This window comes from Moschus berezovskii, chromosome 11, assembly GCF_049115385.1.
Source record: "Moschus berezovskii isolate FMDL1 chromosome 11, NW_MosBer_1.0, whole genome shotgun sequence".
NCBI lineage: Eukaryota > Metazoa > Chordata > Mammalia > Artiodactyla > Moschidae > Moschus > Moschus berezovskii.
Genome location: NC_142470.1, coordinates 106,105,763 through 106,244,980, shown reverse-complemented (window position 1 = coordinate 106,244,980; position 139,218 = coordinate 106,105,763). Strand labels below are relative to the sequence as shown.

General features: G+C 49.7%; 3 protein-coding genes and 1 pseudogene across 20 annotated transcripts; 2 read left to right on the top strand and 2 right to left on the bottom strand.

Annotated features, from left to right (window-relative positions):
- Positions 1-7,943: 7,943 nt before the first annotated feature.
- KANSL3 (KAT8 regulatory NSL complex subunit 3) lies at positions 7,944-52,496 on the bottom strand. Of its 12 annotated transcripts, none has more exons than XR_008682553.2 (23): positions 52,399-52,496; positions 51,101-51,365; positions 46,094-46,264; positions 37,439-37,529; positions 37,115-37,300; positions 30,164-30,295; positions 29,808-29,924; positions 29,454-29,555; positions 29,286-29,357; positions 27,873-27,947; positions 27,537-27,694; positions 25,092-25,155; positions 24,456-24,656; positions 24,097-24,253; positions 22,648-22,725; positions 21,097-21,288; positions 20,562-20,646; positions 20,049-20,179; positions 18,940-19,055; positions 18,347-18,569; positions 17,894-18,027; positions 10,243-10,370; positions 7,959-9,382 (listed from the first exon to the last, which is right to left on the bottom strand). XR_008682553.2 is itself a non-coding variant. In XM_088841669.1 (22 exons), exons 2-22 carry the CDS (start codon positions 51,313-51,315, stop codon positions 10,329-10,331), a joined length of 2,736 nt encoding a protein of 911 aa, XP_088697795.1. In that variant the 5' UTR covers positions 51,316-51,365; positions 52,399-52,496; the 3' UTR covers positions 7,947-10,328. The 12 variants fall into 12 exon arrangements, 10 of the variants coding, with proteins under 10 accessions (XP_088697799.1, XP_088697795.1, XP_088697796.1 ...); XR_008682554.2 differs by lacking the exons at positions 7,959-9,382; positions 10,243-10,370 and adding exons at positions 10,444-12,814; positions 12,912-12,984 and having other exon boundaries at positions 52,399-52,495; XM_088841669.1 differs by having other exon boundaries at positions 7,947-10,370; positions 18,946-19,055.
- Positions 52,497-57,436: 4,940 nt separating this feature from the next.
- On the top strand, positions 57,437-109,697 carry FER1L5 (fer-1 like family member 5). Its single transcript, XM_088841662.1, has 53 exons — positions 57,437-57,521; positions 58,588-58,640; positions 59,224-59,315; positions 60,004-60,112; positions 63,034-63,088; positions 63,508-63,617; positions 64,908-65,036; positions 66,740-66,802; positions 67,527-67,577; positions 70,336-70,366; positions 70,900-71,015; positions 71,248-71,371; positions 71,782-71,834; positions 73,056-73,124; positions 76,383-76,426; positions 76,520-76,602; positions 76,680-76,774; positions 77,874-78,002; positions 80,959-81,136; positions 86,844-86,968; positions 88,066-88,166; positions 88,953-89,130; positions 89,210-89,365; positions 90,912-91,043; positions 92,325-92,488; positions 92,793-92,907; positions 95,188-95,290; positions 96,058-96,221; positions 96,341-96,514; positions 96,744-96,888; positions 97,013-97,090; positions 98,160-98,341; positions 98,926-99,087; positions 99,413-99,514; positions 100,714-100,860; positions 100,941-101,103; positions 101,233-101,258; positions 102,126-102,176; positions 102,297-102,401; positions 102,717-102,836; positions 103,348-103,509; positions 103,737-103,828; positions 104,424-104,594; positions 104,789-104,937; positions 105,379-105,518; positions 106,888-106,976; positions 107,222-107,317; positions 107,478-107,619; positions 108,050-108,149; positions 108,226-108,419; positions 108,817-108,926; positions 109,212-109,359; positions 109,470-109,697. The coding sequence occupies exons 1-53, from the start codon at positions 57,437-57,439 to the stop codon at positions 109,695-109,697; spliced, it is 6,183 nt and encodes a 2,060-aa protein (XP_088697788.1).
- On the bottom strand, positions 103,576-130,322 carry LMAN2L (lectin, mannose binding 2 like). Of its 7 annotated transcripts, none has more exons than XR_016038661.1 (10): positions 130,128-130,322; positions 128,838-128,956; positions 125,843-125,960; positions 124,949-125,031; positions 117,426-117,458; positions 115,898-116,059; positions 115,682-115,796; positions 112,581-112,700; positions 110,805-112,261; positions 107,598-110,529 (listed from the first exon to the last, which is right to left on the bottom strand). XR_016038661.1 is itself a non-coding variant. In XM_088841668.1 (10 exons), the coding sequence occupies exons 4-10, from the start codon at positions 125,850-125,852 to the stop codon at positions 112,119-112,121; spliced, it is 666 nt and encodes a 221-aa protein (XP_088697794.1). In that variant the 5' UTR covers positions 125,853-125,960; positions 128,273-128,353; positions 128,838-128,956; positions 130,128-130,143; the 3' UTR covers positions 107,598-112,118. The 7 variants fall into 7 exon arrangements, 6 of the variants coding, with proteins under 6 accessions (XP_088697791.1, XP_088697794.1, XP_088697789.1 ...); XM_088841668.1 differs by adding an exon at positions 128,273-128,353 and having other exon boundaries at positions 107,598-112,261; positions 130,128-130,143; XM_088841665.1 differs by lacking the exons at positions 107,598-110,529; positions 110,805-112,261 and adding an exon at positions 103,576-106,667.
- A 1,612-nt stretch (positions 130,323-131,934) lies between these two features.
- LOC129539284 (CCR4-NOT transcription complex subunit 8 pseudogene) lies at positions 131,935-132,926 on the top strand (annotated as a pseudogene).
- The last annotated feature ends 6,292 nt before the right edge of the window (positions 132,927-139,218 follow it).

The window sequence follows — 139,218 nt, the reverse complement described above, 5'->3', positions numbered from 1 at the left end:
CCTCGAGATTCCGAGGGGTGGCACCATCCTGAACCAGCAGCTCTGAGAGATCCTGCAGCTAAGATGCCAGGCTGGGCTGCGCGGAGCGCCTGCTCACTGGTAGGGCACCCTGCAAGTTTCCTGGTGCTGCTGCCCTAGGTGGACGGGTCACCCACGTCATTTTGCTTTTTATACTCGTTCCTTTGTGTTACCTGCCGTGTCTCCTAACAGTCCCTGACTCTGCCTTGGGGACTTACAGGCCAGCACCTGCCTTTGAGGCATAAACTGTTCAAGGGTCATTTTTAGGACCCGCTCCAAACCATCTGTGGCATTTGCGTGGTTTCTGGTGGTGAGTGGAGGCAACTCTGGCAGGCATGTCCCTACAGTCCTGGCCCTTTTCCTGGTGACAGTCTTTTAAGTACAGGCCATGTGGCAAATACGGAGTGTCTCTTTCCAGTGGTGCCAGACCCTGTTCTGGGTGTTGGCAGACACCCGAGTGGGCAAAACTTTCAAGCTTCTGCCCTTGTGGGGCTGACAGTAACCATCTCATCCTCTGCTGCCCCTTTATGCTTCTGCCTTCAATCTCTCCCAGCATCAGGGCCTTTTCCAGTGAGTCGGCTCTTCACAGCAGGTGGCCAAATTGGTGGAGCTGCAGCTTCAGCATCAGTCCTTCCAATGGATATTCAGGGTTGATTTCCTTTAGGACTGACTCGTTAGATCTCCTTGCAGTCTAAAGGACTCTCAAGAGCCTTTCTTCAGCACAATTTGAAAGCATCGGCTCTTCAGCACTCAGTCTTCTTTATGGCCCAGCTCTCACATCCACACATGACCACGGGAAAACCGAAACCGACTATATGGACCTTTGTCGGCAGAGACGTCTAAACGCTGTCTAGGTTGGTCGTAGCTTTCCTTCCAGGGAGCAAGCGTCTTTAATTTCATGGCTGCAGTCTCTGTCCACAGTGATTCTGGAGCCCTGGAAAATAAAGTCTGTCACTGTTTCCACTTTTCCCCTTCTATCTGCCATGAAGTGATGGGATCGGATGCCCGGGTCTTAGTTTTGGGAATGATGAGTTTTAAAGTGAGCTTTCTCAGTTTCCTCTTTCATTTACCCTCATCAAGAAGCTCTTTAGCTCCTCTTCACTGTCTGTCATTAGAGTGGTATCATCTACAAATACCAGGTTGTTGATATTTCTCCTGGCAGTCTTGTGGCTGCCCTGAAATAAGCACAGATGGGATAGCAGCGGTTTGGGGCGAGGACTGCTGTCTGCAAGGACTGGGAGGAGGACGCGAGGGTCTGTGGGTGACTGCAGCAAGAACATGGTGGAGAGGGGATGTCTGTTTTCCTGGTGTGACCTTCAAAAGGGGAAGCCACAGGGTCTGGAAGCAGGGAGGTCTCTCAGTCCACTGAGGTGGAGTAGGAGGGGGCCACAGGGGAGCGGGCTCTGGGTGGGCACAGATGCGGGCTGGCAGTCGCAAGGAAGGAGGGATTAGAAGGGGAGGCTGGGAACACCTCACAGGTAAGCGAGAGATTTCCACGTAGGCTCAAAACTAGACGCTGCAGACGATGGCCTGAAGATGTGTTTCATTTGACTGACCCATGTGATTTTTTCCTAAATGTTTCTGTAACTAGTTGCGAGCATTTAAAAATCAATAAATTTTACATAAAAATGTGGGTACTGGGCTGTTCTTTAAAAATCAGAATTTCTGGACACATGGGGGCCACTGCTTGGTACTCAGTGGTGGCTGCTGCACCTCAGTCAGGGTATACCCTCCTATCCACTACAGCCCTACTCGTCCCCGGCCCGAGGGGCTTGGCCTGTTTGGCCTTCAGGTCTCCCAGGCGTTTCCACATTCGACCCTTCAGCAGCTCAGATACTAGGGAGCGGTTTTCGCTCTGCTGTCATCAGATCAGCCAGGCCAGCTTCCTAAGCAAATGTCTCTAGGAATGTCCTGCTGGGAAACAACAAGGTTTCCAGACAGGCGAGCAGGGCAGAAGTGGGTCATGGCAGAGTCACCTGTGCAGTGTCCCCTGGCTTCCGGCCACAGGGACAGGGGGTGGGCTCCCCCCGCCCAATTCCTCAGGTATCAGAAGCCTTTGCCCAGGCCTGGGCTATGTCTGCCCATTTAGGAAACGAGTGCAGTCCCTTCCAGGTTCTGCACTGTGGCCCAGTGTGAGGCCCAGACACATAGGGTCTAGTGACTAGAGAAGGGTAGGTACCTTCCTCCCTGCCCACTGAACATACCCTGGTCCTGAGAGGACCATGCTGGCTCCTCTGGGCCCCTGGCCCTTCCTGCAGAACCAATACCACCTGCGACCAGTAAGTGCAGTCCCTGCCCAGCCCTGTCTGTGAGGCCGCCTGGGCAGCAAGGGGCCACTGGGGGAGAACAGGGATGGGCACCTCCCTACCTCCACCTGACTGTGGGGGGCCTTCTTGGCTTGATTCCTACCACTTGCCTGGTCTGGTCACCTCTCCCTTGAGGGAGCAGGGGGCGGGGAGGAAAGATCCCCACCCCTGAGACCGACTCCTCCATGAGTTCAGGGAGGAGTCTCAGGCCCTTTACTTGCCAGCAACAGAAGCAAATCCCCACTCAAGCAGGAAAGAGACTGCGTGGCTCAGGGGACTGCAGGGCGAGCTCAACAAGCAGGGTGTGGGCGCTGCCCGGGGGGCTGCAGCTGGCTCCTCTCTTCCCAACCCTGCGCTATCGCACCGGCAGCCTGAACGAGGCCACAGTGAGAGGACTGCACCCTCCGGGAGCTGGCACTCCAGCATTTATTAGCATGTCATTGCCCTCTGGCCCAGCTCTGCTGCCCTCCCTCCTTGGGGTCTCAAGGCAAGGACAGACCTTTCAGGAAAGAGCCTGGTCTCACATCCGGTGCGTACGAGGAGCGTGGGCCTGTTACCTCACAGGAAATGTGTCTGTCAGGTGGACCAAAACCGTAGCTGCCACACCGGTGACACTGGGCGAACAGGTTCCGCTGGGCCTCCACTGCCTCTTCTATGATATGGAAGTAATTTCTACCCTGAGAGCCATGGGCATTTAGTGAAAGTGCTTTGTAAGCTGAGGCTCTGGGCGAATGTGAGTCATCAGCCCCTTCCCTGCATCTCTGCTTGACCACCCCCTGCCCTGCCTTGACCGCAGGCCTTTTGAAATCCCTGCCTACTGACCACTGCCCTCCGGCCTGGCTTCTGACTCAGAGTCACCCTGACCTTTGCATCCTGTCTGGTCTGGGACAAGGATGGCAAATCGGCTTCACCCCAGGAACCAGCTCTGATTAATGGTTTGTCTGCAGCTTCGGGCTGCCTCAGTGTGAAGGTGACGTAATGGATTAGTAATGTCTGCCAGGGGCCCGGGAAGGCTCACCTGCCACAGAGCTGCTGTGTATCCACATGATGACTAGCTGGTGGCCACCTGACGAGGGCTGTCTCACTTAGACGCAGGTCCCTGAGCTCACTGCCGTGTCTCAGCCGCAGGTCCTGTGTGGAGCTGTCTGGTTCCCCTCCCACATGAGCGGGGGTTGTGGGGGAGCAGGGTTTGGGCCAGGGAACCAAATCCTAGAAACGGGGGCTGGACATCACTTGCTCATGGGCTGCTGAGTTCAATGCCTGGGTAGTAATCAGCAAGGCAGCTTCTGGGGAGAAATCTAGGCAGGCTGCCTATAACCCTGGGGAAAAAGGTCTACATGGGCTGCGTGAAGGATTACCTATAGTCAGCATCAAGAGTAAGGGGCTTCCCTGTGGCTCAGTGGTAAAGAATTTGCCTGCCAGTGCAGAAGACAGGAGTTCGATCCCTGATCAGGGAAGATCCCACCAGCTGCAGAGCAACTAAGCCCATTTGCCACAACTACCGAGCCTGTGCTCTAGAGCCCAGGAGCCGCAACTACTGAAGCGCAAGCACCCTAGAGCCCTGCCGTGAAACGAGAGGAGCCGCTGCAGTGAGAAGCCGGTGCACTGCAACTGGAGAAGTCCCGATGCAGCAATGAGGACCCGGCACAGCCGAGACTAAAGACCCCACAGAGGCCCGGCATGCAGCGGGGCGACTGCAGCGCCACGCGCACAGCAGCTGCAGCGTGTGTGACATGGCTGTGCGCAGAGGAAGGCACACGGTGAAGTAGAGGCTCACTCCCATTCCAGCTCTGCACAAACCGGGCCAATACCCCCACTGCTCTCAAGCTAAACCTCAGATGTCTCAGTGTCAAAGGCTCCTTATTGGCCCTGCCTCCTCCCAGTCTCCTGACACCACACCCCCGTGGCATCCCCCTCCCCACTGTGATATCCCCACCCTTACAGCCTGTCTGGGCTGAGTCCTGAGGTCCCACTTCAGCTGCCTGGCCCTTCCTTGGACCTGGAAGCACAGAAAACACTGACCTGAAAAGCATTCTCTCCACAGCTCTGGTCCTCCCTTCCAGCCTCTCTCAGAAGAACCTGAGGAAGCCTGCCTGGCTCGGGCACCCCTCCCACGGGCCTTCAGGCAGCCAGAGCGTCGGCCCTCCTGCCACTGCCAGACCCTTTCTCCGCCTTCTCCCCAGAATCTGGCTCCCTCAGGGCAGTCAGTGTTTCCTGTTCGCCACCAAGCCCCAATTCGACCTGTCTCCACAGGACAGTGGGCGTCCCTTCTGGCTCAGACGGCAAACAATCTGCCTGCAATGATGGAGACCCAGGTTCAATCCCTGGGTCAGGAAGATCCCCTGGAGAAGGGCATGGCAACGCACTCCAGTGTTCTTGCCCAGAGAAATCCATGGACAGAGGAGCCTGGCGGGCTACAGCCCATGGGGTCACCAAGAGTTGGACACGACTGAGACTACAGGCAGGCCACAGGACAGGTGTCCTGGACCCACCCGTTTTTCTCACCTGAATGATTACGGTATTTGTGAGTGTTAGTCAGCACCAGAACCCCCCTTCCCTCAGAATCCCCAGCTGCCTCTGAGTGGCTCCCAGAGGGCTCTGACCTACACAGGAGCCATGCCCAGGTAGGTCCTGGAGAACTGGTCCTCGCCCCATCAGCCCCGGACGCTGGTGGGCCTGCACAAGAGCAGCTCTTCCCGCCAGTGACCTGGGCCAATTCCCCACCCCGCTTTGGAGAAGGGACAGAAGCCTCCCTTGACTACCGCTGCAGAGATATGGGCCAAGCCCATCCGCTTCCCCCTAAACACACACACACACTCCTGAGACTAAGCAAGGAGAGAAACAAAACTCTGTTAACATGTTAGGAAAAACAAAAGGGGGACATCACAGACACAAATCATAACTGCTGCTCAAAGCTGCTACTCAGCCCCGCCCATGTGGCAGGTGCCAGCCCTGGTTCGTGACACGGGTCTGTCAGAGTCCAGACCTCCGGTCACCATCCAGAGCTCCACCCAGGGGTCTAGCCAAATTCACTCACCATCTCAGAGAGGGGAGGAAGCTCTGCCTTCACCTTCTTCTGAGGCTTATCTCTCCGAATCCTCATTTCTGGTCCCAGAGTCAACCTCCGCTCCCAGACCGGTGGTTAAAAGTTTTGAAAGTGGTAGTGGTGGGGATTTTGGGCAAGGATAAGGGAATAAAAGAAGCCAGAGACAAACTCTGAGGATGCCCTGGCCATGCTGAAGCCTCCTGCCCAGCCAGGGGCTCCATGAGGGATCTGCCATGGTCTCATGTCATGCCCTCCCAAATTTGTATGTTGAAAACCTAATTCCAGTGTGACAGTACTAGGGAGGCAGGGCCTCCAGGAGGTGATTAGGTCATGAGGGGAAGAGCCCGTGTGGATGGGATTAGTGCCCTTATAAAGGAGGCTGAGAAAGCTCCCTTGCCCCCTTCTGCCAAGGGAGGTTACAGCTAAGAGTCAGCCTAGGAAAAGGGCCTCACCAGACACTGAATTTGTAGGCATCCTGGTCTTAGAATTGCCAACCTCCAGAACTGTGAGAAATAAATTTCCCACCTACAAGCCTCCTAACTTGTGGCATTTCATTATAGCAGACCAAATAGAATAAGACAAAACCTAGGAGTAAACTGGTGCATGCATGAATGCAATTACTCATGTGCAATGTGCTTGTGAGGGTGTGAGGCATGAATGCTTGTACACACGTGTAATGTTCATGTGTGTGAGTGCGTGCAGGCTTGTGTTCATGTATGTAAGCAGCTATGATATCAAATAAAAGATTACCCATTTCTTCCCTTATGTCCCAAATTAGAACTTGGGATATGTGGTTCCTTCAATAGGAAATTTCTAATTTGGGAACTGAGGTATGCAGAAAGAAAAAGGAAACGTGTTCCACTGTTCTAAATTAAAAATATAAAGTGAGGTAAAATTAAAAACAAACAATCAGCATTATACATTGCTGGTGAGGGCATAATTCATCACAAGCTGCTTAGATAACAGCAAGTCACAAAATATATTCATACCATTTGGCTCTCTTATTTCTGGGAATTTATTGTAGAATATAACTGGAGATGTTTGGCAATAGAAGAAAGGGTACAAAAAAGATAATCATGGGACTTCCCTGGTGGTCCAGTGATTAAGAATCTGCCTGTCAACACAGAAGACACGGATTCGATCCCTGGTCTAGGAAGACCCCACATTCCACGGGGCAAATAAGCCCATGAGCCGCAACTACCGAAGTCCATGCGTCCTAGAGCCGGTGCTCCACGGCAAGAGAAGCCACCGCCATGAGAAACCCACACACGGCAGCAAACAGTCTCCCAAGCTCGCCACAACTACAAAAGGCCTGTGCGCAGCAACGAAGGCCTAGAGCAGCCCCAAGTAATAAAATACAAGTTTTAAAAGCATAAAAAATGCAAACCCAGAAACGGAACCAGATGCGACATATCAATGTCTGTCAGATAGAAGTAAACTTCAGGGCAAAGAAAACAACCAGGTACAGAGAGACATTCAGCTCAATTCAGTCGCTCAGTCGTGTCCGACTCTTTGCGACCCATGGACCGTGGCATGCCAGGCCTCCCTGTCCATCAGCAACTCCTGGAATTTACTCAGACTCATGTCCATTGAGTCAGTGATGCCATCCAGCCATCTCATCCTCTGTCGTCCCCTTCTCCTCCTGCCCTCAATCTTTCCCAGCATCAGGGTCTTTTCAAATGAGTCAGCTCTCTGCATCAGGTGGCCAAACTATTAAATTTCAGCTTCAGCATCAATCCTTCCAATGAATATTCAGGACTGATTTCCTTTAGGATGGACTGGCTGGATCTCCTTGCAGTCCGAGGGACATTCAGTTCAGTTCAGTTCAGTTCAGTCGCTCAGTCATGACCGACTCTCCGCGACCCCATGAATCACAGCACGCCAGGCCTCCCTGTCCATCACCAACTCCCGGAGTTCACTCAAACTCATGTCCCCAGAGTCGGTGATGCCATCCAGCCATCTCATTCTCCGTCGTCCCCTTCTCCTCCCACCCCCAACCTTTCCCAGCTTCAGAGTCTTTTCCAGTGAGTCATAATGATAAAAAGGTCAATCCACCAAAAAGACACAGAAATCGTATGTGGTACGTGCCAGATAACAGAAGTGCAAAATATCTGAAGCAAAAACTTAAAGGAGACACAGACAATTCCCCAATTATTGCTGGAAATTTCAACAGCACTCTTTCAACCAACAGAACTTGACGAAAATCAGCAAGGGTATAAGCTGTAAGAACTCAATACCATCAACCAACAGAATTTTATAACCATTTACCTTCCACCCAACAGTACAATCTTTCAAGCACCTACAGAAAATATACCAAGAGGACAGAACCACCAGATCCTAGACCATATACAAACCTCAACAAATTTTACACAACATGAGATATCACAATATACCTAGAATGGCTCAAACAAAAAACAGAGACAGTATAAGGATGCAAGGAAAATGGATCTCTTCTGCATTACTGTCCTGGGTGTTCACTGGAGGGACTAATGTTGAAGCTGAAACTCCAATACTTTGGCCACCTGACAGAGAGAGCTGACTCATTTGAAAAGCCCCTGATGCTGGGAAAGATTGAGGGCAGGAGGAGAAGGGGACGACAGAGGATGAGATGGCTGGATGGCATCACTGACACAATGGACATGGGTTTGGGTGGACTCCAGGAGTTGGTGATGGACAGGGAGGCCTGGCGTGCTGTGATTCATGGGGTCGCAAAGAGTCAGTCACGACTGAGCAACTGAACTGACTGACTACATTACTGGTGGGACCATAAAATGAAAGAGCTACTTAGGAAAACGTTTGACAGTTTCTTCAAAAGATAAAAATTTACCACATGACCTGATAATCACACTCCTGGGCATTTATTCCAGAGACATGTAAACGAAAATTTATACAAAAACCCACTTAGAAATGCTCACAGCAGCTCTATCTGCAATAGTCCCAAACTGGAAACAAGCAAGATGCCACTCAACAAGTGAGCAGTTAACAAGAACTATGGCACATTCAATCCACAGAACACTGCTTTTTGTTGCTGTTGTGGGGTTGCTCGGTCATGTCTGATTCTTTGCGACTCCATGGACTGTAGCCTGCCAGGCTCCTGTGTCCATGGCATTTCCCAGGCAAGAATGCTGGAGTGGGTTGCCATTTGCAACTCCAGCGGATCTTTCTGACCCACAGATAGAAACTGCGTCTCCTGCAGTGGCAGGCGGGTTCTTTATTACTGAGCCACCTGGATATTCCAAGTAATACGTAGTCATAGGAAAAACTTAGAGCAAACCCATTTGACGCTCCCACCAGTAATGCAGAAGAGATACATTTCCCCTGCATCCTTATACATCCTTTTTGTTTCAGCCATTCTCCTAGGTGTATTGTGATGCTTCATTATGTTGTTTAAACCTTGTTGGGGTTTGTATATACATCTCTTTCTCCCTAACCCTTGTATCCTCTGCAGAGTTATCTACCAACGGTAGATATGTATATTTCCATTCTTCTGTTTTCCTTCATACACACATATACAATTTATTTCACACTTCTAAAAAAGGTTTTCTTAAACCACAGCTTTAAATTTCTATGTAGTCAAATTTGTCCATCTTTACTGACTTAGACTGAACTATTAGTTATGGGAACTTTAGGTACTGGAAGAAACTGGATGAAATGAAATGGGACTTCCCTATGCTCTCAATGTAAGTTAATCACATACACACACACACATCGAAATAGCTCAGGTAGTTTTGTTTTTTTAATCCCTTAGAAAGGCAAAAACATGGGCCATATGACTTCATCCTCTGGATGTTACTAAACTGGGGTGAGAAAGGATATAAGAAGAACCAACCTGTACGTGGGATTGAGCCAACCAGACTCACTGTGCTCAGAATTTGGATGACAGAGACTGACCACTCACAAAGGGGTGGAGACCCTGTGACGGCAGAGTCAAAACTGGCCCCTGGCCACGCCGGCTCAGTGGGCGTCACTAGGCGAGCAGCGGAGACTGCCAGGCTCCCGTCGGTGAAGGCACCTTGTGAGAGAATAGCACCTTTCAGAACTAATCTGGGTAGTAAGTAGTTTCCTGCTTCTTGCAACCATCAACCCTGACTAAAACATATGCTTTGGAAAGGGAGATAAAAAGGCAACAGAATTTCTTCTGCATCCTAATCTGCCATGGCCCTGTCCTTATACTGCTAAAGTTTAAGAGAGCTATCATTTAAACAACCTAACCTTCATCTCTCCCTTCATCTGACACACCCAAGTCGGTGAGACTGGGGTTGAAGTAAGATGAGGTCTCTCATAAGGAAGGAAACCAGAAGAGCTCACACGCTGAAGACCTTTTAAGCAGTATACCTGAACTCCAGTTTCCACCCATAGGGGCTCCAATGTTGAAGGTGGGTACCTGGAATTTAAGGGCTTCCCTGGTGGCTCAGACAGTAGAGTCTGCTTGCAATGCAGGTGACCCAGGTTGGATCCCTGGGTTGGGAAGATCCCCTGGAAGAGGAAATGGCAACCCACTCCAGTATTCTTACCTGGAGAATCCCATGGACAGAGAAGTTGCAAAGTCCATGGGGTTACAAAGAGTTGGACACGATTGAGCAACTAACACTTTCACTTTACTTTCATGAAGGTCCTCTTAGATACAAGATCACAGATAACACGGAGGTTGGAATTCCTTCATTCATCACTAAGTCATTAATTACTGGAGGGCAGCAGAGGGATAGGATGTGCAAAGAGGTTTCCATCTCTCAGGACCAAGGGTGAGAGACCCCACCTACTGACTCAGGCCCAGCCAAGAGCCCCCCAGGGCAGCAGCAATCACTCTAGGCCTGGTGAGCCTAGGGACTAAACTGAAAGGGGTTAATGAAGGTCAAGCCACCATCTCCTCACCTCCTGCGCTAATTTCCACTTCCGGTCTCCCTTTTCAGAATCCCAGCACAGTGAGTGGAAGAACAGATACTGGTATCAGACTGGGTTCAGTCCTGCTGTGTGGCTTCTCTGTGCCTCAGTTTCCTCATCTGTAAAAGGGGAATTACAGCACCCACCTCGTGGGTATTGCAGGCATCAGGAAGATGGTCAGCAGAATTACCATAGTATTTTAGCTTTTGTTTTCTGTGCCATTCCACTGGGTGGTTACCAGAACAAAAGTAAGAAGTTGACTGAAGACATGTGGAAGCAATCCAAAATGTTTTTATTTTTAATTGTTTTGGCTAATGGAAAAACAGAACTGTCACAGCAGCTCAGCTCGATACCCCATCCAGCCCAGGACTGTCCCAGCGTTGGAGCCGAGGACAGGTCTTCCTCCATCTTCAAACAAAGGCAGCTTTCACAGGGCATCAACACGCATCTGTCACCTGAGAACTCAGCTAAGCCCTCTGGATCCTTCTACTGGAAGGCGCCAGTAGTGTCACCTTCCGAGGTTAGGGACTCTGGGTCTGCTACGTGACTGGCAGAGGAAAGCTTCCTTCTCCACTTCTAGAAATGTGGCTAGAGAAGTATGGAATTGGGGAGCGTGATTCTCGGGACTTCAGCTACTTCCCCCTTTAGCCCATCCCTCCACAGTGCAGCAGAACCAGGTTCCCACTACTCCCCTTCTCCAGCTGTGGCATCCTTCCCGGTGTATAAGCTAAGCCTCAGGAAATCATTCGTGGGAAGCTTACTAGGATTGAGACAAACGTGGGATGTTTCTTCAGCTTCTCCTTTGGCCCCAGCCCACAGGGGAGTCAGCATCTTTCAGAGCAGCCCCCAGTGCTGTCCAGAACGCACTCCTAAGTCATGAATGGGCTGCTCGGGAACTGCGCTGAACAACTGCTAGCAGCTTCACACAGGTCTCAGTCTCACTGTGCTCAGCTCCTCTCTGTGTGTTACTGTCCTACCTGCAAAGTCACCAAACCCCTGACACTGGACGTCTTTTTCACATTTCATACCTTCCTCCAACTCACTGAATGCTGCCTGAATTTCAGCAAGCAGTTACCTGCCCACTAATGCAAGGATGCAGGCTGATTCTGTGTGAATCACTTCGGAGACCAGCTCGGCAGGAGGTCGGGACCTGCCCACTCCACGCCTGTAGTGTACACTGCCCCGGCCCTGCCCGGACCGCCCAGTTTGCCTTGTCTGAGATTCCGCTACACCACAGGCTCCCTCCCGGCTGCCACTCAGACTGGACTGAGGCTCCTGGACTGAACACAGGTGGCTTGCTTTGGATACACACTGCCCTCAGGTCAGGATCCTCACCACAGGTCCAGCCACGGTATGCTGTGGGTCCTCCCTGTCTACAGATACTGAAGAGTCATACGTGGGATGCCTTACACCTGGGTTGGAAACTTTCTAGAGTACAACAGGGAAAGAAGTCTGCTCTGGAGGATAGATTCTAAACCAAATCTAAAAATACTTTTGCACACAAGTGTCATGAGGAGGTGAGGAAGGGCTCAGAGCCCCTCCTCAGTAATCACTTCTCCAGGGACCTCCACCTCCAGGACTCAGGTTGGTACTGAGCACCCTGCAAAGGAGAGTCAATGCTGATTATCCTCCCACTTCTGAGCAAGAAAACAAGAATCACATACAGAGCTCAAACAGAAACACCAAAGCGTGGCATCTGTTGTCTGATGTCAGAGTTTCACGACAAACGGCCAAGATGTTCATTTAGTAGCTGTCCCTGCTCCACTACTGAGCACAGAAATTTCAGGGGTTGTGGCTTCTTTCCTCTGGCCTGGCAAATTCTCATCTCCAGTTGAATCCACAATTCCTTAGGTGCCAGATGCAAAGCCTCAAGCCCAGAGCGTCTTCATCACTGACGTGCCCTCCAGGCCACTCTGTTTGCTGTCCCCTTCGTCCTCTTCAGCCTTTCTGGGCCTGCAGGCTTTCTGAATACAAGAACTGCCCAAACATGATGGAAAAAAGAAAAGCTGGCTTTCACCTCCCGGCAACTGCTGTTCCCCTTGTCTGTAAGTGGTCAAAGGGACTGAAAGATGACAGTCTGGTTCTCTGTGCGCTCTCATGGGTTTGGAGTGGAGTCCCCAGGTCTCAGCAGGTACTTGGTACCCAGTGTGGCTCCCACGGTGAGTGCTGCCTGGAAAGACCTCTCCCACAACTGTTTGGTGGACGACAGACGGACAGAACAAGCCCCCCGCACTGAGCCGCCAGCTGGGGGCCGGGATGATCCTTGCCCTCAGCACAGGGCTCTCGACCCCAACTCCTACAGCCCCGGACCACACAGATGTCTCCTCCTAACTTGGCGCGGGGAGGTGCTCCTTTATCACGATGCAGTGAGCAGTCCGACACCGCTTCCTGGGTCAAGTTACAGCTACTGAGAGGGAAGCAGTGCCTCAGATTCGTGCCCAGCCAGGCCTGCTGCGGGCCTGGAGACTCTGGGCATCAGGCCTGTAGCGACCGGGGCACAGGGCCCCCTTGCTGCTGCTGTGTCACTTTGCCTCATGATTACACAAGACCCGGAGGCCCAGCCCTGAAGACAGATGACAGAGAGGCAAAGATGACTGCGTTAAAGAGGCCTGTGGACAAGTGGACCGCTCAGCAGGACCGCGCCGCCGCTCAGGCCTCACCGTGCAGCAGCTGTCACCAGCCTGGCAAAGGAAGACATGTGGCACAGTGTCCTCAAGGGGCTGGAGGCAGGCGCTGTGGCGGGAGAGGCAGTGAACAAGGTCAACAGTTTGCCAGGTTAACACAACTGACCCTCTTACTAAGCCAGTTACCCCACCCTGAGAACTTATCCCAAAGCAATAGTGCTCGATGGGGGAAAAGGCAGAGGTACAAGGACAGGTGCTCGAGCAGCCCAGGGATAAGTATAACAGAGACTCTGCAGCCAGAGCGCCACCCCTGCTGCTCTTCAGGGCAGTGGCTCCCATCCTCTGCGCCGTCGTGCCTCCTCTGTTCTCTGCCCCCCCAGGGCTGCTGTGAGATTACACGGGACAGTCTGCGGAAAGCACCTTTGCCAACCACAATCACTGGCTCTTATTATTATGTTAAAAAAAGGAAAGAACACAAGAAAGGAAGCAGGTGACTTGTTAAGGGTGACAGAATTGAAGAGAAGTTTCCCATGACTGCTCCGGCAGTATCACTGCTCTAGGTCAAGTTCATTGTTTAAGTGCTATGGAAGATGCCATGAACTGTTGAGCCCTGCAGCTTGGGAAGAGGTAAGTAGAGAGAGTTGGCCTTTTTCCACAAAGGTTTTCCCTATTTCTCTAGTTCCACCTTTGGAAAACTCCCAAGAAGTCTCTGAGGATGCAGTAAAGGCAGGGAGGAGAGAGGACACAGGTGAGGAGGAATGAAGAAAGGTCTGACAATCAAAACCTGAAAGGTTCCGTCACCCACGTGCTGGTCCTGCCCAAAGGTGGGCTGGAATGTACACAGATGAGCTCTGTCCTGACCAGGAGTGCTGGGAGCCATGACCCCGCTGGGCGGACAGCTGGAGGCTGCCTGCCAGCCTGACGAGGGCACTGTGTGGCCAGAGACAGGAAAACCTCGTGATCGCAGTCAAGGAGTCCATTCCCAGGTCCCTGGTGCAAGGCACTACACTCTGCCTCCTCCCCTCTCTCCTGTGCCTTCGCAGCTCAGGGCCGTATGTGGTCCAGTTTCGTAAGGAGACGCACAGTAAGCACCCCTCCCCACCGGGAACAGCAGCTATAAACAGGGCGCAGACCTCAGAGAGGCCTGTGAGTGTTTACAGCCTTTCTCTTTCTAAACTCACTCCCTCCATAAACACTGTAGTCTGTAGCCTCCAATTTTAAAAAAGATTGTTTTCCACACTTAAAACTATCATCACGCCTTAAAAACATTAACAACTTCTTAATAAACAATAATCCAGTCAGCGTTCAAATCTCCAATTGTCATATAAACATCAGAAGTGGGTGGTTGTTTCTCAGCTTTTAGAAATCCATCTTTCCAGAGACAGAAGAGCCTTCCGAGACAGCCCCTACTAAGCCCACCACCACAGTCCCTGACTTCCGCCAACCCCCTCACTGGACCAGATGAGAAAATGCACAGAGAGGCCAGGCAGGCCGCCCAGGGCCACACAACTAACTCAAGACAGAAGGCCTGAGCTTTCCCTGAGGTCACACTGTCTGGCAGTCTAACACTGAGATAACTGTTAAGCACTTTTGAATCAGCAAGCCTTAACCTAGAAACACCTCCTTTGTCTAAAAGAAAACAATCACCACTAGAACCCTCCTAGTAATTGACACACCCATTTTACTCAGCTAAAAACTAAGCTCTCAAGTAAATACCATCAAGCAGAAGTCAGATATCTATTCCATCCTTCAATTTAGCCATGGAAAAGGATTCTCGCTGACCTCTGCTCTCCTCATCTCTAACTAGGTCCCCCGCCTGGCCCCAGCCAGAGTAAGCTGAAGAAGATAATCTAAAGGAAAAGGAACATAACTCATGAGGATCTGTCTTCTAGTTGGGGATCAACCTGTCACCAGCAAAGGATAATACTTCCTCCAAACAGGCCCAAATGGCCTACAGGTCATTTCCATCCAACCATCAAAAAACTGGTAATTTTTGTGCTATATAATATAAATGTTTTGGAATATGAGAAAGAAAATGTTTCCCATATTCTAAAACTGAACAAGGAAAGGACATACATCAAAAAGTAAGAGCAGAGAGGAAGAAAACTATAGGCCAATCTTACACATAGATGTCAAAACCCTGAGTAAAACAAAAGTAAATCAAGACTAGACATGCGTTACCTCTGAAATTCTTGTTTCTTACACATGTACAATAAAATTTAGAAATGTGCAAAAAACAAAAACAGAATGTGACATACTGAACAAACTACTGAATCTGGAATTCAGACAGTTTGATATTAGGAAATGTTTGAAAGTAATTAATCATTTTAATTGACTTAAAAGGAACAGTTGTGCTCATTCAGTTCATTTGATTGCAAAATGGCAATGAACAAATCTTAAAACTCATTATTTATAAAAAGAAATGAAGAGAATAAAGATGATCTTGGGAACTATAAATGTAATTGATACTTAAGAACATGCATTATCAAACAACAATCAAGTGGTGGAGAAACAGGTCAAGGGGACTAACAGTCCTGTGTGTACAGCAATCTAGAATGTGAGAGCAGCTCTCTTCAAATGAATGGGAGATGAACGGGCTCAGTAAGTTAGATCCTCACCTCACTTAGGGTGAAAAATAAATTCCAAATGGACTGAGCAACTGAAGGAAAGCAAATGAGCACAAGCAAGGTAAGAGAACACAGAGTTTCCACAAGCGATGACAGGTAAGTTCTGGAGGTGCGTGGTGGTGATGGTCATACAGCAATGTGGATGTGGCACTGAACCATTAGTTTAAAAAGGGTAAAATGGTAAACTGTCTGTAAGCAAATTTTACCACAGTTTTAGACATTAACGTTTTAAAAACATAAAAAGATTATATCCTTACAACGGGAAGAGCTTTCTTAAGACACAAAACTTGACTCATAAAGGGAAGAATTTGAAGATTTAACTACATAAACAATTTTTAATGTCTGTTTGATAAAAGACCCAGAAACAAAAATTAAAAGACAAGCAACTTAATACTTCAACAGAAAAAAAAATATATATAAGTAACTGGCTGGAATAAAGCATATACAATTTGTATAATATATTTGCATATTTGTATAAAGGATAAACACCTGCTATATAAAGCTGCTATGAACTGAGTAGATACAGAATTTGACAAGCAATTCATTAAAGACACAACCTCATAAGTAATCAGGAAAATGCACATTAAAACAATTTCATTTTTCACCTATCAAATTAGTAAAATTAAAAATAGTGATTTTCATAATCAACAAGGTGGAGGAAAAGAGGTATTCTCATCACTGTGGCTTGAACTGTAAATGAACAAATCTTCTGAAGGACAATTAGTCAGCAGCTAGCCAGATGTTCTGAGAAGTCCCATGCACAGGAGTCTGGCAGGCTACAGTCCATGGGGTCATAAAAGGGTCGGACACGATTTATCGACTAAACAACAATAGCAGCCACATGTGAGATGTACAGGCCCCAGCTTACTATCTCCAGCCTATAGACATCTCCCAGAGGTACACAAAAATCATGAGCAAGGGGTAGTCACCATACCAATATTTACACTACTGAAAAACAAAACATAACTCTAACAGGAATTGGTGAAATGCACTGTAGTACATCAACCCAGTGAAATATGAGACAGCCACTGACAGGAAGCAGACAAGCCTCCATGTAAAGTACAGGGAAAGACACCACACGTTTCGTAAACAAAGGTTAGTTACAAAATAGCCGTATTCTGTGGGCTAATTTCCATCAAAAGAGTAAAATAATGAATTTTGTAGAAAGAATCTAGAAAAATGCATATCAAGCTACCAACAGGGGCTATCATCTCTGGGAGTGGTATCATGGGAAGTTTTCACTTTATAAATTATATGATTTCTATAACTTTTGGATTATTTAAAGTAAGTGCAATCACTTTTGTAATTAAAAAGAATAGAGAATAAAATAAATTAAATCACCTGCACCTCTCTGCACAAAGCCAGGGTAACCACATCTGAGCCGTACTTTCCCCTGTGGAGGAAGAGGCAGAAGAGCTCCTGGCTCAGGTGGTAGGGCACCGGTGCCCAGTCCCAGGGTGGGGCTGGCCTGGGAGCAGTGAGGGGACCGGCTAAGCCTGAGCCGTGGAAGCCTGCACACCAGGGCCCCACACAGGAGGCCTTAGCTGAAAACCGGACACGTAAGGAGAGCACATGCACTGCTGGGGTCAGAACTTTCTGCTGTTGCTGACCTCCGACCTTTGGGTGGCCCTCAGATCACCATTTAAAATTAGAAACATTTTACTTGAAAAGGTCACAATGGAAATCAGATCAGCTAAGAGAAACTGATGGTGGCTTCCTGTGTAAGAGCTATAAAAACCTAACTGTGCCCTGAAAACACAATGAACACAAAGATCTGGGATGGCCCAAGGCTGGAGAATCAAATAAAGAATATCACCACTTTGCTCCTACACAACCTCTGAACGGTGAAGCCAAGGACAGAGCAGAAGAGGGCGGAGAGGGGAAGAAGACGAGCTGACCAGGCGCTGAACACAGCTCATGTTTAATCCTCACACAATTCAGGGGAGCCACAGAGAAGAAGCTGCAAAGAGGCCTACGACTCCCTCAGCCTCAAAGCTACAAACTCCAACCAGCAATGACCTACTGTACAGCACAGGGAACTGTACTCAACAGTTTTATAACAACCTAAAAGGGAAAAGGATCTGAAAAAGGATATAACTGAGTGTGCTGTACGCCTGAAACAAACACACTGTATATCAACTATACTTCAATTAAAACCCAACCACAACCAACCAATATTGTAAAATAATTAGTATAATATAAAATAATTAGCCTCCAATAAAAATAAAAATTAAAAAAAAAGAAAAAACCCAACCACAGTAACAAAGCCACAAACTCTGAGAGTGGAGGTGCATCGGGCCTGTCGACCAGTCCAGCTCCCTGAGCCAGCCAGCCAGTTGGACCCGCTGCCCACACTGGACCTATGCCCCTGGTCTCCCCAGACAGACTCACCTGTGAGTTGGAGGGCAGTGCCTGGGAGGCGGGCTCCTCTGACGGGGCTGCTCCTGTGCCCACGGGGCTCAGCGTGGTAATTCGGCTGGGCTGGCCACGCAGTGTCAGAGTGATGGTGGTGGGGACCTTCAAGCCTGAGAGAGAGTGGGAGGCGTTTTTTGTCCCAGCCTCCACTTCCCTTTCCTGGAGCGTCCCCCTGACCACCCATGGGACACTCCCCAATCCGGCCTCCCATCTTGGTCTCCTCCCCAGCTGGGTCATCTAGGTCCTGTCAGTCAGTCCAAAAGCAACAGGGACAGCCTGTGTACTCTCACGTTCCCTGGGGTTGGAACCACAGAGCTGAATCCCCGAGGTCAAGGCCAGGACCCTGTGGGACTGGGTTCATCATACCTTGCCCATGTGAGGTGGGATGGTCCTGGGGGAAGATCACCACAGTTCTCATGAGAGACTCACCTGACGCTTGGTTAGAGATCTGAGCGAGGCCAGGGAGGCTGCTTGCTAACTTAGCGAGGCCCCCATTGGTCAGCAGCTGATGGATGGCTGTGGGCTTCCCACCATGAGTGGCACCCAAGGAAGAGAGGGTGGTAGCCACAGGGATGGTGCGGACAATGGTGCTGGCGCCCGTGGTGATGGCACCCAGGCTCTGCATGGGGGTAGGCAACTTCACACTGGTGGCCTGCGGGACACACAAGCCCAGCTAGTCAGAAGCTGCGACCAACAGCGATGGTTGAGTGTGGCAGGCCCATGTGCTTGATAACTCCCCGGGTACTGAGCGCCTACCCCATTCAAGGTGCTCCGCCAGACATTTCCACATATTCTCTTATTTAATCCCCACATCAGCTCTGCGACGGAGATACTATCATTATCCTCATTTTACAACCAAGAAAGCAAAGATACAAAGAGATCTAGAAACCTGTCACTAGCCTCTGGTAGTCCCCTGCTGTGAGTCAGAGGCTGTCTGTCCCTGACCCAGTGTCCGTGCCAGAACTAGCTAAGCCGAGGCAGCCTCCTCCCTTCCCGCCCTGTCCTGCCCAGGGGAGGCAGACCTGCACCTGTGGGGCTGGCCCGGGGGAGGGGCTTGCCGGGAGGCCAGCGGTCTTGCTGCTGATGTCCTGCAGGCTGAAGCTGAGGCCCTGGAGAAGGCTGCTGGCTGACGCGGCCCCTAAGAGAGGACACAAGAGACGTCAACACGGGCTTGGGCACCTTCTCACGAGCAGCCGTGCCCGCCATCTTTCGTGACCAACTGAAACACCGACACTCTTTCCCCTGGACATTTCCGGTGCCCACAGAGAGATGCCAGAACACATGCACACGCACCGGAGGCCCACTATTCCTGACACACCGTCTTGGATTCTCTCTGCACATTCCAGCCAGCTCCAAACCACCTGGCCTGCATTTTGGATGGGTTCAGTAACACCAGGAGAACATGGATCCATTTACAAGCCAAAAGAATCCCCAATACCTGACTCAAACTTCACTTTACACACGGTCCAGTGGCCTGAGAGCAAAGAGGAAGGTCCTCCAGAAGAACAGGGCACCCCGCTGGGCTCAAGCAACTAGCCTTTCAATGCAGGGTGAGGGGACCAGCCTCGCAGAAACATGTCTCATTCTGCTGATGCCCTGCACAGCACCATTTCCAGCTTTATTCAACCAGACATGCTTAAAAACACCAACACAGCTAGAAACCTACCTGCTATTTCTCCTTATAGCAGCAGTCCCCAACCTTTCTGGCACCAGGGACTTTTCGTGGAAGACAATTGGAGCCGGGGCAGTGGGGATGGTTCAGGCAGTAACGTAAGCAATGGGAAGTGGCAGATGAAACTTGGCTCGCTAGCCAACAGCTCACCTCCTGCTGTGGGGCCCAGCTCCTACCAGGTCACTGACCAGGACCACCAAAGCCTGTGGGTTAGGGACCCCTGCCTTACAGTACAAGAGACATCACTTGCAGACTAGGACATTTACTCACTGCAGATGTTAAGGCCCCGAACTCCCCCACTTCAAAGTTAATTCCTGCTCCATGCCAAGCCTCTACAATAAGCCTGAGACCCAGAGGCACACCCCTGAGACCTAGCTCCACAGTGCTTTCCCAGGGCCACCCTTCAGCAGCAGACAGAGAGGCTTGGCTGGGAGATGGGGGTGCTGAGTTAGCAGGTACCTGGGAGGGAGCCGCCAGGAGAGGGGGTCACCAGGCGGCTCTGGAGTGTGTGCAAGGCACTGGGCGTGGCGCTGCTGGAGACCACTGAGGATGCCTGGCTGGCTGAGACGCCCCCTTCAGAAGCACTGGACCTGGAGACAAAGACAGGAGCTCCGTCACCTAAAGGTCCCTGGCAGTACCAGGAGGGTCCAGTGGGGGCCCAGCAAGGCTTTCAGCGATGGACACAAGGCTAGAACTTTGGCGGCAGCGGCTTACCTTCTGAATCCAGCCTCCAGTCCTTCTAAGTCAGGCCTAAAGGAAAGACTTCAGGTCTTGAAGCAAGAGCTACAGGACACTTTGTAAACTTTAAGTAAAAGTCAACTCTGAGTTGACCCAGAGGAAAAACACCCGACTCAGAAAGAAGTCACATTCACAGGACAGACTCCAGAATCCACGATCTTGCAAAGCACTCACTGGACCCTGAGAAGAGGTGAAGGCAAAGAAGGGGACAGACAGACCAGCAGACAGACTCACTTGGCTGTGGCGAGAAGCCCGGTGAGTTCTGTGGCCCCTGTGGATGCCTGTCCCAACGTCATGGTGAGAGGCTTCCCTCCTGCGGCTGCAAAACAGAAAACCCCGAGGCCGCCGGTCAGTCCGGATTGGTGCTGACCTCAGGGTCCCAGAGTCCAAGTTAAATGCAAAATATTTTAGAAAAGACTGAAAGACGAAAAAGGAAGGATAACTCTACATTAGAGTGGGACAGAGCTGGGGGTTATCTTTTCCTTCTATTTTCTAAACTTCCTGGAATATTTTATCATCTGTAATTGAAAGCAAAAAGAAACAAAGAGTACAGTACTGTGAGTGACCCCCAGCCCCCTCTGGCCCTCGTCCTGCCTCCCTGCTCCTAGTTCACTGCCCACTCTCCCCCATGTGCAACCCTTGCTGTCTTTCTCTGGGCATCTACTGCGCCGAGGGAGGAGCTGCCCAGGAAGTAGCCGCCAAGGGGGCAATGCTGTGTCTCTGGGATGGTCCCGTCAGTTGTTATTTAAGCAGGCCAAGAAACACTCACCTTCTGGAGCGCCCCCTGAGGAAGGGGTGCAAGGCCCTCCAGCTGCATCCCCTTGGGAGATGAGGGACACCTTGATCTTCGGCCGCTTGCAGGTCTTACTGCCAGAAAGGGGACTGGAGGGATGGTGTCGCTTCAGCTGGACCCTGAGCTCCTCTTTCTCAGCCTCCTCGGTTTGTTCTGATGAAATAGGAACTAAGACATGGAGCTGCGGTGAAGTTCTCCACGATCCGGAGAAGCCCGACAGACACTGATGACTGGGGCCAGCATCGGCATGGCCGTGTGGGAAGAACCAGCCCAGCATGTCCACAACGAAGGCCACTCCTTCAGGCCCACCTACGCTCATCTCCACAACGGCCCTCTCCGAGGACAGTTCCCTCCCCTCCCCTGTCCTGGGCTCACAAGGAAGGAGCTCTGAGTCAGTGGAAACAGAAAGGAGATGCCATCCTGACTCTGCCGAACAAATGGGACTCACCGCAGTGGACCTCAACAGGGTTTCCCAGACTGATAGAATGTGACAAGCCTCCCGCCCTTCCCCTGTCACACAGCTGGAGGCCAGCCAACGTGTTCTGCTCAAGCAACAGAGGAGCAGGCTATTCCATCCTCCCTACAAGGGAGATGTCCCCAGAGCTCTGAGTCCCCTCAGGGCCCAAGGCTGAGGGCCTGCCTGTCAAATGCTGACCGTAAGAAGAATTATCACCAGGACTCCAGGCTGACTTTGAGTAACTACTAGGCACGGGGGCATCATAGCTGAGATGACTTTACAGTTCTGACCCTGAAGTAACAGGGCAACAGGAGCCCACGTCACAAGCTAGGCCCCAGGTCAGCAGAAACAGGACTGAGAAAGACCACCTGTTCACATGTGGGCTTCCCTGTCCACCAAATCAAACAGACACATCCTGCACAGAGCGAAGTCTCCCAGACTCTTAAGTTATCCTTCAGCCTTGCTCACAGGTCCCCTCCTCTTTTCACTGAGAAGCACACCCAGTCCGTCTCAGCACAGGCAATCAGGGGCGGAAAGGTGGGGGGAAGGAGACAAAGGGCTGGACTCACACGAAAAATGGGAGGTGGGAGTGACGGGGGGAGGCTGGTGTGGGGCCACAGGGAGGCCACAATCAGCTGAAAGGAAGGACTGCTTAGGGGATGAACGCCATGACCAAAATCAGCACAGGAAGAAGGGCAAAGGGAAAGGAGATACAGTTATGCTGCTCAGTGCTTGCAGAGACCAGGATGGAAGCAGGAAATCAGAGGCAAGGAGAAAAACACAGGGAGATGCACGCTCACAGGGTATGGCCCACAGGCACGCACAGCAGAAGCAGAGCCAAGAACCACAGTGAGACACAAAAGGGGAAAACCACCATGAGAGGCAGAGTGAATGGGGGAAAAGCAAAGACTATGGAGTAAGCCAAAGGACAGCAAAGAAAGAAGAAAAATGCGGAGAGAAGAGAACAGGGGGAATCAGAGACAAAAGAGAAGCAGAGCTGGGGAAGAGATAAGAGGGAGAAGGAGAGAAGCAGAGAGCGGAGGGTGCAGGCGTGGAGAGGTGATACTCACCAAAGAGACAGGAGGAGGCGCCGGGAGGAAGAGCTTTCCTCACCAGCATGTTTTGTTTCAGAAAAGCAGCAAACTGAGCTGGAATGAATCAGAAAGAATTACAGAATCACAGCCAGCCAGAGAAAGGAGAAAGAGAGAGGGAGTAAGAAAAGGCGTGAAAATGTTCTGAAATATGGTCAACAGGGGCTTTTCCTGGGATTACTGATGAATTTGAAACCTAATTCTGCCACTTAGCAGCTCCCTGGAGTCATCCATAAACTGAAAATAATGCATGTACCTGCTTCATGGGGCCACTGCCCAGATTCCATGAGCAATAGCAAGTCAAGTGCCAAGAGGAGGGCGAGGCGCCTGGCGAGGGCCCGGGAACCCCAGCTCTCCTCACCCCCTGCCTGCAAGCTCTGCCTGTGCCAGGAGGCCGTGCTGTGGCTCTCCTCCGCACCGCTCTGGGTCCCATTCTGCACCTAGCTCCCCAGTCAGCCTTGCAGAAGGCCTTCCAGCCTTGACTAGTTGTTGCCTCCAGAAACATCACAAACTGCTGTCTCTCTCTTCATCAAAAGCCGAAGGGGACAGCGCCCACTTGGCTCTGGCCACCACTGAGGAAGGTACGGGGTTGCAGAGCACCATGTGGACCTCAGGAGCCTGGCCTCTTTTTGTGTCTCCATCGATCCGCTCACACTCACAGCCACCTCTGGGCAACCTTGGACGAGGCCTGGGTCTAGGTCTTGACCCTGTGGCTCCACTATAAGAAACGCAGCGGAAAAGTCTGTCTGCTTGACAGCCATCTCTGGCTCCCGCCTCTTTCCCAGCCGGAGACTCTCAGATGATACCCGCTCCTGGCCCAGGCCCAAGAGGCCTCAGTACTGCTGACTGGATCAAAGTGGGGCAGGGCAGCTTCTTATATCACGGTCACTGCTTTCCAATCTCTAATTTCAACTGAACAAGTATTTCCCAGCCTAATTGAAAACCTATCTCCAGAGACTCCTGAAAAACATCACTGGAAGTCCCAGTGTAGGAATCTTAACTCTTCAAGGGCGGGCAAGAGGCTTTGGAGCTGCCCTGGTATCTGATGAGCACAGCCAGCCGCCTGTCTGCAGGACCTGGAGAGTTCCAAGACTGCAGGAAAGGCTGGGCCTGAAGAGAAGACACAGCTTCCCCAACTGGGAGTCAGAAAAAACACTTGAGGCCAACATACATGGAGTCGGCTCATAAAGGTGAACTTGCCCAAATGCCAAGACGAGGCTATAATTAGTGGAACACACAATCACACCAATGCACAGACCTTGTGTCATATTTTATCCTTGAGAACAGCCCTCAGTATTTATTCTAACCTAATTCTGCATGGACAAATATGTCTGGAAAAAGCAGCAGGTGCCAAGACTTTTCAACTGCCACATGACGTCAACTGAGAAGGCAGAAGCCAAGAGAGGCCCCTGGGCCAGGCGGCCGCACCTTGGGCTTGTCTGTGGGTCAGCACAGCCTCTGTCCGCTGCACGTGTCTCTTCAGCAGCTGGGTGCTTCCAATCTGACTGGGCTTCTGAGAAGAGGCCACTGTGGTCACTTTGGTCTTGGGACTGGAGGTGGGGCTGCTGGACACACTGGAGAGATCCTGAGTAGATTGAGAAGGACAAGGGCCAAGTCAAGGTCGTTTGGATGGACTGTCAATTGTCAAGTCTCCCTGAAGTTCCCCAGTCAGGGATTCCCCCTGTAGGAACTCCGAGGCCTGGCAAGGCCAGCAGCCTTCCCCGGGAAGCACAGGAACCCACTCTGCTGGCTCCCCAGCAACACCACCCCCTCTCTGCCTGCATTACCTCTGAGCCCGAGGGGGAGGCAGGCAGCTTGGCAGCTGGTGACGCAGGTCGACTGCCCCGCTCCGAGACCTCGAAAGCCAGGTCTCTGCGGGCCACGTCTCGGGGCTTCTTCTTCTTCTCGGCGTCCTGATCCCGAGGCTCGGAGCCCACGTGTCCCTCAGTACGAGTAAGTACCCCGGTCAAGAAGTCCACGATCTCGTCCTGGGGTGAGGAGAGGCCCAGGCCTCAGGAAGCTCCCCAGCAGTTCCCACTACAATGGCGTCACCCCAGCTGTGAAAGCAGTGCGCTGCCCTGCTGCGTCACAGAGCCTGGCACAGGCCCTACCCTCAGCCAAGGGCCCACAGGAGCCAGGCCCTGTGCCCAGGGCGGTGGGTGGCATTCTGGAGTGGTCCCATTCTACCACTCCTCAGCGAACCCTTCCTCCCGACATGCTCTGCTCACATCCGAGATCATCACTCTCCTTCTCCCTCCCCTCCTTCTTTCCCCCTTTTCTTTGTTTATGACTTAGGTCCCCGAAAGGCCCCAGGGGATACCCAGTCCTCCACAGAGTCAGGAGGATGCTGCCAAGGAGACCGAGCCTAAAAGGTTACAGACAGACAAGCACAGCTGAGAAACCCACGGAAAAAAACTGTGTACCTGAATGCATCTGTCCACCATGCTCTGCGTCAACCCTTCCGATTTTTTCTTTGCTTTGCTTATTCTAAGAAACAAAAAAGAGGAAATATTTACTTCCCAAACATTCCACAGTAACAAATGTAAATAAGATTGGGTTTCTCTTCTGTATTGGTTCTTTTCTAAACCTAAGAAGGAAGATAATGGTAGCCCACAGGCAGGTCTGCAACCTCTCTGAACCTCAGTTTCCACATCTGCAAAATAAGGAACCCTAACACCTCCCTCATGGAGTTGTGGGGGTGACACAAAGCAACATAGGTAACAAACCAAACAAAACATGGAAGGTACTTGGGACTGTTCACTCCAGAAGTCCTATACCTATGGCTTCACAGGTAAACCCTATCTGATTGCTAAGACTTCATCTTGAGGTACCCAAATACAGTTCCAAACCCTGAGACTTCTAGGTGCTGCTGAAATGATATTACCAGGAAAGGTGGCCACAGATTAGTTCTAAAGGGATCAGAGAAACTGACCATCGCTGGCGGCATTCTCCTCTTCGAAAGCCAGACTTAAATTCCCTGGCTTCTGCCTGGGGTCTCAGCAGAGACAGAAACAGGGCACCAAGGTACAAGATGAAGAACATTCTGAGCCTCCACATCTGAGACCCCAATTCACTGGTTTTTGGCCTCTAACCCTGTCGTGTAATGTGCTCGTATTAGATGAGGACACCAAGTCCCAGAAGTTAAGTGATTTACCCCAGCAAAGGAGCCAAGCGTTAAACTGAGGTCTCCTGACTCTCAGCCCAAGGTCCTCAGCGCCGTGCAAATGTCTCAAGCGTTAAACTGAGGTCTCCTGACTCTCAGCCCAAGGCCCTCAGCGCCGTGCAAATGTCTCACGAGTTAAACTGAGGTCTCCTGACTCTCAGCCCAAGGCCCTCAGCACCGTGCAAATGTCTCAAGCGTTAAACTGAGGTCTCCTGACTCTCAGCCCAAGGCCCTCAGCGCCATGCAAATGTCTCACGAGTTAAACTGAGGTCTCCTGACTCTCAGCCCAAGGCCCTCAGCACCGTGCAAATGTCTCAAGCGTTAAACTGAGGTCTCCTGACTCTCAGCCCAAGGCCCTCAGCGCCGTGCAAATGTCTCACGAGTTAAACTGAGGTCTCCTGACTCTCAGCCCAAGGCCCTCAGCACCGTGCAGATGTCTCACGAGCAGCCTTACGATGCGACTCTAAGGAAGGGTGTTTTCATCTCTCCCACGCCCTCACCACGACTCAACAGTCTACTCTCCTACAGGTGAGAATGTCTGAATTAACAAGAAAGAATGTATTTACAAGCAAGCACTGCCCTGAGCATCCAAGGATTAGACTCCAGGTCCACAAGAAGCTGTCAGATGACAAAGGCCAGGAGGGCTTCTCCAAAGGATCTCTGGGTGAGAAAGTGACAAGACAGGTGGGAACAGGCACTCACTCTAAGCTCTCCAGTTAAAACATTCACAGGAAGCTAACACCTAAGACCGAGCACATGAGAAAGGAGGCCGATAAAGGACACAATCTCTCTTTTAGTACATTTCATGAAAATGGAACTAAAGGCCCCTCTGGCAGACCCTGTAAGGGAAGAATGGCCACCTCAATGACTAAAGATGCCCCCCTAAAATCGCTTCCAAACTCTGGTTGTTTACACTTCAAAATATATAAAAGGATGCCTAATACAAATAAAATCTTTGTTCAAATTCATCCTCAGTAAGGAAGAAAATGTAAAGAAATGCCTACCCCAGTGAAAGCCCAATGGCAAAGACTATGATTACAGCATCTCGAAATATCTTCTCCTGACAAGACTACTGACTACAAAGGGAAAAACAGTAAGACACTACCTTAACCACATGGTCCACGGTGACCTCGCCAGTAACAAGGCACAGCAGCATCGCGCAGCCCCGAGGGGGTGCTCAGGGCACATGAGCTCCATGGCATTCCTGCCAAAGTCCCCTCAACTTAATCACGAGGCAACGTCAAAACCCTCAACTGAGGAACAGTCTACAAAACAGCACTCCTAGGCAGCACCAGGGTCACGGCAGACAGACTGAGGGACAGCGTCACATCAGAGGCGGCTGAGGAGACACAGCAACCGACAGCCACGCGAGACCTGGACCCGGCCCAGGGCCAGACGAGCGTCGGCGACTCAGTGATGAAACGCGGGTCTGCTTGCTACATTACAGTATCATACCCAGGTTAACGTCCCAGCTTCGACAAGTACTTTTCGATTATGCAAGATGTTAACATTTGGGAAACTTGGGTGAACACTATACAGAATTTTTTGGTATGATTTTTCCAACTTTTTAGAAATCTTAGTCCGAAACATCTTTTAAGTTTTTGAATGCCCCCCTTTCGCTGATCTAGGTTGGGCATAGTTGTATCACCACCTTATAAGCATCTTTCCAACATGGCCCTCTGTGGCGTCCAGGGACCCTACCCACCTGAGACTGTCATCAGCTCCCCCAACCACCACCAAGCTGTTCTCCGCCCGAATCTTCTCCCGGAAGTCCTCCATGGCTTCAGGGTGGCACTGCAGGGAGTTCTGGCCGACAACAAAGAGGACTGGAGTCTTCATATCCAAGAGGGGATCGTCCACATCCTAAACAGGTCCGGTTTTACAGTCAGCCAGTTCATACTTGCTCAACACTGCCTGGAAAGTCCACTCAAGAGGGTCCACCAGGCAGCTGCGGTCACTGAGCAGCAGCCTGGGAGAAGCAGGCTCTACTCCCGTCCTCCCAGCTGCCGGTGACCCGGCAACCCGCAGGCCCCACGCTTACCCCTCTGGGGCCGTCCACGGTAAGCAGAGGAAACCCAAGGCAGACAACAGCAGTGACATACTCAATCACCGACACCTGCAGATAATGGCATGGTCTACCTCAAGGTCAACTGACTTCACCACAGCTACATCCTACACAGAATCCACCAGCCAGTCCCACCTCCTCCTCCCCTGCTGTAATCCTAGGTGATGAAACGACCCCGGAGGTGATGAAACGACCCCGGAGGTGATGACACAACCAACCCCCTAGGTGACGACACAGGTGTACCAGTCACACAGTAGGGCAGTAAGAGCACAGAACACAGGATATCTGGTTATACCAGCAGCCCCCACCGAGAGAACTGGGGCCCTCAGGGGACCCCACCTGAACCTCTGGGAGGATGACAGGTTTAATGCTTCCATCATGGGAATTTGCAAGGCTTGAGTCCTTCCTTTTTCCTCCACTAAGAACAAACGCAACCAAGAGAACACAAATGCTGCTCTTGTCCCTTATGTGAAGAAAACCTCTCCCTTTTGAACTTAATAGACAGTGCCCAGTTCAGTTCAGTCGCTCAGTCGTGTCTGACTCTTTATGACCCCATGGACTGCAGCACGCCAGGCATCCCTGTCCATCACCAACTCCTGGAGTTCACTCAAACTCATGTCCATTGAGTCGGTGATACCATACAACCATCTCATCCTCTGTCGTCCCCTTCTCTTCCTCCCGCCTTCAATCTTTCCCAGCATCAGGGTCTTTTCAAATGAGTCAGTTCTTCACATCAGGTGGCCAAAGTATTGGAGTTTCAGCTTCAACATCAGTCCTTCCAATGAATATTCAGGACTGATTTCCTTTAGGATGGACTGATTGGATCTCCTTGCAGTCCAAGGGACTCTCAAGAGTCTTCTCCAACACCACAATTCAAAAGCATCAATTCTGTGGCGCTCAGCTTTCACATCCATACATGACCACTGGGAAAACCATAGCCTTGACTAGACGGGCCTTTGTTGGTAAAGTAATGTCTCTGCTTTTTAACATGCTGTCTAGGTTGGTCATAACTTTTCGTCCAAGGTTAAGCGTCTTATAGCTATACACTAAAATATATGTAAACAAAATACTTGGTGTTTTTTTTTCAAAGGAACTGGAGGGAGCTGACAGTGGGCAGAGGTAAGATGAAAAAGACCTTGGCTCTGAGCCGATTTACTGGTAGGGCTTAATGAGGAGCCCAAGGGGTTTATTACACTAGTCTATCCTCCCTTTAAATTTCTGCTTAACATTTTCCACAATAAAGTTAAAAACCAAAGCTTGTCTCCCACAGTTTAAAATCCAAGTATGCAGGCAAAGCATTCAGCACAGAGCCTGGCTCAACAGTAGCTATCTGCAGCAGCAGCAGCAGCTGATCCCCAGACAACCTCTGAATAAGAAGGGGTTACTTACGTGACAGGCCACCAGAGCTCCTGTATTCCAGCCAATCAAGATGATGGGCTTGTGGGGGAAATGGCTGTGAATCTTTGTGGGGAGAGAAAGAAGACAGTGAGACAGGAGGCCACAGACGGGTGCAGAATGCTGGGTGACCTGGGTGAGCTGACCGAGAAGCAGCCTCACCTCCAGCACTTTGTTTCTCAGCGCCCCGACCATGTGCTCCAGACACTGTAGCACTCCCACTCCACTCCCATTGTTCAGCAGGTGGGTGGCGACAGGGATGACCTAAAGGAAAGAGAGGGGCTGCCGTGCCATGAGCTCAGTCTCCGATCTTCTCTCCAGTCTGCTTGGCCTCCCCTAAACCCCCCAACCCCAGATAAGTACCATCAGCAGTCCAGAGACTAACAGGATGCGCCACATCCAAGTCCATCCGTCTCACGTCGTGGCCCCTATGTCTTGTATACTAAGGAGTGTACTAAATGCACTAAGCATGGAGCACCTGTCTGCTTCTCAAGCCACCCCCTGCCCCCCACATACCTTGCCTAAGCAGGACAGCTGAGACTGCCAGAAGCGGTGGCGGCGTGAGGTGGGGAACACGGAGCTAGAAGGCCCGGAGGAGGCGATGAGGATGAGAGGTGAGCCGGGGAGTTTGCTCTACAGAGTAAAACCCCATCAGAAAGCCAGTGAGTGAGGGAGGCTCCCCCACGGAACCCCACATACTACGACCTATCTTATCCTCACCAATGCTGATTTGCTCAGGAAACTGTGTTAAGCATGACACACAGCCAGTTATTAGTGAACACAGTTAAACATGCCATTTATTATCCTCTTGCCAAGGTTCTGAGACTGGAATCTAAAATAAACTTCACAGGGCATAGTGAAGTCCAACTTACTGGTTTGTTATGAGAAAGCACCCCCACGGCAGGGTCCCAAGGCCTCTTCAGTAAGAGGGACAAGGCCTCAGCTCCTGCAGCCCCGGTCTTTGTGTTGGAGGACACAAGCATCCGGTCAATCAAGGTAGGAATCTAGAAGCAAGGGAGAATGAAGATGCTTCCAGTGTGATGCAGGAGACCCCACCACCAGGGTCAGGCAGGAGGACACAGCCCCACTGTGAGCCAAGGACAGATTCCAATGACGCCTCTCAGACCTTCCTCACAAGAAAAAGTACAAACAAGTGGATGGCTAAAAATACACCTTCCATCATTAAAGGTAAATGGATACAGTCGTTTGGAAACCAATCTGGTGATATGCATCGAGAGACTTAAAACTTATTCCTATCCCTTTCCTAAAACTCTGTTATCAGAAACACATGTGCGCACATGCACACGCGCGCGCGCACACACACGGGGTAGGGGGTAAGCCAAAGATAAATTCATTCTCAGTAATAGTCAAAGAGTAGAAACAACATAAAGGCATGTACAAGAAGTGGTTAAGCAAATTATCTACATAATCTGATATCATGGATTAATTTTAAATGTTTAAAACAGTCTGCAGTAATATAGGAAAGTCACCTGCTAAAATGTTAAAGGTAAAACAGAAAATTGATTTTGTAAGTTAAAAACAAAATAAAACTCTGCATTTTCTTCTAGTATACTGCCTTCAAGCTCTGGAGTGTTTAATAAGTTTGTTACTATGCCCCAAGTAATATAACCTACTATACTCTGTATACGGAGAAGGCAATGGCACCCTACTCCAGTACTCTTGCCTGGAAAATCCCATGGATGGAGGAGCCTGGTAGGCTGCAGTCCATGGGGTCGCTAAGAGTCGGACATGACTGAGCGTCGCTAAGAGTTGGACACGACTGAGCGACTTCACTTTCACTTTTCACTTTCATGCATTGGAGAAGGAAATGGCAACCCACTCCAGTGTTCTTGCCTGGAGAATCCCAGGGACAGTAGAGCCTGGAGGGCTGCCATCTACGGGGTCATACAGAGTCAGACACGACTGAAGCGACTCAGCAGCAGCAGCCTGTGTATACAGTTGACCCTTGAAAAACACGGGCTTGGGACACTAGCCACCCCCTGTGAAGCTGAAAAATCTGTGTAATTTTAGTTTGCTCTCCATATGAGTGGTTCCACATTACACCATTACAATTTACCAAAAATGTGACCTCAGAGATGTGTAAATATAGATTAGACTTGCTGATGCTTCCACTGAAAAGAAATGTCTGTGTGAATTTCATACTGCCTGCAAAGAGTCAAAATGTCCACAAGTAAGAGAAGGCCCTGCTCATCACAACTAAAGAAAAGTCCGTGCAGCAAGAAAGACCCAGCACAGCCAAAATACGTAACATTTTTTTGAGAAATAAGAATAAAAACTACTATGGTGATGCAGGTGGGAAAAGTTCGGTCCAGAGCTAACATCAAAATCAACAGTGAAAAACTGAAAGCTCTCCCTCTAGAATGAGGAACAAGACAAGGATGCCCACCCTCACCATTTTTATTCAACACGGTACTGGAAGTCCTAGCGAGAGCAATTAAGGAAAGAAAGAGAACTAAAAGGCATTCAAATTAGAAAGGAAGAAGTGAAACTACAGATTTGCAGATGACATCATATTACATACAGCAAACCCTAGACACCAAAAAAACCATTAGAGTACATGAATTCAGTGAATTTGCAGGATACAAAATCAATATACAAAAATCTGTTGCATTTCTAAATAATAATGGAGAAATTAAGAAAACATGCTCATTTACAATGCATCAAAAAGAATTAAATAGCTAGGAATAAATTTAACTAGGGCTTCCCAGGTTCAATTTAACTAAGGAGGTAAAAGGAATGAGAACATCTTACCTGAAAACTGTAAGACATTAACTGAAGAAACTGAATAAGACACAAATAAATGGAGGTAGTCTATGCTCACAGATCGGAAGAATTAATATTGTTAAAATGTCCATTCTACCCAAAAAACAATATACCGTACAAATTCAATGCAATCCCTACCAGAATTCCAACGGCATTTTTCACAAAATTTGTATGGACCCACAAAACGCCCTAAATAGCCAAAACAATCTTAAGAAAAAGGAACAAAGCTAGAGGCATCATGCTTCTTGATTTTAACTATCTGACAAAGTTACAGTAATCAAACAGTATGGTACTGGCACAAAAACAGACGCAACGAAGAATGGAACAGAACAGTGAGCCCAGAAATAAACTCATGCATGTACGGTCAATTAATTTATGACAAAGGAGCCAAGAAAACACAGTGGGGAAAGGACAGTCTCTTCAAGAAATGGTACTGAGAAAACTGGATAAATACATGCAAAAGAATGAAGTGGACCATCGTATTACCTTATACACAAAAACTAACTCAAAATGGATTAAAGACTTTGAATGAAGATCTGAAACCATAACTTCTACACGAAAACACAGGCAGTAAGCTCCTTGATGTCAGTCTTGGCAATATTTTTTTGGATCTGACACCAAAAGTGAAGGCAGCAAAAGCAAAAATAAACAAGTAGAACTACAAACTAAAAAGCTCCTGCAAAGCAAAGAAAACATCAACAAAAGGAAAAGGCAACTTACTAAAGGGGAGAAAACATTTTCAAGTCATATATCTGATAAGGGGTTAATATCCAAAACACACAAAGAATTCATGCAACTCAACACCAATAAGACAATCTGATTAAAAAGTGGGAGATTTGAATAGACATTTTTCCAAAGAAGATATATAGATCTTATACACTATACATGAAAAGACGTTCAGCATTACCAATTATCAGAGAAATACAAACCAAAAACACAATGAGATATCATCTCATACCTGTTAGAGTAGCTATTATCAAAAAAGATAGGCATTAACAAATGCTGGCAAGGATGTGGAGAAAAGGAAACCCTTGCACATTTTGGTGAGAATGTAAATTGGGACAACTTTTATGAAAAACACTAATAGATGTTCCTCCTAAAATTAAAAACAGAACTACCACATAATCCAGGAATTCCATTTCTGGGTATTTACCTGAAGAAAACAAAAACACTAACTCAAAAAGATATATGCACCCCCATATTCACTGTAGCATTATTTACAACAGGCAAGATGTGAAAACAACCTAAGTGCCCACTTATGGATGAATGGATAAAGAAAATGTGAATATATATACAATGGAATATTACGCAGCCATGAAAAGGAAATCTTGCCATGTGCAAAAGCATGGATGGACCCTGAGGGCACTGTGCTAAGTGAAGTAAGTCAAATGGAAAAAGACAAATAGCGAATGATCTAATGGGTATGTGGAATATGGAAAAACAAAACAAAAACCAAACTCATAGATACAGACTGGTAGTTGTCAGAGGGATGGGATGGGAGATTAGTAAAATTGATAAAAGGGATCAAAAAGTATGAAATAAATAAAGTCAAGGGGTGTAACATACAGCAGGATGACTATAGTTAATAATACTATACTCCATATTTGAAAGCTGCTACAAGGATAAATCTTAAAAATTCTCATCAGAAGAAAAAAAAATTTCTTTAACTATGTACAGTGACAGATGTTAACTAGACTTATTGTGGTAATCATTTTACCACACGTACAAATATAGAAACATATTGTATACTTGTCAATAAATGTCAATTGTATGTGTGTTAGTCACTCAGTTGTGTCCGACTCCGCGATTTCATGGACTATAGCCCACCAGGCTCCTCTGCCCATGAATTCTCCAGGCAAGAATACTGCAGTGGGTTGCCATTTCCTTCTCCAAGGGATCTTCCTGACCTAGGGACCAAACATTGCATTGCAGGCAGGCTCTTTACCATCTGAGCCAACAGAGAAATCCTATATGTCAATTATATTTCAATTAAAATGAAAAGTTTGAAGACAGCACAAGAAGATAAGTTATTCCTGGAAATGACAAGAAAGGACAGCGTTCCTAATTTTAAAAGAGCAAGACTAGAAAGAGCTCTGCACAAAAAATGAGGGGAATATTTTAACCATGAGGCTGTCTCAGTTTAACTCAGGAAACAAACATTTATGCAACACTGCTGTTACAAGGCACCAGGCTAGTGCTGACTGCAAAGGAATTTAATCTACAATCTATGAAGGCAAGCACACAAATAACCAGAGAGGAGGGGCTGGAAAGTGCCATAAAGAAACCGAAGCCTCACTGCTGTGATCCGAACCATCCAACAGAGAAGAGGGAAGTGAAGATACAGCACGCAAAGTGAGATGCACTCTGAAGAATTCCAACAGAAGATGGGGGAAAGCTTTCTAAACAGACACCAGATATAAGCAAGAAAGTCCAGGGCTCACTCTGGGCACAGATGGCCTGAAGTCAAGAATTCAAGTAAGGAAATAGGAGGATATAAGGCTAGTAACAAAGGAAAGTGTCAAACTGCAAAGGATCTTCACGCCAAACTGGGTGTTTCTTTAAAACTAATTGATATTTTGTCACTGTGAGCCACTCAACACCTAGAGGAAGAGGATGTGACTGAAGATTAGATTTTAAAAACTTTTATCTGGCAGTTTCCCCAGTGGCTCAGTGGTAGAGAATCCACCTGCCACTGCAAGAGACACAGGTTCAATCCCTGGGTCAGGAAGATCTCCTGGAGTAGGAAATGGCAACCCACTCCAGTATTCTTGCCTGGAGAATCCCATGGACAGAGGAGCCTGGCAGGCTACAGCCCATGGGGTCGCAGAGTCAGACATGACTGAGCACACAGCATGCGTGCGTGCACACACAAACACACACATAGTAGAGTACACCTCTGAAAGGACAAAGCCTTGAAACCCATTGTTTTGTAAATACAGCTCCTGAATGGAGCTAGGCAGACCAAGCATCCTTGTTCTCTCCAGCACAGGGTCACTCTCAGCAGACAGTGAAGAGGATGGGCCACACCTTCTCTGCTCCCTTTACAACAGGTCTGATGGTGACAGTAACTGGGCCTAGAGCGTGACCCCATTCACTGACAATTTCATCCAGCAGGTACATCAGAAGTTTTGGGAACAACTTAAATATTTGTTGTGAGTCTAACAGTCATGGGAAAGCAAGAGCCTGACGGGAGAGACCACTGAGAGCAGAGCAGCAGCTGGTGGTCTGGGCCCGTGCCGACCGCGTCCTCTGCCATCCCAGGAACCCACCCTGTGACTCAGCAGCACGCACTATGCACACTGTGCAGCACTGCCAGTGGCCCACGATGCTCAATAAATATGAACACTATTCGTGCACTTGGGAACGCACAGACAGTAACTTCAGTTGGAAAGCAGTGCCAACTTCATTGAGGGAAATGACCTCCAAGGCATACTGGGTATGCAAAGAAAAGCCGAGACGTGCACTCTGGGCACCACTACACTGGTCCCCCAGAGCACTCGCCAACGCTGTTCTCCTTCCATAGGCGGGGTGCTGTAGGGGCAGTGGGAAGGCGTGACTGTGGCCACTGCTCCCTGGCAGGGGCTTGCCGTGGTCCCATACCACCCTGTGCCCTTGCTGCCCCTCTTCACATTTGAGCCAGGGCGACCCCTGCAGAGGAGCAGCACAGGGGGACATCTGGGCCATCTTTTCATTTGTCTCTTTCTCCGCTAGAAAATCAGCTCCATCAGAGGAGAGAGAATTTGTTTTGCTCATCCCAACACCCGGCACACTGGAGACACAAAACACGTATTTGTTGGGAACATCCAGACAGTAACTTCAGTTGGAAAGCAGTGCCAACTTCATTATGAGGAAAAAGACCTCCAAGGCATACTGGGCACACAGAGAGAAGCAGGGACGTGGACTCTGGGCATGACTACACTGTCCCCTAGCGTAGATTCACTAACGCTATTCTCCTTCCAAAGCAGAATGTGTAAATTAATGTCAGATTCCTACCATGCATCTCATTAACACATCTAGTCCTCAGTTTGATTTCCAGAAGCTAAACCAGTCGTCTTTTGCTTTCAAACAAACTCAGCATCCTTCAACTTACAAACAGATAGGAAACAGTAAGTCTGGAAATTTGGGGAAAGCTGCTGGCCAGCTGCTTGCAAAGGAGAAAAAAAACCCACAAAAGTAAAAAACTGAATTATTCCAAGTTATCTGAGGCCATGCTGGAGCAAAACACACTAAATATAATGGTACCACTTATAAAGCACTAACAGTTACCCTGGGTTTCCTATGTGCCAAACTTTGTGCCAAGCATTCTATCCAGATTAACAAATTATCACTAAAATCCTAGGCAGGAATTATTATAATCAGCCATTTTTTAGAGATGACGATACTGAGGTGTTAACCCAAGATTACACATCTAATTAGTGATGAAGGCTCAGCCAGGCAGTCTGTGTCCAGAACCAGTACTCCATCACACTGAACACAGTCCAGAGCAGTAACTACAGCCACAGTAAACTAGTCATAAAGGAAAAGAGCATGACTGCAATACTGTCTAAGTAAGCAAGTGGGGAGATGGAACGGCGCTTTATGAAGAATGATTAGAGTCAGAGTGTCGCTCTTGAAGGCTTGTCATAATGAGGAGAGACTGAGGCGCCAGTCCCTGTGCCCCTTGCTCCGAACACCTCCCCCGCCCCACCCCGCACTCTCAGCCCCGTGGGTGTCTGCTTCTTACTCCTTCCCGGTAAACCCTTCGTCTATCTTCTCCTTTCTCACCTCACCTCAAACCACAAGTTGCAGGGCTGTAGAGGCTAAACATGTTCTCTGGTTTGGGGGCGCCACACCTCATCCAAGAGACAGGAGGGCTGAAGACACTGATGCCAAATAAAAACGTGAAATGACACCATGTCTCCTATCTTTAATAGCAAGCACATTTGCTTCAGTCATGTCCTTCAGACTGACCAGGCAATGACCCGGCCTGGTCCCGTTTCCTGAATCCACAGCAGAGGCTGGCTACCCCAGGACAGGGCAGACACCCATCCCAGCCTTACCTTCCCTTTCAGCGTCTGCAGAGCATCCAGGTAGGCTGCCAGCATGGGCAGACTCAGGGTCTCCACCAGGGTGGTGTGCAGCCACTGGATCAGCTTGGTGTCCCAGCTCACACTTGCCAGAGCCTGCCGCACTCTCCTCGCACACTTGTCCACAGCAACACGACGCAGCACGGGCTCATTACAAGCCTAAACGGCAGAAGCAGAGGGAAGAGTCTGAGGGTCACCTTGTAAGCAACTGGGGCTGGGGGAGCGCCCAGCAAGTGAGTCAGTCAGAGAGGTCTGAGCTAGGGAGAGCCCGCTGGGGGCAGATTTCTGGAGTCTTACCCCTTCATTGGCCAAGCGGGCAAGCCGGTCAGATTGCAGGGCTTTGAGGATCTTGTTGAATAGCTTGTTCTGGGCCAGGGTCCAGCCAGTCCTGTAAGAGACACTCTGAGGAATCAGAGTCAAACCCTGGGGACGCTCCCCACGCCAGTACACTGCAAAGAAGATTATGTCATGATTTCTGTTCCCACTGTGAAACAGTGTAAGTCCAAGTAGCTGAGTACCAAGCTCAAGCACAGCACCCAGATTCTGGTCCCAACCCTGCCGGCGGACACCTCAGCACACGTGTTAGCACATACACGGCAGGCTCTGTGGGGCTCTGGTGCTTGTTGTTTAGTTGCTCAGTCGTGCCCACTCTGAAGGCTGTCAGGCTCCTCTGTCCACGGGATTTTCCAGACAAGAATACTGGAGTGGGTTGCCATTTCCTTCAGGGGATCTTCCCCACCCAGGGACTGAACCTGTGTCTCCTGCATTGGCAGACAGGTTCTTTACTGCTGAGCCACCAGGAATTACGCCTTTGTGGTGCTAGCAAAGCTCATTAAATACCTAGCAGCTAGAATAATCCAACGGTAAACAAAAGCAAGGCAGCACTGCACAGACACATTTAAATCTCACAAGTCACTTAAAAAAGGCAGACAGCATGAGGAAGCACTCAGCACACTGAAAGCTCACACTAAGATGAGAGGCTGCTGCATCAGCGCTGGGACAAAACACAGCAAAGCCAGGTGGCTGGTCTCCCGCTCCTAAACAACCCTCCCTCTCCAACCTTCCTCTTCCTCCATGTCTTTTCTGTATCCCCACAATTAACAAATTTACTTTCTAAAATGCTTAAAATGGGTTATGCATCTCTAGTTCATCTTTAATCAGAGGATAACTGCTTTACATTGTGCTAGTTTCTGCCATACAACAACTGCTCCATATAAGTCAGCTCCGTGCATCCAGTGGATGACCCTGGTTGACACACTTTGACCTTGCTTGTGGGAGGCTGTATGGTTCTTCCAACTCAGCTATAAACTCCCTGCTATTAGAAACCTACCCTATTGCTCGTCCCAACCTCATGAAACGCCGCACAGCAGCGTGGAGCTGACTAAATCTTTACCCTCTCCACCCCACTCCTGACAACCTTAATTACTCTGAGACTCCAACTCTGGCCAGTAATCTTCCTACAGATATCAAGAAAAAGGTAACAGAAGATGCCCAATTTGTTTCAGTATTTGTTTACCAACTCTCCCTGCCATAAAAATGAACAGGTGATTAAATCTCATTTAAAAGTTTAGGTGGGCGCCAGACCCAAATGAGAGCCTGGGACAACAGCAAGGCAGTAGTCCACGTCAGTCGGGGCAGAGTGAGCAGGACGGTGACAACTGTGAGCCGAGCCTGCTTCAGTCAGCTCAGAGCCAAAGTCCGTGCCGGGGCTGTGTGGACCCCCCGGCTCTCCAACCTCATCCTCCGTGACAGCCCCCAGCTTACTGTGATTCCCTGCATCGCCCCTTCCCCTATCTCCCCACACACCCTGCATGTTCCCACCGCATAGACTGGGGTCCTAGCCACCCACTCCCTCCACCTGAAACAATGGCTCCCTCTCCAACCGCCAGGTTCTTGCTCAGATGTCACCTTCTACTGAGGGTTCCCCCAACACACCCCTACTTAAAACTGCTAACACAAGACTCTCACCTCAGGATTCCCTATCCCCACCTCACATTCTATCCATTTTATTTATATGTTTGGTTTGTCTCCCTCTGCTAGAATGTAAAGGCCAAGATGGCAAAGATTTTCGTCTGTTTTAAAAGTGTCTGACACAGAGCAGGGACTTTAAAGATCTCCTGAATAAAGACATGGAGGACCTGTATGCACACTACATTCTAAATCCTGTGAAGAGCGGAGAACAAAATCAACCCTCGCGCTCCCTACCACGGGGAGCCCAGGCCCTGAGGAGCGCTGCAGCACTGACGCAGCATGTGGGGCACTACAGATGGAGCCCCCCAGCAGGTCAGGGGCCTGGGCCACAGGAGCGCTGCTTCCACCTGCAGCCATCATCTCACTACCCTTGAAAAGAGTAGACACCCTCCAGTAAGGAGGGGAGCAACAGTCCACTTCCTTTCCTTCTGTAAAACACAATCTCCACCTACTACATTACGTCTCCAGTTGACTGTTACCACGGTCACAAAGTCCAGGAAAATGCCAACTATGAGCCAGGAGCTGGCTGTATACCTTCAGTCTCCTTGACTGCAAAAGAGATGGACAAGATGATCTATAAAACTCAGGCTAGCTACGATCACTGATGGGAGTAAAAGTTCTATGACGCAGCCCAAGTCCACGATCACAGAACTTTTCCTTTAGAAGTGCCCTCTATCTTTAGTAGCTTTTGTCACCACAGCTAAAGCCCGTCTTAACCTCCAAAGCCTCTCATCCTTTTATAAACCCCTTGTGGGGCTCCAGCAGCCATCTCAGGTTTCTTGGAATTGTCCTTTTTCTCATCTTCCCATAGCTCTCCTGGCTTAATTTCTGCTACTTCATCAGGATCCAGTCAGGTTTTGTTGTGGTTTGATATTCAGAGAGATTTTGGACTTGGAGGATGGGGGAGCAGCAGCTCTCACTCAAGGCTGGGGCTCAGGACGCCCTGGGACCAGGAAGGCTGTGTGAACTGGCGTCACCAGTTCGCGGGCTCATAATCTCCTCTCCCTTTGTTGCTGCTGTTCGGTCACTGAGTCATGTCTGACTCTTTGTGACCCCATGGACTGTAGCCCGCCAGGCTCCTCTTTAAATGTACTACACACTCACACGAGTAGCACTTCTCTTATGTACAGTGATTCTTTGGTGGGCTTGGGTTTTGGTGGTGGTGGGAGGAGACAAAGGATGTCCACAAGTAGTTATAAAAAGCTCTCTGCAGATACACGGATATTTCCTTACTAATAAACTTCCTTGCTTTTAACGGCTGGTCCTGCCCTGCTGGCGGGCACTGAGGCTCTGTCCCTTTTATTCCTATTATAAGCAGTCACAGGGACAACCCCGCCTCTCCCCAGCACACTCATAATACACGTCTCTCTGCATCTTCACATGGTCATGCAAATCTCTCCGCAGGATGAATCTCTCCAAGTGGAAATGAAAGAGCTGTGTTACAATTTTAGAATTTCTAGTTCTGTGCAAATAATACATATAAAGAACCTGAAAAATCTTGAAAGCAGTATCACACTGCAGCCTTACCCCCAGCCCCTGGAGGTGCAAATGGCAACCCACTCCAGTATTCTTGCCTGGAAAATCCCATGGACAAAGCAGCCTGGTGGGCTACAGTCCAGTTCAGTTCAGTTCAGTTCAGTCGCTCAGTCGTGTCCGACTCTCCGCGACCCCATGAATCACAGCACGCCAGGCCTCCCTGTCCATCACCAACTCCCGGAGTACACTCAAACTCATGTCCACAGAGTCGGTGATGCCATCCAGCCATCTCATTCTCCGTCGTCCCCTTCTCCTCCCGCCCCCAACCTTTCCCAGCATCAGAGTCTTTTCCAGTGAGTCAACTCGTCTCATGAGGTGGCCAAAGTATTGGAGTTTCAGCTTTAGCATCAGTCCCTCCAAAGTCCATGGGGTCACAAAAGAGTCAGACAAGACAGAGCGACTTAGCCCTTAACCCCAGCAATAATGCTCAGTGATCATCAAACAGGTTAAACAACGAATACAATTTCTTTATGTTCAAGGATCTCTTGAGCTTTCTCAAAGCCTATCAATCAGGTTGCAAACCCTAATCCGAAGGACAGAGAGTGAGGTGTATATGATTTCTACTGATGAGGCACCGACAGCCTTTCCAAAATTATCTTGTTCTTTATCAAACAACAGGACGTTTTCTCTATTTGTTTTTCTTACCCTGTATTTACTCTGAAACCCAAAACGATGGGAGCAAGGAAAATGATGTGAACAAAATGGGAGGGGGACTAGAAAGCTATTTAGAAATTACCATCATATACCACTGACAGCTGAAATTAAACTGAAAAACCACAAGGAGTCTAAAACCCCCCGAAGGAGTTCTTAGGATTGTTGCTGGATATATAACAAAGTGATTCCAAGAACTAAAACATATTCTCTGTATTTTGTGAGCTTCGTGGGAGACTAGAAAATTAAATGGGCAGGAAAAAATGATCTAACCAAAGATTAAGAGTATGCAAAAGATATAATTAAGGAAAAATTTAAAAACAGGAGACAGAATTTTAGATACAAGTCTAAACAGTCAAACAGCTGATGGGAACTGTGGTGAGTCAATACACTCCTCCATCTAAACCTATTCAATTTTCATGAGTACAAAAATGTCTTCTCTCCACTGCTTAGATGAGATCAGACAATTTTATGTTCTCCATACTCCCACTGAAACCGAATGACATTCTGACTTCCGGCTTCTCTTATCCAAAGCTGCCAAAAAGTCACACCAGTCCTAGAAGAGCCTGATATTTTCAAAGATAATTCTTTCTCTGACACTAATTCAATATTAAAATGTCTAAAGGGTTTTTTCCCTCTTTAACCAGAAGTCAAGCAGAGAGAAACAAAGAACATCATAGAGAAGAAAAGGGTCACACTTACTTTTTCAGATCATAAGATTCTTTGCTTAAACACCAGGAGAAAGGAAGAGGAATCATGGGGAAAGGGGGAGGGAAAATAAACAACTCAAACATCCGTCTGAGATTAACACACATATTATACACACAATACTGGGAGATACAATTGGAGCCAATTCAGAAAAGGAGAGTATTTTTTAATTGAATTCAGAAGTTCCGATTTCTAAGATAGACAATCTGCTGTAGGACACTAGATGCTTTTACTGAAATGCTGGCAATGTCCTCGAATCCATTTGAGCAAGGCCCTGAAGTACCATATGTCAGGAGTATTTTGTTACATGTCTTTGAAAGGCTGTGCATCTAATTAAACTTGGTATGTGACAAACATCTGGGGAAAAAAAGCTGGTCCAACTTCTTTGGGAAACATTATCATACCTGCAAATATATATCATTTTCAAAAGTTCACCAAGTCACACGATTCTGGCATGCAGACACAAATCTAGACCAGGAGTCAGCAGACTTTTTCTCTATAATGGACTGGATACTAAATATTTTAGAGCTTCCGTCACAACTGTTTCACTCCACAATTGTAGTGCAAAAGCAGCCACAGACAATACCTAAACGAGTGGGCATGACTGTGTTCCAATAACACTGTGTTTACGTACCCTGAATTTTGAACTTCTTATGTCTTCTTTTGATTTTTTTTCAACCACTCAAAAATGTAAAATCCATTCTTAGCTCATGCATCATAGAAAAACAAGCAATGGGCTGGATTTGGCGCACAGGCCATAGTAGCCCTGATCTAGACAATTAAATCCAGAAGAGGGATATTTAAAATCATGTTTCATGGAAAATCAGGCATTACTAGAGAAACCCAGAGTCAGTTGGGGTGGGGGGATGCATTTTCTAAATACAGCAAGTTATCTGGGGACTTCCCTGGTGGTCCAATAGTTAGGACCCCGTGCTCCCAGTGCAGGGGGCATGAGTTTGATCCCTGGTTAGGGAATTAAGATCCTGATGTTGCATGGCTCAGCTAAAAAAAAAAAAAAAGAAGTGATCTGAAGCTATCTGCTACTGAAATAATTCAGGAGGGCAAAATGGGGCACTAAAAAAGAAAAGTAAGTTTCTGACTCCCTGATAGAGAGATAGTCTTCTCTCTGAGGAAAAATACATTTCTAGGGAGCTGTCTAGAAATTCATTTCTATATGAGTTCTTGATGTAGCAAACTGTAATTTTACATGATTTTATACACAGAAGAAAAGCAGCAGCAATTTAACAATAAAATCAAGTCAAAGAATGGCAACAGATGATTATAATCAGAGCAGAGAGAACTAACGACAACCTCCAAACAGGCCACAGATCCAGAATTTGGGGACGAGGTCACAAAAATGGTGACCTCTGAGACCGAAGCCAGTAAGTATCATCAAATAATGAAATTAGCTGTGTGCAATAGTGACGGGTACCTGAAGATGTAAGCCTGTTGCTAATGAGTGAAGGATGCCTCCAAAATCTCATCAGACACTAAAAAACAAATAATCTGAGGTAAACTGAGCACTAATTAATCCTATCAATCTGTGGCAATGGCACAACACAGGGATGGAGGTCCACACAGAGAAAGAGCCAGAGAGTGGAATCTGTCAGTGCTTTTCTGCCGGGCTGGGCAGGTGAAGGTGTGCCTCGGCCTACTCTGTCATCCAGCTACCGTGCTGAAGGAGGGCACCTCCTGTGCAAATCGTCTACTAGCCATCCACTTCCAGAAGAGAACAGCTTCCCAGACTCTCCTACTGAACATCAAGGCTCTGGGCCAGGCTGCCCCAGTATCTCATCTGCCCTGCAGCTGTATCTCTCCTTATAAATTAAGAAACTGGCATTCATACGTATTATTAAGTCTCTGATGACTTTGGTAAGCATGACGAGTGCACCCAAAACCCTTTGTCCATGACCAAGGGTGAACTGATAGAAAAATTCATGCAATTCTCCTATGCAGTTTCTGAAACTGCAGCCTGAGGACAAGGCAACCAATAACACAATGAGGACACATATCTGTGTGAAGTCACCTTGCCCAGCCATCACGGGTCTCTTAAAGAAAAGGTACAGCAGTTGACAACACTGGGCTCCAGAGTCAGACTGCACGCTTGAACAAACCCCTGCTCCATGACTTCCTAAGGTTTCTTCAACTTCCTGAGTTCAGTTTCTTCATTTTTAAAGTAGAGATAAAGTAGGGACAGCAGCAGCAGCAGGGATATGCCGAGGAGGGTTGTGAGGTTTAAAAGAGATAATGCATGTGAAGCACTTGGTACAATGCCTGGCACCTAGAAAATACTCGACAAATGTGAGTTCTTTTTGTTACTACGATTGTCAGTATTTTCAGTGTTATTAACTGTAACAATGGTGATAAACAATTTTGCCGAACTCATTGACCCGGCAATATTCTAGTAGTTGATCTTCATTCACAGCAATTTTCCTCTTTATCTGAAGCTCTAGAGAGCATTTCCCCTTCGTAGGGCACAAGACTAATTCCAATTTAAGACCCTGAAGAACTTTTTCACAAGATCTTCAACCAGGGTGCAGAACTGCTCCACCTTCACCAGCCACCACCTGATCACACAAGCACACCAGCTCAATCTCACTCCCTGCTTCCAACCAAACTCATAAACCATTCCAACGAGCCTCAAACTTTCCTGCCCTTCTTCCTACCAAATTACTTCTTTTTCCTTCATTTTCATTAAGTAAGAACCCTCCAACATCCAACTCCTGATGTAAAGACCTTAACATTCCCTGAGGAGATAAATAATACAGAGAGAGTCATGAGGGACCACAATGAGATGTCATTTCACACTCGCAAGAATGGCCATAGTAAGAAAAAAGGCAGATGAGAAACACACGTTGGCAAAGATGCGTCTTAGGTACATATTCAAGAGAAACGAAGACGGACGTCCACACAAAGACAAGTAAACGAATATCCACAGCGACACTGTTCATACACAGTAACCAAAATAGCATTAGCAACCCAAATATCCATCGACAGGTGACGTGGCACTTCCGTACTGTGGAATGTTATTCAGCATTAAAAAGGAATGGACTACTGACACATGCTTCAACATGGATGAATCCTGAAATCATTATTCTATGTGAAAGAATCCAGTCACAGAAGACCGTGTTCTATGTGATTCTATGAAATGTTTCAAAAAGGTAAGTTCAGAGAGACAGAAAGTAGACTGTGGTTGCCAGGGGTTGGAGGGGTTGGGAGGAAATGGGAAGTGACCATTAATGGGTAAGGAGAAAGTTTCTTTTGCGGGTAAGGAAAATGTTCATCAAACTGACTGCAGTGATGCTGCTGCTGCTAAGTCACTTCAGTCGTGTCCGACTCTGTGCGACCCCATAGACGGAAGGACTGCAGTGATGAATATACTAAAAATCACTGGCTGTACATATAAGTGAATTGTATGCTATGTAAATTTTATTTCATAAAGTTTTATGCAACAAATACAAGATAAATAAATGTTTGCCAAACGGACAACAACGAATGACCTAAAGAGGAATGCCGAGTCCCCAGGGTCAGTAGGATATGAGAAAGCAAAACTAGCCAGCAAACTCAGGAAAACAGGCTGAGGTGCTCCCCCAAAACCACAGACTACAAATCTATCTTTAAAAGTCACTCAAGTCAAACATCTATTAGCCTTTCATACGACTCCAAAACATTTTCACTACCCTGGTTACAGACACTATAAGCACAGTATCATACAAATGGACGTAATTTTTTCTGGTAGTCTGGCTAACTCCCGTGTCGTAACGTGTGCTATATACACTACAGAGCAAGTCACACCTATCAAAGCTGACTCATTCATACATTCAGTTAACACTCACTACTTGCCTACTCTGTGCCAGGCAATGTCCAAGGTGTCGGGGATGCAAAGATGGCCGAGACACAAGCTCTCCTCCCAGGCAGCCCACTGCTAAATGAGCTGAGAGTTACAAAGACAGGAGAACACTCTGATTCCTATGGCTGCAAATGAAATGAACTCCTAAAAATATGTTTCAATAACAATGATATAAGATATTTACAATGTACTGACCATGAACCCTGTAGTGCCCAGTCCTCTCAGAAGCAACCTACCTGTTAACATGCTCCTCCCAGTCCTCTGGTGGGGGAGGGGCATCTGCATCCGTCCTGGCGAAGATGACGTGCCGTTCACACTCATTCATCACACTGCGTGCCTTCTGATTGTCGTACAGTGGCACAGGGGTGGATATGACTGTCTCCACATCTATTGGGACATCTGATTCACTGTAAAAGTGAGGAAATAGGACCAGCCACAAATATCTCACACAACAGAAGTATCTAATGATTGTTCCATTGCCAAAAATGTCTCTAATATAATCAGCTTTTTATCTATTTATTTTTTTTGGCTGCACCACGCAGCGTGTGATATCTTAACTCCCTGACCAGGGATAGCACTTGTGGCCCCTGCACTGGGAGGGCAGAGTCTTAACCACTGGACCACCCGGGAAGTCCTTAATCAGCTTTAAAGTATGCATAAGCACACAATGTCCACAGAAAATTATGATCCAAAGTTACCTTTCCCACATGTATCTAGATTTCTGTGATATACTGGTATATGAAGGAAAAAACACAAAGTCGTTTTAAATGAGCTTATATAAAACTGACAAAGAACAATTTTTTTAAAAAGACAAGTATATTCCATAAGCATATAGCTGATTGCCTAAAGATGCTTTTCAATACCATAGCTATAAACCACACGCAAATATTTAACAACACTAAATAAAATAAAAAATTCATTTCCTCAGTCACACAAGCCATATTTCAAGAGTTCAACAGACATGTCTGCCTCAGGTCGATTCTTTGCGACCCCATGGACTGTAGCACACCAGGCCTCCCTGTCCATCACCAACTCCCAGAGTTGACTCAAACTAATGTCCACTGAGTCGGTGATGCCATCCAACCATCTCATCCTCAGTCATCCCCTTCTCTTCCGCCTTCAATCTGTCCCAGCATCAGGGTCTTTTCAGATGAGTCACTTCTTTGCATCAGATGGCCAAAGTAATGGAGTTTCAGCTTTAGCATCAGTCCCTCCAATGAATATTCAGGACTGATTTCCTTTAGGATTGACTAGTTGGATCTTCTTGCAGTCCAAGGGACTCTCAAGAGTCTTCTCCAACACCACAGTCCAAAAGCATCAATTCTTGGGTGCTCAGCCTCCTTTATAGTCCAACTCTCACGTCCATACATGGCTACTGCAAAAACATAACTTTGATTAGACAGACCTTTATTGGCAAAGTAATGCCTCTGCTTTATAATATGCTGTCTAGGTTGGTCATAACTTTTCTCCCAAAGAACAAGCGTCTTTTAATTTCATGGCTGCAGTCACCATTTGTAGTGATTTTGGAGCCTAAGAAAATAAAGTCTCTCACTGTTTCCATTGTTTCCCTATTTGCCATGAAGTGATGGGACCAGATGCCATGATCTTAGTTTTCTGAATGCTGAGTTTTAAGCCTACATTTTCACTCTCCTCTTTCACTTTCATCAAGAGGCTCTTTAGTTTTTCTTCACTTTCTGCCAAAGGGTGGTGTCATCTGCATATCTGAGGTTATTGATATTTCTCCCAGCAATCTTGATTCCAGCTTGTGTTTCATCTAGTTCAGTGTTCCTCATGATGTATTCTGCATATAAGTTGAATAAGCAGGGTGACAATATACAGCCTTGACGTACTCCTTTCCTGATGTGGAACCAGTCTGTTGTTCCATGTCCAGTTCTAACTGTTGCTTCTTGACCTGCATACAGGTTTTTCAAGAGGCAGATCAGGTGGTCTGGTATTCCCATCTCTTTAAGAATTGTCCACAGTCTATTGTGATCCACACAGTCAAAGGCTTTGACATAGTCAATAAAGCAGCAGCAGATGTTCTCTGGAACTCTCTTGCTTTTTTGATGATCCAACAGATGCTGGCAATTTGATCTCTGGTTCCTCTGTCTTTTCTGGATCCAGCTTGAACATCTGGAAGTTCACAGTTCATGTACTGTTGAAGCCTGGCTTGGAGAATTTTTGAGCACTACTTTGCTAGCATGTGAGATGAGTGCAATTGTGCAGTAGTTTGAACATTCTTTGGCATTGCCTTTCTTTGGGATTGGAATGAAGACTGACCTTTTCCAGTCCTGTGGCCACTGCTGAGTCTTCCAAATTTCCTAGCATGTTGAGTGCAGCACTTTCACAGCATGATCTTTCAGGAATTGAAATAGCTCAACTGGAATTCCATCACCTTCACTAGCTTTGTTCGTAGTGATGCTTCCTAAGGCCCACTTGACTTCGCACTCCAGGATGTCTGGCTCTAGGTGAATGATCACGCCATCGTGATTATCTGGGTCATGAAGATCTTTTTTGTACAGTTCTTCTGTGTATTCTTGCCACCTCTTCTTAATATCTTCTGCTTCTGTTAGGTCCATACCATTTCTGTCCTTTATTGTGCCCATCTTTGCATAAAATGTTCCCTTGGTATTTCTAATTTTCTTGAAGAGATCTCTAGTCTTTCCCATTCCATTGTTTTTCTCTATTTCTTTGCACTGATCACTGAGGAAGGCTTTCTTATCTCCTCTTGCTATTCTTTGGAACTCTGCATTCAAACGGGTATATCTTTCCTTTTCTCCTTTGCCTTTCGCGTCTCTTCTTTTCACAGCTATTTGTAAGGCCTCCTCAGACAACCATTTTGCCTTTTTGCATTTCTTTTTCTCTCCAAGAAAAAAAAAAAAAATGAAATGTCTGCCTAAGGCTACCACATTAGATGAAGCAGGTACAGAATATTTCTGTTACTACAGAGAGTCTGTCAGGCAATGTTGGTCTAAAGTTCTAAATTATGCATACAAATTTTCCTTTCCTTACCAAGTCAACTGATAGCTAATGACATGCTGTAAAAGCCCATGACTGTCTAAGACAGATCGCTGGGAATGCAGACAGACACCTCAGCTTACTCACTCTGTAAGGAACCCACAACAGAAACAAACACAAGTGGATACCTGAAAGATCTTTAGTATTTTAAAACATTAATGAAAAAAATAAATAAAATGTTAATGAAATCCTAGTGCTGTGTTTTTCACTGCAATAACTCTGTCACCCAAAATATGACATCAATCACACTGGTCTACTGGCTATCTAGCAAATGTCACTTTAACTTTTTGACCTCAATGATGCTACTGTACACATTCCCAATGGCTAGAATAATTACATCATTATAAAATGAAGTGAAATAATGTGCAGCTGGATTTGGTGGCGGGTGAAAGAGCTGATTATCTTTTGTGGACCAGGCTCAGGGGAAGGTACTTAGACTTGGATGTCTGAAAAAGAAGTCCTGATGTCACAGTTCCAACCCTGTCTTCCCGGGGTCCCTCCCAACTAACGGCACTACTGAGCCAGAAACACGAGAGTCACCCTCCCTTCCTGCCCCCTAACCCTGCCACTCCGGCCAACTCACCACGGCAGGCCATGCTGGGTCTACCCAAGACGGGCGCCTCAAGGCCATCCCCTTCCCCACGTGTAATACGCCTGTCCCAGCAAGGCTCATATCTCCGACCCTGACTGCTCTGCAATGGTCTCCTAGCAAGGTCTTATCTATTCCACTTCAGTACTATCATCTATTCAACAAAAATTCAAAGTGATCTTTTTAAATGTAAATTCAATCTCTAGCTTAAAAGCCTTCAATGACTTCTCACCAGCTCTGAGAATCAAATTCCTACATGAGGTAGCCCCTGCCAGTTTCTCCCCTAACTCCCACTTACATCCCCATTGAAACCACCTTCCAGATCCAGTGGCCTAAAAAGAGCTCCTAAAATACGCCAAACTCCCACTTACAGGGCCCATATATGGAGCCAGTCTATAAGAGGAAGTAATTTTCTGAGTACTGAAATGACCAAGTCCACAAAATCTCACTTTAAGAAAATAATCATGAGATTTAAATACAGGAGTTTCAATGTATGAAAGAAGCTATTACATAACTAAGAGAGAGACTAGCAATTCTATTTAAAAGAGCTCTTCAGTGATGCCCTTGATCAGAAGCATCAGGATTATGCTCAATTATTATCTAAAATCACAGATCCTGTGACCTATACATCCAAAATAGGCCAACAAAATGAGGCTCTCGCTGGGAAATGAAATAAAAACCACCATTCCACATGTGTTAAACACACACATGTCGTGGCACTTCTAGCTCATTAAGGCTCACTGGGGGATTGAAAGAAGCCAAGCACAAGATCTCTGTTTTCCAGCAAACCTAAAACCTGTGCTAAAGAGATTAAACATCAGGTCAGACTGAGACAAACAAAAATAAACTCCTCCCCAAAAAAGTTTATAAAATTATTAAGAGCATGATTTTATCATCAAAATAGAATATATCACTAAATCTTGAAACACCTTGTGTCCAAGGTAATCAGAATGCCTTAAAGCTCCAAAGAATTACTAAACAAGTTTGCATAGATGAAATGTAACTGTATCACATATCACAAGGAAAGTTTATGAAAAAATTCCTGACCCTATTATGTAGGTGGGCTGAAAATATAACCAGATCTAAGAAGGGTTAAGATCAACCCATGGTGACAGTTCCATAACAAGTTAAAAGGGAAAGAAAAGTCGTGGGCATGTGCTCCTAAGCTTTGCAGGTGAACAGAGGAAAAACAAAGCAAATTACCATAAAAATGTTATTTGCCAGTGTTGGAGCCAGAACACTGGGCTATTTTAGGAATGAGTCTAATCCTATGTGACAATTTTTAAAAGTCAACTCTTCCATCCTTTTCTTCCATTTAAATAATCTTCAATTCCTCTTTCCACACAGTCCGCTTATCCTAAAGGCAATCAGCTGTATGCTTTCCTTTAAACATCCTGCCTTCCTAACTCATTCAGTTCAGTGGCTCAGTCGTGTCTGACTATCCTAACTCATTAGATGTCTTGAATCCAAATGTTCACCAAGAGGCCTGACATCCTCAGGATGGTTAAGGATGCTGAATTAAACACTCTTGCCCTGCCCCACCCCTAATCTCCCACAATAAAATCTACTCTAATCCCCAGCTGATTACTGCCCAGTTAGGGTGACCGCAGCCCATAGGAGAGAAGGCCAAACTCACATGGTACTTTCGTGCTGCCTCCGAGGAGTAACAAAGAGCATGCGGGTGGGGCGGGCACTACTGGCATCGGGGTGGGCACTCCACGGCTTAGCATAGCTGTGATCCAGAAACACCAGGTCCAGTTCCCGCTCATGCACCGAGAGCTGGAAGAGCAAAGAGGTGCCCATGCGCCGCGCTGAAGTCTGGAAGTCCCTCTCCCCACCGCGGTGGGCCATGTCAGAAGAGGGGCAGCAGATCAGAGAATGGTTATCCGCATGCTAGTCACCTGCGGTGAAAAGTTTCAGTTCAAGTCAATTCAAATGTTCTGAATTTCTTCCAACCTAGAACATCTTAATAGGCTTCTTATTTTAGTGACTTTCTACCACTGGCAGTTGAGTATTATGTAATTACATAATATCTGTCACACAGCAGACCCTTGCCCGCGTTGGGAGGGTTCCTGGGATCCCACTCCAGCACCCAAACTGGCTATGGCGCCCCCTCCATCCTCAGTCTCTACAATTCGGTCCATTGGGAAGCTGGGGGACTGCCTCACGTGGACAGATAGATACTGGACGTGCTTGGCCAGCGCCACAATTTCCCAGGCGGGCGCAACGGGTTTTGGCAAACAAGAGGAATCACAAATAGTACTAATTCCACAGCTAAGGGTCTCGACGGCTGCGAGCCATTCTCACGGAGCCGTCTCCGGCCGGAGCGTGAGCACTGCTGAAACAGCTGCGCAACGTGGGCCGCGGGGAAGCCTTGACGTCTCTCCTCTGTATTAAACAAAAGTTTTGTAACTACTTCATAATGCTCTGGAGTTTTAAAAATCTACAGATGAGCGGTCCTCCCCAAGCCTGTAACAAACGCTACGCCGGGAAGGCCCCTCTCCCGCACCCAAGGCCCGGGAGGTCCCGGGGGAACCGCCCTCTACCCCAGGCACCCTCGGGGGTCCCGCCCCCGAGCCTCAAAACCGCTCCAGCAGGCAGGCACGGCTCCTAACCCGCACTTCACAGACGCAGGCGCCGCCTCACGAGGACGGAGTGACTTGGCCAAGGTCACCGAGAGTTCGCGACGAGGAGGAGCCGCCTCGCACCCGCCTCCCGCCCGCCCCGGCCGGGCTGAGCGCCCGCGTCACGGCGGCCCGAGCCCGCCCCCGGCCCCACACGATCGTCCGACCCAGATCGCCAGGGCCCGGGCTCTGCGCTCGGCCCCCGCATGCCCCGGGAGCCGGGAGATCCTAGCCGAGACCCCCTGCCCGCCCCGCCCCGGACCACGACCCCTCAGGCCCGCCATTCCGGCCAGGGCCGACTCTCCCTCACCAGCAATCGTCCGGCCGCGCGCTCCGCCCGGGCCGGGTCCCTGTGCGCGTGCGCGTTACCGCCTCCACGCCCCGGCGCCCAGGGCGCCGAGCAAAACGCGGAAGTGGATTCCGGCTGGGAAGGGATGGGCGGTGAGCCGCAAAACCCGGAAACGATGCCGCTGCGAGGGAACCTCTACTTCTGCTTCAGAAAGGCTTCTAGTCAAAGCCTTTGTCTGTGTGGATCACAGCGAACTGTGGAAAATTCTTCAAAAGATGGGAATTACCAGACCACCTTACCTCCCTCCTGAGAAATCTGTATTCAGATCAAGAAGCAACAGTTAGAACTGGACATGGAACAGCAGACTGGTTCCAAATCAGGAAAGGAGTACGTCAAGGCTGTATGTTGTCACCCTACTTATTTAACTTATACGCAGAGTACATCATGCAAAATGCCTGGCTGGATGAAGCACAAGCTGGAATCAAGACTGCCGGGAGAAATATCAATAACCTCAAATATGCAGATGATACCACCCTTACGGTAGAAAGTGAAGAAAAACTAAAGAGTGAAAGAGGAGAGTGAAAATGTTGGCTTAAAACTCGACATTCAGAAAACTAAGATCATAGCTTCTGGTCCCATCACTTCACGGCAAATAGATGGGGAAACAATGGAAACAGTGAGAGACTTTATTTTCTTGGGCTCCAAAATCACTGCAGATGGTGATTGCAGCCATGAAATTAAAAGACGCTTGCTCTTTGGAAGAAAAGTTATGACCAAACTAGACAGCATATTAAAAAGCAGAGACATTTGCCAACAAAGGTCCATCTAATCAAAGTTATGTTTTTGTAGTAGCCATGTATGGACGTGAGAGTTGGACTATAAAGGAGGCTGAGCACCGAAGAATTGATGCTTTTGGACTGTGATGTTGGAGAAGACTCTTGGGAGTCCCTTAGACTGCAAGGAGATCCAACTAGCCAATCAGGAGGAGAAGGGGACGACAGAGGATGAGATGGTTGGATGGCATCACCGACTCAATGGACATGCGTTTAAGTAAGCTCCGGTTGTTGGTAATGGACAGGGAAGGCTGACCTGCTGCAGTTCATGGGACCGCAAAGAGTCGGATCCAACTGAGCTACTGAACTGAATTGAGAACACACGCAGTCCTCGCCTGCAGACAGCACAGACTCTGGAGTATGGGTTCTTGCATCTTCAGCGGGAAAAGTGAGGATGAGGGAGGAGGCTGGCTCCTGCAGCCCCTATTCTCGCTGCCCCCCACTGTTGCTTTGTTGGTTGCCTGGTTGCCGGCCAGGGCCGGGAGGCAGGTCAACCTACTTTCCACTCCACAAAGTTCATCCCTTACCTACCAGGTTGTGTTCCTTAGGAATTTACTCCTTATGCTGCATGCCTGAAACTAACACAATACTGTAAAGCAACAATACTTAAATTTAAAAAAAAAAAAGAAATTTACTCGAGAAACAGCCACAATAAAAATACATGTAAAAATTAAAAGTTGCTGTGAGCCTAAAACTGCTCTAAAAAAACACTATTAAAAGTAAATAATTTGTGGAGTGCTGCTTGCTGGTGTCTGCAAAGATGTGTCAAGACGGCCCTACCCTTAAGAAGCTAAAGTGAGGCAGTGTTGCCCTCAAGGCAGAGATTAGACTTCGTGGTTGTACTTAGTTGCTTCAGTGGTGTCCATCTCTTTGCAACCCCATGGACTGTAGCCCGCCAGATTCCTCTGTCCATGGAATACTCTCGGCAAAAATACTGGAGTGAGTTGCCATGCCCTCCTCTAGGGGAGCTTCCCCACCCAGGGATTGAACCCGCATCTCTTGAGTCTCCTGCATTGGCAGGCAGATTCTTTACCTCTGCGCCAACTGGGAAGCCCGGTAAAAAAAATGCATTATCATAAAACGAAAATACTGAATACAGTACAGATTTAGCCCCCAAATGAGATATGAATGAAAACAGGTTGCAGGAAAGGCAGGTGTACTAAACCTGTCATCGTGTGTAAAAAACAACAGTTCAGTTCAGTCGCTCAGTCGTGTCTGACTCTTTGCGACCCCATGGACTGCAGCACAGCAGGCCTCCCTGTCCATCACCAACTCCTGGAGTTTACTCAAGCTCATGTCCATTGAGTCCGTGATGCGATCCAACTATCTCATCCTCTGTCATCCCCTTCTCCTCTGCCTTCATTCTTTCCCAGCATCAGTGTCTTTTCAGATGAGTCAGTTCTTCCCATGAGGTGGCCAAAGTATTGGATTATCAGCTTCAGCATCAGTCCTTCCAATGAATATTCAGGACTGATTTCCTTTAGGATAGATTGGTTGGACCTCCTTGCAGTCCAAGAGACTCTCAAGAGTCTTCTCCAACACCACAGTTCAAAAGCATCAATTCTTCAGTGCTCAGCTTTCTTTGTAGTCCAACTCTACATCCATACATGATTACTGGAAAAACCATAGCTTTGATTAGACAGAACTTTGTTGGCAAAGTAATATCTCTGCTTTTTTAATATGCTGTCTAGGTTGGTCATAACTTTTCTTCCAGGGAACAAGTGTCTTTTAATTTCATGGCTACAGTCATTGTGATCTGCAGTGATTTTGGAGCCCAAAAAAATAAAGTCTCTCACTGTTTCCCCATCTATTTGCCATGAAGTGATTGGACCAGATGCTATGATCTTAGTTTTCTAAATGTTGAGTTTTAAGCCAACATTTTCACTCTCCTCTTTCACTTTCATGAAGAAGCTCTTCAGTTTTTCTTAGCTTTCTGCCATAAGGGTGGTGTCATCTGCATATGGGAGGTTATTGATATTTCTCCTGTCAATCTTGATTCCAGCTTCTGCTTCTTCATCCAGTCCAGCACTTCTCATGATGTACTCTGCATAGAAGTTAAATATGCAGATAAATACGGTGCCTGCATGACAAGTCAGTTGTTTCTGAGTCTTTGTGACCCCATGGACTGTATGTTAGCCCCCTAGGCTCCTCTATTTATGGAATTCTCCAGGTAAGAATACTGGAATGGTTTGCCATGCCCTCCTCCATGGTAGCTAAGGTCTAAAAGTGATCAGTTAGAAAGTTTGGGAGAGAGAAGCTTGGAGATGGGAAAGGAGTGAAAGATGATGTGAAAGAAATGACTTGGTAAATAATCTCTTAAAGTGAAAAATTCAAGAGATGTTATTTAAATATACTATTTAGAGCTACAGAGGTTAATATTATTAGGATGACAGGAAAAGAGCAGCTTTGGCTCCTCTTTCACCACCCTTAATTCTCTTGCCCTGGCACTTATTTTGCTCCAGCATTCTGCTGGTTTTTTCTCTTTATGTCTGTCTGATCAGCACAGTGCATGAACTCTGCCCCTTCTTCTTCAGCACACCAAGTTAATCATTTTTTTTTCATTCTTTGCCAATCGGGGAGGTGATAAATGGTATCTTATTGTAATTTCTTTGCTTATTAATGAGCTTGAATTTTTTTTTTTACATATTTTTCTTGTTTTGGGGGCTTCTGAGTCCAATTTGGCAAAATGACAAACAGTATCTCATTGCATTTCTTTGATTAGTAAATAGATTGAATTTGTTTTTGCATCTTTTTTTAAAAATCTGTTTGGGCAATCCTCTAATCTAAACTTTGCCCATTTCCCTCTGGAGTATTCATCTTTTTCTTATTGAATTATAAGAACTGTTGCAGATGTTCCCTACCTTGATATTTGTCTTTTAAGGTATATTTTTCTTATACAAGAATCTTAAATTTTATGTGATCAAATCTATCCACCTCTTCCTTTACTGGGTTTGCCTTTGTGTCATGATTACTTTGGAAAATCTTTCACAAAGCAACAAGCATTGTGTCATTGTTAGATTTCAAGAAAAACTGTCAGGAAGACTGAAAGCAATCCGAGGACCATAATCACACATCCAGTTTGCTTTTTTTAAGTTGCTGTTGTTCTTTGAATGCTATGCATGTTTTAGAATGCGTAGTAAGCTTAGTGCTAAATTGTTTCATCAATTAATACACATTTTTAAAACATTCATTAATTTTTATGCTAATGGGACTTCCCTGGGGGTCCAGTGGCTATGACTCTCCACTCCCAATGCAAGGGGTACAGGTTCCATCCCCAATCAGGAAACTAAGATCCCACATACCCGAAACATAAAACAAATTCAGTGAAGACTTTAAAAATGGTTCACATCAAAAAACAAACAAAAAAAGTCTTAATAAGTTAGCATGCCACAACTGAGACCCGGCACAGCCAAATAAATAAATTGACAAAAAAAATTTTTTCATGCTGACTATTGGATGTAGTTGGATGTAGGTTATATAATGATCAACCCTAAAGTAGAAGAAGCTTAGGGACAGCGCGAGCAGTGACCTACTCCGTTCTCATTCTGAGAGGTCTTGAGAGCAAGCAAGGCACCACAACAAGATTATATCATCAGTGAGACTTTTCTTCAGAGTTTTCTTTAACTTTACAAACCCAGCTGGCTGGCATAGGAATTTGTTAATGAGTAAGCTAGTTTGGTTAAAGAGAGACTCATTATGTAAACTCATGTCTTTAGAAAAAGGGAGGCCTCAATGTTTGCTTCCACATTAGGAAGGACTTCTGAAACACCACTGAAATCATCTTTGAGGTCCCTATTCCTTTTCTCAAACTCACTTCCCTTCTCTATTTTCTCATGGAAACAGTATGACTTTGGCAAGGATTCAGTGCAGATATCTTGCTTGTATAAAGAGAACATATTCCCCTTTTTCCTGATCTTGAAATTAGAAGAACAGTAAGAACGAGAGAGAAAAGAAAATGAGAAGAGGAAATGAAATTTAGTCAAACTGATTTGTTTCTACAGCCCTGGTCACCTCAAGCCACTGGCTTCATCATGCCCTATGACTTCTTCCTCTTTCCATTCTCTTCATTCCCCTCCAGAATCAAGAACCACCGACCTTTGTGACATCACCTCTGTTGCTAAGCAACGGACCTTCCTCACCCTATAAGCCCTAGGAGAAGCCCTGGACCAAGGTGCTCCAAGCAGGAAGTTTCGCCTGAGAAGGACATTGAGAAGTAGGTGGGGAAGATGCTGCGGCTTATCGTGCAGTCGGCCAAGATTAGCCCACCCCTAAGCCCCCCACCCAGACCCTGCGTGTCCGTGTTCTTCAGAGGTAAGAGCCAGGACCCCCAAGAGGCAACATGTGTCCAGTGCAAACTAGATCCGTTGGTGCCCCACTGTGTGAAAGAGTCCATGTGACCAAAAGGTGAGGTAGACATCATCCAGATCTTTCAAATTTATCATCCTTACTGCTATGATTTCTCTTAGTATGACTCCTCTGCCTTCATTTTTTCTGGTGAATGGCTACATGTCCAACTCTTTGCAACCCCATGAACTGTAGGTCACCAAGCTCCTCTGTCCATGGTATCCTCCAGGCAAGAATACTGGAGTGGGTTACTGTGCCCTCACACACATATTCGTTCCTTGGGAAGAATCTCAGATTTACCAATTTAGAGGTTCTTTGCAGGGCTATGGACTCTTCTTTGTTAAAGATGTTTCTGGAGAAGACAAATTGTAGTGGATAAAGACCTTTCAACACATTAGAGATGTTTTAGGATGTCTCAGGGTACACTGGCTTTAAAGTTGGTTGTTACTCAATGGTAACAACGGAACCCTTAAATCCCCCGGTGCCTTAACACAGCAGAAGTTCACCTCTTGCTTACAACCAAGTCTAACGTCGATGGTACAGATCAGGCAGCAATCCTGAATGACTCCTCCAAACAGTAGATTGGGGACCAGCTGCTTGTTGCAGGTGGCTGCAGAGTCACCAGGCATTGCTTTGCCCACAGACGGTGATGGTGGACACGGGAGTGGGGAGGGGAATGGACACTCTCATGGGAAGCTTTGGGAGCCAATCAGGCAGCAGTTAAGTATCGCTCCCACACTCCATTGGTTGGGACAAGTTACCCGACCCCACCCTGGTGCAAGATGACTGGGAACTGTGGACCCAGGAGGAAAATGAAATGAACACGTAACATTATCTGTCACATGGGAGTGATATCACTCTTAACAAAAGGTGAGAAATTTAGAAAACTCCAAAGTTAGAAAGAATCAGTGCCACATCACATCTGCCAATGCAGACTGGATGTTTTCTGAGAGTCTGACCTCTCTCTGCTCACTCGAACCTAGACTTTGAAACATGTCCTATCGCATATGCTGGCCCCTTGGTGTCTTTTCAGATGTCAAGAGGACAACTCGTGAGGTGGAAGGCAATCACCCTGTGTGGAATGAGGTAAAACACATCGGGGCAAGCCCAGATGAGACAGTGACAAGCCCAGCAGTCAGGCTGGGTTCAGACTGACTGTGCTCAGAAGTGTCGGGAGGGGACAGGGGCCTCCTCAGCCTTCCCATGGCTGGAGCATCTTGCCCTGTGAGCAGCCTCTGTGCTGAGAAGGCTGTGTGGGGTCTCAGGGCCACCGCAACCGCAGCTGCTCAGAGCTCTTGGCCTTGCTCCCTCACCCTGGGGAGGGACTCAGCTTGTCCAACCAGCCATCCTGATGTTCCCAGGGACAGGGCTCCCTCTGCAGGATCCCCTCTCATCTCCCATCCATCCTCGTCCCACCACCTGATTCCCAAGCCCCTTAACCACCAACAAGCCCCCAGTACTACAGCTAAGCTCTAGGAGCTCAGGTAGGATGCCTAGCTCCTGGGTGAAGGTAACAAATGCCTCCCCTTAGGAAACTGGACTTGAGGAAGAGTCCTCAGTTTGAGAGAAACACAATGCCAGACCTTCACCTGCATCTTTTCTCATTTCCTAGAAGGATGGGAAGGGGCGGGGTAGAGTGAGGGTACTGACCTCTCTGTGGCTCCCCCAGACGCTCATCTGGCACCTCTGGAACCACCCCCTGCAGAAGGACTCTTTCCTGCAAATCACCCTTCGAGACATGGGCTCAGTGAAGAAGGAAAGGTGAGGCTCCCCCAGAGAGAGGGGCAGGAGGAGCCTGATTCTCTGACCAAATCTACAGCAGATGCTGTGTCTCCAGTCTCTAGTCCATAACTCACTCAGATGCAAGGACTAGAACCCACTCTAGACAGCTAATATCCCCCCAAAAGGTATCAAGGCTGGGATTATAGATAGACAGATCAAACAGAATTAGGAAACTGGGGACTCAGGGGCTTTCTGTCTCTTTTGAAGACACAGGATCTCAAACCTGTTTCTTTCTGCCCAACACTGGTTTCTCATCGCAGCCCCATTCTAGTGCCCTACTGAGACTGAGCTATGGCATCCCAGGTCAAAATTCCTAGGACAGAGAATTTGATTGGCCCAGCTTTGGTCAGATGCCCACCTCTTGGTTCAATCAGCCATTCCTTAGCACAGGTCCTGTTCTAGAGGAGCGTGGGAGCAGAGCTTCTGGAAAGGGGCTGAGCACAGCGCGGCAGAGCCAGTAACTAGGATGTCCACTGGCAAGGAAGCCCCCAAACCAATTCCCAGAGAGTTGAGAGTCCTGCGCCCTCTAGTGGATGCTCTCCGATCACTGCATCCTTCCTTCTCTCTGGACAGCACAGCCTCACGAAGACATCCCTGGATAAAGCTATGCCTGGGACAGAGAAGGACACCAGGCTCAGGATCTCACACCTGCTCCCTGTCTCCCCAGGTTCATTGGCATGGCCACAGTACTGCTCAAGCCCTTGGTGAAAAAACCAAGAAAGATCCTTTTTGTGAATGACCTCACCCTGCTCAACCATTCCATGATGCCCACAGACGTGAGTCAGGCCCCAGGGAGGGTGGCTGAAGGAGTTGGGGGGGCAGCTGATGAAGCTGGGCCATGCACTGCAGCAGCATCTCAGTGTCCCCCTTAACCCAGAGAACATTTTCTACACTGGGGGACCCCATCATGTTGTAGCCATGTGTTCTGAGAAACAAACTCACTCAGAAGGACAATGCAGATACTGGAGTGCAGTCTATTACATCAGCGGGCCCAAGGCAGAGTCTTCTCTTAGCCAAGGACCCCGACCAGTTTTTGTGAAAACCTTATATACCCTAAGTGTACTTGCTCAAACCCACCTCCCCAAATTCCTTGAAACTAGTCTGGAGATGATAAAAGAGAGGTATGATCAAAGTTAACCCATGATTCATGTGTCACAAGACTAGATAAACAGTGGACATTTATCAATAGGCCTGTGGTCATATCCCGATAAACACAATGCAAGTTACCACTTTGTTCTGTTACAGAGATAATTAGCATATTCTTTTAGGCAAGGAGAGTCCAAATACAAGTCCTGAGGCTCTTTTATCTGGGGTCTGGTTTCCCATTGGTATGCCACTTCTGTAGACACCCGGCACAAAGTTCAGAGTCCATTGGGAGGGTGACCATGCGTGTAGCCTAATGTTCTCGGCCTGGCCTAAGATGGAGTCCAGCTCTGTCTGTTTCCTCCTCCAATCACACTTGTCATCATCTCCCCAAGTTCCATGACGCTCTCCATCTACCTCCTCACCCTCTACCCTTCAGCCACCCACTGAGATCAGTTTTCAGTCAATTGCCTGCTGGCGTCAGCGACTGTGCTAGGCCTGGGATACGAACTTGAATGAAGCCCACCTCTGTTGTCACTCCCATGACAAGCACTCCAGCACGTATGTACTGGGGTCTGTAAAGCCACTTCACTGAGGTCAGGAGGGAATGAATGATTTCACTTGAGAGAAAATGAAAGGCTTTACAGAGGAGGTGATGAAGACCAAGCAGATGAGAATAAGCAAAGGCGATTTCTTCAGAGCTTGCTATTAATGTATAACAAGGGGCTTCCCTGGTGGCTCAGTGGAAAAGAATCTGCCTACAATGGAGGAGACACGGATTCCATCCCTGGGTCAGGAAGATCCCCTGGAGAAAGAAATGGCAATCCACTCCAGTATTCTTGCCTGGGAAATCCCATGGACAGAGGAGCCTGGTGGACTACAGTCCCTGGGCTCGCAAAGGAGTCGGACACATCTTAGCGACTAAACAACAGCAACAAATATAACAAGGGAGTCAGCTACCAGCACTTGGATTTGACAGAGATGCAAAGGCAGACAGAGGAGTGAGAAAACTCTATGGTAGAAAAAAGGGAAGACTTCAGTTATGTCCTGATGGGAGGCTGTTGATGTGAGGGAAGCTCTAAGGGGACCAACTAGAAGCTGAGCACCCTATGTGATTGCTTAGGGGTATATATTTGGCTTTCTCCCACTGGCCCTGAACTAAAAGTGGGAACAAAATTAAGAGATTTGTCAGTTATTAATCGAGTCCTGGCTGTTTGTTGCTAGAGCTGGCGGTCTGACTTTCTACAGGCCCGACTCACAGCAAACTGATTTCCTGGGCTGGTTGCTGTAAGTATCAGGTTCGTTTCCTGAGCTGATTGCTACAGAGTGTAGCTCAGATTCCACTTTTGTAGATTAAAAAGAAAAATTCATGTGGTTTTATTTATTTATTTTTGGCTGTTCTGGGTCTTGGTTGCTGCCCAGGCTTTTTCTCTACTTGTGGCAAGCAAGGGCTACTCTCTAGTTGCAGTGTGAAGGCTTCTCACTGCAATGGCTTCTGTAGTTGCAGAGCACCAGCTAGCTCGCATTTCAGTAGATGCAGCTCCCAGGCTGTGGAGCACAGGCTCAATAGTTGTGGCACATGGGCTTCGTTGCTTTTTGGCATGTGGGATCTTCCTGGACCAGGGGTCAAACCTGTGTCTCCTGCATTGGCAGGAGGATTCTTAACCACTGAGCCACCAGGGAAGCCCTATAGATGGTTTTTAAGGAGAGGTGTGGTGGCTCAAATGGTAAAGAATCCATCTGAAATGCAGAAGGCACAAGTTCAATCCCTGGTTTGGGAAGATCCCCTGGAAGAGGGCATGGCAACCCACTCCAATATTCTTGCCTGGAAAATGCCCATGGACAGCGGAGCCTGGTGGGCTGTAGTCCATGGGGTCGCAGAGTCGTACATGATGGAGCGACTAAGCACAGCAGCACATGAGTTTGCCCAACGGATAGGAAAGAAAGACAGCCCCTGGCGGGAATGTAAGGTGTTTGTGTGGAGGCTGGAGGGACAAAAGGCAGCACGGCATGTTCAGGAGGGTGGGCTGCCCGCACTGCCGGCACTGGGGGAGGGGCGGAGAGGGCTTGACTGGGAGAGCCGAGATTGGGCGGTGTCCAGGGGCCAGAGTGAAGTGCCTTGTGGGGTCTACGCCGGTAAGCTGTGACTTTACTCTGATAGTTTAAGGCACTTAGGGAGTTCATGGGTCAATTCTGACAATGGCTGAGCAGTGAGGGCGCTTGGAGGCAAGAGGTCAATGGGGTGTTTGCTGGAGTTCCCACAAGGCGTCATGAGATGTTAGGCTAGGAGCTCAGCATCAGTGGGTCTGGACTGGTCTCAAGTCACTTCTCTCTCTCCTCCGCACCCTGCGGCATTCTATTCTGTCACTGCCACTGCCATACACCTCCTGTTCCTCAGCCCCCGTCTGCAGTGACCCATGGCTCTCTCCCCATCGGTTCATAACCTCCCTCCACCCCAGACTGCACAGTCCCCCCCGGTAGGGCCCTGTGCCGTGGTCAGCATCACTCCACCCAGGATGGCTGGGTATGACTCCTGCCACGATGGACTAGGTTCCAGTGCTGTGGCCTTGCCAGGGATTGCAGGATCTTACAGCTCCCTGCCTTGGCGTTGCAGTGCACCGTCACCTTCCAGGCAGCCCTTATGACCTACAAGGATATCGAGAAGATCGGTATGTACTTCCACGGGGCTGAGCCCTGCCCTTCTCCAACCATAGCTCGATGGACTCTTGGGGATCTTGGAGACCCAACCCTTGAGGCCTATAGGATTGTGAGCTCTCCAGACACCTGCCCAATGTGTCTACTTGTCACAATAGACATTAGACCCAGCCTCCAATGGGCTGCAGAGGGAGGCAAGGATGACGATTTCGCGGAGTGTGCCCCACCCATGTGTAGAGAGTGAGCCCAGGGTTACCGAGGGTAGGTGGGCACCATGGGAGGGTTCTGGGGAGGACGTGTGCCCTTACCAGGGCCTCTTGGCTGTGATTTTAGTTAGCACTGGGGACACTGGGGACAGAACGATGAAATGGAGGACATGTCCCCAAGTATCCCGCTCTCCCCCATGAGAGCCCACCCTGGGCTGTTTCCCCAGGTGATGAAGACCTCCTGGCTGTAACAGCTCAAGAGGTGGCCAAGCAGAAGCTGATGTTTCCCAGTGCCACAGTGCACAAGGCTCTGTCCCCAAAGCCTCAGCACTTCCAGGTGAGGCCCTTTACTGAGTCTCAGGAGAGCAGAAGAAACACAGATCATAGATTCAGCTGCACAGAAGTTTAAAATGTTCAACTCCTACCAACACAACATTGTAAAGCAACTATACTCCAGTAAACACTGGAAAAAAGAAAATTAATACCATTATGGTAAAAAACAAACAAACCATAACCTGAATGATTATTTTTTAATTTATTGAAACATGTTTTATGTACCAGAATATGGTGTTTCTTGGTAAATATTCTGTGCACACTTAAGAATAATTTGCATTCTGCCACTGTTGGATCAAATAGTCTATAAATGTCCATCAGATCAAGTTGATTGATTGTTGTTGTTGTTTAGTCTCTAAGTCATGGCCAACTCTTTTGTAACCCCATGGACTTTTGTAGCCCACCAGCCTCCTCTGTCCGTGGAATTTCCCAGGCAAGAATACTGGAGTGGGTTGCCATTTCCTTCTCCAGGGGATCTTCCCAACCCAGGGATGGAACCCAGTTTCCTGCCTTGGCTGGTGGGTTCTTTACCGCTGAGCCACTGGGGAAGCCAAGTTGATTGATAGTGCTATTCAAACGTACTATACCATGATGATTTTCTGCCTACCTGTTATATCAATGGAGAGAAGAGTTTTTGTTTATTTCTCTTTATACTTCTATCAGTTTTTGCTTCATATATTGTGAAGATCTGTTGTCAGGGTATAAACAAAAATGTTTATAATCTTTATATGTCCTCTTCATTAACTGGTCCTTTTATCACTATGAAATAAACGTCCTTATCTCTGGTAAAAAATAAATAATTAAATAAAAATAAATAAAGTGTTCAATTCTGTAAAAAGATCACAAATATAAAACACAATATACTGGGACTTCCCTGGTGGTCCAGTGGCTAGGACTCCACACTCCCAATGCAGGGGTCCCAGGTTCAACCCCTCGATCCCACATGCTGCAACTAAAGATCCCACATGCCATAACCGAGACTTGGTGCAGTCAAATAAATACTGAAAACAAACAAAATGAAACGACGACAACTGAGAAATGTTCGACTTTATTCTGTAACAAGTCCCTCCCACGCAGTAAACCCTATGTGCACCCAAAATGCAACGGCACAGTGGAGGTGACAGCTCCCACAGGAAGAGACAGGAGGGGCCAGGCCCCCTCAGGGCTGCGGGGCCGCTTCCTACCGGCAGTACATGCTTCTTCCCAGAGCACATTGCTCTTTCGGAGAAGAGCCCCCCTTGACAAATAGGAGCCTGGACCCCCAAAGCCAGTTCCCCCGGTCTCTTCCCTGCAGGTCCGAGTGCAGGTGTTGGAAGCCCGGCAGCTGATGGGCAACGACATCAATCCCGTGGTGAAGGTGGTCATTGGAGGCCACCAGCACCACTCACGGATCAAGATGGGGAACAACCCTTTCTTCAATGAGGTGGGCGGCCCGTGCCCTTCAGAGCTGAATGGGGCACGTGGGTCAATGGGGCTGGCCGAGGGCTAGGCATTTCCTGATGGGGGATGGTAAACTTGCTCCCCAACTCTGCTGCTTTCATTTGTTTGTTCCACAAAACTGGGCACAGGTGGTCAAACACCATGGAGAACATAGCATGTGAACACACAAATGATGATGCTGGAAAGACTGTAGTTGGACAGGGATGCGAGGGGACAGGGATCTGGGGGGACAGGGCCTAGGGGATAAAGATCTGGGAGGGAAAGCGCAGGCCCTGCGTAGAAGTGATAGCAATCCGGCCCCATCACTTCATGGCAAACAGAAGGGAAAAAGTGGAAGCAGTGACAGGTTTTCTTTTCTTTGGCTCCAAAATCACTGCTGACAGTGACTACAGCCATGAAATTAAAAGACATTTGCTCCTTGGAAGAAGAGCTGTGACAAATCTAGACAACTTTAATATCCCTGTATTAAAAATCAGAGACATCACTTTGCTGACAAAGGTTTGCATAGCTGAAAGCTATGGTTTTTCTAGTAGTCACGTATGGATATGAGAGTTGGACCATAAAGAAAGCTGAGTGCTGAAGAATTGATGCTTTCAAACTGTGGTGCTGGAGAAGACTCTCAAGAATCCTTCGGGCTGCAAGAGGATCAAACCAGTGCTGAAGCTGAAGCTCCAATACCTTGGCCACCCGATGCGAAGAACTGACTCATTTGAAAAGACTGCGATGCTGGGAAAGATTGAAAGCAGGAGGAGAAGGGGACAACAGAGGATGAGATGGTTGGATGGCATCACCAACTCCATGGACGAGTTTGAGCAAGCTCTGGGAGTTGGTGATAGGGAAGCCTGGCGTGCTGCTGTCCAAGGGGTCACAAAGAGTCAGACACGACCGAGCGACTGAACAACAACGCTAACTTTGGGCTGCTGGGGCCTCACATCCTGGCATCATGACTGATGCGATAAGAACTCCATAAATAGGCACTGAATTAACTTGTGACTAGACCACCAAAGAAAAGAGAGAAGCACTGTGAGGGCAGGGAAGAGAGGGTGGAGAGGACTCAGAGAAGTCTCCAACGAAAGAGGGACAAGGTGGAGAAAGATAATTCAGGAAAAAGGAATTGTGTTCTCAGAGACCTGGAAGGAAGAAACAGTATGGCTGGTTGGCAAAACTGTAGACATGGGTGGAGCTGGGACAGGGCTTGTGTGTGTGTGTGGCGGGGGGTGGCCGTAGGTAAGCCTGCAAAATTTGCTGGGGCCTCATCTTGGATGGGACTTGAGAGCCGTGGAGGGACTCAAGCAGGAGAGTGACAGGGCCAGGTCTGCTCTGGGGGGAGGAGGTTCTGGCTGCAGCAGGGAGTGGGGGTGTGGTGGACAGACAAGGCGATCTTGAAAGAGGCGGACACTTTCATCTCCATCCCAGGGCAGTTTGATGGGCTCTGAGCTGCTCCCAGGTCCTCCAGGGATCCCCTACACCACCCTTTTCTGGAGAAAAAGCCATTTAGGATCTGGTGGGCCTCTACTTCTGCAAGCGGAGCATGTGGTTGTAAGGAGCTGAAGGTCACTGAAATGGGCAAACGACAGGCAGAAGCCTCTTAGTTGGAGGCTTCAGGCTTGCTCAGTCCCTGGGGGATGTGATGGAGACACGTTTCCTACTCCCACCCCGACCCCTCTCCCATTCTCTCTACTTCAGATCTTCTTTCAGAATTTTTATGAGTCTCCTATGAAGTTCTTCGATGAGATCATCTTAATCCAGGTGAGGAGCCGGGCAAGATGGGTTCACTTTTCTTGTTCCGCCTCAATTCTGAAAAGTGCTTCACTCCCCTCCAGCCCCATCTGTAGAGCTAGAGTCACATCAGACAGTCTTTCTGACCCCAAGGCAGCATCTCTGCTACCTTCTCCACCCTAGCAGCCAGACAGACGCCCACCCAATCCATCCATCCATTTATTCGTTCATTCAATGAATGTTATGAAATGCCAACTGATAGACCCTGAACTTAGCTCCAAGGTGAACAAAGCAACCCTTTCCCATGTACCAGGATTTTCATGCCACCAAAGGACCCCTCAAACGTCCCCTCCAAATGAGACATTCCATTCTCCAACCACAGGGAACCCAGTAACAATGGGGAACTTGTATTTATCAAATGCCTCCTATGTGTCCAGCACAGGGCTAGTGAGAGCAAGGCTTCTCCCTTGAAGAGTTCTTAGGAAATAGCCAAGACAGGATGCAGAGGAGAAAGCTGAGAGCAAGTTTGCTTTGTGGGGACCAAGTGAATTGACCTCTCAGATCAATTTCCTCATCCTGAAAGTGGAACTAAAAATCGGAACTTCTCAGGGCTCCTCTGAGAATTAAATGAGAAACACTACTTGGAAGTGCCAGTCATTAGGAAGTTGAGTTAGTCCTGGAGGGCCCAGATGTACCCTGGGGGTTGGGGAAATCAGGGTTGTGAATAACAAATCTCTCTGGAAACTCCCTGCAGGTGATAAATTCCTCAGTGATGAGATTCAATGCAGAGATCGGGAGATTCCAAGTGAGCATTGGATGGTGGAGGAGGTTTGGTGAAATAGTTACAGAGACCCACCCAGGGCTACTTGCCCCAGGCTAGGGAAAAGGACTTGGATTTTCATGCAGAAAGATCCAGTTGTGGATCCACCTACCCACTGGGTGATTTAGACAAGTTATGCGGAGCCTCTACTTCCTCATCTGTAAAATGGGGATAATAACATACTCAACCCACAGGATTTTTGTGAGGATTAAAGTATGTAACATTTATGAGAGTGCTGGGTGCCACCTTGACTCCCCCTACACTTAGAATATTTACGGACACAGCTCACATCTCTGTCTCCAGAAAATGGAAACAGAGGATCCAAAAGGTCAACCAGCTGGAAAACCTGGAGAGAGACTGCCCCTGAAGACAGAGAAAAGATTTGCTTTGGGAAAGACCCAGGTTGAGAAATGAGGGATGCTCACACAATCATGAAGGGCTAACCAAAGGTAGGGCTGCCAGGCTAAATCCAGGAGGCCCTGGGAATTTTTAATCTTAAACAACAGGTATTTTTTAAATGTAAGTATGTCCCCAGTATTTCATGGCTCCTCATGAAATATTGCTGGGGACCTACGTTTACTAAAAAAAAGGTCGTTATTTATCTGTAATCCTAATTTAAACTGGCATCTGTATTTTTATTTGCTAAATCTGGCAACTCTTGGGAAAGGGCCTGACCCTTGGGAAAGGCAAATTTAGGACAAGTCAAAGGAAGGTTTCTTTCTCACAACTTGTAATAAGCATGTGAGTGTTCATAACCTGCCCCTCCCCCAACTAACTCTCAAAGAAGCAGCACAGGCCTAGGAATTAAGAGATTCTAGATTGGTTGGGAAATCTGAGTTGGGTAGATCTCCTGAAGTAGAAAATGGCAACCCACTCCAGTACTCTTGCCTGGAGAATCCCATGAACAACAGAGCCTGGTGGGCTACCGTCCATGGGGTTGCAAAGAGTCTGACATGACTGATTTAAAATTGATGGCCCGAAACTGCAATTGCTTTGTACCAACATAAATATTTTTAATCAAATCTCAGACATATCATTTTACTTTAAAATATTTCATTACCTATTTCAAAAACATACAGACTTTATTAAGCATAATTAAATACAATGGCAACATCTAAACACCTTTACAATTCCTGGCTAGCACTAAATATCTAGTCAGTGTTCAAATATCCCTAATTGTCTCATGAATTCCTTCTAGAGTTTATTCAAATCAGGATCCAAACCAAGTGCACATATTGCAGTTGATTGAAATGTATTTTTAGGCCTGTGTATTTTATTCAGTTGGTCCTGCACCCTAGTTTCCTTTGCATTTCTTTTTCTTTTTTAAATATTTGTTTATTCAGCTGCCTTAGGTCTCAGTTTTGGCTCTCAGGATGTTCCTTGTGTCGTGCAAGCACTTTCAGAGTAGCTTGCAGACTCTCGTCGTGATATGAGGGCTCAGTAGTTGTGGCTCATGGGCTTGGTTGCCCCACGGCACATCGATCTTAGTTCCCCCACCAGGGATCGAACCTGTGTTCCCTGTATTGTAAGGCGGATTCTTAAGCACTGGACCACTAGGGAAGTCTGGCCGTTTATTTCTTGAAGCAACTGGATGGTTTGCCCTGCAGAGTTTTCCCTCAGTCTGGATTTTGCTGACTGTACCTCCAGGGTCTCACATCTCCTGATCCTCCACCCAGGTATTTGCTATCTAGAGGCTGGATCAGACTTGGGTCAATTATTTGGCCAGATGACATCACCTACAGGCACAGAATGACTGCCGTCTCTTTCTCTGTTGTTAACAGCTATTGATGATCTCTGCCTAGATCTATCGCCCATTAGAGGTGAATAAGTTTTGTTTTGGTTTGTTTTCTTCCAGCTTTATTGAGATATAATTGACATACAATGATATATAAACATTTTAAATTTATAATTTGATACATTTTCAAATATGTATTTGAAACCATTATCACAATCAAGATGATGAACATAGTGACTTCCCTGGTGGTCCAGTGGTTAAGACTGCACTGCAGGGAACACAGGTTAGATCCCTAGTTGGAGAGCTAGGATTCCACATGCTTCACTGTCAAAAAACCAAAACTCAAAACCGAAGCAGTGTTGTTACAAATTCAATAAAGACGTTAAAAATGGTCCACATCAAAACAAACGAGCAGAACATCTATCTCCCAGGGAAAAAGGAAAACCCATAGTCTGTTGGTCAGCTCCTCAACCATCCTCTTCCCCAGGATGGGATAAACACTTTCCTCCACACAGGCGTAGGGAAGAACAAGGCTGTGTTTGTCAGAAGTGCTGGTGGTGGCCAAGGGTCCTTTCAATCCAAGCCTCCCTACTTACTAGACTTGGGGCTCTTGGCTCAAACTGAACATTTGCCTCTGTAGAGTGGAGATTACAATGGGCCAACTTCCAGGTTGCTGCAAAGACGAAAGGAGCTAGGGCGGGACAAGCCCACGAGAGCCGACTCGTTGGAAAAGGATGCTGGGAAGGACTGAGGCAAGAGGAGAAAGGGGCGGCAGAGGATGAGGCGGTTAGAGAGCGCCGCTGCCTCAGTGGATGTGTGTGTGAGCCAACTTCGGGAGACAGTGGAGGACCAGGAAGCCTGGCGTGCTGCAGTTCACGGGGTCACAGCCAGTCAGACACGACTTAGCAATGGGACAACAAAGTCCATGAATTGTCATCAGGTTGGTTGGTTATTGCGAATCTTGGCTGGAGACCCTAACTAATCCTTTGTCTACTCCTCTGTTTTCAGACAGATGTTGGGTTCATCTACAACTGTCCAGGTAGGTAAACATTGTTGGAAATGTGAGTGTCTTCTGAGAAAAACCAGTTAGGTGCTGAAATCATCTCAAAATTCCTGCATATTCAACACATGGGGAGTGGGGAGGGTGTGAGTTATTTTCTGTACTTGACAACATTTTACTGTGCTTTTGCTTAATGATACTGTACTTTATGGCTTCCCCAATGGTTCATCGGGTACAGAATCCGCCTGCCAATGCAGGAGATGCAGGTTTGACCCCTGGGTTGGGAAGATCCCCTGGAGTAGGAAGTGACTTCCCACTCCAGTATTCTTGCCTGGAAAATCACATGGACAGAGGAGCCTGGCAGGCTCCAGTCCAAAGGGTTGCGAAGAGCCAGACAGGACTGAATGACTAAGCACAAAGAAGTGAGTCCCGTTTCCCTCTGCCGCGGACGGAAACCAGAATGTGTGAGACACTTTTCCGCACACCTGCCCCCACCACAGAAGCAAAGACTGGTTTCGGGGAAGAAGGGGGGAACTGGAGGCTGGTCTCCCACGGGCCCTCTGCCTCTCCAGGTCACACACTCCGGAGGAAATGGCTTGGCCTCTGCCAGCCAAACGAACGCAACAGTGGTGTGAGAGGCTACCTGAAAGTCACCATCTGTGCCCTCGGTGTGGGAGACCAGGCCCCGGTGAGGCTGCCCCCAGCACCTCAGGAACATTTCTTATCCTGGCTGCTTCCGTGGGGGACCACCCCCCAGGCCCTCCAGGCAGCCCCTGCTCTTCACAGGCTTTTCTTTGTCCCCTGTGTCACTTCCGGGTTGCCCATCCCCACCCCAACCAAGCCGAAGGTTGGGGAAGCCAAACCTGGTGGCCTGTGACCTCCTTGTGACTCTAACCCTATCGGCTCTCTGGTCTCTCCAGGTCGATCAAAAACTGATCTACAGGGTTGACGACACGGACGCTCGGATCTTCAAGTCGTCGGTGGTGCCCGCCAGCGTAGCCTACTTACAGCTCTTCATCTACTGTGCGGAGGACCTCCTCCTCAGTCAGTCGGGGCTTGGGGGGGAGCGACCCTGAGGTTCCCTACCGGGTGACCACCTTGGTTTCTCATAGGGCTCCCCAGTTCCGTTCTGACATTAAGATTTGGGGCAGGGAGACGGGGAGGCTGAAATCTACCGAGAATGGTTTTATGAAGGCGCCTTTAAAATGGGCCACGTGCCCCTGACCTGTCCTTAATGCCCATATTCAAGGTTCCTTATGCCAGCCCCCACCCCCATTGTGTGCCAGGACACACAGTGGCACAGGGGAACAGAGTGAAAGTGGGAGGGGTCTGCCCAGGGGGCACGAAACCAAATTATGAGGGAGGGTCTTCATTAGGAGGTCCTCTCTCTTCTCCATCTCTTCCTCCTGAAAAAATAATGCTGCCGCAGGAGTCTTTTCACTTCTTATTCTTAGAGAAGCAGTACTCTGTGAGTCCTGTGTTGGAGGTGGAACTAATTGGGGAAAAGGTAAGCATAAAAACGGTCTGAAGCTTAGAGACACTGGCACCTAGGAGAAAACAGAGTGGAGGAAAAGACCGGAGGCCAGGACCCCAGAAGTCATATCCCATTTATGAGTGATGTGACCCCATGGGACCAGGGAGGGTCTCTGTGAAGGTGGAGGCCGTAGCTTAGTCGGCCCGTGTCCCAGAGCCGTGCCCAGTACCTTGAAGGGAGAAGATGCCCACGGAAAACCAAACATCGAAATGCACAGATGAGTGGACCAGTGAATGAAACAACAAGTCCACAAATGCACCCCATTGAAACTGTCACTGAGCCCCTTGAACCTCAGTCTCTGCATCTAGACATGGAATGTTCTGGGCAAGGGAGTTGTTAACATTCCCTGAAGCTCTCTGAACACACAGTAGCATTTTCCAAAGTGTGCTGATGGATGTCATGGGCAAAAAAAAAGGACCCTATGTTCAAATTTGGGGAATTCTGGGCTGAAATTAAGTAGATTTGTCTTAAGATTGATCGAGCATCGTTTCTACCATATCTTACCTATTAGAAGAAGTCATTAAATCTAGCCCAGACAAACAGGGAGGGAGATTAGTGTCCACCTTTTGAAGGGGAACATACCACAGAGTGTGTGGACATATTTTAAGAGCGCCACACTGAGTGCTTATTTCCCACTGGGTGGTTTGGTACTCTGGAAGGAGGAGAGATACCGCTGGGTGGTAGAGGCACACATATTTTCAGAAATGTTAATATTTCTACATTTTTCTTAGAGTGTGTGAAAAAGTTTAACCAGTCCAATTAACCCTTGATTTTACCAACATGATTGCTTAGAATAAGGCTAGGGTTGAAAATAAAGTCAAGTGATACTCTGAAAAGGAGTATGCCATCAGTATCATTGTCGCTGACTTTTTGTTGGGATTTCAGAATTTCTCTAACAAAAGCAACATGTCTGCACTCATGTACTAGAGCTAGTAACCCTCTATTTAAGACTTAAATCAATTGAAAGCTGATTTGAGGGGAAATATGAAGGAGTCTGGATCTAGATAGCTACTCAAAGGACCGAAGTTGTAGCTGATGAGAAGTTGTCAAAGTGTGGTTGGACCAGGGACTCCCATGACCAGCTCTGTGCTGCAGACAGGGTCCACCCGTAGGCTGGACCAGAAGGGCTGGGAGGTGAGGCCAGTGGAGGGAGAAGGGACAGGCTGGACTGAGATTTCTTTGGGATATTCCCAGCTCAGGACACATGTGCAGACCCAAACCGAGAGCCCGATATGGAACCAGATCCTGACCTTCCAGATTCAGGTATTGCTTTTCCATCATGCTTTCTCTTCCCCACCCCCCCCACAAACAGAAGGGGTGTTTGTAGGGGCGTGTGAAGTTGGGGGAGAGGGGGCAGGGGGTTCTGCTTTATAGGGAGCATGAGGAAGCCCAGGACATATCACAGTGAACCTTACTTGAAATGAATGGGGGAATTCCCTGGTGGTCCAGTGGTTAGGACTCCACGCTTTCACTGCTGATGGTCTGGGTTTGCTCCCTCATCAGGGAATGAAGATACTGCAAGTGCAAGCTGTGCTGTGAAGCCGAAAAAAAAAAGGGAAACCAATAAATGACCCAGTGATCAAGTTCAGGTTAAAAAAAAAGTGAAATGAATGCCCTAAGACTGAACTTTCCAGAGAACTTAAACATGCCCTTTCATTTAAAAAAAAACACTTTCAAGACCCATTCTGAATTGTACTATGCATTTTCTTATCTTCTAAGCAAAGTACCCTGAATATAGTTATATCTTAGTTGACGGCTTTAGGGGCACTCCAAGAGCATAGTTATACACTGGGCTATGCGCAGTGTGGGGCTGTTTGTTACTGCATTAAATGGTCTCAACATGGTGGGGCTTTTAGTCTGATTTCTACAGCTTTTCAGTCCTTCTCAGTCACCTATCAGCAGTGTGGATGCCAGTTTTCCCCAAGCCCTGTGAGAGCTGTGACTGACTTTTGACTCCATGCCAGGCTTGTAAAAACTGTGTGTAGAATAAGAGTCAGGAATCTGAGAGAGGACTTGAGCACTCGCGCCTGAGTGTATAGAACTTGTGTGGCACTCGTTTGGCTGCCCAGAGAGTGTTTCACCGTCCTTACACCTTACATTGGAAAAGACCCTGATGCTGGCAGAGATTGAAGGCAGAAGGAGAAGAGGCTGGCAGAGGGAAGCCTGGCATGCTGCAGTCCATGGGGTTGCAAAGAGCTGGACACCACTTACTGACTCAACACCACCGCCACCACCAACATGCCTTACCTTTGTGTGATGTGAAATTAGCAAAGGAGATCCCCTCTGCCTTTCTGTGGACGCTTCTCCCAGAAACACCTCCATCTACCTCTCCATGAGTCGGCATTTTTAACCATTTCTCTGCATCCCTACCTTCTTGGGTGATTTTCTAGACTTAAAGAAGGACCCAGTCCTTCCCGCACCCGTGCTCTCTGCCTCTGTGCTGGCTGTGATGAGGCTCAGGACAGGAATGCTCGGACACTCTGGATGCTCAGGGCTCGGATGTCCTCATGTTCAGCTTCCTCCGGGCTCGGAAAACAGTCAGGGAGGGGCAGGCCCCCCATCCTTGAAAGAGGCCTTCCCATGTTTGAAGATGTCCAAACACCCCCAGACCCTCGCCCATTTCCTGTCGATGCAGTTTCTCTCTAGAGCTGTGGCTCTTTGGGTGGCAGCCTGACTGTTGCTGGTGGTTCAGTCACTAAGTCATGTCCAGCTCTTTGCAGCCCCCTGGGCTATAGCCCACCAGGCTCCTCTCTCCGTGGGTTCTCCAGGCAAGAATACTGGAGTGGGCTGCCATGCCCCTCCTCCAGGCGATCTTCCTGACCCAGGGATCGAACCTGGGTCTTCTGCATTGCAGGCAGTCTCCTGCGTGGCAGGCGAATTCTTTACCAGCTGGACCACCAGAGAAAGCCTTCCGCCTGTCGCCAGCCTTCTGGACCTCCCCGTGAAGTGGCAGGATGAGCACCTGCACAGTCAGTGGCATCTGAGACCAGCTGGTCAGGGCCCAGCAAGGCAGGCTGCAGGGGGCACTGCTGACCATGGTCTGTGCCAGTTAGGAGTCCCGGGGCCCCCAGACAGGAGGGGAGTCAAAACAAAGGATTGGGAAAGGGGAAGAGAATTCTCAAAGGTGGATGAAAATACGGTTCCACCAATTTGTAGGGTTTGGTGCTTTGGAAGACCTGGGTGCCCAAGGGCCCCCCCCGTCTCCACTTCCAGTGTCCTTCCTTAAGCAGGGTGATCTCACGGCTTACTAAGCAGCTGCTCAGTGGGAAAGCCCTTTCTTTTAATATGTACTTTAAAATATTTATTTGTCCACACTGGATCTTAGTTGTGGCATGCGGGATCTAGTACCCTGACCAGGGGTTGAAACCGCGTCCCTTGCATTGGGAGCATAGAGTCATAGCCACTGGACCACCAGGGAAGTCCATGGAAAGTCCTTTATTTCCCCTGCTCCCCTGACCCTCAGCCTCCACGGCAAGGGGCGAAGGACAAGGGGAGTGGGGAACAGAGGACCCTCAGCCACCACCATGAACAAGAGGCCCACTCAGGCCTCGACCCCAACAGCTGTGTTGTATGCGTGGACTCTGTTTTTGTAACTGAGGACGGAGCAGAGATCAGGCTCAGAAGCTGGGGTTCCAGTCCTTCTTCTGTCCCTGTCTGGGCCTCAGTCCCCCTCGGTCAAGGACAGTCATACCTTGCTGGGTTACGGCAGAGTGGGCAGGGGCCCTGCACAGCACACAGGAACTTCAGGGACTTGGCTTCTCTGTGCCTTAGTGTTCCTGTCTGAAAATAAGAATGATTACAGCTCCTGGCTTCTGGAGTTGTCGGGGGTAGGGGTAAGGGTCACTGAGGTGATCCACATAGACTTTCAGGACAGTCTGGGGACAATGGAGACCCTTCCAGAGAGGCAGCTATTATTACTCTTTGAAGAGACAGATGTCCTGCTGCTTAAAGATTAACTGCTAGGGAATTCTCTGGTGGTCCAGCAGTTGGGACTGTGTGCTCTCACTGCTTCGGGCCCCGGGTTCAATCTCTGGTTGGGGATCTAAGATCTGACAAGCCACCCCGAGTGGCCAAAAAAAATTTTTTTTAAACAGTAAATAAAGGTTAACTGCTAAATGTGAGGAAGTCTTTCGAGGCCCATGATGTCCCCGTGAGATGGCTTGATAAACCTGCCTCCAGACTGAAGGGCCATGTACGGACTGCAGTCATGGACTCCGCAGCTGGATAGACCACATCTTGTGGACCCTGGAGCTGACGCAATGAGGGACCATTTTTAAGAATGAGAATATAAAATGATCATGGGACACAGTCCGAGGCCTTCCCCAGGCCCTTGCGAAGGGCCTATACTGTGGGGAGCCCCCAGCCAAAGGTCCATAAGCCTCAGTGGTCAGTCCTTCTGGGCTCACTGGTAACAGAGCCAAACCTTGACCCAGACTCAGGACTTCCCAACTGCTCCCAGTCTCAACAAAGACTAGGCCATCTGGACAGGCACCCACTGCCCCTCTCACTTGCCCTTTGCAGCTTCCCTGCCTCTCCAGCTACGTCAAGTTCAGAGTCTTGGACTGGTGAGCAACAGGGTGGAGGCTGGAAAACACACCAGGGAGGAGAAAATCAGAACCAGGCTGGGGACTCCACCTGCAGGGTGTGTTTCTCTCCAGCCCCAGGAACAGGTGCAGTGATGAGATCGGGACGGTCAGCCTGTCCCTCAACCAGATCTCGTCCACTGGAGCCGAAATAGAAGGCAAGCAAGCCCTCCGTGCCCTGCCTCCTGCACCTCTCCCACCCAAGCCAGCCAGCTCTCACCCCTTTCTCCTGTAGGAATGTACTCTGGCTTCTTACCCTGCTTTGGCCCCAGCTTCTTGACTCTCCGTGGGGGTAAAAAGGCCCCTTTCAGGATGAAAGAAGAAGACCCTGTAAGCTTCTTATGTCCAGCTCTAGGGAATAGTGGGGTGAAATCAACCATGTGTCAGGCACCAGGGCCTGGGAGGTGCCTGGGGAGGGCCAGGCCCTGGTTTCTGTCCATGACACTCCAGTAGAGGACTTGAAGCCTGTACACAAAGGGCCACATAAGCCTGGAGCATGTGCTGTGACCCAAGGAAGGAGCAGATAGAGTGCTCTGGGCATTCACTAAGGAAGGGGCATTGAGATGAGACCTCAGGTAAGAGATTGGGCAGGTGGAAAGGTCATGGGCAGCAAAAGAAACAGCACAGGTAAATGTGGAAAAACACTGGGTTATTCAACACTGGTGATTGGGGGGAAGTGGATTGGGATTTTGAGACTGATGTATATACACTACCATGTGTGAGATAGGTAACTAATGAGATTCTACAGCACAGGCAACTCTACCCAATGCTTTGTGGTGACCTAAATGGGGAGGAAATCCATAAAAGAGGGGATATATAGTTTGCCTACAGCATAAACGAACACAGTATTGTAAAACAACCATCCTCCAGTAAAAATTAAAAAAAGATAGAGAGAGGATGGCGGTAAACACCAGAAAGCCAACTGGCAAAGAAGAGAATGGGGCTGGGAAGGCCTCTGAGTGAGGAAGAGCCTCAGAAACCAGACCCTCAATGCCTTTAGGAGCCTCCCCCACACTCACGCCGTCTCTCATCTCTGCTGCTCTTTCCTGGGCCTTCCTGACGGGAACAGGGCCACGGTAGCCTCTAATTGGGGCAGGGCCTGTCCTGATTGGCCAGCCTGGGATAATTTAACAGTTACCACAGTCCCCTCCAAGCAGAAAGGGTTTACAGGACCAGGGCACTTGGTGGGCCCGGAGATGGAATGAGTGAGGAAGAGGAGGAGGCCTCAGGTGTGGGAGAGGACTCAGGGCCAAGAGGTTTCCAGGCATGACCATGACTGCAGTTTCTGGAATTCCTCCCTGGACTGTGGTCAGCCCAAGGCAGAAAGTTTCAGAACAACCCTGTCTTTGCTACAGAGGTTTCAGGAAAGACTTTTCCTGCTTTTTTTCTCTCATTCCTTTTCCTACTGTTTTCCTTCCTGTTACCCTAGAATATTCCCAACATTGTCAAGGATGGTTTAGCTTATCGAGGCCGGGTCTTCCTGGAGTTAATCACCCACGCCAAATCCCTTCAAGAAGCTAAGATGAAGGATCTCTCCCTAGATGTGATCAGCATAGAGGTAACCACAGGAGACAGGTAACCCAGGAAGAAAGACCCCTTCTGCCTGCTTCTAGTCTCCTGTGGGTCCCATCTCTGACATTGCAAGAAGCCGTTGGTCAGAAGTGGAATGCACTTTTTGGATGTATGGGATGTTTCCTCAATCCAGCTGAGTCTTTTTTAAAAGAATTTTTTGATGTGGACCATTTTTAAAGTGTTTATTGAATTTGTATAATATTACTTCTGTTTTACATTTTGATGTTTTGGCCACAAGGCATGTGGGATCTTAGCTCCTGCTCAGGGGTTGAACCCACACCCCCTGCATGGGAAGGTGAGGTCTTAACCACTGGACCACCAGGGAAGTCCCTCCACCTGAGTCTTTACTAAGCCCCAGTGGGGGCTTCCTGCTGTGCCAAATCCCAGGAGGTCAAGGGACCCAGTAAAGATAAGGTTTAGATTTAAGAGATATGCAATCTAGTTAAGGAGAAATGATGTTCTAAGGAGTCTGCATTTGTTCCTGAAGGCCGAGAAGGACCACTGAGGCAGGAAAGAACAGCAGGAGCCACGTCAGAAATAGATTAGTTGCTATTCAGTTGCTAAGTTGTATCTGACTCTTTGTGACCCCATGGACTGCAGCATGCCAGGCTTCCCTGTCCATCACTATCTTCTGGAGTTTGCTCAGACTCATGTCCATTGAATCAGTGATGCCACCCAACTATCTCATCCTCAGTCGCCCCCTTCTCCTCCTGCCCTCAGTCTTTCCCAGCATCAAAGTCTTTTCCAGTTAGCTGGCTCTTCCCATCAGGTGGCTAAAGTATTGGAGCTTCAGCTTCAGCATCAGTCCTTTCAATGAGTATTCAGGGTTGATTTCCTTTAGAATTGACTGGTCTGATCTCCTTGAAGTCTAAGAGACTCTCGAGAGTCTTCTCCAGCACCGCATTTCAAAAGCATCAGTTCTTTGGAGCTCAGCCTCATTTATGGTCCAACTCTCACATCTGTACATGACTACTGGAAAAACCATAGCTTTAAATGGAAGTAAAATTGGGCCACCCACTTACTCAGGAGAAATGGGGACACAGTCACAGGGGAGGAGAGCTGGAGAGGAGACAGCAGTCACCAGAGACCCTTTGGAAACAATGATCAAGGTCTCTGACCAACAGGACAAAAGAAGTGAGGCCAATGCCCATCTTCTGCCCCAGGTGGGGAGGTGGGGTCAGACATCAACATGGGCTCCCTGAAGGAAGAGCAGGTCTGGGGAGATGATTGTGGACTTAAAAAAAATATTCACAACCTAAAAGTTGAGAGTTATATTTTATTCAGTGGAATTTTTAGGACTTTGGGCCCTGGAGGCAGCATCTCAACCCTGAGATAACTGCTCTGAGGAGGCAAGAGGGGAGCCAGGTCATGTAGAGTATTACAACAAAGAGCAGGTAGTCTGAACATCAAAAGATCATTGCTAAAGGAAAATCAGACATCTCAAGTTAAGGAATTTAGGTGTTTTCTATGTACGGGAAGATGCAAGAATCTGGCCTCATTCCTTTGTTATGCACCTCACCTGTCTGGGGTTGGTATCCCGTGTTTTCACATCCTGGGTTTCCTCAGGGTTCACCATGGGGAATGGCTTTAGTCTTATGGCTGCTAGATGGCAGATTGTCTTTCCTTCCTGGGTTCCCTCAGGGCTCACCAGCTCACCATCAGGGGTGGCTGCAATTACTGATGACTGTGATGTGTTTTGTTTACCGGTATGGCAGAAAATATTCCATTTATCATGATGAACCCCACCTTTGACCTGTGCTTGTGAGACACCCACGAGGACCAGCCCCTAAGCCTGCTAGATGTAGACATTTGTCATCAGCAAGCCAGGATCTACCCAAGATTATGGAGGAATTGCCCTGGGGGAGTAAATGGAATGAAAGGAGAAAGGACCTGAAGTTGGATCCCATTGAGAATCACAGCCTATGAGATTGTAGGGACATGGAGAAGAAGCTGGCAAAGGGGAGCACTGGGGCAGCCTCTGGAGGGGAGAGTTGCAGAAAGGAGAGAGCAGAACAGTCTATATGTGGCAGATAGAAAACCCGAGGACCCAAAGGTGTGTGCTGGTAATGAGGAAGGCATCAGTAGCCTTGGGTCAGGAGAGAAGCCGAAGGCAGGAGGGAGAAGTTATTTATGGTGCATAGAGGCAAGTCTATAGAAAGTTGGCTGCAGGGACTTCCCTGGCAGTCCAGTGGTTAGGGCTCCGTGCTTCCACTGCAGGGGTCATGGTTCGATTTCTGGTCCTGATCGGGGAACTGAAATCTTGCGTGCCATGCAGCACCACCAAAAAAATAAAACTTGGCTGCAAAGTTAAAGGAGACAAGATCAGGTCCTAGATAAATAGGGGCTCAGAGGAGAAAGGGAGGGTTATTTATTAAGGCAGGAGAGATTTGAGATAGTGAACAGAATGGGAGAATGCAAAAGTAGGGTGGAGGGTGGCAACAGAAATGAGAGAGGGGCTCACGTGACAGACAGAGGGCCTGAGAAGAGGGGCTCATGGTGGGGGCGGGGCTTGAGAAAAGCCAAGAGCGGATGTGCGCGTGCTTGCATCCTCCACCCACAGTCCTGCCCACGCTCAGGCTCAGCCAAGGGAGGAATTCAGACCAAAAGAAGAGGGGTGGGGGCCAATGCAGAGCCTGGACTGACCAGGAGAAAACCTTCCTGCCTGACTTCAGGGGGAGAAGACCTTCCTGCCTGACTTCAGGGGGAGAAGACCAGGGCTAGTTGGGTGGAGGGGCCAGTGATGGAGGTCATAGGAGGAACTTCCCTTGATCAGCCACATGAGTGGGAGTCAAGGCAGAATTTTGAGAGGGGGCAGGAGTTCAGGGATGGTCTGGCTCACACTGAAGGAAAGAAACAGGGCACCTCGTGCTTGCCTCCCTGCCTGTCTCTGTAGCTTTGTTCATTTCTGACTCATGCTGGGGATGTTGGGGGTCATGTTTTAGAAGCACCAGAACCGACAGAAGTATGGGCTGTGCGTCATCTTCCTTTCCTGCACCATGATGCCTGAATTTAAGGACCTGATCCAATTTGAAGTCAGCATCGGTCACTATGGAAACAAGATGGACCTGAGTTACAAACCTCTCGTCTCAGCCACGCAGTACAGCCCAGCGATATACGACGGTAAGAGTCAGATCCAACTGAAGGGTAGAGAGGAACCACTGCATGTCGGGCTCTGGGTTGGCCCTTTTAAGCTTTTTAGCCCCAGGGACATTCATAGACGTTGTTAACCCACGTTAGATGTGAGGAAAGTGAGCTTCGGGGAGGTAAAGTCACCTGTCAAACATTGCACAACTAGAAGGTGGTGAATCCATGACAAGAGCTGCAACTAGGTTTTGACTTCAAGTCCTTCTCTACCACGCTTCCACACCACAACGTCTCAGTTCCGTCTTCTCTCCTGCTCTCTGAACCGCGCTCATCCAGCCGTGCGTGGGTTAGTTGTGTCGTGTGTGAATTGTGTTTCTCCCAAAAGAGCTGCCCACCTTCTCTCTATCCGTGCATTCATCCCTTCAGCTACCAACCATCCACTGTCCCCAACACCCTACCAACCACCCATCCACCCACCCGTCTTTTCATCTAAGATATGCTCACTGGGCACTATAAGGTTCCCGAAGTGCGGTCGCTGGGCCAACAGCATTACCTGGGAACTGACAGAAATGCACATTCTTGGCCTCACCCCAGATCTACAGAATCTGAAAACAGAACAGCAATCTGTGTTTCAACAAGTTGTCCAGGTAAGGGGCAGCATGCTAAAGTTTGAGGACCATGGCTCTAGAGAAACACTATCTCATCTTTGTCAGCGTCACCCTCTCATCACTCGAGAACTTTTCTGTGCATCGCACTTGTCTGCCTGTTTTTTTAAGAACAGCTATTTTGGGGGAAATACAATTCACACACCATACAATTAATCCACGCAAAGTATACAATTCAATAGTTTTTAGTATATTCACAGAATTGTGCTATGATCACTGTGATTAGTTTTACAACATTTTCGTCAGTCCAAAAAAGAAACCCTATACCCACTAGCAGTCATTTGCTATTTCTTCTCTACTTCCCCAACCTTCAGTTCAGTTCAGTTCAGTTGCTCAGTCGTGTCTGACTCTTTGCGACCACATGAATCACCAGGGCTCCCTGTTCATCACCAACTCCCGGAGTTCACTCAGACTCATGTCCATTGAGTCGATGATGCCATCCAGACATCTCATTCTCTGTCGTCCCCTTCTCCTCCCGCCCTCAGTCCTTCCCAGCATCAGAGTCTTTTCCAGTGAGTCAACTCGTCGCATGAGGTAGCCACCTTCAGTTCAGTTCAGTCGCTCAGTCGTGTCCGATTCTTTGCGACCCCATGAATCACAGCACGCCAGGCCTCCCTGTCCATCACCAACTCTCGGAGTTCACTCAAACTCATGTCCATCGAGCTGGTGATGCTATCCAGCCATCTCATTCTCTGTCGTCCACGTCTCCTTCTGCCCCCAATCCCTCCCAGCATCAGAGTCTTTTCCAGTGAGTCAACTTGTCGCATGAGGTGGCCAAAGTATTGGAGTTTCAGCTTTAGCATCAGTCCTTCCAATGAACACTCAGGATTGATCTCCTTTAGAATGGACTGGTTGGATCTCCTTGCAGTCCAAGGGACTCTCAAGAGTCTTCTCCAGCACCACAGTTCAAAAGCATCAATTCTTCGGCGATCAGCTTTCTTCACAGTCCAACTCTCACATCCATACACGACCACTGGAAAAACCATAGCCTTGACTAGACGGATCTCGGTTGGCAAAGTAATGTCTCTGCTTTTTAATATGCTATCTAGGTTGGTCATAACTTTCCTTCCAAGGAGTAAGCGTCTTTTAATTTCATGGCTGCAATCAGCATCTGCAGTGATTTTGGAGCCCCCAAAAATAAAGTCTGACACTATTTCCACTGTTTCCCCATCTATTTCCCATAACCACTAATCTACTTCCTGTCTTATGTGTGTCCAACTCTTTGCGACCCCATGGACTGTAGCCTCTGTCCATGGAATTCTCCAGGCAAAGATACTGGACTGGGTAGCAGTTCCCTTCTCCAGGGGATCTTCCCGACCCAGAGATCAAACCTGGGACTCCTACATTGCAGGAAGATTCTTTACCATCTGAACCACAAGGGAAGCCCGTCCTCTGGCGCTTCCTATTCTGGACATTTCATATACATAGAATCAATGTATGGTCCTTGATAACTGCTGCTTTCATTTAGCACAATGCTCCACATGTTTTTAAATTATGAAATATATACAAAAGTATATTAAATGCATATGTATAGTTTATAGCAAATAATAAAATATGTACCCATGAAGTCATCACCCAGATTAAAAGGCAGAAAATTCTCTTAGAAAGGAAGAAAATTATCTTAGCATCTTAGAAGTTCTCTGTATGCTCTTCCCAGATCCACTTACCCAAGAAATAACCACAACCCTGAGTCTCATGATAATCACATCCTCGCTTTCCTTCGTTATTTTTACCACCTATGCACGCTACCTTAAAGAGCATACTATTTTTGCATTTTTATATAAATGGAAACTTTCAGTCTGAATTCATCTGTTTTGCATTTTTTCTCAATATTAAATTTTTATATTGGTATGTACAACTGAAGTTCGTTTTCATATCTGTGTTTATTCCATTGTATGATTATGCCACAAGTTATGTGGTATACATAGACATTGAGGTTTTACCTTTTTTCTACAATAATAATGTTGTTGTGAACATTCTTGTACATATCTGTCGGTCACAAGTGTAAGACTTCCTCTAAATTATATACCCAGGAGTGGAAGAGAAATTCAAAGCAAAAGTAATTATATCCAATTACACTCTAATCAGCGTGGCATGAGAGTTCTTATTACTCTGTTCTCACCAGTACTTGACCTTGCCTAGCCTTTTCATTTCTGCCAGTCTGGTGGGTATGTTACAAGATCTTGATTTACAATTTCCTGATTATAAGTGGAGGTTGAGCAGCTTTTCATATGTTTACAAACATTTGTCTTTCCTCATCTGTAAAAAGTCTATCAAGGTCTTTTATCTATTATCCTCAGTTGTCCAACTCTTTGTGACCCCATGGACTATATAATCCACGAAATTCTCCAGGCCAGAATACTGGAGTGGGTAGCCTTTCCCTTCTCCAGGGGATCTTCCCAACTCAGGGATTGAACCCAGGTATCCCGTGTTGCACGCTGATTCTTTAGGCTAAGTATTCAGTTTTTCAATCATCATTTGTTAAAAAGATTATCCTTTTTCCAGGTGGGTTTTCTTAAATTGTGTTTTTAAATATTCTGTTCCATTGTTCAGGTTTTCTACTATTGGGGCTCCATTTGTGGGCTTAACAATTCTCCTTACTTTTCTTCTGTCTCTGTCATTTTCTCCCTGATCCTTTTTGGCTCTTTATTTCTATCTTATTTTGGTCGTTTTTCTTTTTTTTTTTATGTCTACTTTTACTTATTTGGCTGCACTGGGTTTTAGTTGCAGCATATGGGATTTTCAGTCCTCATTGAGGTATGCTGAATCTTTAATTGTGGCATGTGAGATCTAGTTCCCTGACAAGGGCTCGAACCCTGGGGCCCCTACATTGGAAGCACAGAGTATTAGCCACTGGGCCACCAGGGTGGTCCCCCCGTTGCCCTTCTTATTTCTTTGCCTCTTGCTGGATCCTCTGTCGAGTCTGACCCCTGCCAGGCTTCCTTTCATGCCGTCTTCCTTCCTGTAATGCTTTTGTTTTCTCTTCTATTCCTTTTCTGAGTTTTGCCGGCTAACATATCCTCGTCTGAGTCCTGAGTTCGCTCTGGGGGTGTTTTTTAGCTGCACTCTGCCCCCATCCAGCCGTGGCTCCTGCTGCCTGTCTTGTCATTCACCCCCCACCCCCAGGTGACTTCTGTCACCCTTCAACCTTCACAGCTCCTCGGGCACTCACAGCTGATTCTGGCAGCCCTTGTGTGTATTTTGAGCCTGCAGACTCTATCTGTCTCCTTGTTTTGCTGAAAATGGAGTTATTGCCCTTCTCCTTGTTGCTTTTGTATGCTATCCAAGAGCAGCAGAAGAAAACTGCCAGCTTGTGTCGGCTCGCTCACATCTGAGAGCCCCAGTCCTGGGTCTCTGTTTATTTATCATTCCTGTGATTCACTCAGGGTGGGGGTCTGAAGCTGGTGTCCTTCCAGCAATTCAGGAAAATTATAAGATACTTTCTCTTTGAAAACAGCCGCTCACCCTTCTCTCTTCTAGCTCCTTCTCAGATTGACTGTAACCTCTGTGGAACTTCTCCTGCTGTCCCACGCGCTTTTAAATCTTCCCTCTGTGCTTTTCACCTCTCTGGGCTGCGTTCTGCATAATTTCTTCCAGATCTTTTAGGAAAAGCCGTAGGTAACTATCCTTTTAAAAACTTCTGGCAGCGCCCTCTCCCTCCCACGTCATCCTTCTCCATAGCAGTTTCCACCATCAACACGCTGTATTTTATATATTTTGTCTTTTTTGATCCCAGTGTTTTTTTTTTATAATTCTTGAATAGACTTTTGATTCAAATATAACACATTTATGGAAAAGTACACAAACCAAAGTATTCAGCTCAATGAATTATTGCAAAGCAAACATAGTCACACAACATTCAGACCATGAAGCAAAATCCCAACATCCCAGGGGTCCCTTGAACCTGCCATCCCCAACCCATACCAAGGGCTGCCATCCTTCTCCTAACTGACAATTCGTTTTGTCTGGTTTTTGACTTTTTATTTTTTAGCTTTTCTTTCTTTTTCTTTTAATTTTATTTGGCCGTGTCGGGTCTTTGTTGAGACACGTGGCGTCTTCCGTTGTGGCACACGGACTCTCTAGTTGCCCCAAGTCATGTGCGATCTTAGTTCCCCCACCAGGGATCAAACCCAAGTCCCCTGCATTACAAGGCAGATTCTTAACCACTGGACCACAGGGAAATCCCCAACATAGCTTTATAGGGGATGCAATTCAACCTATTTCACAGGGGTGTCCTCTTAGACTGCCCACCTCAGACAGTGTTCTGCTGTCTCTCCTGACCTCTGGGCCCTGGCAGTTGTCACAGAACAGCCAGTTCTCCAAGATTTTCCAGAAACTCAGAGGACAAATGTCCACCTTGCTTCCGCTTGCCTCACAGACTTTCTGCTTTGACTTTATTTTCGGTTTCCTGGGGATTTTATTTCAACTCAACAAAAAGTTTCAGAAAAAGAATATCATGTCATGTGTCTCATCCAACTTTCCTTGCCCTTGTTTCAATAAGAATCATGGCCAGGGGACCCAGTCTGCCAGGCCCATCACTGGCTTTTGACCACGCCTGCCCGTCCACCCCACTCCTCTGCACAGGCAGGCCCTTTATGTCAGGTGTCTGCCCACCCTAACCAAACTCTGGGTCTCTGAACCCAGGCCCACGCCTCTTCTGCCTCCTGACACCCAGAAGGAAGACCCCACCTCAAGGTAGACCCGGGCCTTGGCATCTCGCCTGAGTTAGGGGCACAGGCTCTGGAACTGAATGCCTGCATCATACCACCTGGCTGAGCAATCGCAGGGAAACCACTTCCCATCACTAGCTTGGGTTTTCCCACCTGTGAACTGGGGAGTTTGTGAGCCCGAGTGACATGGAGCATCATGAGTGCCCCGTTAGGCCAGCTGTGCTCATCAAAGCATATCCATCCTGAACTGGCCCACAGCCTACCCTCCAGCGGGAGAGGTCCAGTTGGGCTGCTTTAGCAGATCACCCCCTAGAGGAATGGAGTGGCCCAGGGAAGGTCCTCTGAGGGGACATGGTGAAGGGTGTCCCTCAGACACCCCCTCCCCACATATGTGGCTCTGTGTTTCAGGGAACATCTACCATTACGTGCCCTGGTATAACACCAAGCCCGTCGTGGCCGTGACTTCCTTTTGGGAGGACGTCGGCTTCCGTATGAACTGCCTCAACCTCCTCCAATTCACGCGGGATCGCCTGGTGAGTCGTGTGGACAGGGGAGTGAGGGGGGCCAGGGGAGGACCCCTGGTTTTTTGTTTTTTCTTAATTTAACTGGGTCTTTAGTTGTGGCATGCAAGCTCTTAGTTGCAGAATATGGGTTCTAGTTCCCTGATCAAGGATGGAACCCGGGCCACCTGCCTTGGGAGCATGGAGCCTTAGCCACTGGACCGCCAGGGAAGTCCTAGGACTCAGGTCATTGATGGGAGACTTGGGAAAATGAGCCGCAGCCTTAGGAATCTGGTCACTCAGCTCTCTCGTGCATTCCACGCCAGCTGAGGTGCCAGACACAAGCACCAAAGACACGAAGATGCGTAGGCACAGTCTTCACCAGCAGGGAAGTCAGACATGCAACAGTTAGGACGCAGAGCAGTCGGGCTGCAATGGAGATTCAGGTGCTAAGAGCCACTGGGCAGAGAGACTCAGGTGGGACGGGTGAGGTGAAGAGAGGAGAGTCGGAGGAGCTGTTGGAAAAGGAGATGACATTTGAGCAGCGTCTTGCTAGCGTCAGTGGTGGGGGTGCAGAGAAAGGAACACTGGGCAAAGCCATAGTGATAGGCAATTCGTGGGTGGCTGGGGTGTGGAGGTGATGAGGAAATAAGACCAGCGGAGCTGGGAAGGGTCAGATCACAAAAAGTCTTAGGTGTGCGTTGAGCGGGGAGGCCACTGAGCAGTTTTAGGCAGCAGAGCCCCCTGATTCCCCCACCTGAGATGTGACTTTCTCACACCAACAGAAGGGAAGCCCAAGGTCAAGGCCCTGTGACCCCTTCATGGTCCTGCTACATCCTGGCTTCTTCCTGCCACCCATTTTTTCTGTAGGGTAGTCGGGAGGGAATCCTAGCCTTCAGTGGTCCGTGACAGCTTTGGATATGGACATCTCCAGGTTACCCCTCCGTTCAGTTCAGTTCAGTTGCTCAGTCGTGTCCGACTCTCTGTGACCTCGTGGACTGCAGCATGCCAGGCTTCCCTGTCCATCAGCAACTCAAAGGTCCCCAAGCCCTGGCTGAAAGCACCTTAGACCAATCAGCCTGTCCCAGGGGAGCCCCACACTCACACACCGCTTCTCTCCTGCTGGGCAGAAGGCCAACCTGGACATCCTGAAGTCCATGAGGAATCCGAGGGACCCGGCTCTGCTTCCCCAGTGGGAGAAACTGCTGAGGGAGCTGGTGGAGGACTGCAAGTAGGGGCAGGGGGCACCTACCCCTGGGGCTCAGGCTGAGCTAGATCAAGTCCACACAAAGCCTTGGGCGCAGACCAGACCCTACAGAACAACTACCCCACCGCCTCCCTTCTGCACCCCCACCTCCACAGGAAACATAAGCTCAGATCTCTCACCAAACAACAGAGCTGCTTCTCTGCCGTTCAGGGACCCCCAAAACGGTCCTGACCTCTCCTCTCATCACTGTCTCCCTACATCCACGCCTGATGCACCTCCAAGCTTCTCTCCATTGTCCAGACAAGCCCTGCACGTCCCAGCCCACACCTTCTCCTCCATCACTCCTCACCACAAGGCCCTCGTCGGGCTCCTGCCTGTTCTGGAAGAGCCCTTGTGAGGCTTCTCTTGGGCCTGCGGCCCACTTAGAGCCCCTCCTCCCTGGGTTTGGTCGGCCCCCTCTCACAGCTCACACCTCTGTCACACTAGGTCCTGAGCACGGGCCTGGCACACTACGGGGGCTGGGAGGCCCGTAGCAGGAGGTACGAGAACCCAGGGCCAGACCCACAGTGAGCGTGCTTCCTGAGGAGGGCAGGCAGGGCTCCCTACCACTCGCCAGGCCTGTACTCTGTGTCTGCAGGCCTGTCCACCAGGTCGACCAGCTGTTCCGGCCAACTTGGTCTCAGAGGACCAGTCAGATGGGTCAACCAGTAGGGCAAGCTCTCTGATCTAGGGAGGACACCGAGGCTGGTAGGGTGGTGAGCAGGTGAGATGGGACAGAGACCAGCCCCCGTTTCCCCATCCTGGCCACAGGCGGCCGCTGCCCTGCATGACCAGTCAGCCCAAAGCCACCGACCTGGACAAGAACAGGTGGAAGCTCCGCCGCCTCCTTCTGCAGGAACTGGCCCAGAAGGCCAAGCAGGCACCCCCCAGGGACATGGTGGCCACCGCAGAGGGCTGGCTGTACCGCCTCAACGCCGTGCTCCCCGAGGTGGGCGCTGGATACTCCGGCCGGGAGCAGGCCTTGGTGCCGGCTACTCAGGCGGGCCTGACACTCTCACACCCCACAGCCCCAGATGAACCTCCCGGATGTGATGATCTGGCTGATGTCACGGGAGCAGCGGGTGGCCTATGCTCAGGTGCCCGCCCACAGCATCCTCTTCTCCCCAGATGGGGCCCGGCACTCCGGCAGGTTCTGTGGGAAGACACAGACGCTATTCCTGCAGGTGGGGAGGTCAGGGGTCCTCAGGGGAGGAGAGGGCCCAGGACACCCCAAGGGAGAAGCCCTGAACCCCCCACTCCACCCCGAGGAGCCCCCGTGAGCCTCTGGAGGGCATGCCCATTTTTTCTCTGCTGGCCCCTTTACCAGGAGAAATAGGGTTTAATCAGAGGGAGGTGGGAGCCTGGGACCATCGGCAGGTAGCCGTTGCCAAGTCCATGCCCATCATAAGTGTTCCTCAAGTTTGTCGCCTCTGTCGTCCTCAAGCCTCACTTGGTCCCGTCCTCTCTCCCCTGGTCCATGATGGGCTGCTATCTACATATTTAATGCCTTTAAGGTTTGGGCTCCAGCCCTTCCTATCAGATGCAATCCTAAATAAGGCTGACTGAACACAAGTCTCCAGTCCTGAAGACAGTCCTAACTTCCAGCCTTCGCCCTCCCACCCCCGGCGAGGCAGGTGGGAGAAACTGCCTCCCTCTCAGAGACTTTTTGGCTCCCCATTGCCCTTCCCGCTGTCGTGGAAGGCTCCGTCCCAATGGTGCCCATCTGAGTCCTTATCTTACGAGAACACAGACTTGAATCCTGGTTCTGTGGCTCACTGGCTTGTGTGAGTTGGGGCCAACCGTGTCTGGCCTCAGCCTGCTCCTCTGTGAAATGTGCCTGGTGATGAAGGCGCCCACTTTGTAGTGGTGTATGGGCATTCCAGCATACATGACACATGTGGTACTTAGCACAGCGCCTGGCACATCACATAGCAAGTGTCACCATCAGCACCACTCCCTAGAGTGTTCCCAGGCTCCCTAGTGGCCCTGCCCCTCCGCACTCCTGCACCCCACAGCCTGCACCCCACAGCCCGCACCCACAGCCCGCACCCCACAGCCCGCATCCACAGCCTGCACCCACACTCCTGCACCGACACGCCCACACCCACAGCCTGCACCGCACACGCCCGCACCCACACTGCTGCACCCCACAGCCCACACCCACAGCCCGCACCCACAGCCCTCACTCCACAGCCCGCACCCACAGCCCATACCCCACAGCCCACACCCACACGCCCGCACCCACAGCCCGCACCCACAGCCCGCATCCCACAGCCCGCACCCACACGCCCGCACCCACAGCCCGCACCCCACACGCCTGCACCCACACTGCTGCACCCCACAGCCCACACCCACAGCCCGCACCCCCGCACCCCACAGCCCGCACCCCACAGTCCACACCCACACTCCTGCACCCCACAGCCCGCACCCACAGCCCGCACCCACAGCTCACACCCCACAGCCCGCACCCACAGCCCGTATCCCACAGCCTGCACCCACACCGCTGCACCCCACAGCCCGTACCCACACTCCTGCACCGCACAGCCCGCACCCCACAGCCCGCACCCACAGCCCGCACCAGCCTCTGTTATGCCCGTCACCCAACTCAGTGTGAAGCCCCTGCTCCCGGGGCTTAGGGTGAAGAGGCAGGTGTGTGTGCCCCTCCCTAACCCATGCCCCTGCCCCCGGGGGACCCGATCCCCTGTGCTTGCTGACCTGCCTCTGGCTCAGTACCCAGAGGGAGAAGGAGAGAAGGACACCCTCCCGGCCCAGCTCCGGGTCTGCATGTGGCTCGGCAACGTGACTGACAGCAGGGACCTGGAGCTGCTCCGCCAGGGCGAAGTGGTCGTGTATGCAGAGACGGTGAGTGGGGGCGAGGTGGGGGGGCTGGTGGGAGGGTGACCTGGCACCAGCCCAGCTCCGAAGGTGGAGAAAAGATTGGCAGAATCTGAGAACCGTAAAAGGAGCTAGAGGGCAGTGACAGAGACTAAAGGAGTTCCTTGTTGACAAGCCACGGCCTTGGTAACAGGAAGGCAACTGAGTGGTCCCCGGGGGCCACTCCACCCCTTCACCGGGATGGAGGTTTACAGGGAATTTCTCCTAGTTCAGGGCACATGAGGTGAGTACGGCTCTGACTGCTTGCAGGGTCCTTGTCCATCATTAGCATGACAGCCCGGGACCCCTACCCACCCCAGCTGGGGAGGGGGAGTTCTGAAACAGAGGAACTGGAAATGGGGTATCTTCCTCAGAACCGTAAACCCAAGGGGGTGGGTGAGCAGCCGGCCAGAGGTTGCTCTATAATCAGAGAAGGGGGAAGACATGGCTCAGGAGAAGGTCCTGAGTATAGAGGGGAAATAAGTTTTGAGTTTCAGACTTCCCAGGTGGCTCAGTGGTAAAGAATCTGCCTGCAATGTGGGAGACCTGGCTTCAGTCCCTGGGTCAGGAAGATCCCCTGTAGAAGGCTACCCACTCCAGTACTCTTGCCTGGAGAGTTCCATGGACAGAGGAGGTTGGCGGGCTACAGTCCATGGCTCGCAGAGTCAGACACGATTGAGCAACTAACACTTCAGACTTTTTAACTGAATTAAAACCTGTTTTCATGGTTCCTAAGTTGCATGCTGTGGATGGAGAGACGGCAGGACTTGGAGGCGCCGAGACAGAGTGGGGTTAGGATGAGTGCAGGGAGCAGGGGCTGAGTGTCCCTCAGGGGAATGTGGAAGAAAGTTCCAGACCCAGTGGCAGTGGTGGAGCAGGACTGGGCTCCCCAGTGACATGGGTAGGACGGTCACGTCACAAGCAACCAGCAGGCTCTAATGCAGGCATCCACCCCACTCTACTCCTCCATAGCTGAGCCAGCTGGGGTAGAGATGACCTCTGAGCCTCAGCCTCATCACCTGTGAAATGGGAGAGTGTGGCTGAAAGGGGCCTGGCCACATGAGCACTTGATTCATGGCATCTGCCTGTGCTGACGGACAGCAGGGGAGGTGCTGTCCTATCACAAGTGACGACACAGCTCAGGTCCCACGCCCTTCCTTGCCTGGCTCCATGTTTCTAGGAGGCGCGGACAGCCCAGGGTAGGACGCTTTGGGCCGGTGCTGGGTGTGCGGAGGGGGCTGTAGGCACTGATGTTTTCCCCTCTCCCAGTACGAGAACCAGGCCAAATTTAAGGACCAGTGGGGACAACAGTTCCTGCAACACTGCCCCAACTTCTCGGATGTCATGGGGCACAAGGCTCTTCCCAAGGAAGATTTCAAAGAGCCCCATGGATGGCACTGGGAGGGTCCATGGACAGTGGAGCCTCAGAGGAGGTGAGGCTGGGGCATGGGGCCTGGAGCCTGGGTGCCCCTGGACAGGCAGCCTTGGAGCTGGTGCTTCATTTTACCCAGGAGGGCCAGTAGGCAGCAACTCAGGGAGGCAGGCATACAACCACTGAAGCCTGGTCCTGGGGGGCCCTGACCACCCGCATACCCTGCACACTAGGCCCCGCTGCCCAGCCTTGCCCAGAGCAGGTGCTGCTGCCAGGTATGGGAGTGCTTGGCCAGCAAAGGAGGACCCCAGGGGTCTGTAAGCTCAGGGAGGTGTGCTGGGAACTTGGGGTCTCACCACCCCCAGGCTGCTCCTGGACACAGACATCAACAAGAGCCAGGTGCTGGAGGAGGTGTACGAGAACCAGCGCCGGGACACCACGGGGACCTGGGTGCCTGCTGCCATCCCCAACACGGATGTGGTAAGCAGGGGGCATGGGGGACAATCCATGCTCCCGGGGGGGGGGGCCTTGGAAGCTGGGATCACTGGATCAGTGGGACCCTGGTGAGCACTGATGGGGTTTGTATCCCGAGGTGGCAGGAAGAGGTGCCCTAAGTGGGACTGGAAGAATGACAGAGTGTCTCCATCCCCCGTACAAAGGCAGTGCTTTTACCCAGAATAGGAGACTGTGTTTGGGGCTGATCTAAACCAACACTGCATGAGAGAACTTTTTTTTTTTTTATTGCAGTAAAGCCAGTTAACAATGTTGTGATAGTTTCAGGTGGACAGCAGAGTAACTCAGCCATACACATACATATATCTGTTCTCCCCCAGACTCCCCTCCCATCCGGGCTGGCACATAACGTCAAGCAGATTTCCCTGTGCTATCCAGTAGGTCCTTGTCGATCATCCATTTTCAGTTCAGCAGTGTGTACATGTCCATGCCAAACTCCCTAACTATCCCTTCTCCCCCAGCAACCAGGAGAACTTTCTGTGATGATAGAAATGTTCTGTATCACCACTGTCCACATGTGGCTATTGAGTGCCTGAAATGTGGCCCTTGTGGGAGTGAGGAACTGAACTTTAAATTTTGTTTCTTTTCTATTTGGCCACACTGCACAGCTTGTGGGATCTTAGTTCTGTGACCAAGGATCAAACCTGGGCCTCCGGCAGTAGAAGCTCTGAGTTTTAACCATTGGACCATGAGGGAATTCCCAAATTTTGTTTCATTTTAGTGAACTTATATAAAAGGAGCCCCAAGAGGCTGGTGGGCTTCTCAGGTGGCTCGGTGGTAAAGAATCCACCTGTCAATGCAGGAGACACAAGTTCAGTCCCTGGGTTCGGAAGATCCCTTGGAGGAGGAAATGGCAACCCACTCCAGAGTTCTTGCCTAGAGAATCCCACAGACAGAGGAGCCTGGTGGGTTATGGTCTATAGGGTCGCAAAGAATCCGACACAACTGCACAACTGAGCACATGCACATGGAGGCTGGTGGCTGCTGACTGGATCAGTTCAGTTCAGTCGCTCAGTCGTGTCTGACTCTTTGCGACCCCATGGACTACAGCAGGCCAGCCTTCCCTGTCCATCACCAACTCCCAGAGCTTGCTCAAACTCATGTCCATTGAGTCAGTGATGCCATCCAACCATCTCATCCTCTGTCATCCCCTCTCCTTCCACCTTCAATCTTTCCCAGCATCAGGGTCTTTTCCAAGGAGTCAGTTCTTTGGCATTAGGTGGCCAGAGTATTGGAGTTTCAGCTTTAGCATCAGTCCTTCCAATGAATAGCCAGGACTGATTTCCTTTAGGATGGACTGGTTGGGTCTCCTTGTATTCCAAGGGACTCTCAAGAGTCTTCTCCAACACCACAGTTCAAAAGTATCAGTTCTTCGGTACTCAGCTTTCTTTATAGTCCAACTGTCACATCCATACATGACTACTGGAAAAACCATAGCTTTGACTAGACGGACCTTTGTTGGCAAAGTAATGTCTCTGCTTTTTAGTCTGCTGTCTAAGTTGGTCATAACTTTTCTTCCAGGGAGCAAGCATCTTTTAATTTCATGGCTGAAGTCATCTGGAGCCCCCCAAAGTAAAGTCTTTCACTGGTTCCATTGTTTTCCCATCTATTTGCCATAAAGTGATGGGACTGGATGCCATGATCTTAGTTTTCTGAATGTCAAGTTTTAAGCCAGTTTTTTCACTCTCTTCTTTCACTTTCATCAAGAGGCTCTTTAGTTCTTTGCTTTCTGCCATAAGCGTGGTATCATCTGCATATCTGGGATTATTGTTTCTCCCGGCAGTCTTGATTCCAGCTAGTGCTTTACCCAGCCTGATATTTTTCATGATGTACTCTGCATATAAGTTAAACAAACAGGGTGACAATATACAGCCTTAACGTACTCCTGACTGGATAGCGAGGTTAACTTACGTCTCACAGGCTGGTCTCCTCTGCACAAGGGCAGAGCTGGGTTGGGTGTGGGAAGGCAGCAGCATCCACCTGAGATTCAGTCACACTATTTTACTTTCATAGTCATACGTATGGTTATTTCCTATTTATGGTGAGTGGTTATATAAAGTTTATATAAAACTGATAGTGCTTATATAAAGTTTCCTTTTAAAAATGCATGTACAGTTCAGAAAGGCAAACCCATAAAAGCATATTAAGTGAACACTCAGATGGCACTAGAGGTAACAAGCACTGTCTGCTCCTGGGGTGGGAGGCCACGACGGCTGCAGCAGGCCCGCCCTGTCTGTCCACCCACAGAATGGAGAGCCCGTGGAGGCCCGGGAGATTGTGAAGTGCCCCCAAGGCTGGCACGTGAAGCAAACCTGGGCTGTGGAGCTGAACCATGCAGTGGACAATGAGGGTCAGTCCTCTGGACACTGGCTGAGGGCGGAAGGGCCTGGAGCTGAAAACAGCCAAGCTCTCGGGTGGAGTGGGGCTATGTCCCTGGGGTCCCCAGCCTTCAGAGAGTGGGGCCTCCCTACTTGCCACAGACATGGGCCCCAGCTTTAAGACAGGGGTGTGCATGCGTGCTAAGGCACTTCAGTCGTGTCCAACACTTTGCAACCCCATGGACTACCAGGCTCCTCTGTCTGTGGGGATTCTCCAGGCAAGAATCCTGGAGTGGGTTGCCATGCCTCCCGGGGATCTTCCCAGCACAGGGATTGAACTCGAGTGTCTTCTGTCTAACCTGCATTGGGCAGGTGGGTTCTTTACCACTACCTCCATCTGGGAAGCCCATGTGCTGAATGCCTCCTGGGCACATGAACTGAGTGAGGTCAAGTCCAGAGCTTGGTTCACCCTAGTGGCCCCAGGGAAGGTGCAATGAATGGGCTAGGAGTCAGAAGACCAGGGCTCAGGATGCAGGCTCTGCTACTTATGAACTGGGGGATGTGTGCGGGTCCTGGGACATCTGTGAGCTCAGCTTCCTCATCTGTCAGATGGGCGGCTGGGCTTGGGCTACCGGGTAATGCTGGGTGACCACACCTTTGCCTGTGGCCAGACAGACCTGGACCTGAGGGACCGCACGGCCCCCTTGGCCTGCCCTTCCCGGGGCCTGTGTCTCAGGCCCATCCAAGGCCCTGAGCCTATGGCCCCTGGGCACCCACGGGCTGTGTCCTGGCCCCGCAGGCTGGGAGTACGGCGTGGGCATCCCGCCCTCGGGGCTGCCCCAGGTCTGGAACTCGGTGGAGAAGACCTACTACTCACGCCGGCGCCGGCGCTGGGCACGGGTGCGCTACCGGGACCACGGGCGGCTGAGCCATGAACAGGAGACCCTCTCCTTTCTGCAGCTGGTGAGGGGCCGCCCGGGCAGCGACCAGTGGGACCACAGGGCGGGAGGGGCGCCCACAGAGGGGGCCCACCCACTCCCACACCCACACTGGGTGAGAGGGTGCCTCTGCTCTCCCCGCAGCACCACCCTGGCCTGGCCGAGGACGAGGCAGGCTGGGAGTACGGCGTCTTCGGCTCCAAGTTCCACCTGAACCCTCAGCCCCAGAGCCGCTTCCGCCGCCGCTGCTGGCACCGCAGGCTGGCCCCCAACAAGGTCAAAGGCGTTGCACCCATATTCCTCCTGGAGGGATCCTTGGTAAAGCCCCAGTGGTCTAGGGGTCTCCCCCCTGCAACCCTGCCTCCGGAGCCAGGGCATACCTGGTGGGGCAGCCGGAGATGCCCTGTGTAGTCAGATTCAGTGGCCGCTGTGGGGTGGTGGAGGGGACATGCTTGGGCTTTGGCTGGGGAGACAAGGTGACCTGGGCCTGGGCTGGAGGTGACAAGAAAGGCACCCAAGAGCCTCAGGGAGTCTGTCCTGGGCACAGAGCACAGATATGAAAGAGCAGGCGAAGAGGGAGGTGGACATGGTGTCGTCCACATGGAGGCTGGACAGAATCAGGAGTACCCGGAGGACGCCCCCAGTGATCACCCAGATGCCCAACTTGCCTTTCATCTACTGCGTCTTCAACAGTGAGTGTGCAGCGGAGAGTCTGCTTGGGGGGTCCCAGAGGCCCCCGGTGCCTGAGGGCGGGGAGCAGGGGGCCTGGGGTTGGGCCTGAAGGCAGGTGGCAGACACGGCTCCTCTCTTTCCCAGAGCCCCACCACTACCAGCTCTTCTGCTACATCTACCAGGCCCGGAACCTGATGTCCAGCCATGTCCAGACATTCCAGGGTAGGCAAGGGCACCCCTTCTCTGCCAGCCTCTCAGGGACCCTCCCATTTGACCACTCAGCAGTACAAAGGATGGCAAGGAAGGGGGTGACAAACAAGCAGACCCCTGCCCCCAGCAGCTCATGACCTTGGTTTGGGAAAAGTCACGAGAACAGGGGACACAGGATGGGAGCGGACCTTCAGTGTCCCTAACACCGTGAGGTCAAGAAGGGGAGGCTTCGCGCAGAGGAGACCACTTAGCTGGGCCTTGAAGAGGGAGGGGGAGGAGGAAACACACAGGCAAGAGACAGGGCGACAGGCTTGGGCACCACTTGTCCCTTGCATGGGACAGATGACCAGGAGGGATGAGGTTTGGCAATTTCCGGCCCCACATGGAGATTTCAGGTGCCCTGGGCTGGCAGTGGCCCTCTTTGTCAGGAGCCAGAGTGCTGGACGGGGTCTAGCTGGGGCAGTGGGTGTCTGCTGGCAGCTGTGTCCATTGGGAACATCAAGAGGGCTTCCCTGGTGGCTCATCAGTAAAAAAAATTTGCCTGCAGTGCAGGAGATTTAAGAGACACAGGCTTGATCCCTGGGTGGGGAAGATCTCCTGGAGGAGGAAATGGCTACCCACTCCGGTATTCCCTGCCTTGAGAATCCCATGGACAGAGGAGCCTGGCGGGCTACATAGTCCATGGGATCGCAGAGAGTCAGACACCACTGAGCAGCTAAACCACCACTGCCCTCTTCAAAAGGGCCCTGAGATGTCCCTTGATGCCAAGGCCACTTGCTGATAATGAGGAAGAGCAGCCACGTACATGTAGCCTGGTCCCCAGAACCCCTCCAGAGAAGCCACTGGGCGCTCTGAGTCTGTGACGCCTGGACCCCAGCCATGGCAGTTTAAGGTGGCCTCTGGCTATCAGCCCACGGGCTCTGCGCCTAACGCTGAGGTGGCCTTCTGGGGGAGCTGGAGTGGCTGCGGCTGGCGGGCCTGAGCCTCCCTGGGCACTGGGTTCGGTTGTGCCAGCGGCCGGAAGAGAGGAGGGCTTCGCTCAGTAGCTCCAAGGCACCACCTCCTCAACTTCCGCCCCCAGGGCCCTTCATCAGGCTGGTCTTCTTGAACCACAGCCAGTGCACCCAAACCCTGAAGAGCTGTGCAGCCCCTACGTGGGCCCAGACGCTCATCTTTCAGCACCTCCTTTTGTACGAGAACCCTCAGGACACCAGAGAGAGCCCGCCATGTGTGGTCCTGGAGCTGTGGCAGCAGGATCCCCAGGTGAGGCAGGCTGGGCTGGTAGAGTGCTGAGGAGACTGTGTTTTGTTCATCTTATTTGCTTCGCTGTGCAGCACGACTGGGGCTTCCCAGGCGTTGCTAGTGGTAAGGAACCCGCCTGCCAGTGCAGGAGATGTAAGAGATACTGGTTCGATCCCTGGGTTGGGAAGATCCCCTGGAGGAGGCGGGCATGGCAAGGCACTCCAGGATTCTCGCCAGGAGAATCCCATGGACAGAGGAGCCTGGTGGGCTGCAGTCCATGGGGTTGAAAAAGAATCCGACACGACTGAGCAACAGTACTGATGCATGCACACGGCATGAAGGAATCCTAGTTCTCTGGCCAGGGACTGAATTTGTGACCCCTGCAGTGGAAGTGAGGAGTCCTAACCACTGGACCACCAGGGAATTCCTGTGAGGAGTCATTATTGTAGCGGAGAATATTCAGAAAGTTCTCAGTGAGGCTGATTCGCAGAGTACGTCCTGAGAGCATAAATGTCAGCCCTGACCCTGGTTGTCAGAATCCCGGGAGGAGCTGGAATGCTGCCAGCCTGGCCCCCGGGTTCTATGGACTTCCCCCTTCCCTCCAGGGCAAAGAGACGCTGTGGGGACGGAGCATGTGGCACCCAGTGGTCTGGCTGGATGCCCAAGACCGTATCCTGCCCCCCATGAGGTGGCACCCCCTTGTAAAAGGGCTAGAGGATGAAGAGGGCGAAATTTTGGCATCCTGTGAGCTGATCCTTGAGACTGAGGTGCCAGGAGAGGGGGCCCAGCTGGGAGGTGCGGTGCTCAACGCCCCCACCCTGCCCCGCTCCTCTGCCATGGGTTCCCACAACTGGCAGCCCTCAAGCCCAGTCCCTCAAGAAAGCCCTGGGGGACCCTGGCTCAGACACCACTGGGCTGGGTGGTGCCAACCTGCCCAGCCTCTCCATGACCCTGCCACTAGCTTCTGCCCAAAGGGCTCCAGGGCCGCCTCAGCTGAGCGCTCTCAGGGTCCTGCTTGAGCGGGGGAGGGGGGACAATAGGATCAGACCAATGGGGCCTCATGCTCCCTACTCCCTTGCCTCATCCCTTCAGAGCCTCAGACAGCAGCTGCCCTTGTTAAGTGTGCCCTGGAAGAATGGCATCTACATCCTGCCCAAGAGCATCCAGCCCACACTCAGGAAAATGGCTATTGAGGTGACAAAGTGTGGAGTGGAGCAGGCGGGTGGGCGGGGCACAAGCTGTCCCCAGAGCAGTTGAGCATCACGGAACACTCTCTGCTGACGCTCTTGTGCCTTCTGCCTACCTGATCCAAAGCTTGGACCCTGAGAAGATACCTTGTGAGAGACTCAGGGAGACAGGAGAGAGACATGAAGGGCAGAAGCTCTGATAGAATATTTTGCAGTATTTAATGCAAATCTCTAAAGCAGCAAAATATCGTGAGGTGGCACTAGTGGTAAAGAACCTGCCTGCTAATACAGGAGACATAAGAGACACGGGTTTGATCCCTGGGTGGGGAAGATCCTCTAGAGAAGGAAATTGCAACCCTCACCAGTATTCTTGCCTGGAGATTCTCATGGACAGAGGAGCCTGGTGGGCTGCAGTCCAGGGTGTCGCAAAGAGTCGGACATGACTGAGTGACTTGGCACCCAGCAGGTCGTAGACAAAGGGCTTTAGCATTCATTACCTACTGTGTGTGAGCCTCATGTGGCCCCTGAGCAAAAATTATGGACTACCACCTTCCAGAGAAGGAAATTTAGGCTCTGAGAAATGACACACCCACGCCCAGCGACACAGGGGCTCAGTGGCAGCACCAGAGTTTAGGCCCACCCCTGCCAGACTCCAAACACCAGGACGCTTCTAGTAGCATGGAGGGCCCCACGTTGGAACCTAGCTGCCTGCTGCAGACCTAGCCAAGAGTGTCCAATGGTCAGGTCTTCCCAGCACCACGGCCCGGAGCAGCAGGTGGCTGGTTCCCACTCTGCCGCTCTGTGAGGAGCATGTGGACTGCTCGTGGGGTGCCCAGTGTGGGCCCATTGAGAGCGAGGTCTCAGGGCACTGTCTCGCTGACTGGCCATGGAGTTCTGTGGGACCCAAGTCAGCCGTGAGCTGGAGGGCACAGCCATGCCTAGGAGCCCGGGGGGCCACACCAGCTGCTGTAGGCCTGGGAGGCAGCCAGCGTCAGGAGCTTACCCCCAGAGAAATGACTAGAGGCCAGACGGGCAGCACAGGAGGAAGGGCGGCGCCTCCGTCATGGCGGAGAGGGGACAGCGCGCAGGCCCGGGGCACGAGCGCCCCTCCTCACAGGACAGGGGCCTGGGTGAGCCCGTGCCCCGGCCCTGCGGCCCCCCGAGGCCCCGCCCGCTCCCATCCCCACCTGCTCTCCATCCCTCCAGATGCTGGTCTGGGGCCTTCGCAACATGAAGCAGGTGCGCTCGCCCCGGCTCCTGGTGGAATGCTGGGAGGAGTCCCTGCAGACCGAGCCCATCAGGGACTTCCAGACCAATCCCAACTTCGCCCAGTCAGCCCTCCTCCTCACGCTGGTAAGCAGGCGGTGGGCGAGGGCTGGGACGATGCCCGTCGCGCAGGGAGCCTCACGCCCTGGCCTGTCCGGGGGCTACAGTACATGCCTACGGAGGAGACCTTTGCACTGCCCCTGGTGCTGAAGGTGGTGGACAATCAGGACTTCGGCCAGGAGACTGTGGTGGGGCAGGCCACCATCCACTCTCTGCAGCCCTACTTCTGTGACCCCTGGGCTGAGGACTACGTGCCCCCGCGGCCCCCAAGTACGACCCTCTCCCCCTGCCCCTCCCCAGGCCTCCCCCAAGGGCTGACTCTGCGCAGCGGGTGGTGGTGGGGCCCTCCTTCCCCTCGTCCCCTCCCCTGAGACTCACGACTGTGCTTTATCCACGCAGCGCTGTCGGTGAAAAAGTACCAGGAGGTGAGTAAAGGGCCGGAGGCCCTGTGCCATTTCAGGAAGTGGCTCTTGTGCGTGAGGAGGGTGGGCTAAACAGAGCTCTGATGTCTGTGCCTCCAGGGCGAGGCCTCCTTGTTCACGGAAGCTCAAGAGCAGCGATTCTCAACCTGGGCTGCGCATTAGAATTGCTCAAGAATTTTAAAAAGCCCTGATGGCCAGACTATTGACCAATTGCTGGGGGTAGGAACCAGGTGGCATCAATCTCTTTTTTTTTTCAAGGGCTTCCCTGGAGGTTCAGACAGTAAAAAATCCTACCACGTAGGAGATCTGGGCTCGATCCCTGGGTGGGGAAGATCCCCTGGAGAAGATCCCCTGGAATGGCTACCCACTCCAGTATTCTTGCCTGGAGAATTCCATGGACAGAGAAGCCTGGCAGGCTACAGTCCATGGGAGTCACAGAGTCAGGCACGACTGAGCGACTAACGCTTTCATACCCCACCCCACCCCAAGTGATCCCAGTGTTTCTGAACTTCAGAACTGCTGCCCTGGAGCAGCACGTCTCTGCTCTGAATGCACAGGAATCCTTGGGACATCCTGAACAAATGCAGATTCAGATCCAGGAGCCTGGGGTGGGGTTTAAGGCTCTGAACTTCTGAGCCTTCCGGAGTTCAATCTGGCCTGCAGGCAACGAGAACCTAGAACAAACCTTCCCCTCCTTCTTGGCCCCAATCCTATGTCTGAGGACCCCTGAATTAAGACGGCGCTCTGTGGATGGGAAGGGAGCCAGGGAAGGAGGCAGTGACTTCGAGTCCGTTCTCCTCTGGGAAGTGGGAGGCGATGGGCGGGCTGGGCAGCTGGGCCTTGCCTCGCTCATGTGCAGTCATTTTCCAGTTCCTAGGTTACCTCTGTGAAAAGTTCTGGTTCAAGTCCAGCAAAGCTGAGGTGATGGAGGCTCAGCCTCGGGGAATAAGGAACAACCCTGGGCAGCTCAGGGAGTGGTGGGGGCAGAGGAAGCCACCATGCCCCTTCCCCAGGGGCCAAAATGCCCCCTCTCCCTGCCAGGACGAATATGACCAGGAAGTAGACTGGTGGAGCAAGCTGTTCTGGGCCACCGGAGACACTCCCCAGGCCTTGAAGTACAAGTACAAAGACTATCACACCCTGAAGGTTTGCAAGCCCCTGAGAGCGAGGGCCGCTGGGGATGGGGAGAGTCTGGGGGAGGCCGGCACTCCGGTACCGAGTCCTCAGGGAGCGGCCAAGCTGCTGCAGAGACAGGGAGAGGGGCGGCAGGGGGTGTGTTCCCGCACCATGTTCATAAGGACCACACGACCAGCCCACACTCTTTCAGGAACCAGCTTCCCACTGGCAGCAGCTGTGCTGACCCCAGGGGTCCCTCCGCCCGCCCCATCCTAGGATTGGTCCCCTCTGGCCGGGCCCTGGCCGGCTGCCCTCACCAGCGGGGTCCTCTGCGCCCTCCCACAGGTGTATGACTGCGAGCTGGAGGCTGTGCCAGCCTTCCAAGGCCTGCAGGACTTCTGCCAGACCATCAAACTCTACCAGGAACGGCCCAGGCTGGACAGCCCTGTGGTAGGGGAGTTCAAGGTGTGTGTCCCGCCCTGCGTGGCTGCACCCATCACCCTGGGCCCCTTCCACCCAGGGGAGACTCTGATAGGAGCCCTGGTTCTATATGTTTATTGTGAGGACGGGCATGGAGGGCTTGACAGTCTTGGGAGTCGGGGGCAGAGACTGACCTCTGCAGGGACTCAGGGTTGCCTCCCCTGATGCAGGAAGGGCTAGGGCTTTTGAAAAGTGAGGACTTGGAGGGGTGGATGAGGGTGGAAAGAGAGCTCCCTTCAGCAGAAACCGGGAGCTGTTCCTGCGTTCACAGCCCTCTGAACGCCCTTCCGACCACTCCTCCCGAACACTGTGGCCCTGGCGGAGCATCTCTGCAGCACGTGCCCCCACCAGTCCTTGTGGGTTTCATGTCCTGCCATCCTCAACACAGCCCACTCTTCTGACCTGGGACCCGGGGCCCCTCTTGGAGGGAGTGACACATTCAGGCCGCTGCTGCCAGGCTGGCGGCCAAGACCTTCCCTCCCTGACACACGCACAGGGCCAGTTCCGCGTCTACCCCTTTCCTGAGAACCCGGAAGCTCCCAAGCCCCCTCGCCAGTTCCCTCTTTGGCCTAAGAAAGAGGACTTCCCCCAGCAGTGCCTGGTGCGGGTATACATCGTGCGAGCCTTCCACCTGCAGCCCCAAGACATCAATGGCTTGGTAACCAGCACCCCCAGCCGCAGCACTCAGCCTCCCCGCCCTCCCCACCCCTACACCTCACTACACCGCAGCATCCCGGAGCTCCCTCAGGCTGACGCCCAGACTGCCAACTTCCCAAAGGCCCCGTCTGTACAAGGGGCTCCTCTCTGACCCACTCCTGCGCTCCCTTGCCAACCCGGGCTGATTTCCTATTTTCTGTCCTCCCCTCCCTTCTCTCTGAACCCCAGTGTGACCCTTATGTGATCCTGAAACTGGGACAGACTTTGCTTGGCAACCGGGACAAGTACCAGCCCAACACTCTGGACCCCATCTTTGGCGTGTGAGCCACCCCGGTGCGCCCGGTCCCACACCCCTGCGCTCATCCCCCGCGGGTCGGGGGCAGTCCTGGAGGCAGAGAATGCTCATGTTCCTTTCTAGCTTCTGCGTTCCTAGCGCCGTGTTCAATGGATGGACAAAGCACCGGCGCCAATGGGCAGCCCAGCTCTCCACTCCCTCTGTAACACGCTGCCCTGGAAGGGAGCTCAGAGTCCTGCACCCCAGGCCTATCAAACATTACTCCCAGGGTTTCCCTGGTGGTCCAGTGGCTAAGACTCTGCACTCCCAATGCAGTGGGCCTAGGTTTGACCCTGCTCAGGGAACTAGATCCCACATGCTGCAGCTAAGAGTTCTCATGCCACAACGAAAGATCCTGCATGCCACGATTAAGACCCAGAGCAGCCAAATAAAAAACAAACAAACAGTTGCTCCCACCAGGACTGATGGCTGGTTATTGGCAGAGGACAGCCGTGCCAGGCTTTGCTATCTGTACTCACCGGGGCCAGAGCACGGCACCGGCACGCGGGGCCAGGGGGCTGGAGGCGGGGCAGGTGGACAACACGGCCCTCAGTCTCTGCGTCTCCAACGCCCTCCCCTAGGATGTTTGAACTGAGCTGCACCATCCCCCTGGAGAAAGACCTAGAGGTCCAGCTGTACGACTTTGACCTATTCTCACCTGATGATATGATTGGAACCACAGTCATTGACCTTGAAGACCGACTCCTGTCTGGCTTTGGAGCTCGCTGTGGGCTCTCCAAATCCTATTGCCAGTGAGGACCTGAGCTGGGCGGGCAGTGGGCAAGCGAGCAGGTGAGGGGGAGGAGGGAGCCCACAGCTCCCCTTGCAGACGCCTGCGTGCCGAGCTGGGGAGCCGGGACCCAAACCCATCTGCATGCCCGCTCCCAGCACTGGTCAGCCTGCAGCGGGCAGCAGGGGCTGCTCCAGGACTCGGGTCTCCCCACAGGTCGGGGCCCTTCAGGTGGCGGGATCAGATGGCCCCAGGATTGCTCTTGGAGCACCACGCCAAGCGAAAGGGACTACCGCCGCCTCTCTTCAGCCCTGAGGGCGACTCTGTTTATTACAATGGGAAAAAATTCCAACTGCAAAGCTTTGGTGAGAAGCACACACACCTGCCAGCAAGCGCAGGGCCAGGCCTCTGCCTCCAGTGGCTCAGGACGGAGGAGCTGCCAGAGGGCATCACCCCCAACCCTGTCCCCTGCACACATGCCAAGTTGCTTCAGCCTTGTTTGACTCGGTGTGACCCCTGGACTGCAGCCCGCCAGGCTCCTCTGTCCATGGGATTCTCCAGGCATGGAGTCGGTTGCCATTTCCTGTTCCAGGGGATCTTCCCAACCCAGGGATTGAACCCACATCTCTTAAGTCTACCTGCATTGGCCGGAGGGTTCTTTACCACTAGCGCCACCCTGTCCCCTACCCTCCTGTAATGGATAACCACGTCCACCTCCCAGGCTGAGGGTGAAGGTGGGGCCCACATGGGGGAAGGGAAGACCCCTGACTTCCTGATACCTCCTCCCCGTCCCCTCTCTGATATAGAACTCAAGCCCCCTAGAGCACGCTTCTTGGGATCTAAGAAAGAGCGCCTGGCTCTGTACCTCCTGCACACCCAGGGACTGGTACCTGAGCATGTGGAGACCCGTACTCTGTACAGCGACAGCCAGCCGGGCATTGACCAGGTATGAGACTTGACGGACCAGAGCAGGAGGCGGGGAAGCCTCACATCTAGGATGGGAGGGGCAGGAAAGGCCAGGCATCCACCGGCGTGAGTGCAAAGATGACAAACGTGTTCTGAGTGTGTTAATAAGAAGCTGCAGCGATGTCACACACAGTGGAGAGAGTCAGAGCTGGAAAAGTTGCCGATGAAAAACTGAGGCCCCGTGTCTGCTGTGGAAGCATTTGAGGGCCCCACCCGCCAGGGTCAGCACTGCCTGAGTTTCCCCTGGACAGAAGGTAGGAAGGATAGACCTGGGGTCAGAGTGCAGACATCATAACCCTGACTTGGCTGTGAGATGCAGGCTGTGTTTTCTGCACAGCAAGGACCCCCAAACAAAAGGAATGAAAACTCCCACAGGCACCCCAGTGACCCCCATCCTGCAGCCACCAGAATGGCTCATCTCGCCCTCCCCGCCTCTCAACCTGACAGCGCGCTCTACATAGCAAAGGTCTCCGCTGAGCACGCTTAAAGCCGCCCTCCCTGGACTCGTCTCCTCACTCAGTGGGGCCGGTTTCAGAGGAGTAAAACGAGGCCACGTGGTTTGAGGGACCCTTTGTTGCTCTTGCCCAGTTGCCAAGTCGTGTCCGACTCTGTGACCCCATGGACTGCAGCACGCCAAGCTGTCCTGTCTTTCACTATCTTCCGGAGTTTGCTCAAACTCACGTCCATTGAGTCAGTGATGCTGTATAATCACCTCACCCTGTTGCCCCCTTCTCCTGCCCTCAATCTTTCCCAGCATTAGGGTATTTTCCAGTGAGTCGGCGCTTCACATCAGGTGGCCCAAGTATTGGTGACTCTACTTTCTTGCTTGGTCCTCTCCCCTTTCCTCACGGGTTCTACCCCTTCTTGCCTAGACCTCTGTGCTTGGTGGAAAGCTTGACATCCTTAGGATGTGGTTCCACATGATGGCCTGGAGACCCCCTAGCTTACCCTTACTCAGGGCCACTAGGTGGTTAATCAGCACAGCCCCCACCCCATTAGTTGCCCCGTGCAGAGAGGCTGTCAGGCAGGGCCTGTTACATGGTGCCCCCTCCAGACCCCAGCGACATGTGACGCCCTGGCACCACAGCTCTCAGCTTCACAGCCGTCATACGCCACCAGCATGTTCTCCCTGCCAAAAAAAGAAAGTGGAAGCTGGTGCGTGATGCGCTGACTTCCTGTCTGAAGTCCATGAGCTCCCAGATCCCCCAATGCTTAGTGCTAGAAACACAGCCTCAGCAGGCCTAGACCCTGGGACAGGGAACCCCACAGGCCAGCATGCCTAGAGCAGGGAGCAGCGGGGCCGTGGTGGGGGGGGTTGGCCAAGCCCAGCTCATCCTTGTTAACTCTAGGGAAAGGTGCAAATGTGGGTGGACATCTTCCCCAAGAAGCTTGGGCCTCCAGGCCCCCCAGTCAACATTGGGCCCAGGAAACCTAAAAGGTGAGTGACGCCAGGCAGGGAGGCCCACCCAGTGTGCGGTCACCAGCAGGCTCCAACACTGAGTCACTGTGACACTTTCCCTCTGCTGGGAATCTAGGACGCCGCCGCCTCGTGCGGCCCCCCAAGCCCAGCCTGACTTGGGTGGGCACGGAACACAGCTCCCCCACCCCCCAGGCCTGTTCCCTCGCTGAGGCTGCGGTTGGGGAGCTATTCCCCCACAAAGCTTCAGACAACGGTGGCTGCAGGTATGAGCTCCGCTGCGTTATCTGGAAAACCACCCTCGTGGATCCAAAGGAGAAGAGTTTAAGTTACGACAGGATAAACGACATCTATGTCAAAGGGTGAGGGAAGGCGCAGAGTGCCCTCCAATGTGCCTAGTGCTGTCATTCCTGGGGATGCTCCTGATCTCGGGGTGTACTGGGCAGCCCTCCCCCTGGGGCTCCAGCTCAGGGAGTGGGGACACTCAACCAAGAACCCCAGGTGAGAACACTCTGGCCCCAGGTGGCTATTCGGGCTGGAGAAGGACATGCAGAAGACGGACGTCCACTACCGCTCTCTGACGGGGGAGGGCATCTTCAACTGGCGGTTCACCTTCACCTTGGACTACCTGGCAGCAGAGCATGTGTGTGTCTTGAGCGAGAAGGTAACATGCCCAGGCTTCCCAGGTGGCCCAGTGGTAAAGAATCCACCTGCTGATGCAGGAGACACAGGTTCGATCCCTGGGGTCGGGAAGATCCCCTGGAGGAAGAAATGGCAACCCGCTCCAGTATTCTTGCCTGGAGAACCCCATGGACAGAGGGGCCTGGCGGGCTACAGTGTACGGGGTCGCAGAGAGTCGGACGCGACCGAGTGACCGAGCACACAGCCACCAGGCCCGAGGTGGGGTGGGGGTGAGACACGCTCCTGCCCTCCCCCAGAGCCTGCGAGTTGTACTCGGAATGTGGCCTTGGGTAGAAACCCTCCTGCCACTCCTCCTCCACGACTGTCCCATCACTGCTGGGTGGTGAGCGGCTCAGTGGCCATGAACTCTCAAGAAGAGCCAGGCCGGTAATACAGGCACTGCCACCCTCCAGGACTACATATGGAGCCTGGACCCCACGGTGACGAAGTTCCCAGCCCGGCTCATCATCCAGGTCTGGGACAACAACATCATCTCCACAGATGACTTTCTAGGTGAGACCCCAGTGCGGGGCCCGCAGTCACAGGGCAGGGAAGTGCCTTCTCGCTGACGACCTTTCTCTGGGTTCAGGGGTCCTGGAGCTGGATTTGTCGGACATGCCTCTCCCGGCCCCGCACTCCAGGCTGTGCTCTGCGAGAATGCTGGAGGCTGACCCCAAGTGGCCCCACTTCCTCCAGCACAAGCACTCATCCCTCTTTAGGATGAAAAATGTGGCTGGCTGGTGGCCCTGCCAGGTTCTCGACGGTGGCAAATGGCGCTTGTCGGTAGGAGCTGGGGCAGGTGCCTGTTGCTGGGTTACAGGGCTGACTGTTGAGCCACACTGTGTGGTCGCTGAGTCCTGTCCAGCTGTTTGCGACCCCAGGACTGTAGCCCACCAGGCTCCTCTGTTCATGGGATTTCCCAGCAAGAATACTGGAGTGGGTTGCCATTTCCTTCTTCAGAGGATCTTCCTGACCCAGGGGTTGAACCCAAGTCTCCTGCCTTGGTGGATGAATTCTTTACCTCTGAGCCACCTGGGAAGCCCGCTGTGCCACATAAGCTGGCTCTAACAGACTTCTGGGGGCCTGAGCAGAACCCCTTTTCCCTTCTAAACCCTGGAAGAGGCAGGATCTTGTTCCTGACATCTGAACTCAGTGCCCCCACAACCCATGGTGTTTCTAGGGTAAAGTGAAGATGACCCTGGAGATACTGACAGAAAAGGAAGCCTTAATCAAGGCGGCAGGACGAGGCCAGTCAGAACCCAACCAATACCCTACACTCCATCCTCCCTTGTAAGGGTCCTGCAGGGTAAAGGCACTGAGGCTGTCTTCCTGGTTCAAAACGCTGAGCTGCTGGGCCTGGCAGTTTGTGTGGGGTGGTGCTGGGGAGGGGGCTGAGAAGTAAAGAGGGATACTTAACCCACCCCCCAACTCCAACTCAATGCTCAGTTATAATCAGGGGAGTGCAGCTGCAGGGAGAGAGGAGTGGGCAGAAGCAGAGCCCTTTCACTCTGGGTTACTTGACCTGAAGGTTCCCTCTGCCCTCTTCCCTTCTCTGCCAACCCTGCTCCCGGACAGACGCACCCACACCCTGTTCATGTGGTTCCGGTCCCCCATTGGGAAATTCATCCGTGTATTCTGGAGACGCTACCACTTCAAAATCATAGCCACCGCCATCATACTGCTCATAGGGCTTCTGCTGTTCAACTTTATCTATTCGGCTCCAGTGAGTGACAAGCCTAGGGGACTGGGGCGGGGGGGAGGTGCCGTGCTTCTTGATGGCGTGAGAGTGTTTTGGGCTGCTCCTTCAGGCTGACTGTTGCTCGTTCTCTCTAGAACTATTTGGCCATGAGCTGGATCAAACCGGAACTTCGGCTGAATGCCCCCATTCAAATATATGCCAACATCATCAATGCGCCAAACACCAGTAGCACCAACTCTTCCAACCTCACCACTCCGCAGCAGAGCCTGAAACCTACAACGGCCCTTAAGCTGAAACACCTCCAGGGCCACGTGACGCACCTGTGGGATATTCTTCCAGAACTTCCCGCCCCACATAACTAATCCCCCCCCACATCTGCGAGGCTGGGCTCCTGGCCCACCGACAGTCCTACCCTTCAGGTTCCTACCAGTTCCTTGTTTCTGGGGACGGCCATTCTGTTCAGAAACCCCTTCCAGCAAGCAGGGCGGAGCTGTACTTTTCCACTGAAGTAAAGAGCATTTGTAAGAGAGGCACCTTGTATCTGGGCGGTTGACACCACCACAGGCAAGGCCAGCCTCTGGGACGAGACCCAGAGGGGCGGGAGGCACCTCTCTGAGCCTCCAGGGCTCATCCACCTTGTGGGCCTCAGGTTGGAAGGAACAGATGGCCAGGGCATCCATGAGGAGAGACGGCTCCCGGAGGGTAAGGCCGCTGCCCTCCCCTGCCACGTGGCCAGGTGGCCCCCTCGCCTTGGGACACAGCTGGGGCTCCAGGGCCCAGAGCAACACTGGGCCCCACTCATGACAGGAAGGCTGCCCTGGGGGTTCAGCTGGTAAAGAATCTGCCTGCAACGTGGGAGACCTGGGTGCGATCCCTGGGTTGGGAAGATCCCCTGGTGAAGGGAACTGGTGTGTTTCTAGCACAGAAGGCAAGAACCAAGCAAAAGCTACAACACTAGTCAGTTTCCTCACACATGTTGCTCTGAAGCTGGCCCCGGGTGGGGGGCTGGGGGTAGTATACCGTCTTTCACGTCTTCTCGCCCTCCTCAGAGCCTCGAAAAATTCCTGAGCTAGACTCACACGAAAGGCACAAGTGTGGTCTCCTCCATGCTGAGATCTCCCTCCTGCACCCCCTTTCGGGACAGTTCACGAGCCCACTCTTGTGACCCCAGCACAGGCGTGTATCCAATCTCCCCTGGAACTCAAAAACACAAAACAGCCATCTGCTTCCTCAGTTCCAAAGAAACTGGTCTGAAGACCAAGCCCTGGCGCGTGGGGGGAGGTCGGGAGGGCCCCACTGTCACCCCCCCTGCAGGAGAGACCTACAGCTTGTGGGAAGGATGTGAGAAAGCCAAAGACAACAGAAACCACCACCACCACCACCCCGCCAGCCGAGGGGAGCCCCCTTGCCTTCCGCATCGAGCAGAGGGCTCTCCCATCCCAGAAGGGCAAGGGTTTAGCCAAACCCACCCCTAGAAGGAACGCCACACGGAAGGTCATGTTTGGTTTTCATCAGCCACATTAAGACTTTCCCTCGGGCTACAGAAGCACAGGGTAGGAGAGCTTAGTCCAGACCATCCAGGGAGGGTCCACCTGTCAGCAACAGAATCACAGGGCAGACAGGCGAGCAGCACCCGACTCCTCGTCAGGTAAGGCAGTGGCATCAGGGCTGACCCCGAGAGGAGGATGCTCAGGCTCTGCTGCTCAAACAACAATGAACTCTTCCAGGCACAGGTGACGGGGATCCACTGCTCCCAGATTTACAACCACCATTTCTTATCACTTAAGAGAAGGAAGAGTTCCTCTTTGGGGAGTATCCAAACTGAGGCTATAGAAGAAAGGGTCCTTACATTTTGACACTCTTAAATAGGATTCCAAAAGTTACGATGAACACAAAACATGCAGCGAAGCAGGCTCTGGAGCATCCAGAAACATCTCCACGTCCTCAGGTCACATGGCAGATGTTGCTTTCAGTGTCAAAACGTGGAGTGGTTTCACAGTTAGTTCCACAGCACCCGAGACGTCTCCCAAGCTTCTCTTGACTTCACATACCTGACCGGGGGTCTAAAGGGGCCTAACTGGGAGTGTCATGAACACACCAACAGAACCAAGATTCACCCTCAAGAACAAAGACCAGAGCGGCAAACCCCTGCAGAATGCCCCCTCCCCATGGCCACCTAAGGAGGGTCAGTGACACCCGAGTGTGTCCTGCAGTCCCAGGCCCAAACGGACAAGCAGTCAGGTGTCTTTTCCAGCTCAGCTTGCATCTGCAGAGAATGATGGAAGTAGGGAGAGGCAGGGAAGATTTCCATCCAGATTTCCAAGGAAAGTGCCTCAGGTGGGCAGGGGTTGGACGAAAAGCAAACACCAGCAGCCAGAAGGTGCAAGGAGTCACCAGTTTCTAGTCTTTGAAGACTCACGAGTGAAGCCCTAGGGCTCTGAGAGCCCGACAGCAAGGCGGCCTGGGCTCGGAAGCTCCTTCGGGTGGTTCTGGCATCATGGCGGCCCAGGTTCTCGCCAGCCCTCTGCACTCCCAAGGGGCGGGACCTCGGGGAAAGGCACATCACAGCAGCAGCACCCGGGCGGAGGCTTCCTGAGCCAGAGCTGGCCATCCTCACTGGCGACGGGGGGAGCCAGCGTCCCTGCCCACAAAGCTCCAGTGACAGACCCGCATCCCTGACCAGGTGCTGGCGCTAGAAGGCCCGCCCGGCTGGGAGGGCAGGTCAGCACTGCTCCTGCGCCTCCTAGGGGACGGTCACACAGGTCCAGGTTGCAGGGGCGCACTCAGTAGAAACGCTTCCGACTCTGCTCCTGCCATTTGTTGTAGAGTATGATCCCAATGACAATGGCAAAGACGGAAAACACCAGAGAGAAAAAGACGATGAGAAAGAGGGCCAGGCCGCTGAGGGGAGGCAGCGGGGCTGTCACTGAGGAAGCAAGAGAGAATCAGGTCAGAAGGAGGGGGCCGCTCGGGGAGGGAAGGACCGACCGAGAGCTGTTCCCGTTTCTGGGAGCCGGAGCTCCAGCACACCCTTTCCACATGCCAAAACTTAAAACCTCAGCAGCCCAGAACTGCTCATCGGTAACGTGGAGACCAGTGAGAGAGCAGGGGCCAGTGCCCCAGGTGCCCCAGAGAGGAACAGAGAGGAGTCAGCCCCCATGCTGGCCTGCACGGCCCCCGGCCCCCCAGCAGCCTTCAGTCCCCTGGCCGGCCACGGGGCCGTCTCCTGGGACCCCTGTGCTCACTCTCAGGCAGCTTCATGTTGTCCACTGAGGGCAGGAACACATCTCGATGCAGCTTCTCCTCTTCCGGGGTCCTCTCCACCGTCAGCTCAAACAGCTTCAGGGAGATGACATCGTGGTTGTCTAAAGACAGAATGACAAAGGGATGACTCAAGGCATCCTGAGAATGTCTTGGTTCAAGCTTCTAGTCCACAGTTAACACATAGTGACCTGAAAAAAAAACAACAACCCACCACCAAAACCTCTTGTTTCTCATCTGAAAATAAGGGCAGGTAACAGGGAATATTCTACATTATCTTATATAGAGAGTTTTCATCAACAAGCGTGCATTACCTACACAAATTTATTTTATTTTTGGCTGTGCTGGGTCTTTGTTGCTGCAGCGGCTTCTCCTGTTTTGGAGCACAGGCTCTAGAGTACAGGCTTCAGGAGTTGTGGCGCACCGGTTTAAGACTGAAGCTGTGTCTCCTGCATTGGCAGGCGGATTCTTTACCACTGAGCCACAAGGGAAGCCCCCCTATATAATTTCAAAATTGAGAGATAATACAAGAACTAAGCCGCAATCACAGGTAAAATAGCAGCCCCACAGCTTCCCTTTGACATGGACTACACACATGACCAAAAGAGCAGAGGCTGCACAGCAGCTGCTTAACGGGCCATGAGCAGGGCACAACTACTGGCCTGGAACACACTTCCCTTCTGGACTGTGGCTAACTCTTCCCGTTCCTTGTGACTGTGACCCTGAATCTCACTATTAATTATCAGAGAAGGATGAAGGAGTTAGGGGCTGAATTTTTTTTCTCTCCCCTTTTAAAGTATCATTATAAACACACAGATTCAAACATATTTGATGTGTTTCAATCACTGCGGACGGTGACTGCAGCCATGAAATCAAAAGACGCTTGCTCTTTGGAAGAAAAGCTATGCTTATTAAAAAGCAGAGACACCATTTTGCCAACAAAGGTCCATATAGTCAAAGCTATGGTTTTTCCAGCAATCATGTATGGATGTAAGAGCTGGACCATAAGGAAGGATGAGCACCAAAGAATTAATGCTTTTGAACTGTGGTGCTGGAGAAGACTCTTGAGAGTCCCTTGGACAACAAGGAGATCAAACCAGTCAATCCTAAAGGAAAACAGTTCTGAATATTCATTGTTAAGAACTGATGCTGGAGCTCCAATCCTTTGGCCACGTAATGTTAAGCGCCAACTCACTGGAAAAGACTCTGATGCTGGGAAAGACTGAGGGCAGGAGTAGAAGGGGGCGGCCAAGGATGAGATGGCTGGATGGGATCACTGACTCAATGGACATGATTTTGGGTGGACTCCGGGAGCTAGTGATGGACAGGGACGCCTGCAGTGCTGCAGTCCACAGGGTCACAGAGAGTCGGACACGACTGAACTACTGAACTGAACTGAACTGAAGGATGAGCTAGTTGGATGGCATCACTGACTCAACGGACATGAGTTTGAGCAAACTTTGAGACAGTGAAGATCAGGGAAGCCTGGTGTGCTACAATCCATGGGGTGACAAAGAATCGGACATGACTGAACAACAAAATACACTGAAGTTGTACCTCTTGCTGATGCTCAACTCAAACCAACTTTACCCAGTGGGAGCCTATTCAAGTTGACTCCTGAGTCCTTTTACATGAACCTACAAGTTTTTGGTATCTTCTTTGCTTTTCTGGGAAGTTTTTAGCTTGTATTTCCTACCTTAGACCTGGCATCAGACACATCTCCAGGAAGCTTTTATTCTTGTTAGTGGGAACTGGTATTCAGTTCAGTTCAGTTCAGTTGCTGGCCACAGATATGAGTGCAGGGGTGCTCAGTGCTACTAGGTTGTTACTGCAGACTGACCTTCTTGCCATCTCTATTATTAGGATGACATTTACAGGTGTTTGAGCTCTTAGAATCTTTAGCAGGTAAAACCAGGTTTAAAAAACAACAACTGGATTTACCTTCAATTAGAAAAAATGTTTTCTCTGCCAGGACTGGGATTAAACAACAGGACAGCCCACATTTTCTCCTGACAACAATGGGCCGAGACTGAGTAGATGCTGCCCATTTCAGATGGGCATGTGCTATTCTGTTTTGTCACAAGAAAGTTCTATTTCATACCAGCTTCATTCATAATATACTATATTAATCAAAAGAACCAAAAGTTTCTTTACCTCAAAAGACGTGATTCAGGCTTAGGGGAAGAATGGACATAAAAGAGAAACTTTGGAAAAAAGTAGGTAGAAAATCCAGAGAAGATACAAGAGCCTGGTTCTGCTAATGTCACATAAGTCAAGTAAGGCAGGAGTTTCAGGGTAACCGGTCACACGAGCTCAAGAGAAGACAAAGAGCAAACACACAGAGCAAAGAAACAGAGGGAGCTTTTATGAGAACAGTGCCATGGCAGAGACACAGGTCCGAATGCAGCATTTACCGTGCTGGTAACGACAGAGGTGGATGGCCTGTAAACAGAAGCGTCTGTCTACAACACATTCAAGAGGCTGAGCACAAGGTCTTCCCTAGTGGTCCAGCAGTTAAGACTCCGTGCTCCCAATGCAGAGGACGCAGGTTCAATCCCTGATTGGGGAACTAAAATCCCACGTCTTTGGGCAACTAAGCCCAAGAGCTACAGCTACCGAGCTTGCAAGCTCTGTAGTCCACATGCCACATCGAGAGAAGCCCTAATGCAGCCAAACTATAAATAAATGTTTAAAATGTAAGTTTTATTAAAAAAAAAAATCTGAGCACAAAAGAGTTTGGGGGTCAGTCAAGGAAAAGCTCTGCGAGGAGAAGGGGAAGTCAGCATACCGGGTGAAAGGACGTGCCTGCAGAAAGAGGCACGAAAAGAGGAAAGCACAGACTGGAAGCCCCGGCTTGACGAAGAGGCGAGTGCCGCTTGCTGTCAGCAGCAAGCCTCTCCCAGCACAGCTGTGTGCGTCTGTGTGTGTGGCCTGGGCAGTCTGGGCTCTCCACACAAGCATGCAGGAAGGGGAGCACTCGTGGGCACTTGCTTGCCAGAGCTCTGCCCAGCTGGCGCTCATGCTTCGGCCTGCCTAGTGAGACATGACCTGAGTTAGGGCCAGTAAGGAACGCGCAGGGCAGTACCCGAGAGATCGCCCGTGATGGACGAGGTGCCAAAGTAGTAGCCCCGGGGCAGGCGGACCCCCGACACCTCTATGCAGTCCCTCCACTCGTGCTTGCCGTCGATGTCCATCATTATCTACAACACAGAGAGAGGGGGGCAAGTCAGGGCCGGGCCCCGGCAGTGGAGCAAGACAGCCTGCACTGCCGACGGGCAATGCGCCCGGAACGGGGACTCACCGTCAGGTGCCTCTTGACGTAGCGGATCACAAGGAAGGTGTCGTAATGGAGGTTGCGGACGATGGCCGTGCAGCCCCCCAGCTCTGTAGGCCGCCCATCCCGCTCGTGATCGTAGCTGAGGGAGCCATTGTTCACCATGGCTGAGATGTAGGGGAACACCCGCTGGGAAGGCAGGGGAGGAAAAGCAGAAGGCGGTGAGGAAGCTCTCGCAGGGACGCCTGTGCAAACAGCGACGGGACTTCTGCACACAAAGCTGAGCTCTTCACGACAGACCGGACGACCATTCTGCCTTGTCACTAGCAGCCTCCGAGGACCCACGCTCAGAGAGTCACTCGAGGGACAAGGCCCAGAAGTACTGACCTCAGCACCTGCCTCCAGGAATCCTCCTCCCATCTGGGGTGGGTCCGAAATGGCCCCTCTGACACCCTGGGGTCTGATTGGAATCCTCCCAGATATCAGCGCTTGGCACTCACATTGCACCCAAGACTGGTTTTCCTCTTATCTGCATGTGCGCCTGTGCTAAGTTGTTACAATCATGTCCGACTCTTTCCACTCCTCTGGACTGTAGCCCAGAGGCTCCTCTGTCCACGGAATTCTCCAGGAATGAATACTGGAAAGGGTTAATATGCCCTTTTCCAGGGGATCTTCCCGACCCGGGGATCGAACCCCATCTCCTGTGACTCCTGCATCGCAGGCAAATTCTTTACCACTGAGCCAGGGGGGAAGCCCCATGTATATACACATACATACAGATACATATCACCGACGGCCATGTAAACTTCTTGAAAAATCACTTAGTATACTTCTTCGTATGTGTCCATCTCTTCCCCCACAAGGGCAAGTACTAGGTTGGCCAAAAAGTTTGTTTTAGTTTTCCATAACAGCTTACGGACAAACTAGAATGAACTTTTTGGCCAACCCAATATTTGGCGCACCCAGGTATTCTGAAAATACCTGTTTGCTCAGGGAACTCTTTCCATTTAGGATAGCACCTTTCAAATTCTAACATTCTTCAAGCACATGATGTGAAATGGATCAGGACTCAGGACAGTGCCAGAACCAGGTGGCCGGGGCTGTTCTCCAGCCACAGGCGACTATCCTCAAAGGCCCCCCCGGCCCTTCACTCCACACGGCTCCTCCCGGTAATGCTCAGCAGGCAAGGTTCTCCCACTGAAAGTCCCCCCGGAGCCCACCCATCTTCCCACCTACTTTGGAGACCCTCTCTCCAATAGCCCTTGTGGAGCAAATTCTTCCTGAGAAATGACAAGCTAACCATTTCACAACAAGCCTGGGGCTCAGGTAGTGAAGAGAGAGACAGGGTGACGAAAGGACAGGAAACATGAGACATGCCACTTCTCTGGGGAGTTCCTCATTGTTCTAGACAATCAACATGCAAGATGAAGATGCAGGCAGAACTGGAGACTGATGACTCTGGAGACAATGGCCACACAGACTGTGAACAGTCGCAAATGCTGGATGGGCACACAAGGGAATCGGGGATGGCCACGGTGAGTCAAGAATTGAGTACCTGGACTCCTGGAGAATACCGCCTCTTCTGGGCCTGAGAGGGTCCAGCAGGTTATTATAAAAACAAGAGAGGGCACAGAAGACAGGAGACCAAGTCAGAAAGAAACATCCGTGGACGAGCTATGACCCAGCTGTAGTGGAATAGCACTAATCTCAATCCCCAAACCAATCTCAACCCCCAAATAGAACTTTAGGGTCCATGGAAGGCATTCCACAAGTCCTCAGGACCCTCCAAATTATAGGCAAAAAAACTACACGAGCAGGTGCTTGTACGTTTTCTAAGGAGAGGGTCTGCTGCTATCATCAGATTCTCAAGGGGGTCCACTAGGAAACCTCTCTAACCCACACAGGGTCCTAAAACTTTCAGAACTTTATAAAAACACCCAGCATCACATTCTCTAAGCAGGCCTCGCTTATGTCTCTGACAGCAGACAGTCCAAAGGTCAGGCCGTGAGTTTGTCTGTGCCCAGATGACAGTACTTCTGCAGCAAGGAGAGAGACGAGGGTGATAGATATGGCTGGATTCTTCCAAATCCAAGATGTCCTTTACTGCCCAGAATCTCAGGCCACAGCTCCTGCCCAGAAGACAAAAATCCCACCACTGGAGAGACTATCAAATTAACTCTAATCCAAAGGGATCATTTACCCTCTAATTGAGCCTTATGGACATATATCTCCAAACAGTTATTGTTATTTTAACCTACAACATGTGGGCAAGAAAAAGCTCCGTGGGAACACTGCAGCAGGACAGATTTAGAAAAGTCACAAGGTTCAAGGGTGTTTAGCTTTGCTCCAAAAAAACTGCTACAGTTCTCAGCACTAGCAATAAGAGATACCCACACAAGCTCAGTTTAGTCTTGCCGTACTGTGGGCCAAGGGGTAGAACACAAAGCATTCCTTTCTCTAATACTGGGCATGACCTAGTATGAGCCAGGCACTGTCCTAGACGCTGGACGCTCAATGGGAAATAAGACAGGCAGATGTCTGCTCTCATGGAGCTGACATTGGCGGGGAGGAGACATACAATCAATCTTGTTGTTGTTCAATTGCTCAGTCAGGTCCGACTCTTTGAGACCCCATGGACTGCAGCACACCAGGCTTCCTGTCCTGCTCTATCTCCCAGAATTCGTTCAAACCCACGTCCATTGAGCTGATGATGCCATCCAACCATCTCATCCTCTGTCACCCCCTTCTCCTCTTGCTCTCAATCTTTCCCAGCATCAGGGTCTTTTCCAGTGAGTTGGTTCTTCACATCATGTAGCCAAAGGATTGGAGGTTCAGCATCAGTCCTTCCAATGAATATTCAGGGTTGATTTCCTTTAGGATTGACAGGTTTGATCTCCGTGCTGTCCAAGGGACTCTCAACAGTCTTCTCCAACACCACAGTTTGAAAGCATCAATTCTTTGGCACTCAGTTTTCTTTATGGTCCAACTCTCACATCCATACATTACTATTGGAAAACCATAGCTTTGACTAGATGGACCTTTGTTGGCAAAGTGATGTTTCTGCTTTATAAAATGCTGTCTAGGTTGGTCATAGCTTTTCTTCCAAGAAGTAATCATCTTCTAACTTCATGGCTGCAGTGATTTTGGAGCCCAAGAAAATAAAGTCCATCACTGTTTGCTGCTGCTGCTGCTAAGTCACTTCAGTCGTGTCCGACTCTGTGTGACCCCACAGACGGAAGCCCACCAGGCTCCCCCGTCCCTGGGATTCTCCAGACAAGAACACTGGAGTGGGTTGCCATTTCCTTCTCCAATGTGTGAAAGTGGAAAGTGAAAAGTGAAAGTGAAGTCGCTCAGTTGTGTCCGACCCTTAGCGACCCCATGGACTGCAGCCTACCAGGCTCCTCCATCCATGGGATTTTCTAGGCAATAGTACTGGAGTGGCTTGCCATTGCCTTCTCCGCATCACTGTTTGAGACAGTGATAAATGCTATGATGAACATAAAAGAGGTAATACGATACAGAGGAGACAACATCTGAACTGAGACCAGGTAGTCAGAGGGAAGCCACCAGGAAATCAGGGCTGAAGAAGCGTGAGGTTAGCATCTTCAGAACTAGGGGCGTCTGCAACTCAGTGAGCGAAGAACAGGCTGGTGGGAGCTGAGGCGGGAGCCAGACCACGCTGGGCCTTACAGACCACAGGAAGGGTCTTGGGCGAGCCTCAGACCAGCTCCCCAGCTGCTCTCTTATACCACCGGTGGCCTATGTACAGGACTACACAAGGTATGAAACGGATCAGTAGATTATTAAACTGCTGGAAAACTACTCTGCTACCACTATCATTTAGGACAAGGGAATTATGAATGTATCAGCAGTTGACAGAAATGGGACGAAGAAAGCACATAACTTCAGTGAACAATGAGGGAAGAGAAGGGACTGAAAATGCACTCGGGAGCTCTGGTGATTCCAAGCCTTGCTTGATGTATCAACCCCAGTACCTGGGATCAGAAGTTTAAGTTGTAACTTTCCAGGGAGAGAACAGTGCTAAGAACAGTGATCCTTAACATAAGGGGGCTTTGCTCTTGCCAAGGCTGGTGAGGCACCCTCTTTTTCAGCACCAGCCAGAGGTCAGCTGGGCCTCACCATGACCTGGGGGTGCTTTTCAACTGCACAAACATGAGGGAACTATAGTCAGAGAGCCTCATTCGGCAGGTTTAGAATAGGGCATGGGACTATGTATTTTTTAAAAGGCAGGACTTCCCTGGTGGTCCAGTGGTTGAGAAGCTGCCTCTCAAAGCAGGGGACACAGGTCTGATCCCTGGTTGGGGAACTAAGATCCCACAAACCTTGGGGTAACAATTAGAGAGCCTGTGCGCCGCCACTAAGACCTGATGTAGTTAGTTAATTAAAAAATAATAGAGACGCTATGGATGATTGGGATGTGGCAGGCGGACTTAAGAAATACAGCACTAGACAGAAGCCCACAGCTTCAACGCTGGAATCTGCCCACTTCAGCAACTCATGGCTTGGCCTTCAACTTGACACCTCACACTAACCGTTAAGTCTTTAAATGCCACTTTAACTTCTACGCCCAGTCAGGAGTTCTTGAAGGGTTTCCTGTGTACCCATTAATTTCACACAGAAGCTAATTTTCTTCCCTTGGAAAGCAGCCTATATACAGCCAGAACCAAAGGCAGAAGAATCACCCTGACTGTGGCAAAGGTGGCAGTTTCATTCCTCTTTCAAGAGTCACCAGGAACAGGAGCTCCTGCATGCTGTCCAACTGGGGGTTGTCTGAAGAGTGGGGAAGAGTTTTTAACTTATTGTACTACAAGGTACTATTGTACCTTCAGCACATCTTAAATGAAGAGAGACTCGTGAACTTGTGGATCCTATGCTAAAACCCAACAGGTGCAAAGCACACTCACTGTGACTCACTAGGTAGAAAAAGGGGCACACACAGCCCTCTGTAATCAGGGAGACCTGGGTTCTCACTGCAGGCGCACCACTCCCGCCTGTGTCATCTCGGAGATTCTATTTCCTCCCTGTAAGCAGGGAGGACAACACACAGCTCCCAGGGCTCACTATGGAGAGTCAGTACAGTGCCTGGTATTCAAAAGGGAGTCAATAAACATTCATTCAATGACTAAGTGAATTTCCAGATCTAAATATTGTTTACAGGTGCTCATATGTAAACACAAAACCAAGCATATGTTTCTCAGAGCAGTGATTCCCAGACCACTGGCTGTTATGGACCACTAAAAATCTCCAAACACATAACACATTCTGGGGATTAATAGGTTTGCTTTTTCTTGATTTTTTCTTTTTTGCCTATTAAATATGTTAAAATACAATTAAAATACAATAACTGTATTAAAATACAATGACAAGACAGCCATCTAAAATAAACATCAGTTTTAAAAAGAACATTTTAAATGAAAAAAAAAAAACACTAAATATTTAATAATAAATAAATAATAAAATGTTTCACATTTATGAGAAGTCACTTCGCTGTTCCTACTGTCAAACCAGGGAAACTCTGTTACCAACAAACACAAGTCTGTGAACCAGCATCCAGGAGTCACTCTCAGGGCAAGTTTACCAACCTAAACCACACTGAACTTGAGCAAGCTGACCAGGTCTGCTCTCTGGAACCTAGGTGTGAAGACAAGGAGGGTGGGAGGGGAGAGGGAGAGCACAGAGCCACAGCAGCACTGCCGAGATAGCTGCAAACGTCCCTGGGGACGTCGCTTAGTGCTGTGAATACAAACAGCCAACGCTTTCTGAGCGCTTGCTCTGTGCCTAAGAGGTGTGTCTTAACCTGCACTGCTGCACACCACTGCAGCCGCACAGGAACACTGTGCTGTGCTGTAAATTCTCAGCTGTGTCCAACTCTCTGCAACCCTATGAGCAGACTATAGTCCACCAGGCTCCTCTGTCCATGGGGTTTCCCAGGCAAGAATACTGGAGTGGGTTGACTTTCACCTCCAGAGGATCTTCCCAACCCAGGGATCGAACCCTTGTCTCCTTCGTCCCCTGCACTGCAGGTGGATTCTTTACCAACGAACCACCAGGAAAGCCCAGTATGTGAATGCTCTTGTTAAGGAGAAGACAGTTCAACTCTGTGAAGAGGAGACTGTGTCTATAGTTCTACTTTGGGGAACCCATGAAACTCCTGAAATTGCATGTAAAATCCTATTGTATTCAACTGTAGCAAAAATACATTTCTACTTCTCTTGAAAACTAATTCTCACCTATGAAGCTCAGCCTCAATCCCTAATGACATCTGAGAGCTGGCCAATATTCCTGGGACCTAATTTCCAAAGGAGTGTCTCTTAGAAAACACTGCCTCACCAAGGATTGAGAAAAAGTAAACAAACAAACCCCACTTAAATCACATCCAAATAGTATAATGAGAGAATTTATGAAGTTATAGAGTCCTTTTAATAATGTAAAAATTCTTTCCACCAACAATGAAGAGGTCAAGAAGGATCGGTGTTTTCATCAACATAAAGACTGGAGGAAATGTGTTATTAAATTCACGGCATATTATTGCTTATTGCGGTTTCAAAAGAGGAAAAACAATCATTACGTTAAAAAGATATGGGAAGCACCTCAAACTCGACTTCCAAGCTGGCCTGGTCTGAGAAGAGCAGTGAGCTGCTCACGCCACTCGCCAACCTGCCGTTTCTGCCTCCAGGGATCCTGTGTGCCAGCTACATATGTGATTCACCTAGAGATGTTCGAAAAGGTTAAGTTGCCCATCAGACTCTCTGAGCTTGGGGCCTGGAGAGCAGTAGCTTTAAATGCTCTGCAGATGATTCCAAGGGCAGCTGCAGCTGAGGCAGAAAAGAAGTCCCAATTTTAACCACCTGAAACTGATATTTTTGGTTAACATCTACTCTCCTTACAAAACAAGGCCCATCAGATCTGCCCTCTTAAGCAGAATGACTCCTGCCTGATGGTGAAATGGAAGCTAAGAGAGCGTGAATGATTTACTTCTGGGAGAAACAGAGAGCCGTGTTTAAAACTCTAGTCAAGCCCTAAAGCCCACGCGTGCTTATTAGATGCATTTCTAACCACCACTATTTCCTCAACGGGACTGCAAAGCCTTCTCATAACATCCCCCTCATTAAACTCCTTTAGTGCACTTACCCCCTAGAACACTTTCAGCTCCAGACTCCCTGATAGGCACACCACCCTGCAGAACTCGCCCCACCACGTGCACGGTGAGGGTGAGTCACCTGCACTCAAACAGCTCTGCCGCTGGCCTAAACAGTCAGGCCACCAGCCACCCGCGGAGACGCTGCTCAGTCACAGTGGCCCATGAACGTGCTTGGGACAGAAGAGCGTTAGCAGCAAAGAACGCAAGGTGAAGGGCGGCCTTGGAACACAGGGAGACTGAGGGCCCTCGTTTTCTCCCCAGCCTCATCTCTCTCTGACCTCGCCTTTCCCCTTCACATTCACTGTCCCTTCTGTAACTTTAACACATTAACATATGCTTTTCTATCTGCATCTACTCTAATTCTGCAGATTTCAAAGTCAGTATCACTTCCTGGAGGAAGTCTCTCCCAAACCACCGTCCCCACCACCAGCGTCTGCCCCGGGTTAGATGCTCCTGCCAGGTCTTCTGAGAGCACCTCTGCAGAGCCCCCATCAGCACGCTCACACATCAGTGCTACCGAGTGCGAGAACCACGTGGATCTCCCTCACCAACTCCAAGGGCCTGGCACCTCAACAGTGGCTGATGTCTGGCAGACTGAAGAAGAGCCCAGAAGCAACACCGAGAAGCAAGTCTCTAACTGACCCACAACAAAAGGGTCCTCTCGTAACTCAGGTCTCGCTTTCCACCTCCTTTAAGCCAAACTCTGCACGGAAACGTGAAAAACCGTTGAATCTGGGTGTTGCATATACAGTGATCTGTTCATCCAATTATTTTTCACACGTTTGAAATTTTTCATAAAGAACTTTTTGGGGAAAAAGTAAGTTCTGCTTCCATTTCTAATTGTGCCTTTCTTGCTGAATATTATTGAGTGATAGGATACCCAGCAACAACATGTCGTAATCATTTTCCCACCATCTGCTGGCAGAGTCACCAGGCAGAGAGAGCGCACAGGCCTGCTGCTAGTATAAGCAAGCACTAGAAGGGGACGACGGAGAATGAGATGGCTGGATGGCATCACCGACTCTGTGGACATGAGTTTGAGTGTACTCCGGGAGTTGGTGATGGACAGGGAGGCCTGGCGTGCTGTGATTCATGGGGTCGCGGAGAGTTGGACACGACTGAGCGACTGAACTGAACTGAACAGAACCCTATGGTGAGCTAACGAAATGCAGGATGTTTCTGCTAACAGCCAGACTGCTGTTGCTGTTTAGTCACTAAGTGGTTTCTGACTCTTTTGTGAACCCCTGGAGGGACTGTAGCCTGCCAGGCTCCTCTGTCCATGTGATTTCCCAGGCAAGAATACTGGAGTGGGTTGCCATTTCCTCTTCTGGGTGGTCTTTCCAACCCAGGGATAGAACCTGTGTCTCCTACATTGGCAGGCGGATTCTTTACCATTGAGCTACCAGGGAAGTCGACTGGATCCTCTACCAGGTTTCAACAAAATGCTGAGATTTCATCAATTTCTTTTTACAGCCTTTCCTAGAGGAAAGGTCTGAGAAGAGGAAGAAGAAAAGGATACTGGCAACGGGGAGCAGATGCAGAAGAGAGCTCAGCAGTGACACAGGATGTCAGGGGAGAGGAGGTACACAATTCGGCTTGGTCTGGTGCTGGCCGAGGCCACAGCACCACCCGGCCATGCAAGCTCAAGTCTGGTGGCTCCCAGTGTGCATGAGAGAGCAGTGTTTAACATGAGAAGCCCTCCTCTTGAGGACCCCTCCCAAGACTGCACCATGAACAGCTCTCTTCTAGGAAAAAAAACTGACACAGACATTAACTCCTGAAGTGCAACAGATGAAGAAAATAGAACCAAACCCCTCACTTCCTCTTCCGTGTTCCCTCCTCAACAACATTCCGAAAGCAAAGGGCTGTGACGTCAGTTCAATGTGGCTGACCTAAGCTATGACACTGGCCATTACCTCTTGCTGCTTCTCCTCATTGGGATAGGTGTCTACAAATACTCCCAGCCCCACAAATTTGTCCATGTTTCCAAACACAGGCCCTAGAAAGAGAGAACAGATGATGAACAACAGTGAAACAAAGCCAAGAGTTGATAAAGGAATAATACACCACTGTGATGGAGGAAAAACTGAGATTCAAAGGACCCTCAGGAGCCCCTTTAAGATGAGGAAACAGCTGCAGAAACACCCCGTGAAGGACTCAGCCTGTAACAAGCATTCAGTAAGCACCTGCAGTTGTTTGTCATTAAAGGGGAGAGAGAGAAGGCCAGCATCACCTTGCTTAGCACTCCAGCTGCTCCCTGATTTGACCTGGTTCCTAAGGTGCCCCTGAAGAATTCTGCGTCACAAACACTTGTTGATGACTATGCCCCCGAGTGAACTGAATTCCCAAGTTTCTGCTTCTAACTGTAGAAGAGATCAGGTCAGATCAGGCTCAGTTTGTCATGTACTTGCTGCAGAGCCTCCTGGACAAAAAGGAAAAACAGGTAACTCCTCTCCTTTCTCCTGACTCAGGAGTTCTGAGATGGGGCTCTACTTGGGCCCAGGAGAAACCAGTATGCCCAGTGTCAGTATTTGGGAGGGCCAGTGCTTTCCTTCAGCCAACTGGGCCGTGAAGTTTCAAAGAGAAAGCGGAAATAACCAATCAACAAGAAACCATCCCAGGATAAGTTAAGGTCAGCTGCTTTTAGGACTCAGACCTCATTCGAGAGACTAGACAGGCCAGTGTTTATCCAAACATCAAGGGAGAGGGAAAACCGCTGGCACTGTGAAGTCATGCCCTTCTCAAGAAGAGGGCACGTGAAAAAGCAGGCCTGTCACACCCCACACAGGAGCAGCCCAGGGTCCCAGTACCTGGCTGCATCCGATCCTTCGTGTACCAGATGGCCAAGCCATCCCCGTGCAAGTTCTTCTTCCCTTGCCCGTGGATCCTGAAGTGCACCTGCAACTCCCAGTCTCTCAGGAAACACGGCTAAAGTGAAAGAGACACTGCAATCAAAGAGGAGCCTGAAAACACCAGGCCTTAGGCCCTCATCCACGGTCTACAGACTTGGAAAACACAAACGCGGGGGACGCGAGGTAAGAGGTAAAACCAAAATTTAAGACTTGCTAAGGGTTTGTGCAGTAAAATTAAACAGATTGAGCCATTTATCTGTACACGGTATTTAATATGAAAAGTGAATACACCTCCCAATCAGTGTCACCATCTCCCAACAGAAACAGGATAGCATCCCAAGGTTGGAAAAGACGAGAGAACTTCATGTTAGACTACTGGGATCCTATACCCACACAGCAAAAGATCTCAGCATCCAGGGTAGAGGTGGCTGAATTAATACTCATCTGCAATTATGATCACCCCTCTGAGAGAAAGACTCTAAAAAGCTGGGATCTCAAGAAAGGTCAAAGACTCATTCATTACAAAAGAAAAAGATAACCTAAGTCATCACGCAAAGGTATCCAGGAATAACCAACATCTGCTATAAACAACTCTAATTAGCTAGACTTGGCCCTAGACTTGCCCCAAGCTGAGGGGCAACCCAGAGTTCCCACGAAAAGGGATAAGCTATGCCCCCACCAGTGTCAGGCCCTCAGCCAAGAAGCAGAAATGCACCAAAGGAGACACCCCCACCCCCACCAGAGAGACAGCCTCTAGTGGAAAAACATGAAGGCGGTGGGACATTAACTCCTGTTTTTCTTTTGAACTGTGTATCAAAACCTTGAGGAAAAAAAAAAAGTAGAGACAGAATTAAGTGGATAATTCAGTGTTCTAAATAGTTGAACACTTTCAAAGAGAAACTAGAGTAGGTATTTGGTTTAGAGAGGCTCCTGGTTAAGCTTCACCGTGAAAAACGAAGGGAAGGAAGAGCAGATAGGCCAGTTCAGGCAAAGGCCCTCCATGTAGATTGTTCAAAAACAAACAAACAAAAAATCCCAGTAGATTGCTCTGGCTCTTGAGCAATGATTATTTTCAGCTACCATTTTCAATTTCTGGGAAATCCTCTTAAAGTGCTAGTATTAGTACATAGTCGAAATAAAAGGGGTGTGGACACTTCTGAGTTCACCAGAGAACCCTGAAATCTCCAATAGCTTTCCCTCCTCTGATAAGCGAAGCCCCCAGCTGTCATCTTGGGTTCTCATCTTTCTGCTATTTCATTTCGATTTCAGGGCAAGAGTGAAATTCAGTGGCAGGAAGCTGCCCCAATAGCCAGTGGGGAAGTATGATGTCTCTGGGAAGACACTGAGCCAAGAGGCGTCCACCGCTCTTGCCCTTGGCCTCGTGTAGCACGTGCTATACAGCCCTGCTCAGGGTTATGTCTAACAGTGGGGCTAAAACCTTGCTGCACGTCAGATTCACCTAGGGAGCTTTTAAAAATCCACGTGTCCAAGTTGTATCCATTCTAATTAAATTAGCATCTCTGGGGGTGGGACCCGGCCACCAACTCCAAAGGACAGCCAAATTGAAGCACCACTGCTCAAACAAATCCATCCTATTCAAATAACTCAGAAACAATGCTAAGGCTCACTCTGACAGTCAGATAACAAAAGAGAATCTGAAAAAGAGCAAGACAACTAGATCCTAGACTAGAACCACTGCTGCATAAAAGCATTACATAGAGAAAGCTAGCAAGATAACAGCAAGTATCAAGCCTTGGACAAAATCACTTATAATCCATAGACCTGTATCAGGGACTCTTGTAACAGACATGTAACAAACAACAGCGCATTTCTGTAACCATCTTAACTTTCCAAAGTTTCTTCATGTCTATTGCCTTATCTTATCCTCACAGTAACCCTGGTGGGCAAGTAGAACTAATATGATGAAGCTCATTTGACAGTTGGAGAAACTGAAAACTGAGAGGATAAATAACTGCCAGGGCTCACAGAGAGTCTGTGAGACCACTAGATTGAGAACTCAAGTCTTTCAGCTGCCAGCCCTCCACCTCTTCTCTCTGAAAACATTGCCCTGCATTCCGTCCAAGAATGAGCTCAGCACTGCAATCTGGGTTAAGGGGCCAGAGTGTACAAATAGCTCACATAGAAACTTCTTGTCTCTCTGTTTCTTCAGAATTCTCTGCCATATAAAATGAACAGGGAAAAGAAATTGTTCCTTTTTCTGAGATGCACTTATCCGCAACTAATGATAAAAACCATGGGAAAGTAAGTTCTTAGCCTCTGAGAACCCAAAAGAAAGTATTCAAGAATGCCAAGGTCACTCCCCAAAGTAAAGTGATCATAAAAGATGTGCAAAGAGCCCTGGAAACCAAGAAGAAAGCATCATCTTACACTTGTACAAAATCACAGTGCAGCCACACCAGGAATACTGCATTCACTTCTTGCCGCCATACCTCAAGGAAGACAATGTCGCTAGAAAAGGCCCAGAGAAGGACAAATAAAATGACCAAGGGCTCAAAGTGGCTTTTACATGAAAATAAAATTTAAAATTCAACTCAAAAGGAAATAACAAGGGCGGGGGGGAGGGAGGAGGTCAGGGATACTGGGATGAAGTGTAGGATAAATTTAAAAGAGTAGTCTTTTATTTTATAAAGCAAAGTAATTAAATGTGAGTTGACTTATTAACCTCCAAAGTAACACTATCAGGTCAATCAGGAACTAAAGACATTTCAGAAAACTGAATCAAAACCAATTATTTGCTATAATTAGGGGAAGAGAGATCATCTCCCTAAATATCTGATTTCAATATGAACATCATCATAATCTCTGAAATGAAAATACTTCATATTCACAGAAGACAGAATATGGGGGGGTGGTACTGAGAGTAAGTCAGTATGCCACTGAACTTTTTTAGTACTTTCTTGGTCACCAACACAGGAGGGAGAAAGATTCTTACCACCCGGTTCCACAGAGCACCCTGTTTACTTTGCATATCCGGGGTAAGGCGGATATACTGGGTCATCACCATGGCGTTGCCCATCAAATTCCACAGGGAGGAACTGCTCGTGCCCACACCTACGGGGAGGAAGTAGATCAGTTCATTCTCTTCAACCCCAACCCATTTGGAAAACCGCCATGGACCCTCTGAAAGCTGGAGTCATCTTTCTTCCCCCTTCATGTCCCACCTCCTGTCACTCATTACCACCTTTCTTCTTTTCACAAAGACTTTCTCAGGTGAAGACCCTAGAGAACATCAGAGAGGTCACTTCATCCATGCCACAGCAACCACCGCTCAGATTCATTCTTCCCCTATTTTATATGTGAGTAAATTTTAGCACCGTGAAAGAAAAAATTTCCCGTTATACCAAAAAGAGCTTGACTCTCTGGGGCTCCAGGGCTTAATCACATTCTTTCTTTGAACGAGAAGCTACTTTCCCCCTTACCTCAGACTATCAGCCCCTTGCAAGTGAGAACTGTGTCTGCTACCCACAGTATTAGCAAGGAGAAGGCACTGGAGACATCCTCTAAGTAAATAAGCGATCACCCTGAGCAACAGAGTATACTTTTATGCTTTGTGTTTTTGTTTGTATGCTGTCCCCATATCCTCCAGGAGGGAAACACACTCGTGTTAATTAAGCCATCTGCACTGATTTGGTCCTCTTTGTAGCTAACCACGTAAATTTGCTGGTTGATGAGTTGTGCCTAGTGGCCTATGTACACTAAACACACCAAAGCTAACCAGCCTCTTTCATCAATAGGGCTCCTGGTCTGGAGAAGAACAGGTGTCTTAATTGACAACAGAATTTTATCTTCTCAGTGTGGCCAAGTTCTACCCCAGTTCTGCCTCATGCTTTATTTCTCGCACATCAACAGCTCCATCGGGAGCCCAGCTCACTGCTAGTGGCCCTCAATCACGGACCACCGTTCGCATTTCTCTCCCCTGCCCGCATTCCACCTGTCCATCTCTAAACCCCCTTCATCCACGCCCGGCGCTAGTGGCAGCCGAGAACCGTGCTTCGACCTGCTAGAAACTTCCAGGACTAATTCCGAGGGGTGGGGAGAGAGAAAGCTGACCCCTGCCCTTAGGATCCGTGGCTCCCGAGCACAGCGAGAGTCCCCAGAGGCTCCCACCCGCCGCCGCCAGCTTCCTCGGGATCGCGAAGCCCGTCGCCGCCCCCGCCTCTACTGACAAGCTCAGGTCCCGCAGCCCTCCCCGTGCACGACCACCTCGCCCCCGGCGCCTCACCCTGGTAGGGCTTCGACAGCGAGTGCTCCCGTTTCAAGTACTCGAACGTTTGACCCGCCCCGACTTGCCGTGGCCCCTGCCCAGACCCTAGCAAAAGGAGAAGGAGCAACATCCTGGAAACTTCCCGTGCCGACAAACGCCGGCGCCACCGCCGCCACCACCCAGAGGGTCCCAGGGCCACCGCCATCTTCCCCACCGCCGTCCCTTCATTAAAAGCCCGCCCCGTCGTCCAAGCCATTGGTTCGTGGGACCATCTGCTTCACGTCCTATTGGCTCTCATATAATCCCCGCCCCCGCAGGTGAGACTTTCACCGATTGGCTGGCTTGAGTACCAGTTGCCTTGCCAACCCGCCTGGACTCCCTTACGTTTCTGCATTTATCCTGAGTGCCACTAGGCCTCCTGGCATACATAGGGATTTCCATTTTGTGTCTGCGTTCTGGAGTAAATTTAAGGAGATAAAATGTTTCTTCTAGTCCCCACGCAAACCTTCTAGCCTCACTGCCACTCGCTCACTCACTCACTCCTGACTGTACAGAGCTACCAATCAAGAGGCTATGAAACTGAAAGGAGAAATAAATTTACAACTCAAGGAGCTGGAAAATTATCAAATTTATAAGAGGCTTGAAGAGTATTTATCAAACAACTTGACCTGATGACATTTATAAAACCAGCCAACAATGGCAGAAGACACATTCTCTTCTGTGAAAAAGAAACATTTACCAAGATCAGTTCAGTTCAGTCGCTTAGTCGTGTCCGACTCTTTGCGACCCCATGAACCACAGCACGCCAGGCCTCTCTGTCCATCACCAACTCCCGGAGTTCACTCACACTCATGTCCATCGAGTCGGTGATGTCATTCAGCCATCTCATTCTCTGCCGTCCCCGTCTCCTCCTACCCCCAATCCCTCCCAGCATCAGACTCTTTTCCAGTGAGTCAACTCGTCGCATGAGGTGGCCAAAGTATTGGAGTTTCAGCTTTAGCATCAGTCCTTCCAATGAACACCCAGGATTGATCTCTTTTAGAATGGACTGGTTGGATCTCCTTGCAGTCCAAGGGACTCTCAAGAGTCTTCTCCAGCACCACAGTTCAAAAGCATCAATTCTTCAGCGCTCAGTTTTCTTCACAGTCCAACTCTCACATCCATACATGACCACGGGAAAAACCATAGCCTTGACTAGACGGACCTTTGTTGGCAAAGTAATGTCTCTGCTTTTTAATATGCTATCTAGGCTGGTCATAACTTTCCTTCCAAGGAGCAAGCGTCTTTTAATTTCATGGCTGCAATCAGCATCTGAAGTGATTTTGGAGCTCCAAAAAATAAAGTTTGACACTGTTTCCACTGTTTCCCCATCTATTTCCCATGAAGTGATGCGACCAGATGCCATGATCTTCGTTTTCTGAATGTTGAGCTTCAAGCCAACCTTTTCACTCTCCTCTTTCACTTTCATCAAAAGGCCTTTGAGACGCCCCTCCTCTTGAGCGCGTGCGGAAGGCGAACCGTGATGGAGGAGCAGTGGTGGTGATGAAATGAACCAGCACCACTAACCGCGCGAAGGCCGGAGGGGCCTGCATTCCGCATGCGTCGTTCGAGGTCGCCCCGCCCCGCCGTCTTCACGCCCGCGCGACGCTCCCGCGAGGCCACAGATCAGATCAGCCATTGATTTGCCCTCCAACATAGTCTGCTGAAAGCCCCTTCAAGTTTCTTCAGGATGCCTGCGGCACTTGTGGAGAACAGCCAGGTCATCTGTGAAGTCTGGGCCAGTAATCTGGAAGAAGAGATGAGGAAGATCCGAGAAGTTGTGCTCAGTTACAGTTATATTGCCATGAGAGGACATGTACTCCCAGGATTCCATAGACCTCCTCGCTAACTCAGGACTGCAGTTTCAGAAGCATGAAGAGGAAGGGATCGACACACTGCACTTTGCAGAGCTCCTTATGACATCTGGGGTGGTTCTCTGTGACAACGTCAAATGGCTTTCATTTCACAGCGGCTATGATTTCGGCTACATGGTAAAGTTGCTGACGGATTCTCGTTTGCCAGAAGAAGAACATGAATTCTTTCATATTCTGAATCTTTTCTTCCCATCCATTTATGACGTGAAATACCTGATGAAGAGTTGTAAAAATCTTAGGGGAGGTCTTCAGGAAGTTGCTGATCAGTTGGATTTGCAGAGAATTGGAAGGCAGCACCAGGCAGGCTCAGACTCACTGCTGACGGGAATGGCATTCTTCAGGATGAAAGAGTTGTTTTTTGAGGACAGTATTGATGATGCCAAGTACTGTGGGCGGCTCTATGGCCTAGGCACGGGAGTGGCCCAGAAGCAGAATGAGGATGTGGACTCTGCCCAGGAGAAGATGAGCATCCTGGCGATCATCAACAGCATGCAGCAGTGATGGCGGCGAGGCTCTGCAGGGTGGGCCCTGTCCCAGAGTGGTGCTTCCTGTGCTGACCGTGTATACTGACCTTCCTCCCGAAGAGAAGACGCCTTTTTTGAGCAAACTGTACCTACCGTCTGTGTTGACAGACAGACTTTTGTTTTACTGAAGACAAAAGATGACTTTATTTTAGATCCAGAAGAAGTTTGCTCTGAATTTGTACCGTCTTCCCTATTCCTCATCCCTAAACCTCTCTTCTCCAGTTACCTCCTGCCACCAGCATCCATGGCTCCTTTGACACCTTTTAAAATCCAGGACAAGTCAGAAACAAACTAGTAAAATGTATGTAATTCTTACCTGTTGTCATTCTTTCTTTTAAATTTGTTGCTAATCTCTGAGGATGAAGACTTCTTGCTGTGAACCTCAGTTGAGCTGAGGGCTTCGAGCAAAGGTGGAACCAAGCGATGGGCTTGTGAAGTGGGTTACAGATGTTGAGCCTTTTCCTTTCTTTCCTGTCTTTTGTTTATTTTGACTTTTCTAGAGGACATTTGCTTTCCTCACACTTTGTTGGTCTTATGTATTATTATGTGGAAATGAATTAGTGCTGAAATATGAAGACCAGATCATGAAAACGTTCCTTAAAAACAAATTTCTACTGCATCTGTCTATGCTCTATGTACAAGGAACTCCAGAATGGGTATTAAGTTAACCACTTAAATGTCTTCAAGTCTGTTCCATTGTGCCACTGAGATTTGCTGTGACATATGCATCATTTGAAATCATTTTAAGTTTTCATTTCATAAAATATCTTGGGAATTACTGAGAGCAGGTTTTGGGTCGTAAGTCTGCTCTATTTCCAGTAATGTGATTTCAGATGGTTGTCTGTGTTCTCCCACCTCTCTTCTCTGTTTTCTGTGCTTTTCCTTTTCAGCAAACTGAGAAGTTAGGGACATGGATTAATGTGAGTACAAGGAAGGTGAGTCTTTTAAAAAAATCACAGTGGTTACATGTAAACGGCAGTAAGGAGTTTGGTTTATAGGGTTCTCTTGGAGTAATATCCCATGCACAACTGGGGTAAGGAAGCTCAAGATTGTGAATTTTTTTTTTAACTAGTCATTTAAAAAGTATGCTTTTTTTTTTGAATGACTACAGTATGGACAATTTCAAAAACCAAAAACTCCTTTGGAATAGTGGAAATGAAAACTGGTAACTTACTGAAGTGGATGAATAGTCTTGCATTTTAAAAGCTTATGGAAAACTCAATTTGAAATGATTAAAAAATGTCAAGTATTATAAGCTGGTATTTAAGATGCTTGTAAATATTATTTATGTTTTTAATTTTGTAAAATAAAGATTTCTTTTTTTTAAAAAAAAAAAAGGCCTTTGAGTTCCTCTTCACTTTCTACCATAAGGGTGGTGTCATCTGCATATCTGAGGTTATTGATATTTCTCCCGGAAGTCTTGATTCCAGCTTGTGCTTCTTCCAGCCCAGCGTTCCTCATGATGTACTCTGCATATAAGTTCAATAAGCAGGGTGACAATATACAACCTTGACGTACTCCTTTTCCTATTTGGAACCAGTCTGTTGTTCCATGTCCAGTTCTAACTGTTGCTTCCTGACCTGCATACAGGTTTCTCAAGAGGTAGGTCAGGTGGTCTGGGATTCCCATCTCTTTCAGAATGTTCCACAGTTTATTGTGATCCACACAGTCAAAGGCTTTGGCATAATCAATGAAGCAGAAATAGATGTTTTTCTGGAACTCTCTTGCTTTCTCCATGATCCAGCAGATGTTGGCAATTTGATCTCTGGTGCCTCTGCCTTTTCTAAAACCTGCTTGAACATCTGGAAGTTCACGATTCACATATTGCTGAAGCCTAGCTTGGAGAATTTTGAGCATGACTTTACTAGCGTGTGAGATGAGTGCAAATCTGAGCCAAAAAAACTCCAAACCTCCACAAATTTAAAAGAATTGAAACCACACAAAGGATATTCTCCTATCATGATGGTATTATTCTAGAAATCTGTAACAGAAAGATTTCTGAGAAATCCCCAAATGTTTGGAAAGTAAACTCACTTCTAAATAATCTGTGAGAGAGTAGGGGGCTCTGGGGGACTTCAGCAGGCCCTCTGAGAAAGGAAACAGAGTAATCAATCCTTTACCTGTCAGTATAATCACATCTCCAGCCCTGAAGCCAAAAAACTGAGATTCATCCCAGCTTCCATTCTCTTCCTCACCAATTCCATTACCCAACCAATAAATAACTGATGGTTTTAGTCTTAATTATTTCTCAGAGCCACCACAGCCTTTCCATCCCTCCCTTTGTCTTTCTGCTGAACAACAGCAACAAGTGTCCCAACTGTTGTTTTGGCCACCATCATCAATGTGGACATCCAAGTGATCTAAACCATGTAGCCATGCTCTTTCCTGAGTGTCAGGGTTAAGACAGTCCATATTGATAAAGCTATTAGAGTAGTGTCTGGCATGTTGTAAGCACTGCTTCTGTTTAGTCCTTAAGTCTTGTCCCACTCTTTGAGACCCCATGGACTGCGGCACGCCAGGCTTCCCCGTCCTTCACCACCTCCCAGAGTTTGCTCAAACTCATGTCTATTGAGTCGGCAATGCTATCTCACCATCTCATCCTCTGCCACCTTCTTCTTTTGTCTTCAATCTTTCCCAGCATCAGGGTCTTTTTCAATGAGTGGGCTCTTCACATCAGGTGGCCAAAGTGCTGAAGTTTCAGCTTCAGCATCAGTCCTTCCAATGAATATTCAGTGGATTTCCTTTAGGGCTGACTGGTTTGATCTCCCTGCAGCCCAAGAATCATTATTAACAGAGTCCGTGATGGTTCCCAGGTGGCGCTAGTGATAAAGAATCTACCTGCCAATGCAGGAGATGCAAGAGATGCCAGTTCAATCCCTGGGTTGGTAAATTCCCCTGGAGGAGGAAAATTGCAACTCACTCCAGCATTCTTCCCTGGAAAATTCCATGGACAAGAGGAGCCTGGCCGGCTACAGTTCATGGGGCTGAAAAGAGCTGGACCCAACTGAGCACACACACAATCGAGGGCTCACCACACCTGAGAGGGAGAGGTTTGGGCCCCTTGACTTAGCACACGAAGACCTCTGCCGTCTGACCCGCAGCCCCCGTCCATCATCTGTGTGCTCCAGCTTCCCTGCTCCCTCTGCTTTGCCCCAATCCACTTCCTCTGAAAGCCTTCCTGGACTCTCTCAGGCACTCTGAGCTTTCAGTGTTTCAAGAACATTTCTTACACAGCATTTGCTTGTCTTCCTGATAGACTTCAGTTCAGTTCAGTCGCTCAGTCGTGTCCGACTCTTTGCGACCCCATGAATCACAGCACGCCAGGCCTCCCTGTCCATCACCAACTCCCGGAGTTCACTCAAACTCATGTCCATCGAGTCGGTGATGCCATCCAGCCATCTCATTCTCTGTCGTCCCCGTCTCTTCCCACCCCCAATCCCTCCCAGCATCAGAGTCTTTTCCAGTGAGTCAACTCGTCGCATGAGGTGGCCAAAGTATTGGAGTTTCAGCTTTAGCATCAGTCCTTCCAATGAACACCCAGGATTGATCTCCTTTAGAATGGACTGGTTGGATCTCCTTGCAGTCCAAGGGACTCTCAAGAGTCTTCTCCAGCACCACAGTTCAAAAGCATCAATTCTTCAGCAATCAGCTTTCTTCACAGTCCAACTCTCACATCCATACATGACCACGGGAAAAACTATAGACTTAATCAAAGTTAAATCTTTCTTTCTTGAGCATAAATATATTTAATAGGAGATACATAACTTTGAGGGCTTCCTAGGTGGCTCGTAAAGAATCCACCTATACCAAGGCAGGAGCTGCAGGAGACTTGGATTCAATCCTTAGATTAGGAAGAGCCCCTGGAGTAGGGAGTTGCAACCCACTTCAGAAGGGAATGGCTACCCACTCCAGTATTCTGGCCTGGAGAATTTCATGGACTGTATAGTCCATGGGATCGCAGAGTCAGACACAACTGAGCAACTTTCACTTTCACTTCACTTTTCACTATTCTTGCCAAGATAATCCCACGGACAGAGAAGCCAGGCAGGATATAGTCATGGTATCGAAAAGATTCAGACATGACCGAAGCGACTGAGCACACTAACACATGAATATGAACCTGTTTTATGCGGGATCAACTTATTAAAATTAAAGTTGTCACAGCCTTTGATCTTTACACAAAGCAGATGACGGGGTGATAAAACCTTAGGAATTGAATGAATCTATTTGTGTCATAACCTGGCTTTAAAATCATTCATGCCTCCAATCACCAGGAGTTAAAATTCAGACTCCCTAGTGTAACATCCAAGGTCCTGCTCAGCCTGCTTTAAGTCAGGCTACATGTGTCTATCACAATGTGTGTCATCCTGAATTATGGAGCTCAATTAGCAGAGTATGTGTTTGTTGCCCCAGCACATCTGGGTGCTCCTGGACCGCAGGGAACACACCTTACTCATTTCCTATCCCAGGCCCCACCCACTTCCTGACTCTTTATCCCATCACCCAGCACATAGTTCAGTTCAGTTCAGTTCAGTTCAGTCGCTCAGTCGTGTCCGACTCTCCGCGACCCCATGAATCACAGCATGCCAGGCCTCCCTGTCCATCACCAACTCCCGGAGTACACTCAAACTCATGTCCACAGAGTCGGTGATGCCATCCACCCATCTCATTCTCCGTCATCCCCTTCTCCTCCTGCCCCCAACCTTTCCCAGCATCAGAGTCTTTTCCAGTGAATCAACTCGTCGCATGAGGTGGCCAAAGTATTGCAGTTTCAGCTTTAGCATCAGTCCCTCCAATGAACATCCAGGATTGATCTCCTTTAGAATGGATTGGTTGGATCTCCTTGCAGTATAAGGGACTCTCAAGAGTCTTCTCCAACACCACAGTTCAAAAGCATCGATTCTTTGGCGACCAGCTTTCTTCACAGTCCAACTCTCACATCCATACATGACCACGGGAAAAACCATTGCCTTGACTAGACGGACCTTGGTTGGCAAAGTAATGTCTCTGCTCTTTAATATACTATCAAGGTTGGTCATAACTTTCCTTCCAAGGAGCAAGCGTCTTTTAATTTCACGGCTGCAATCAGCATCTGCAGTGATTTTGGAGCCCCAAAAAATAAAGTCTGATACTGTTTCCACTGTTTTTCCATCTATTTCCCATGAAGTGATGGGACCAGATGCCATGATCTTTGTTTTCTGAATGTTGAGCTTCAAGCCAACCTTTTCACTCTCCTCTTTCACTTTCATCAAGAGGCTTCTGAGTTCCTCTTCACCCTCTGCCATAAGGGTAGTGTCATCTGCATATCTGAGGTTATTGATATTTCTCCCAGCAATCTTGATTCCAGCCTGTGCTTCTTCCAGCCCAGCGTTCCTCATGATGTACTCTGCATATAAGTTAAATAAGCAAGGTGACAATATACAACCTTGACGTACACCTTTTCCTATTTGGAACCAGTCTGTTGTTCCATGTCCAGTTCTAACTGTTGCTTCCTGACCTGCATACAGGTTTCTCAAGAGGTAGGTCAGGTGGTCTGGGATTCCCATCTCTTTCAGAATGTTCCACAGTTTATTGTGATCCACACAGTCAAAGGCTTTGGCATAGTCAATGAAGCAGAAATAGATGTTTTTCTGAAACTCTCTTGCTTTCTCCATGATCCAGCGGATGTTGGCAATTTGATCTCTGGTGCCTCTGCCTTTTCTAAAACCTGCTTGAACATCTGGGAGTTCACGGTTCACATACTGCTGAAGACTGGCTTGGAGAATTTTGAGCATGACTTTACTAGCGTGTGAGATGAGTGCAATTGTGCGGTAGTTTGAGCATTCTTTGGCATTGCCTTTCTTTGGGATTGGAATGAAGACTGACCTCTTCCAGTCCTGTGGCCACTGCTGAGTTTTCCAAATCTGCTGGCATATTGAGTGCAGCACTTTCACAGCATCATCTTTCAAGATTTGAAATAGCTCAACTGGAATTCCATCACCTCCACTAGCTTTGTTCGTAGTGATGCTTTCTAAGGCCCACTTGACTTCACATTCCAAGATGTCTGGCTCTAGGTCAGTGACCACGTTATCGTGACTATCTTGGTCGTGAAGATCTTTTTTGTACAGTTCTTCTGTGTATTCCTGCCACCTCTTCTTAATATCTTCTGCTTCTGTTAGGTCCATACCATTTCTGTCCTTTATCAAGCCCATCTTTGCATGAAATATTCCCTTGGAATCTCTAATTTTCTTGAAGAGGTCTCTTGGGGTTCTAATTGCTTTTAATAAAAGGATGTCCATTGTATTTCTCTGTCAGCTGGAATTTTATTTATGGTGGTAAACTAGACATAAAATAAGATTTTCCATTTTAACCATTGTTAAATATATGGTTCAGAGGCATTAAGTACATTCACATTGTTGGGCAGCCTGTCACCTGGATTTTTGTAGATTATGTCAGGAGATCTCTCATTATAAAATTCATTACAATGAATGAAAAGGGATAAAAGAAGGGTGTGAAAGATAAAATGCACAGGACCATAAATCAGACTGTTGCAAAAAGGAGAATGCTCACTAGTGAGGAATGTATCATAGGAAAAGAGGAAGACCTGGGGTTTTATAGGGGCAGGTAAACAAGGAGCCGTCACGATGAAGGCTGGAGAGAGTCTTACCTGAGTCAGTGAGGAAGTGTGGAAGT

What these genes read in the sequence shown, in the direction of transcription:
- FER1L5 (XM_088841662.1), top strand. Translation starts at nt 57,437, where the DNA reads ATGCTGCGGCTTATCGTGCAGTCGGCCAAGATTAGCCCACCCCTAAGC. An exon ending in CTCTCCAAATCCTATTGCCA is followed by an intron (nt 104,595 to 104,788) that starts GTGAGGACCTGA and finishes GTCTCCCCACAG; the next exon opens with GTCGGGGCCCTTCAGGTGGC. An exon ending in GCCAGCCGGGCATTGACCAG is followed by an intron (nt 105,519 to 106,887) that starts GTATGAGACTTG and finishes TGTTAACTCTAG; the next exon opens with GGAAAGGTGCAAATGTGGGT.
- KANSL3 (XM_055401067.2), bottom strand. Translation starts at nt 51,315, where the DNA reads ATGGCCCACCGCGGTGGGGAGAGGGACTTCCAGACTTCAGCGCGGCGC. An exon ending in TGGGAGGAGCATGTTAACAG is followed by an intron (nt 37,530 to 46,093) that starts GTAGGTTGCTTC and finishes TGTCTCTTACAG; the next exon opens with GACTGGCTGGACCCTGGCCC. An exon ending in TGCAGACGCTGAAAGGGAAG is followed by an intron (nt 30,296 to 37,114) that starts GTAAGGCTGGGA and finishes CCTTGCTTCTAG; the next exon opens with ATTCCTACCTTGATTGACCG.
- LMAN2L (XM_088841663.1), bottom strand. Translation starts at nt 130,314, where the DNA reads ATGGCGGTGGCCCTGGGACCCTCTGGGTGGTGGCGGCGGTGGCGCCGG. An exon ending in GCTGTCGAAGCCCTACCAGG is followed by an intron (nt 128,957 to 130,127) that starts GTGAGGCGCCGG and finishes TCCTCCCCGTAG; the next exon opens with GTGTGGGCACGAGCAGTTCC. An exon ending in GGTATTCTCCAGGAGTCCAG is followed by an intron (nt 116,060 to 117,425) that starts GTACTCAATTCT and finishes CTGCCTTCCCAG; the next exon opens with CGGGTGTTCCCCTACATCTC.